The sequence below is a fragment of the Passer montanus genome, unplaced genomic scaffold (assembly GCF_014805655.1).
Source record: "Passer montanus isolate IOZ18808 unplaced genomic scaffold, ASM1480565v1 scaffold114, whole genome shotgun sequence".
Classification (NCBI taxonomy): Eukaryota; Metazoa; Chordata; class Aves; order Passeriformes; family Passeridae; genus Passer; species Passer montanus.
The window spans coordinates 402,213-537,975 of record NW_024358058.1 but is presented as its reverse complement, the minus strand read 5'-3'; the positions used below and the strand labels follow the sequence as shown (position 1 = coordinate 537,975).

Below are 135,763 nucleotides of genomic sequence, written 5' to 3'. Positions count from 1 at the left end.
CTGGAAGGGCCCCACAAGGACCATCAATCCAACTGAGAATATTCTAGGGTTCTATTCTAGGATTCTATGAACCTTTTTCCCTATGTGTTTATGGTCTCAGACTTCTGTGGGGTCTATTTATTGCTCCTGACACCATATCCCCTCTTGGAGTCCCTGGTGACAGGTTGCTGTGCACACCTCATTCTGTGAGAGTTCCTTCTGACAGTGATTGATTTTGGAAAGGAGGCATCCAACTTCCTGAGGGTTCCTGTTCCTTCCCTCACACCTTCTGTACTGCCTGGGCAGGGAGTGTTTTCCCTCTGGTACTCATGACTGTGTGTTCTAGGAAGTGTAGGATATGATCCTTCACACTGTTCCAAAGGCTCTGCTGTACCTGCCAGCCCCCAGACATGCCCCCCTCTGTGCAGGGGCTGGAGGGAGACGTGGGCTTCCTCTGCACTCTGCATTTGCTGTGTCAGTGTAGTTCTGATGGAGGTCACTTAGGTGATCAGCAGCTCTCGGGGCAAAGGGATCTCTCCATTTCTGCTGGGAAGTGTGGAGCAGAAAGGATATTTTGGGCTGATTGGTTAAGGCTTTATGCAGGAATTTGGGGTCCATCTCAAACATTGCTGTCATGATGGCTCACTCTCTGCAGGTGTGCCTGGGACATGTTGCTTACAGGACCAAAAGAAGTCACTTTCAGATAGTTGCAATTCCTCAGGAATGGACTTTAAGCTTTACCCTTTCCCTGCCTTTTTCTTTTTATGTCTTCTCTGGACGACTGATTCTCAGAAATTATGCAGCTAAAAAAGAAATTAGTGTCCTTATCCATGTGAGCTTTTTGAGCAGAAAGGGGAGGAGGATTTTACTGCCCAGCTGTCAGGTGCTGCAGGGTGGTGAGTGGCTCAAGTTCATATGAGAGGGCAACTGCTCATTTCACCAGTGCAGTGAACTCAGTCTAGAAATGGAATTTTGAACTGTTCTTGTTTGTAGAAAATACTTAAGTATTCTCTTTGGCTGGAATAGTTTCCTTTTGCATGCAAAACACCCATGAAATTGTTTATGCAGCTTTGCTGTTAACTGTGGAATTGGAATGCATCATTACCTCTGGATTTTTTTTCTAGCTCTTTAATCACATTTTGTGGTGTGTGATTTCTTTAAAGGTGCATTCAAGAATGCCTTGTGGCAATGGTTAACTTAATGAGAAGTGCAAATGGTTTGCAGACAAATTGCTCAAATACTGAAAATGTGAACACCAGCTTTGCCAACTCCACTTAATTCCCTTTGTCATAAAGGTGGCCACATAAACTGCCTCAGAGGTAGTAACAGAGTTCTCTCAAGGGTATAGAAATACAGTTAACCTAAATCAGCCAGCTGAACGAGCCAAGGGCCCTCAGCCGCTCCTCAGAGCCTTCCCCTTCAGACCCTTCCCCATATTTCTAGCCCTAAAGCTTGCCTGGGTTCTTTCAGAGAGATCAGAGCACAGCCAGTAGAAGCAACAGCTCTAGCAGCAGTTTTTAGGCTTTGCTTCTCAGTACTTGGGGCATATCTCAGTTTTTTCAGTGGATTTCTGGTACCTCTCTTATGCCCCAGAGTACTGGCTGCTGTCAGCATGGGACAGCTGCAGGACACCTGGACTTGGAGCAGGTTGCTCTGAGCTTTGTCAGGTGTACTTGACCAAACGGAGGTTGAAGTTTTTGTTCTGTTTGACCCCTGCTGGGGGACAGTCAAACACTTATTTAGCTGTTGCTGAAGCCAGGCCTATGTACCAGTCTGGCCTAGAGCTTCTGGAGCACTGTGAGCAGGCAGGGCAGGGACTGGGCACTGCTGTGTGTAGCCCTTGTATACTCAGGGCTGGTGATGATGTGCTGGGGTCTCCAGCAGTTGTGGCAGCACCTGTTCCTGGAACAGCAGAGGCCTTGGCAAAGGAAAAGCTGCCTTTACTGAAAAGGATGTGGGGCTGTGCAGGGGGTGCCTGGGGCCTCTCACTCAGGCTGGGCAGATGTGTTCTTAGTGAGGAGGACCTGTGTCGCCAGGTGAAGGGCCTGTGAGTTGAAAACCAGTCCTTGAGTTTGGGGTTCATCAGGACAAGGTGCAGCTGGAGGGGAGCCCCTAGTGAAGTACCCAAAGGTTTGACATGAGGGCCAAATCTCTTAGAAATGTTGGTCACTGAGCTGGCTGATGGTTCTGACAGCACCCTCGGGGTGTGTGCAGTGATGGCAGACTGGGAACGGTGGCTGGTCACCAGGTGGTGGTGCTCCCACTCAGAGGGACCCTGAGAGTGGTCTCTGACAGCTTTGAGGCAGGGCACAAGAGCCAGTGACTCCCTGCTTTTTGGGGTCGTGGGTGTCCTTCCACTCTGTCTGGATGCACTGAGAGGATTAAATAAAACCCTCCTTACTGTACAAGTCAAAAAGGCCAAGAGAACTGTACAGACCATTCCGTGGCCGCGCTTCGTTTGCCTTTTTTTTTTTCCCCCTTATGAAGCCATACAAATGAGCTATGTAGCAACATCTTTGGTTGTGTTCTAATATTTTTCAGCATGTTTTTAGTGGGAGTTATTTTTCTACATCTTACAATACTTTCATTCTCTTCCAATGGAGCAGCAGCGTTTCTGCAGTATAAAAGTTGGGTTCAGCTCAGCCTGTGATTGGGGTGACTGAGCACTTGCTGAGGCTTTTGTACTGTAATGTTTGCAGCTAAAGAAGTGTTGTTATTTGAAAGCTAAGTTTCTTCCTCAAGAGGAGGAAGAAGTGAATTTTTGAGCCCTCAGCATCTTGAACAGTCAGATTTTTGTTCCAACAACAGGTGAACAAATTTAGTCCTGTTTAAAGAAATGAGATCTTGCAATAAGTGGGCAGGCATTTTCCTCCCAGACTCTTACGAAAAAACAGCCTGTGGTATTTCTGTACAGTTTTGGGCCCGGTGTTTTCTATATTCACTTTACAAATCCTTTTCACTTCACAGAATCTTGGATGCTGGCAGTTCATCTGGAAAAGGAGCCCTGGAGCAACTGAAATTAAATCTCAATAGAGAAATGTTCTGGGACTGAGAGAAAGGACAGAAAAAATAACATATAGAACTGATAATTATGCAGAGAGACTTTGTGAAATAAAATTAATTACTAAAAAGCCCCTACCCTTTTGTTTTTAGGATTTAAAGCTGTTGCTCTTATTTTTGCAGTATTGTGGAGATGGTGAGATCCCTGTAAGGTCTCTGAACCAGGGTTGACAACAGACTTTTGTCAAGTTAGCTTTGTAGCTTTTGACTTTTTCCCAGAGAGGTGTCTGAGTTGTTTGTATTCATCTTTGTTTCAAGGAAAATGTCACTGATTTTACATAAGAAGGAGAGGCAGCTTTATTTGTTATTCGTAATGTTTTTCTGAGTTGTTTGAAGGTCAGGCTTTCCAAACCAGCTAAATGTACTTTTGCCCCTAGACATCTATAAATGAGACTCTTCATTGTTGAGCTATGAACAGAAACAGAGTTTGTGTCCTAAAGCCAGGGGAAGCAGTGGGGACACATTCTGGATTGGAAAGTCATTATCAATATAACTAGATATTTTCTTTGTTTCCTTGCTAGTTCCTTTCTGTTGCCATCAAGTGTTTGTTCAGTAAGATGTGCTGGTTTGAAGTCTTGAGCAGAAGTGGGAATTGGCTTAGTGCACAGTCTGGGCCTTAGTCACAGGAGCTGCCACAAAGCTGGGTTCAGGTCCTGTAGTAGAAAGATCCTGAGCTGCTGCCAGACTAACAGTAGAGGATGAAACACTGTGGAAATGCTGAAATATAAACCTAACCTTTCAGCTCTGTACTCTGCGTAGGTGGAGCAGGTGCAGTGATTGCCCAGGAGGTGCTGGTGTGACTGACCCAGCCCTGCTGGAGCACAGTGCTCCCCAGGGCTCTCTGGGTTAGCTACAGCCCTGGGCTATTTGCCTGGGCTCAGCTTTGTCCCCAGCCTGACACAGACAGTACCCTGTGGGGTTTCTGGTGCTGTCTTGGTGTTTTGGGGGCTAAATTGTGGGAATTGGAAAAACAGAAGCTTTCACAGACACTGAGGGATTTGATCTGCAGCCTTGGAAGAAGCTGTGATTGATGTAAAAATACAATACACACATTAAGCAGAAAAATCATAAACTTATGTTTCTGTAGTTGTAAGTAAGAATATGCCCTAAGTAAGTGAGAAACTGTATTGGGTAAGATAGTGAAAGGTTTATGATGTAGGGCTGTGGTTGTATAGAGTGAGCTAAGAGTTTAGAAGTTATAATAGAACATATGTGTATATGTGTGATAATAGCCCACTGGACAAAAGTATCTGCAGTGCAGCAGAAGTAAATAAAGGTGATGGGTTAGAAAAGCAAAATAAACCCTGTGGCAACTGTCTGTTGGTTTAGAAAGTTCTGTATTGTCTTGTAATGAAGAACTTGTGACTACTTTGAGCTGTGGCCGACTGCCTGCTCCTCTAAGATCTCACTGCCTCTGAGAGTGATGTTCATCTGAGCAATAAATTGTTCTTAGCCTGACAATGGTCCCGTCCCTTCATTAAAAGCGGCAAAAATGATACTAAATTATAGTTTTGGGCATCATTTATGACTTAAGTGGAGATGAGGCAGATGAAGGTATTTCAGAATGATTAATCGTTGCTTCAACAAATTCTGTGTTGGGTAAACAAAAAAATACTTGCTTCCATTGGGCAGAATGTTTTTGGTAGGCAAAGTAAAAGTGAAATTTACTTTTAACTGCTTCAGTACCAGCACTGAAGCTCCTGTACTCAGTTCTGTCTCCAGTAATGTTTTCTGGAACTTACTGTGGTCACCACAGCACAAATGGTTGTGTCAGAGACACAGCAGCTGCTCAGTGTCACTGGTGGGGCAGATGAGAGGACATCCCTATCTGTGGGCTGGGGGACTGGATAAGAGAAAATTTTGGGCTCAAAGTATGGGGTTTGGCTACAGCTTCATGTGTTTTCAGAGTATCTGAGAGGCATCATCTATACCATTAGTGAAGTATTGAGTGCAAGGGCTGGAGCCTCTCTGCTCTGAGCCGGGCTGGCAGAGCTGGGGCTGCTCCCCGGGACAAGAGAAGGCTCCAGGCAGAGCTCAGAGCCCCTGGCAGGGCCTGAAGGGGCTCCAGGAGAGCTGCAGAGGGACTGGGGACAAGGCCTGCAGGGACAGGAGCCAGGGAATGGCTGCCAGTGGCAGAGGGCAGGGCTGGATGGGAGATTGGGCAGGAATTGTTCCCTGGGAGGGTGGGCAGGCCCTGGCTTGGGGTGCCCAGAGCAGCTGTGGCTGCCCCTGGATCCCTGGCAATGCCCAAGACCCGGCTGGATGGGGCTTGGAGTAATCTGCAGCAGTGGAAGGTGTCCCTGCCTATGGCAGGAGTTGGAATGAAATTGTCTCTGAGGTTCCTCCCAACCCTAACCATTCCCTGATTCCATAATTTCCTGTATTTTACAAAATATAGTATGAATTCTATGCTAGAAGTTATTCTATTTATTACTGTCTATGTTGTGATGATGGAATTTGATCAACATAGACATGGAGTGGAAAAATCATGCCCTTATTTGTTAGTTTTGAAAAGTGATCATTAAATACTTCAGATGTTTGTGTACAAACACAGAAATATGTTTTGACAGAAATCCTTCATGAAGCTGCTTTCTTTTTGATTTAAGGACACCTTGCAGTATGAAGACAAAACCTGCTAAGGATGTAACAAATAGCAGGTCCTTGTCTCTGGAGCCAGTGTTCTGTGTTGTGGCTGTTCAGGATGCTGTTACCCCTCTCCCTAGGGGCACTGCTGGCTCATGCTCCGAGCCCTCATCCCCAGCTCGTTTTCCCTAGAGCAGTCTCCAGCCAGTCAGTGTTTGGTCTGCTGTTGCCAGGGTGTGTTTCTCCCCATGATCAGGGCTCTGCATCTGTCCTTGCTGCATTCCACGAGGTGCTGTTGGCCTGTCCTCCTGGCAGCCCGACCCTTCCGTCTGTGATGTGTTCCTCCCAGCCTGGTGGGATCTCCAGTCTTGGTGGGAGCACATTCCCATCACCTCCTCCACAGCGTGGATCACGAGGTAAACTGCAGGTCCCAGTAGAGACCCTGCAAACTCCAGTCCAGGCATACAGCTAGAGTGTGTGGAGGGATGTGTGTGTTTTTTTCTCCTTTTGAAGATGGATGTGGCGCTTACCTTCCTTCTTCCAATTTCCTGGTCATTCAAAAATGAAGCAGTTTTGGCAGGGACATGAGCCTGGTGCCTCATCATCCTTACACAGAGCCCATTTCATCCCCCCATGGGTTTGACTGGGACCAGTTCACTCAACCAGTCAGTCCCTGGCTCTGTTCATCCACTGACCTTTCTCTGGGAGCTCTTTTCACAGTGAAGAGCCTGTTAGACTCTGCTGGTAAGGTGAGGCACAGAAAGCATCCTGTGCCACTCTGCTCAGATATAAATATTAAATTTATAAATATTAAAATATTTAATACATATAATTAATTTAATATTAATACATATTAAATCTGCTGTCATACTTCCAGCCTTGTGCTGGTGGGACAGGAAGAGAATATTTTGTTATTACCCTTGATGCTGTTCTTTTGTTTCTTTCCATTCTTTTCAAGTCTGGAACTGCATTTGAGCTCTGTGTCTTCCTCAGACACAGTGGACAGTGTTTCCAAATTCCCCCTGTTGTAGCTGTTACTACTTCTATCTCCTGTGCTGTTTCCCTTGGAGCTGTGCCATGGCTCCCTGCTCAGCCAGGCTGCTCTGCTCTCACATCTGCGTGTTTTCCTGGCTGTTAGGAAACAGAGGATGCTGTATGTGTGCTGTGGCTCGCTCAGCAGTTGGGGTGCAGTCTTGGTCACCTGCTCTGCCAGTCCTGCCTTGCTGCACTTCTCCACTATCCTGGCACTTGGGGGGAAGTTTGATGCAGGATGGTTGGGGACTGATGTGATTGAGGAGCCCTGGTTGTACAACAGTGTAACTGTGCTAAAGAAGTCCACACTAGGCACATCTGAGCCCTTTAATCTGTTCTTACCCTCAGAAACTACAGCCACTGCTTTGAGTTCTGCTGATGCCTGGTATTTTTGTGGTACTTCTCCCTGCACTCGCACCTGTTTAGGCTCTCTGGTTATCACTCTTGGCACGGTTTGTAAAGCCAAACAAAAAACTCAAACCCAGCTCACGTCCTCCAAAAACTGATTCCCAGTTCTGAAAACAAGTTCTAAACTAAGTTGCCATCATGCTGAGATGCACTGACTAACAGGAGCCAGATTTGATTTTGGGGTTTCTTGTGGAGGACAGGATGGGGAGGAGCTGAGTTAGCTGCTCTCAGTGAAGTGCTCTGCTGTGTGTCAGACTCCTCAGTGAAGCTGGAGTTGTCAGCACTGGGCTGGGAATGAGGAAGAAGCTGGAGACTGAAGCCGTGTGTCTCGGGAGCTGGGAAAGGAAGCAGGGACATGGACAGAAACCCAAGTGATGCACGGGAAGAAAAGCAGTGCCCTCTCTCCTGAAAGGGCCTTTTATCATGGAAACAAAACTTGATTCTTTCTGCTGAAGGAGTGTAGTATTTTGCTTAAAACTAGATTTTGTAGTTACTTTGTTAATTATTTGTGCAGATAAGGACCTACTTGTTGCTCTTTTTTAGCTTTGTCTCTTGAGTAAATTTATGTTTATGTGAACTTTAAAAAATATTTTTTAATTCCTATCCACTAAAACATTTGGAAAACTGTTACAGCACCAGTTTCTTTTGTGCTACAAGTTTCTATAGCAGGCTGGGAGCATCAGGAGAAAGCAAAAACCCTTCTCTCCTTGCTGGGGTAAACACTTGACAGCAGTCATAATATTGTGTAAATGCTAATTCCTTATATATTTCCTGTCATCCTTAGCACATAGGTAGATTGTACTGTTTTGGAGTAAAATGATGAAGCAAAGAGTATTCCTGCACAGGCATCTGTGAGGTGGAAATGTCTCCTGCAGTGACAGGACTGTTGTGTTTTGGCCCAGCCTGGGTAGAGATGAACACTGGGCACTGAGTGGGAGAAGATGGCTGAGGCTCATTGTTAAAATACCCAAAATATTGGGTATTTTAGAGCAAGATAAGTTAGCATATACTGTCAGTTTTGCATGGGTTGGGTTTTTCTAGCACTTAAGGGCTATAAGGTCATGTTATATTACTGTAGTTTAAAGGTGGTAAGTACAGATTAAAAGGGATGGTCTGCATTCTAGATTATTGTTGAGAAATACAGGTAATTGATAGTTTCTTACCTATTGTCAGGTAAAAGCTAATAGGACTGTAATACTGGGGTTCAGTATGAACTTACTGTCAAATGCCTAGTGAGAGAACGAATGAACTTTTGTGATCCTGCCACTTTCAGAGCCTTCTTTTTTTAGTCAGTGTTTGTTTGGGTAAACCCCATTACGTTCCTGCCCCCTCACTTCCCAGGACATTCAAACTGTTGGATAAAGAATAGTCACTGAGGAATTTGTATAAAACTGGAAGTGAAAAAGATGCAGAATTTTGCTCTGACAGAAACAGTAAAGAAGGCCAGACAAAAACAGTAAAAAATTATACAATCACTTTGTGATGGTACTTTGGGGACAGACATTTGGAAGGAGAAACGTGTAAGGTGTAGGATAGGACTTGTACAGGAACAAGTGGACACAGAATATGTACACCTGAGTTTGGAAAAGGAGAGCATTGTCTGGAGGCTGTAGAATGTGCTTTCAGAGTGCCTGGCAAGCTGCTGTTAACATGGGCACGTGTGTGTGTTAGGGCACAGTTTCTGATTCCAGGGACTGGGCCCAGGTCACGTGGTGCCTTTTGCTCCTGGGTGTCCATGGGTGTTGCAACTTAGGTCTGGTTTTATCCTGGATATAAGTAACTTAAAATTCCTTGTCACTGATCTCTAACAGTGCATAAACACATAACGTGTGTGATGCTTTGGAAGGAAACAAAGGAGTGTGGGCAGCCGGGGAGAGGGGGATTCTGTCCCTCGACTCCACTCTGGTGAGACCCCATCTCCAGCCTGGAAACCCCAGCACAAGATAGACATGGAGCTGCTGGAGCCAGGTGGAATGAAATCGTGTCTAAGGTACTTTCAAACTAATTCTATTCCTGCTGTGGAATCCTGCTCTTCTTCACCTATTAGGAAAATAGTCCCCCAGTCCTCCCCAGTGCAGCATCCATCGAGGAAGTGAGAGTCCTCCAGGGCTCACTGTGGGTCACACTTGGAGGGATTAGTCTTGTTTGGGGTATGCTTCCCTGGTCTTTAAGGGCCCATTTCCATATTTTTTATTAGAACCTGGTTCTGTTTGGTACTTTGCTGGAATATTCATGTTTATGTGACTTTTGGGACAGACTGAAAATATCCATAAAACTGCTGTTGCTCTGAGCCTTCAGAGCAGGGCTGGACCTGTGAGGGATGTTGGATCCTTCCCATCCTTGCAGAAGTCATTGCCAACTGTCCACCTGGTATTTTTTCCCTCTTAAACTTACTTCAGACTAAGAAAACAAAAGGTAAGAAAAATAAGAGAAATAAGGTAGAGTCCAGGTGCTCAACATTTTTCTAATTGTTCAATTACTCATTTTCTTAATCAGAGGTAAATAATCTCAGTAGGTAAGTGGGTGGGAACCAACCATATTTGATCTCAATGACTGACCATCTTTGACTAATAAAACAAAAGGAATGTTATAAAGGAATCACAAAAACCATGCTGTGGGTACATGTTAGAAACATTGATCAGAATTTTTCGGATGTTGTCTGTAGGTCTCCAGAGGATGGAGTTAAATCCTCCTTGGCTGGCACAGAGCAGTTTGCTGTTAGTTGTGTGCCTGGTGTCACAGAGGCTGGTTTGGAGCTGGTTTAACACCAGGTCTCTAAGGGAACAGGGTGTTGTTTCTGTGCATGCCTTGAACACAGGGGGTCTGGCTTCTCTTAAGAGTTTTAGCAGAGGGCAGAAATTACCTGTGAGTGTTTATACAAAGGGTGCATTAGACAGCAGGCTCTGCCATTGGCAGGGTTCAGCTGAGTTGCTGCTGGATTAGGTTTCACAAGGAAGCAGCCAAAGGCAGAGGCCGTGCCAGGAGCTGGTGCAGCTCTGCAGTCAGTCTGCTGGCATGAAAACACTGAAGGTTATTTGGGGCATCCTTCCATTCCCTTGTGGATTTTACACTTGCAATCTTGATGTCTCAGCAGACTGGGCATCCTTTTTTTCTGTATCTGAAGTTAATCTGCAGTTTTCTTAAGCCCTTTTCATAATTTCCTCTGACATTTGTGCCATGATATATTATCATTGGACTCCTGTGTCTGTATTTGGTCTTCTGAAATGTCAGGAAAGCATAAGGAAACTTCCTTGTCAGCTAAGACCATTGCAGAGCCAAGCAGTGTGATTAAAAAGGGTTATTTCACCACAGAGTCCTTTACCATAACAATTAGCTTTGTCTTCTAATGTCCCTAATAGAGCTTAATAATTTAAAAGTAGTATATTGTTAGAGGAAAACTGCACATTTTCCTATGCATGCTTACAATTTTCTTTAGAAAATCCCACAGATCTGGCAGACAAGGAGAAGTTGGCTGAAAGGGGTGTGTCTGGGGTTGGATTGCAGCTTTTTTATTGCTCTGAGACAGTCTTGAAAGTATTTTAGTTATTTTTAAACCTACACTACTAAGAACCCGTAATTGTTGGGAAATTGCAACCCAAAATGATCCTAATATATGTTATAATTGATAGTAGCAATTGTGGAGATTGGAGATAGAAGCAGAGCATGTAAGCATCCAAAAATATCCTTTTCCTTAAATATTTTAAGGATTTTTATTATTAATATAAAATTATTCCTTTAAGAGTGAACTTAAATAAGGTAACAGTATATTAATTGTCTGCCTTAAGGAGAATTTTTCACTCTTCACTATGATGCTGTGTTTGGGAAACTGGCTGCTTGTTAGCTGTATTAATGAAGGATTGGAAACTTCTTTTTCCTTCTTGTACCCAGGGGTGGAGGTCGGAATAGCCAAAGAAATCATGAGGGTCTTAATTTCATACCTTACAGTTCATCGTTGACATTTTCTCACTTTCTGCTCTCCATCCACAAGACTTTGTACTGATGAACTTAGTTAAGTCATTGCCTTTGTTCCCCACCCATGAAGTTTGCAAGACTGGTCAGAGTTTGTGTTTTAGCCCTGAATTTCTGACTGTTAAAGGGTGCTCTGGCCCATGCCTGCTGTCTGTGAAGGCAGAGGGATGTCCAGAGTGGAAACAGAAGACCTCTGAGTTACTCATGATGTGTGCCAGCCTTGGGAAACCTCCTTGGCTTACTGAAATACTTGCTGTGTGGATTGTGTATGTTAAATTAACTTCTTGTTTGCATTTCCTTTCAATTTATTAATTCAATAATTTTGTTAGGATTAATTTTAAAAAATGTTCTTCCCTTTAGGACACAGCTTAGGCTACGGCTTTGTGAACTACGTAACTGCAAAAGATGCTGAAAGAGCAATAAACACACTGAATGGCCTCAGACTTCAGTCAAAAACTATCAAGGTAGGAGCTCTTCAGTCATCTGTGAAGACAGCATTGTAATAAACTTTATTCTGATGGTAAAGTTTGTGTGCTCCCAGCTGCAGCAAGCATGAATCTGGGAGGAGAGTAGTGAAGTGTTTTGAAACAGCTTAGTATTTGAAGGTTCCCTTTCTTTATATTCCCACCATTTTTACAGCAGTAGAGGGATCATTATAGATGGCTTCCAGGCGTTTAACTCATGCACATCTTGGATGCTTCATAATATTTCTTGTAAATCTTGTTAGTACACGTGCACTCCTTTCCTTCTCCAAAACAACAGCCTGTGCTCTGTGTGTAGGATTCACTCCTGCTGAGGTGATCTATGCAGCTTTCTCCCCTACCAGAAATTATGACAGAAAACTGCACTCTACTCGTATCATCCTTTTAAGAAGCTTTAGAAAATATACTGGCAGGACAAGTTCCTGATGTAAGCTCAGGTCCAGTGGCTGAGTCAGAACTCGGGATTCTTTGTTGCCAAAATTGTTTGCTGGGAGCATTGGTGTTGTTCTGTTGCTGTCTCCTTACAGCAATGCTAATATAGTTGTTATTTCTTGGGTTATCCCAAAAAGAATGGCATTATGTAGGGACATGCCATTGCTCCTGTTGTTTGGTTGATTTTCCCCTATTCTCTCTTGGTTCCATTTTTTTGAACTCCAGTAAAAATGCATGTGTTGGTAATGGAGGAGTTAAGTAAATTGGCTCATGACAATAAATTGATCTTCGCTGTTAATACTCTGAAGATGTATTTTCATTTCTTTTAAAGGTTTCCTATGCCCGCCCAAGTTCTGAAGTTATCAAGGATGCTAATTTATATATCAGCGGCCTGCCGCGGTCAATGACACAGAAGGATGTAGAAGATATGTTCTCCCGTTTTGGGCGCATCATCAACTCACGTGTGCTTGTGGATCAAACCACAGGTGAGTTCTGGGACCGTGGCTGTGGAAACTGGAATGCACAGCATGTGTTTGGTGTTTTCTGAGACTGGCAGTACCTACAGACTTGCACAAGCTAATCATGACATCTGCTGTCAACTGGTGATAGAATTTTAACAGGATATCCATGTTCAGTGATTTTTTTTAAACACAGAATGACTCACACTGCCTTTTCCAGCTTACAGCCCAAACCTCAGACCATATTAAAACAGGATTATTGTCATTTTAATCAGCTGCTAATTTGCCAAATCTACTTTCTTGCTCTGACAATTGCTGGCACTGCAATGCACTGTGTTTCTGGGCCATGTGTGTAACCTGGAGTGCTGACCTTACCTTGACTTTACACACATGCAGCTCTTATCCACTGGGCAATTCCAGGCCATAGTTACAGATTTAAAGCAAAACAAAAATGTGTTTTGTCTTTTGTACCAGCCTGGAACTCACTCAATTTTCTCATATTTTAAACCATGTGAGATGTCTTACAGGCTTCTGTGGTTACTGCTAAGCAAAGGAATTAATTTCTTACACTTAGTACTGCCCTGAGAGTTCTACATGCATTTTTTGTATTAAAAGAAAAAAGAAAAAGAGGAGTGAAGTTACTTAGGCACTTGGCTCAGGGGAGACCAAAGTTAAGGTTTTCTTTGTGATGGCAATTCTGACTGTTACAGTGTTTTCAGAGTTTAAAGTTCTTACCCCTTTATTTCAGACAGTATAACTGTTTGGCTTATCCTGTCACCCAGCTGTTCTCTGGTTTTACTGGTAGCCCATATGTCACGGATTAATCTGGAGAGAGCTTTTGTTTACAAATACACTTTTTCATTGATTATGCATCTGGTATATTGGAATAAAAGACAATCTAATTCTAGCAATTGCACATTTAACATTTATAACTGGGATGTGCATTTCTACACATCAGTTCAGAAGAAGCTTTCCTGCTCTGTGAGGAATCTGCTGTAGTTCAGAGTGGGCCACCAGCAGCTCCTGCAGGGCTCAGTCTGAGTGCAGGCTGAGAGAAACCTGAGGTGACTTGGTGAGATCTGGGCACTGACATGTCAGACACTCCATGGTTGAATAAGGAAAATCCCATCCTGCCTGGAGAATATTATTTGTTTTGCCCAGCTCTGATACCTGCATGGCCCTGCAGCTGGTTATGTAGGATGCAGCTGTAATGAGAAATGAGAAAAAGACCTGTGGAGCACAGGAAACTTAGTAATGCACGTCTCAAAACTAGTCATCCCTCTCTGGCAGTCCCTCAGGTCTGGAGAGCATCTGGGTTTGACAGAGCTGTAACATGAGATGACACAAGTCATACAAATAAAATCTCTCCAAGAATAATAGTTTTCATGGGTGTGCTGAGGCCTGATGCTGTGTGATTCAGCTCAGAACACACCACCTGCTTTCCCATAGCCTTAATAATGCATTGACTGAAGAGTGGGTTCTGTTACATCTCACAGTTAATGCCTACAGAGCCTGGGCTGGCCATCCCACCAGGAATGTAGCTATGCCTTGGCTTTAAGCCTGTCTTGGTCTGCTCCCACTTAAGACACATTTTAATTTGTACTTAGCTGTACCTTCTCACAGAGGTGGTACTCCAGCTTTTGAAAACTACTCTGTTTAAAAATACACTTTCTAAAATATTTAAGTTTTAAATGAATGCTTTGAGAAGCTCTAGGATGAGCAGCATGAAAGTGGAGGAGTCACAGTAAGCTGAGCTCTAGGACAGGCCTTGCTGAGTTCCCAGTGATGCTGGGCCTTCCCAGGTGGGCCATACCCTTCCCCTGGCAGGGAGGCTGATCTCAGTGGTACCTGAGCATGCAGTGCTGTCAGCTCTGCTCTGGTGAGCCCGTGTGTTGTTCTTTGTCAAAGTGCAATCACACCTTGTTTGCTTCAGGCCCAGGTCTTGACATGTTACATTTACTTCTGTGAAACAGAAAATGATCCTCAACTGTTACCAACAACAGTTTATGATTTTGTGGTTTATGATAAGCTTAACTTCTGTATCCAGCTTTGAAGATGGTCCTGGGTGGATGTGAAGAAAACAGTATCTGATACATCCCTTTCTGAAACAGAGCTAATGTTTACATTTGGTCTGGCCACAGTACCTCCACTGGAGTTGCATTTAAACAAAATGTGCCCTTTTAGCTTCACTTGATAAACCATGTTTTCAGCCCAAGGTCAAGTCACAGATGAGAAGCACGGGGTGGAGAGGAGAGCTCACAAGGCATAATTTGAACCTCAGTCAGAAGGAAACAGCATCCAGGGGCTGGGACTAGGAAAAAAGTACACCAATTTTTAGCAGCCGTGATACTGGTTTGGTACAGCTACCAAGAGTTAAATCTTCATTGATTTTATGAATAAAAATAATCTATGTGCCAGCTGCAAATAGCATATATGGTGCAGGTGAAATTCTGATCTCTCTATTAAAAAAGATGGAAGTCCTTTATTATAGTCAGACATTTGTTCCCTCATCTCTGAACCTGAGTGTGTTTCTAGCATGGAAAAATGAAAACATTTGCAAAAATTTATAAACTTTGTGTTTGTGGATGCTCTTTAGTGATAAAGTAATTGGAACTAACCAATTTGGGTTTGTTTTTAACCATCTGGAGTTAATTTATTTTTTTTTTAACTTAATTTAAAATGTTGGAGTTTTTTGTGAATGGAAATGTCAGTTGATGATGAATATCATGGAATTCTACCACGTATTTTTTTAAGTGTTTAGTCACTGTGGTTGTTATAGCTGAAATGAGTACACTAATTTGTCTTTGGTTTCTTAATTTTGTACTTTATCCTCCAGCTGCTGAAGTAATATAAATGTAGAGAACTTGAAAGCTGTGACCATAGAAATACTGAACTTTTTTGGGTTTTGTTTTCAAAGTTATTTTGAGTTTATCCTGAACTTCAATTTTTTTTGTTTGTTTGTTTGTTTTTTTATTGGTTTGGTTACAAGGTTTGTCCAGAGGGGTCGCATTTATCCGGTTTGACAAAAGGTCAGAAGCAGAAGAGGCAATTACAAATTTCAATGGTCACAAACCCCCAGGTTCCTCCGAGCCCATTACAGTGAAGTTTGCAGCCAACCCTAACCAGAACAAAAATGTGGCACTGTTGTCGCAGCTGTGTCATTCACCAGCTAGACGGTTTGGAGGGCCAGTGCATCACCAGGCACAGAGATTCAGGTAGGTTAGGAAGAATAAATGCATTTAAGGCTGTGCTCCTGTTCCTGTGGTTGTGTGGGGAGCTGTGCCCCCGCAGCTGGGCAGTGATGCCTTCACTGCAGCATGTGTGAATGAATACATAGTGCACCATCTGTCCTCAGTGTTATGTAAAGAAACTGTTGCATTAAAATGTGATTAAAGAAAAATCTTATTTGTAAAATTTATATTGAAGTTAGTATGTAAAGGTACCTGCACTCCAGTGTCTGTTTCCACTGCTGGGTTACAGTGAGGGGATGGCAGCAGCAGGTTCCAGGTGGGTGTTGGTAGGTGCCTGTCTCAACAGATCCCCATTCTGTGGTTTGTATATCTGAACACAGATAGAATTTGACAACTTAATTAAAGCTCTGAATGGTTGGTTCCAGCAGGGAGGTGTTACAATAAGAAAGGAAAACCTTATTTCTGACGAGGAGGTTCTGTGGGATTCCTGTCTGCATTGCAACCTGTGCAGGGTTCTGCCTTCCCTCGAGACCTCAGGAATTTACTGATGAGAATATTGAGCAGTTGCAGCTTCCTGTCTGCTTCCAGGGCTATAGAAGACACTGTGCTTTGTCATAGAAAACTGCTTTGGTTGCTTTGAATATGAATTGCTTGAATTGGAAATGCCTTGGGTGTTTGTGGAGGAAGCTGATGGTTGGAGGGTGCTCTGGAAAATGCAGTGTATTGACTGTCTTGCAGAGAAGCAATAGGCTTTGAGATGATATATGTTTCTGAGAGTGGTGGTTCCCTGTTGAGAATTTACTCTTTTTTTTTTAATGTTCGTTTTATTGTGAGGGATCCAATGAGCTCAGTACAATTGGACTAAAATCTCAGCCACCTTTTAGCTGTGCTGCTGTTCCAGTGTTGCTGTCTCCTGTCCACAGTGCTGTAGCTCAGCATGTTGAGCACAGCTCTGTGTAATGAGTCTCCAGAGAAAATCTGTACTTTGTAGTCAGTAGTGATTTTATACTGAGAGTGGTTGAACAGTTTGCCCAAGGAGGCAGTGACGTTTCTGTCCTTGGAGATGCTGAAACCTGGCTAGAATTGATACCAAAAGGGTTCATCTAATTTCTCTTGTGCCTGTGTAGTTTTAGCAGGAAACAGGGTATGCAGCATCTACTTTCTGAGCAAGGATGGTTGAAAGATAAGGGGAAGACATCTGGCTTAGGAATGCAGCTACAGCCAAAACAAGGACTGAACCTGGGAAACTGGGGAGAGCTTTATGGTAATGAGCAAAATATGCACCTGGTGACTGTATACAAGCAACATGCTCGTAGAGGATCACGTGCACACAAGGTGGAGCTGTCCCCTGTGCAGCCAGGCCTGTCACGAATAGTGAATGCCCTTCTGAATGCTACATTGGTGTTAAGGGTTGTATTTGACCAGTTTTTGGTGAGTTTTGGTGACAGGATGAGCCTGAGCAGCCTGCTCCAGGTGCCTTGCTTCGAGCAGGGGGTTTATTAGAGGATCTCCAGAGGTCCCTGCCAGCCTCAGTTATTCTCCAGTTCTCTTCAGCTGTAACCCAGGGAAGTCAGCTCAGGCAGCTCCTCCTTTCCCTGAAGCAGTCACCCAGGTCTCCACACCAAACCTCCTGAGCCATGATGAGGAGTGAAATTCTGCATTGTTTGCATTTAGGTGAATTATTAAAAAATCAACACATCTGCCCTTTGTCTCAGCCAGGGCTTCAGTGTGTCCGGATCCTAGTCAAATCTTTTTTATTCTTAATGTTCTTAATTTACTTGGACATTTTCATCATCATTCTTCCCCTTAAAATTTATGCCAGGATCATAGTGCATCAGAATAAGGAGTGAAAATAATATTCACATCCATAATTAAGAGACCAAATACTTTGAATTCAATCTTGTAATGATCACTCAGGAACAATAAAAATTATTTATGTATTTATATTAACAGTTGCTGGTGAAACTAAATTTTAATAACCAGTTTGTTCATTATTCTCTTAATGTACTATTTAGAGCAGCATTGATGTCAATTGTGTGCATTTCATAGAACCACAGGCTGGTTTGGGTTGGAAGGGACCTTAAAGCTCATATTGTCCCACCACTGCCATGGGCAGGGACACCTTCCACTATGCCAGGATGTTCCATGCTCTGTGTAACCTGGCCTGGGACACTTCAGGGATGGGGCAGACACACACAGTGTTTCTGTAGGCTTGGGGTGTTACAGTGGGGGTTAAGAGGAAGAAAATGTTCTGTCTCTGTTCCATTCCTGCTGCCCTGGGAGCTGTGTCCTGCTGGGTGTCTGTGCCCAGTGCTTGTTTGTCAGCACACGTTGGCTGGCTGCTGCTCCCAGGGGCAGACCTGCTGCTGGGGAAAGAGCTGAAGATTTTGGGGTCCCACAGCCTGGCAGAGGTGGGAGTAGAGCAGTTGAGGTAAGGTTGTGCTTTCAGGAAGGCACTGTGGACACAAGAGCCCCCAGCTGACTTGCAGACACAAGCACTTCATCTCTACCTTGTCACAGACTTGTGAAAGCTGCAACACTTACTACAAAGCTTCCTTCCCTCAGTCACTCGTGCAGGCACGTCTGTACACGTATGCACAAGGCTTGCACCATGGGGTCATGGAATTATTAAGGTTGGAAAAGACCTCCAGCATCATCAAGTCTGTCCCACAACCCTTTACATTTTTTAGTGTTAGCTGCAAGTTCTTCTAGTGAGTCTGTCTTCCTTGAAGGATGCTGAACTGAAGGAGTTGTGATTACTCATGCTGTGGTTAAGCTCAGGAACCCGAGTTTGGGCTGAGTCTTGTTTGTTTTGGTAGTGAACAAGACATGATGAATGGATAAGCAGCTTCCACAGAGCCTGCAGTCTGTGTAAATTAAAGTTGTGATCTCTGCTCCACAGAGGTTGAATATGTAATCTGATATTTTGATTACATTTCATCTCATTTTATCAGAATCCCTGCAAGTCCAGGATTAAGCCTTTAGTATCTAATTTGTAATTATTAATTTCCTACAGATATTTCTCCAACCCTTTGTTTAATGTTCTTTTAATCCTTTTGAGTTCCTGTGGTGTTTGTGGCTCACATCAGGAACTGGTCTTAGTGCTGTGTCCCACTGGATTCCTGGACTAACTCAAAGACCCAGACTCTCTGCTTCCATCCAGAGGGAATGATGCCCACAGCATGGGATTGTGTCTGGAGGACAGATAAAACATCTGGGGCAGGGATTTCTTTAGAGTGTAAGATTTGTTCACTTAAAGAAAATAGCAGTTCTCCAGGTGCTGAACTGTGATGAAATGGAGGGGTTTAGCTCCTGAAGCATGAGGAGGCTGCTCAGGTCCCCTGCAAGTCCTGTGCTTTTGCAGCTCACCAGAGCTTTATACTAGAGCAACATTCTTTCAGACCTCAGTTATTGCCAGTTCAGTTGGCAAACTCCAAGCTTTCAGACTTGTTCAGGGTTGGAGCCAGCTCCTGTAATGGGCGTAACTCTACCAGTATCAGTCCATGGGTTCTGCCCTGAATGCCTGAATTGGAGCCATTTGTGATAGTTCTTTGATCCAAGGGGAAATGCAAGAAGACTGTTTAATCCTGTCAGTGATACAGTTGCTCAGACAGCTCTTGTACACCTGCTTGGTTTCACTCCAGTGAAATTGTTTACATTTTCAGTTTTTAGACCAATTTGTAATTTGGGTGCAAGCTGAGTAGAAACCATTTCATCCAGAGAAGTATTTCATCAAAGTTCTGGAAGAATATGGGAGTAAAACTCCAGTTGCTTCTGTTCTTCCTCTCATGGTTGTTTGACCCAACACCGTGATTTTTTCAGGCTTAGAGCTTGTGTCACTGAGTTTTCAACAAGAATTGTATTGCCCACAGCAGATCTTTTCTGTCTGTAACAATGACAGCAGAAAAAGTTGCTTGTCAGAAGGACATTCTCAGTGTAGCTGAGCTCCTGCTCTTTGTGGAACTATTTAAAAATAAAAAGCTGCCAAGCTCAAGTGCAATGGCAACACAAGCTGGGATTAAAACTGATGTTCCTGCTTTTTGGCATCCCACCCGTGGTGCTGTATGGAACTGTCCTCAGAGTGCAGGCAAAAGAGTTCAGCAAAACCAGCACAAAGCTATGTTAGGGGAGGTTTAGGTTGGATATTAGGGAAAGCTTCTTGCCCCTGGCACTGCCCAGGGAATGGTCCCGGCCCCAAGGCTGCCAGAGCTCCAGGAGCGTTTGGACAGCGCTGCCAGGGCTGCTCAGGGTGGGCTGTTGGGGTGGCTCTGCAGGGACAGGGGCTGCCCTGATGGTATCTCTGGGTCCCTTCCAGCTCAAGAGTTTCTGTGCTTCTGTGAAAAGAATTTGTAGCACTTGCATAGACCTAAAAAGAAACTGCTTTCATTCAGGAATGTAATTTCTGAGATTACATTGTCCAGTGAGTTAAACTAATCTCAGGATCTGTTAAATGAAGCAGTCTGTTAATTGCAGAGGGAGCAAAAGGTCATTAATAGAAACAGGAAGCTTGTAAAGTAAAAAAGAGTTGTGATGGAAAATACACTGTTGTTGATACCTAATGCTCCAAGATGTTGGTGTATTAGGTTAGCATGGCTTGAAGGAACCAAAGCAAATAACACTGGCTACAGACTCTTTGGGAGGCCTGAAAAAGCAATGTGGAGGAGACAGTATAAAAATAATTTCAACAGAAATGAGGACACCTGCTGTAAGTGTGCTAAGACTGAAATCGTTCAAATTACAATATTAAAGGAATTTTAAAATCACTTTCTCTGAAACATCCTGAATCTCTGTTGGCCTTTGTGTTTGCCATAGTAGGATGGTCTTTTAAACATCTTTAATAAGTGTGACTTCCTAAAGGTCATCTTAAATTGGCGTGGCCACAAAAATCTGTCCTGGTAGGACAGGGAGCTGTGTGTCAGCTGCTCTGGCACTGCTCATGCAGGCTGTTACCCTGAGCTGAGTGACAGATCTGGGGTCCCTCTTGTGCAGAGTGAGAACAGACATTTATCAGATTAGCTGAATAGTATTTACTGTAGGGTTTTTGTTGTTTTTTTTTTAATTACTTTTCTAATATTTTAGGGCACTTGTTTGGTTTTACCCTGTTTTGTTTGGTTTGGGTATTTTAATAAACCTGTAACATTTTTGTGAGTCAAAGCAGGAATAGAGGACAATCTGTTTGAAGATAAGTGTATCCAAAAAGCAGACGTACTTGCTATTTTAAATTGTCTGTTACAAGCATTTAGATTTGTTGTTTTCTTGCATTTAACACCAGTTGCTCTCCTACAACTGATTGCAGTCCTTGGTGTGGTGTTACTGGGCTCCTGGGCAGAGCCTGAGCCTTGGGAGCAGGCAGGGGCAGAGCTGTACTGACTGCTGGAACCAACATCAGGCAATTCTGAGCTCAGTGCTTTGAGAAGGGATTCAGGACTGGTGATCTGTTGAGATGGAAACTTGACAGATATTAAGATAAATTCATCCTACCAGATTATTACTTTCTTGGAAAGAAGCTACAGAACTGAAGGTGTCTGTCAGAACAAGTAAGTGTATCAAGCATGCAAGCACAGGAACGTTTATATACAAAGCCAAAAGAAATACCAGATGTGTCACCTCTCCATCAGATCATGCGGGTTGGTATGTCTCATTCACCTTGTGGTACTTCTAACTGCTTTTTCAGTTTGGCTGTAGTTCAAGGCTTCCCAAACTTGTTTTTTCTTGGGACTGGCTGTCAGTGAGTTGCTGCAGCTCGGGAGTGTCCCACTGTGCTCTGGGAGCCCCTGGGCTGCAAAGCTGCAGCGAGGGAGGGATGGAGTGTCACTTGCTCTGGGGACAGGAGAGTCCAGGAGCTCAGGTGTCCAAGGCAGGGAGCTCTGAGCACCAGAGAGCCTGGGGGAGATGGGCACTGAGTGGTTCTCGTGTGTGAGTGCACAGTGTGTGTGTGAGTGTGCACTGCCATCCCTCTGCTCCCCTCCCTCCCTCCCTGTACTCCTTGAGCTCTCCCTCCTCAAGAAGGGCAGCAGCAGCTCCTTGATGCAGGGCAAGAAAGAGTCAGAGGGGAAGCATTTGGCACTTACTGCAGCATTCACTGCCCAGACATCCCTTCCCTGTTTCCTCCAGGTCAGCAGAGAATCAGGATCTGCCACCGCCCTGCTCTTGGCAGAGAGCAGCTCGTGTACCGCTTTTAAGGGGTTTGCAAATCACCAGTGGTACACCTCAATTTGGGAACCCCTGGTATAGTATCATTATATTTCTATGATCACATGACCTCATATTTTTAAATAATAAATAAGCACAAGGGTTCAAAGTGAGTTTTTGACCTTAACTTTCACATTTCCTGGCCTTTGAGTGCTTAGCTGTGCAACCCTAATATTGCACTAAAATATTCAGAAACTTTGATTTTCTGGAGTGTAGGCCAGAAATAGGATAAAGGGGAATAGAAATGTGGGTTATAGGGAAAAGAAAATAATACAAAACAAGACATTAAAAGGAGAAGATTTTTGCTTTTTGTTATGCATGAATCCTGCTGAGGTATTGTGAAGGAGGCAGGATTCAGGAAGAATGGGTAGGTGATTTTAAAAATCCAGTTCAGTAAAGTCAGATCTGAGTTTTCCTGGAAAAATTATCAAAACCACCCATACACACTGGAATAATAAAACTGCACTGAGCCTGCTCATGTTGTGAGTGTTTGCCTGCACCTGCTGCCTTTGGGTGGAAAGGGAGTAGGTTTTGTTCTGCTTCACAAAAGAAGAAATTACAATCTCTACTCCTAAGAACACTTATCCCCTGCCCCAGCAAACCCAAAGAAACTCTTTGACTTAAAGAGTTTCCCAACATGTTCTTTTAGAGGCAACAAAAGGAGCAAAGGAGCATGGGGTGAAAAAAAATCTCCTTCTGTGAAATAAGTGGGAGATGCCTGAGGGTGTCTGGGGCCTCTGGGGAGGTGCTGCCTGTGCCCCCGAACTCGAGCAGTTCTGCAGCAATGCCCTGGACACTGAGCAGCCTGGCTGAGTTCAGACATCAATCCAGGTTCCCTGGGAAGGTGATCATGTAATCTAGCCTTGCCTATTTCTAAGGATAGTTCCCTGTTGATAAAGCAGTTGGAATACTTAACTTTTTTTTTCTGGCAGCTGTCAATTTGATTGTCAATTTGAATGGGGAAACATTTATGTGGCGGTTTTGATGTGCCATGTATAAAATATTCATTCTCAGTTGCTTCCCATTCAAGTTAATTTGCTTAATTGAACATGAAATATTGTGCTTTTTATTTGCTAGGTTCTCTCCTATGGGTGTAGATCACATGAGTGGGCTTTCTGGTGTAAATGTTCCAGGAAACGCATCTTCTGGCTGGTGTATCTTCATCTACAACCTTGGTCAAGATGCTGATGAGGGAATCCTCTGGCAGATGTTTGGCCCCTTTGGTGCGGTTACCAATGTGAAAGTTATTCGAGATTTCAACACCAACAAGTGCAAAGGTTTTGGTTTTGTGACCATGACAAACTATGAAGAAGCTGCAATGGCCATAGCAAGTCTTAATGGCTACCGCCTGGGGGACAAAATCTTACAGGTTTCCTTCAAAACCAACAAGTCCCACAAATAACTTGCTCGTGCTTTTTGTATGGAATAGATAATGGAGTGACAGAAGTTGAAACATTTTTGTTAGTGTAAAACTCATTTTGCGCCAATTTTCACAAGTGTTTGTCTTAGTCTAAATGAGAAGTGAAAAGGTTTTATATTCTGGGATGCAACTGACATGTTCAAATGTTTGAAATCCCACAATGTTAGACCAATTTTAAGTTCCTTTAAGTTATTTCATTTAAAACATGTTAAAAATCCCCTGAAATCTCAAGTAGATTGCATTAACTAGACCCTCTGGATGGTGGTAAAATTGAAGCATGCTTTCACTTATGAGACTAACATTTGTTTCATTGAATGTTGTCTGCAAAAACTGGAATTTTCTGAAAAATATCAGGCTGAATTAATTGATTTTCTTTGGTTTTATGTTGTTCTTCATACCCATCCCCCTGTCCTTTTGTTCCCCCTCAGTTTTAGTAGTATGGAAGAAAAGTTGAGAAATACTAATGTTTTAGTTGACAGTAAATTGTTTGATAAATTAATATTCATTACTCTGTGTCTAGTTGAGGATCAGGCTTTTTAAAGTCAAGGTCTTGTAAGTAGTAGCATGCCAGCCTAACTTTTAACACCATTGAGGAGGTAAGTTGCACACTGAGCAGTGGCCAAGCTGTCCAATTCACAGGTTTTAGAAACGTGACTTTTAAAACCCACTTTGAGAGGAATGGACCAAAGAGTTTCAAAGAAACTCCGGGAAGATTTCAGAGTCAAAATGAAACTCCAAAAAAACGAGTGTGAATATATGTTGCTACTTTATCAGACTGAATCTCTTCTGTCCAAATATTTAATGCATGGTGCACTACTTACTGGTACATTATAATGCAGCAAGATACTTACTCATTTTCCAAGATCATTGTAGTTGGAATCCTTTGGCAGTTCTATTTTGTAAAGAAAAACCAGTTATAAACATTTGAGCATTGTATTTCTCGCATCCCTTCTAATGAGTGCTAGTTTTTCTATTTTAATAGGATTTTGTTTTGACAACTAGCTTTACTTACTGAACACTCAGCAGAAAAGTACTTACAACTTGCAAGTTAGATATTAACCAAAAAACCCCTTTGATTTGTAGATTTAAAGATTAATCCCCCAGGTTTTCTGCAGACTGCCTTGAAACTTTGAGTTGTTCTGTTTCTGTTAATTTTCTTTTGCTTTTTTGTGTTTTTTGTTTGTTTTTACTTTTGCATTTAAGAACATTAAATTTGATTTTGTTTTGCTCAAATTTTGTTTTGTTTTTTATTTTCTGTTCTTTTTTTTGCTAAGTATTGCACAAAGTGTCCAGCTTTCAGAGTGCTGTTTAAGGAACTGTAGCTCTGCTTTAAGAGAATTTTAATTTGCTGCTTTGACAGATGAGTAGAAGAAAAAGAGTTTTGAAACAAGCACCACAATAAATCTGTCACATAGAAATGAGTGTCACAGACTGATGTAAGCCTCAGGTGTGCTTGGGTAGGAAACTGGGAAGGCTGACCCTGCCTGTACAGGTGTGTGAGCTGCTTGTGCACAACTAGAGACTTGCCTCTGGTCTTTATGTAGGTAGGGCAAGTGTGGTAATGAGGTCTGTGGCAGTTCAGTGCAGTGTCTCCTTGTTTTGCCCGAATCTCTACCAGCCCCAGAGTTCATTTCAAACTCGAGCAGCCAGTCCATGCTGCTGTCTCATCTCACTCCATCCCCAGCTGACCTTGCCTTGTGCTTGCTGCCTTTGCCCTCTCCTTGTCCCCTCCCTGCCATGAATCTGCACAGCCTGAGGGCTCCCTCAGCCTCCACATGTGTCTGAGCTGGTGCCCAGCTCCAGGGAGGACCTGTGGGAGCTGCTGGTGTTCTGGGAGCTGCCCAGGACATCTAAACCCTACAGATAGGCCTTGGCCCAGCGAGCAGCCATGTGCTGAGTTTGAGCTCGTGTGCAGTGAATGCAGGTGGGATTTTTCCTGGTGAAGCATCCAACCTTGCCTCTCCTGCCAGTCTGTTCCCTCCCCATCTCTGAGACTCAGTGCTCAGTGGAACAGTGGCTGTGACACAGCAGCCAGCCCACTCCCACCCCCCAAAGGTGCTCTTGGCTGTCAGAGGTTTCCTTCCAGCAGTTCATCACCATCCATTTATCACGTCTATGATTATTTCCTTTCTGCGTACGAGGAGAGCTTGGGAAGTGTTTGGGTGTTCTCCCAAGTTCCAGCTGTGTAGCACAGAGAAGTTCTCTTACATGTCCCGTCATTGTTGAGCCCTGCACTGTCCTGTTCCACAGGAGTGGGCTGTAGTCATTCCCAGTTCCTGTCATTCTCTCTTGCTTTATTCCATTTAAGATAAATTTGCTGCTAAACTAAAATAGGAGTTGCTGTTTATCACAGTATTTAGCGGGGGTTCAGACTTCCAGCGAGTGACCCCTAAGCATGACTCTGTATCAGTACTGGTTCCAAGCACACTGGCCATGGCAGCAGCACATTGCTGTGCTGCCACTTCTGAAAAACCCTCTTCTCTTGGATGCTTTTTGGCATCACTGTTCCTTTCTTTTTCCACTGCTTCCCTATTTTTCCATCCCTCATTCTTTGCTAAGTAAGAAGGAAATGTAGGATATGGTTTGTACTGCTACTACAACAATCTCTTTTAGGAAAGGTCTGATTCCAGCTTTCTTTGATAGTTGCTCTGATAATAATTTTTGGGCAGTTGGTATGAGCAAAGCACTGCTGCTCGAGTCAGGAAAAGACACAAAACTCCTGCTAATATCCAGAGCTGATACCAGAAGTAGTGTGTGATGTGTGCTATTCTAACAGTCAGTAAAATCTTGGCATAAATAGCTGGAGTCCAGAAAAAATTCTTGATGCTTTTGGTCCTAAACCAAAATGCTTGTGCATCATACTAGTAAAGACCAAAAGGAAGCTTCTTGGGGGTGGAAACTAAATTCTGACAAGACATCTGCCAGGAGTTCTTCTGCCCAAAAGGTAGTAGCAGCTGGTTTCCTCCTCACGTTGCTTTGAAGCTCTCACTTGAACAGACTTGTTTCAAGAGGGGTTTTGGCCTCTTAATTGTCAAAAAGTGCTCTGCTTTTTCATCCATCCATTTGATGGAAGCTGGGTGTTTCTGTCAGGTGATGCTTCTATCAGCAAGTGCTTACAGGATCTTTGTAGAACCAAAGGCTGTCTCAAAGCAGAGGTCTCGCATTGCTCATGAGATTCAGTGGTCTCATTGAGTTATGGAGTTCTGGAAAGTCTTCATTGCAGGACTAGGATGTGATAACCAGATTTTGGGCACCTTAATTTTTTGGTCTGTACTGTGAGATGTGCTACTGGAACAGCTGAGATGGGAGTGGTTTTGGGTCCTTTAGAGTAGGTTAAGAGTCTCTTGGGACAGCCCCCAGTGTAGGTGCTGAAGGACCAGGTGTAGTTCCTGCTGAAAACACAGTTGGTCATGCTGCTGTCACAGGGTTTCATGTATAGATGTTGAGGGGAGTCACTGCATTTGCTTCCCAGATGTCCACATGAATGGAATTCACCCTGTGCAGAATGCTGGCCATGAGCCTCATCACCTGTAAACCTCCTGTTAACCATTAGCAGATAGGGAAGTCCCACATAAATACGGAAGAGGAATCTTGGGCTGGTGTGAGCTGGCAAAGGCACATGCAGATCCTTCAGGTGAGGGGATGGCAACACCAGAAATCCAGATGTGAGCAGAATCCAAGCAGCTCATTGTGTTCAGTTCTTAGTGATTCCCTGTTAGATGGTGTCTGTGCACTGAGGTGTTGATTTATTTTATTCTTCAAGCTGCAGTATCATAAAATTTGGTTTACTTGAGCTGCTCCACTCTCCTGTCAGAGACTGGCCAGTGGAGTTACTGTTACCTCCTGAGCCTTCCTCTGCCAGTCCCTACATCTGTCCTAGCTCTGGGACTGGGAAAGGCTTCAGGATCCAGCTGTTAGGGTTAGGGGAGAAGTCACATCACCACCGTGGTGTGTGTGGCCACACAGCTTTTCCTTCCTTTTGCTTGGATATGTTTTTGTACATCTGTATCATGTGAGTATGAAAACCATGGAAAATCCAGAGACAAGTCACTGGAACAGGATAAATCGTCACCGCAGTGAACACTGGTTGGTCAGTGTGTGGTCACTTGCCCTTGTCCAGATGACCAAAGGGTGTTTGCATGCAGAGGACACCTATTTTTATAGGGGTATTGAACATTGCAGTAATGTTATTTATACAAAGCAGTTAAAAATCTTTTTAAAAAAAGTTTTTTAAAAACTTGGTGTAATTTATAGACAGAATATCCAGCAGTCAAAACCAAAATGATGAACTAACTATGAAGGTGATCCATTATTTTAAGGCCGAGTTTGCAAAATGAATAGTCCTTAAGGTCCTTCAACATTTGTTACAATTCCATGTTGCTTTAATGTTCTGGGTAAGGTCAATAAAGTAGAAATTCTTCAAATACTTCAGGAGAGATTTTTTTCAGTGCATTTTAAACGGCAATAATTCAGATTCCTTTTTGGATAGTTTATCATTACATATGTGTTTTAAAAAAACAAACTTGGAGAATGTCCCCGTGTTTACTTTTCTAACACAATATACAGGTCTTATGATAAACTGTTTATTCAAAGTAGCCTCCTCTGATAGCTCTGCCTGCAGAAGGTTAGAGTTTGTGGGAGGTTTTTAGCACACAGCTCTTGTGAGTGCTGGCAGCCTGGTTCAATCACATAAACCTGGAGCAGTTTGTCTGGAGGCTGCCTCTGTCAGAAGGTCACCGCATTTTTTATTTCCATAATGAAGAAATGTGTCCTTTGTAACTGTCGATGAAGCACCTTATTGTTACATTTCTACGTTTAGGCATCTACAAATAGCTTTAGAGGGAAGGGACCAAATTCACCTTTAGCACAAAGAAACACCAACCCCTTGAGCTCTCTGAGTGGAGCTGCACTTGTGTTTTGGCTTTTTCTCATTTTGTTTTTATTTTCTAAGAGATGAATTTGTCGCCTGAGGTCTTTTAATCTCTATTTGGAAGCAGGAGAGTCTTTTTGTGCCTTCGGCAAGTTCCTCTAATGTAGCTCTGCACTTCTCAAGATTGGCTGCTCAGCACAGTAGAATGGATAAATCCAGAGCTCAAGAGGACAGTGGTTATTTTCTCTGATTATTATATTTATTATTACTGGGTTTCTCCTTACTAATATTAAACAAAAGAGAAATGTGGAGTTCCTAAAAAGGGTCTCAATTCCCTCCCTCTCGCTTGGAAGAGGCGGTGCCTCCATGACAACCAGTGGATTGAAAATCACCGGTAATTTCTGCCTGTCCGCTCGTAGCTTGATCAGGTACGGTGTCATTTCAGTGGTTGCTGTTTGTAGTAGTCTCATGTAGTCCAACAAAACCAAACTCAAAGTGTTGCTTTCTCATCCTGCATGATTTAAAACCAGTCCAAGTCTTTATGATCTCTAAAGCATAACTGACCACCCCATGGGTGGGTTTGACATTCAGCTCTGGAGATTCCTTCTCGATCACTCTCAATGAAACAGCAACAAAGGTTTAGAAATATTTTTCTGTTGAGTGGAGTTTTCAGCACTGAAATTCTCTTTTGTTGCTAATGATGGAAAAACAGTAATGGTAGAACTGCCACCTGAAACCTTGGAAAATTGCTTTTGTGTTCACATTTTAGAATCTCAGTATTCTCCTACTGTTGTTCCTTATTTCTAGACATTTTTGAGCAAGTTTTTAGTGGTATGGCTGAACTTTTTCACTTGGTCATTGAGAAGAAAATTACTTGAGACATTTGAAACATAAGTTGGGATAAACCTTTATTTGATGAGTAATTTGAATAATACTGTACTTCTAGTATTTTTATTGATTTCCTTTCCTTTAACTTATGTAATCTTTTGTTTATAAATTAATCTGTTTGTGGGACAGAAGGTTTTATCTATTGCTTTCCATACTGTACAGTATATGGTTACACATTTTGTATATTTAGTGTGTTTTTAAGTTATTGATTTGTTTTATATCAAATAATTTATTTTTCAGGTACCATTTTCATTTAAACTTTGTTTTTACATGGGTTTACTTTAAATAAAGTATGACACTGCTTTCCAAATGTCTAAAATGAAGTTGAATCCCATTGTGTTATTTTGAGATGATTTATGTAAATTAACTTATTTTAGAAATACCTGCAAAAATGTACCAAGTTCATACTTTGGTTGTGCTTCAGTTCAAGTGCTTGGAAATTCTCTGCAATGATTTTTGAGCAGTTTGAAAAAATGGAGTTTTCATATTGAAACAGTTCAAAGATTTGTTGATGAAGCAGCAGTTTTGTAGAATCCTGTGGATGGAGTTATGAACATTGTTTTCTACATGGATTTTCAAAATTAAATGAAACAAATCATAGATATTTTACACTGGTGTTAAGATTTAAATGACATTATCTATGTTAGTAGTGCAAAGGAGTTTTTGTACTTTTGCCACATGTTCATGGCTGGTCTTGTTGGAACTTGCTTGGGATGCTTTTACTTGAGCCCTGTTGAAGGGTGATGTACTTCAAAATAGAATTAGGCTTTTACTTAATTGTTCATATTTTGTCTTTTTTCCCTGCAGGAATTGGATTATTATTGTGCAGTTTGGAATTTGACATGTTTTCAGAAGAATCTGAACTGTGTTCAGGAATAGGCCAATCAAGGTTTCTCCACTAAAGATTTTGTAACTTGTGGCCTTGTTAGAAAGATGGAATTAAAAGAAGGGGCTTAATTTCCTTTTTATTTTTCAGGAAAAAAATTGTTGTCTTTATCTTACATTTTTCTTCCCGATTAAACCAAACCCAAAGCCCAGCTATACTGTTACTCAGAAATGTGTGGTGAAACTTCTTCAGGGAGCTCCTGGGGAAACACCTCAAGTTGGCCCGTTGGAGGTTTAGATTGGATGAAGATTTTCTGCAGATTGTGCCAGGGTTGCCAGGTCCTGGCACAGGTTGCCCAGGGAAGTGGGGAGTCACCATCCCTGGAAGTGTTCCAAAAACACGTGGCTGTGGCACAGGGGCCATGGGCTAGTGGTGGTGCTGCCAGCTTGATGGTTGTACTTGATGGCCGTAGAGGGTTTTCCCAACCTGTGATTCCTTGAGAAGGGACCATCAGTGCAGGTCAGGCTGCCTGGTTCCTTGGGCGAGGCTGGGGCAGGACAGACACCCCAGGTAAAACCCTGGGGGAGGTTCTGTTAGAGGTGTTTTCCACAAATGCTTCTGACACCACGTCCTTTTGGTTGAAGGATCACTGTGTTCTAGTCTTAGTTTTTTCTTCTCCAAAACAAACTTCTAGTTTTGGTAAACTGAAATCTGTCCTGCTTCATTTCAGCAGGTGTCTCCTGTCCTTTAGTCGCTGATATAATCCCTCTGAGAGCTGGGCTAATTGTGGTACCTTTGAGACATTGCCTCTGATTTTTCTCTTAAAGACTTACTGAGAAAAGTGATGTAAAGTAAGAGATATAGATAGTGGGTTTTATGTATGATGTCGTGGAACGTGTGGCAATGCTGCCTCAGCTCAGGATCTCTCCCAACTTGGGAGATTTTGGATTTGCAGTTACTTTTTCTGTGATGGGAATTTCTCAGTTCAGCAGTGTTCACCATATGGAATTATTTGTTGAACTAAATTTGTAAAGAGCAGAAGTGAGAATTTCTGTTCCTACCATTATATCAGTGGATTGTTGAATGTGCAGCATCTGGTGTATTCAGGAATGCTTCATCAGGATTCAGACCTTTCCTGGATTTTCCTTTGCATGGAGCTGGAACACCTTCTCCATTTTTTGCTCCTACCAGAGTTCATCCCATGTGGTTCACTTTGCTCATGTTCATTTTGATCACTATGGTATTTTCCATGTTTTTCTTCCATGAAAAATTGTGAGGGAAAAAATACATTAAATTCCAAAAGGTTTAATAGCAGACATGGCCATGTGCAGTTCTAGCCCCTCAGAAATGTTTTTTTTTAAAGCAAACCAAAAACCTTAGTGTAGACCAATTAACACCCAGACAGGGACTCTGGTTTTTGCAGAATTCCTGACAGACTCCCTGGCCTTTGACTCTTCCCTCTCCTTTCTCTGCTCTTGTATCCTGCTTCCAAATATCACGCCCTTCGTTTCCAGAACAGTGAAAGAGGGAGGGGGGGAGAAAAAAGGTGTTAAACTGATACGTCAGAGAAAGAAGTCTGCACCCTTTTCTCTGTATTTCCTATCCTTACAAAAAAGGGAAGAATGTGACTGTAAGAGGTGTCCTGGGTCCTGCTGACAGTACACTTGCTCCGGATTCTGTCCCAGCAATGGCAGTGAGCAGCTATTTAAGGAAAGCCTGGCTGCCCCCCCTCCCCCTTCATTCCTCAGTGTCAGAGGAGCCCTAGATACCTCCTCTTCTTTAGAATCCTGATTTTTGAAACTGCCTTTCTTTTCCTGAACTGTCCTCTGCTTCATCCCGTACTGACAGCAGGAAGAGGAAGTGGAGCATTTGGGAGTGGTTTAACACATACGTGTTACTTGTGCAGCTGAATGAAGGTGAATAAATCACAATGTTTCGCTCTTTGCACTGTGACACGCTTCCTTTTTTGTCTTTTTTTAAGTGTTTATGTATAGAAACAGTGATGAGCAAAATGAGACTGAATCTAGTTTGTCAGAACATGACTTGTACTAACTTCTCATTAGCAAATAATGTTTCGTTGCATCAAAATTAATTTAAACCAAATTTGGCACAGTTAAAATACAGATTTTCTTTATTTGAATTCTAAGTGTGGTTTATAATGTTCTGAAGGGTGACCTTTCCAGAATGAATTGATTCTCCCTGCAGGGCAGGAGCTCCATGCTTACAAAGGAGCATGTGCTCGAACTAGAGCTTACAAAGAACTGAGTTTAATAAAAATAAGTTTGAGGCTTCCTGTGTTCTCAGCGTAGGAATCAGAGGAGCTTTTAAACCTACTTTAACAAACCTGTTAAACCTAATGTTTGAATGTGTTGGAACAGATTCTGCCCCAAGAGAAGGCTCATAGAGGAGAGCAGAGCAGGAGTGGTTTGGCTTGGGAGCAGAGCTGGGGCAGTGTGAGCAGTGCTGAGCTGCTTCCTGCCATGGGCTCCAGCTCTGCTGTCCTGGGAGGAGGAGGCACTGGCAGGACTCCAAGGCTGTCTTGCAGCCTGTGAACAGCTGTGGTAAGTAGCTTGTGCTTCTCTGTCCTCGCACAGAGAGGTTTGGTCTTGGTCTAACCAGACTTGCAGAATTTGTGATTAAACACTTTTGTGACCATGTATCCTGCTTTACCTTCCTGTCCCAGCTTGTTCCTTCTGCTTTTCATCTTTCAAGAGACACAGAGTGCATGTAGGTTTGTATGTGTATGTTTGTACACACACGTAATACCTGTGTGTAATAAAACGTGTAGACTGTATTTATACATTTAGAGTAGGTACACACACCTGTCAGTTGTGTGTTACTGTCTCTGCTGTATAGGTGCTATATATAGCATATGTGGAATGGCACATCTGCACTGTCCCACATCCTGCACAGTGCAGAGCTGTATGTCCTTGAAAAAACAAGATTATGTGAAGCTTTCTAAGGCATTGGTTACAGCTCTACAGTAATGTGAGGAGCGAGCTGTAGAGGTTTAAGAAAATTAATGCCCATCTTAGAAAGAATTTAACATCCACATTTTCTAACACTGGAAAACTGCCCTGTCTGTATGTTGTGTCTTGGTGTTTTTCAGCAGTGGTCCTGTACTGTACCATATCACTGCTGCTCAGGGAGCACCTCCCATTCCCTTCTCCCTGTGGGATGCAGCGCTGTCACTCCGTGGGAGTCAGTGACTTCAAATCAATGATCTTGTTTTAAGCCACCTTTACTCTGTATTTTCCCTCTTTCTGTTTTTACTGTATTCCATGGGTCTTAATGTCTTAATCTTTTCTTACTGCAGGAATGGAGGAAGGAAGACAGTTCAGCTGCAAGAAGGACTGTGGTTGTAGAGGGATGGCAGTGGCTGAGCTGCGCACGCCACGGCACTCGGCACGACAGCCTGGGCTGCATGGCCAGGGCCCCCTGTCCCCATCACTGGATTCCCGGAGGGACATCAGGGCTGCTCATGCCTTTTCAGATAAAACATAGCAAAGCTTTGTTCCAGTATGTTCAGAGCTGCTTTTCTGAACAACACAAAGTTCAAGTTTGAGATTTGACTCATTGTGGTGTCTGTGCCTTGTTTAGTCACTCAGGTAGCTCATAAAGACTTGCACCAGGTGTTTTATTCCAGGGCAGTGATGCCTTCAACACTGTATAATAGTTTCTGGAAACATTCTGGATGCCCTGATTTGCATCTTTTACTTAACACACAGTGAAGCTCAAAGGCAGAACAAGAGCTGTAAGATGGAAATTGGTTGAGAAGCTTTGTGCTTCTGTTCTGATCATGGTGCTCTGTGCTCAGCTGGGCACTTGAGAGCCTCATGTCCTGTTGGACTGCTGGGGCCATGAATGTTTGCAATGGAATATTTGCCCTGATTTTGGTCTTTCCACATTCACATGGCGAATCTTGATATCATAAAAGAACATCTCTGATGTCCACTCCATGGAATTGGATGTCCAGCTTCTTTGTCATTATCCATTCTGGGTTTGGGTGAGGGAATAATGAGAGCTGGTTGTATCCAAGAAGAAATAAAACAAGAAAAGGACAGACTTGTTGAATTGGGGAGATTAAGGCAGCCTGGTGTAATTTGTGAAACGTGACAGGAAGGACCCCTGTTGGGAGCATTGGGGTCAGCATGGGGTAGGGAGTTGATTGATAGGACCTGTGTCAGCCCTTTGCTCACTGAGGACATGAACAGCATTGAGTCCTAACAGAAGGTTTGCTTAATTTGCTGCACCAAAAAAAAAAAAAAAGAAAAAGAAAAAGAGGGAAAGAAGTGTGATGTCCTAACTTTGCTGCACCAAAAAAAAAAGAAAAGAAAAGAAAAAGAGGGAAAGAGGTGTGATGTCCTAATGTGAACAAAGATGAAGTGATTTTGCTCAGAAATACTTTGGCATTTGATACTACAGCTGGGAGGTAGTGTGTCCATCTCCTGTTCCTTATTGGAGGTTGAGGAGGAATTCCTTGCAATGGGTGCATTTTCATCCTGTGTGAAAGCTGAATAGGTTATTAAAATATTGTTACATGGTACAGCTTCATAAATGTTTTTGTATTAGAACATTTTAGATATTGAGATCTTAGAAAAAGCCCCATAACCATAATAATCATCTTCATCACCATCATTGAAAGTCTTTGAAGATGTAAATAAGGCTCTGAAGGTGAGCTCTGGATTTGTTTTAGGTGCTGGTGTTGCTCGTGTCCAGCATCTTATACCAACTCTCCACCATCATCCTACTTGTGCTGATAAAACTGTTGGTAGGCATTTCTTTAATTAAAAGAAAGATAACTCTTGCCAGTGGTTCCTTTAAATCTGGATCAGTTCTTGGATCTGATTCCCCTGTAGTCCCCATTCCAGCCATGCTGAAGGGGCAGTTCAAGGGTTGGGATCAGGCTGTGTAATATGGCACTTGTACCAAAAAGTGCACTGTATTGTGCTTGGGGTCAGCTGGGGGCTCAAGAAAACGGTAGGAATTAATTATTCTGAAAAGGCAGCTAGACTAGAGTGTGGACTGTGGATATGAAGGAAAGTCCTTGGAGTAATTTCTTAGTCAAAACTGTTGGTATGATCATCAGTTCATGTACCTGGCAAAATCCATAAAACCTGCACTGGCAAAAATCTAACCCGAGGTATTAAAATCACAGTAAACGGAGCAGTGGAGGTGAGAAACTAAAGGTACTTTCCAAAGGTCAGGAAGGAAATTAGCTATTTGTAACTGTGAAGTGGGGAAGGAAGCAGCTCTGTGTTCAGCCAAAGGGACAATGTGGCTGTTGCTTACAGAAGATTGGGCAATGGAAGTGCAAGGACCTGCAAGGTAATGGCTGTGCTAAAACCAGGAGAGATGTGATCTTGAACAGAAGAGTTCTGGTAGGAAGCATATTAACTTGTCCCTCCTGGCAGTGTCTCGTGTGGAAAATTGCACATCACAAACAAATGTGTATTAGTGTATGGCATGGGCTGGTACAGCCCTGTTAAACTGATCCCTGTGCTGCACCCTGTGTTTCCTTGGACAGGACACTTTCCCCTGCGTAGTGCTGAAGTAGGGAATGAAGGCTGTGGCAGCTTCTTCCAAAGGGCTTTGAACTGAGGATGCTCCATGCCACCATTGCATGGTCAAAAAACTACTCTAAAGCCATATGCTTGAAATTCTGAATAACAGAATTTAAAGATACAGAGCTAAATGAAAATGTTCAAATACATTTTGTCACAGAAAAATTAATTTGGTACGTTACTTTGAGAATAGTAAGTAAATAGATTTTTAAAATTCAGTAAGTCCCATTTGCATGGACTTTTGTAAAGCATTTCATATGGTGTTGCATAGCACTAAATAAACTTTGTCAGTTAGAAATACAGGAAATTTAGGGTTGGAGTTGCTTTAAAGAAGAAAGGCAGCCTGGAAGGGTTAGCTGGTTTTCAGCTGGTGGGATATTACCGATTTCCCAGATCTTTGGGATGCATTTTCGGCATTTACCTATGTTGAAGTGTCACGTATGTGCTATGGCATCCTCTGCTGGAAATTGTGGGGAGATGCTGCAGCTCTTCCCTGGCTTCCCCGTTCCCACTCTCCTGTATGAGAGAGGTTTTGGAGAGGCAGGAGTGTAAATGCTCTGGCCCAGAGCGTGGGTTGGGTGTGATGCAGAGGAGTGCACAGACAGGTTCAGGAGCCAGGAACTATGATGGGTAACGGGGATGTGGGACACAGCTGTGAGAGGGACATTTGGGTGCAAATTGTTCAGGGCCTGTGGGAGTAGGAGAGTCCATGTGAGTCCTGCAGGCTCAGTCATGTGCTTTGGAGCAACTTGTGACACAGGACTGAAGCTTTCCAGAAGAACTTCTTGCTGGGGTAGTTAATTTACTTCTCTGTGTGCTACCAGTCTGTATCCTTTGGCTGGGAGATGTTGGGAGTGGGGAAATCCTTCCAGGACAGGGTCTGGCAGTCTACTGGCAATATTGTCACTTGTTTATTTATGAAAATGCAGTGGAAGGCTATTGAGGAGAAGTTCAAAATCTCGGTGCATCTGTTGTTCAGGGGTTGGTCACACAGGTGACATAGGAGGCTCAGAATGGGCAGATAGTGAATTCTTTCTCCCAAAGAAGCTGGAGTAGAAGCTTTTTGGATGTCTTGTTCCCAGGTGCAACATGTGGCACTGCTGCTGAGCTCTTTTTGCTTATGAGGAAATAGATGGAGAGGCCCAAACCTTGTGATATGTGTTTGTGCTGAACTGAGCCATCCTGCCTTGCTTATTCTGACAGGGAAGCAGCTGAGCAATTGGGTGGTTTTCCTCACAGGGGTGGGAGATGAGGGAAGGGAGCGTGTTGTGTAGGGTAATGGTGCAGTGATGAGAATGAATTGTGCACACTAGGAACTTGCTGCTGACTACTTTGAACAGCTCAACACATTTCTCAGGTGAAGTCAGTGCTGCCTCTGCAGTGATGATGGCTGTTTGCTGGCCAGAGCCAGCCAAGGACTTGTGGGGCTTGTCACTGAATCAAATCCTCCTCAGAGCAATCTTTGCAATCCTGGGTTAAAGGAGTGTGTTCCTGATGGTTGCAGGTGAAATCCAGCTGAGGGGTGGTTTGGTGAGGAGGGCAGAGCTTACCTGCTGTGTGTGGCTGCCAGGAACATCAGGGCTGTACAGCCGAGGCGGCCCCATGAGCTGCACACAGGAGGGGGTTGGCTCTGCCCTGGGCTCACTGCCATGGCTCCTTGTACAGGCCCCCAGCCCTGGTTCTTCCTTATGAAACAGGGTGTTGTTACGAGGCCGTCTGCTCTGGGCACCAGGATCTGGTGGTCCTTGTCCCCAGTCCAGCTCAGAGTAGGTGGAATCATGTGGCTGTTGGTGCTGGCAGCAGCAGATGTTCCTGGTGGGTGCTTTTCTTTTCAGCTGTGTTTGAGTGCTTGAGGGTGCGATGGACAGTGGAAGAGGAGTCCTGATTGTTCGTATCTGCCCATTTGCAGGGTTCTTGTGTCTCTGGTTGTTCTATATCTGCCAGTTTTGGGGGGTTTAGTGCCGCAGTAGAGCTGCTGGGGGGATGCATGGTGTTCCCCCTGAGCAGTGGGACTCAGCAGGTTGTTTCTGTTCTCTGCTGCTTGGCTGTGTCACTGCTGAGGCTTACCTTGGCTTGTGCCTTTGCTGGATCATGAGGGGAAAGGCAGGTTTTATGATTGTGGCTTCAAAAGGTGAAATAATTCAGGTCCATATGTGAGCCCAGAGTCTGAGCACTTCCCAGTGTGTTTGGTTTGTACCTGGTTGGAAAGGTGAGAGAGTGAATTAGAACAGAGTTCTGCTTTGGTAACTAGTTGTGAGCAAGTGGGTAATTGCTGCTCTGGAAGAGTATGTATGAATGTTTTATTTGTTACTTAAGGCTTCGTGTCTAGGAAATGCAGATTGGTGCTCAGGTTAGAGGGAAGCATGGTCAGGAAGAGCAGGTCATAACTCTGAATAGCAACTGGGTGCATCCTGTGGGGAAGAATCGCTTGATAAAAACCAACAGTTAAAGGTCAGGATTTGCATTTTGTTGGCATTAGGAAGAGAATTGTGAGGAAGTTAGCCTGGCTTGAGCTATGACACCACGAGTAGATGTCTGCCAGGCTGTAAGTGCAAAGAGCATGTGCTTTGGCTGTCTCTAGTGATTGCAGCCTGTCAAAGTAAGTAACAGCTGGGGGTAGAGAAAGCAAGACAGAGAAATGAAGTGAGATGTCTAGAGACAACACAGTCTTCTGAAGTTGGGATCATGATGCTGCTCTTCTCAATGTTTTAGCACCAGAATCTGGTTTAAAATCCTGCTTTGCAGATGGTTGAAGACTCCAGGAATATTCAAAGGGAAAGAAGGAGGAGAATGGCCAATTACCCATTTTATTGTGTTTCCAGGAAGGACAGTGTGTAGAAGATCTCTGAGGTGAAATGGCCGGGTAAGTGGAGCAGCAAGTTTTGGGTTGGGTGTAATGTTTCAGCCTGACTGTTCTTTCTGTCTGTGTTGAGCTGTGGTTTGCCCAAGTCCATGGCTCAGAGTGCAAACTAAAATACGGCCTTTTAGAGTTTGAAGGTTCAGGATTCTAAAAATAGGGCTCTTGCTCAGACATGTAATTTAGGGTGGGATTCACTCAAACTATTAAAGTCTTAGCACCCAGTCCAAACCCATCAGTAAGAGCCTTCTGAGGACATCTACTCCTAAAGCCTGAGATTACTGCTCAGAGAGGTGCCTGGCTCTCACTGTTGGCTGCAGGGCACTTCATCTGTGTAGTTTAAATGAGACACGAAGCTTCCAGAAAACAAAGGTAAGTGCACATTGCACACCTGGGTGCCAGGACCTCTGCAGCTGCAAAAGTCTGGCTGCTCCTGACATGGATTTTGAGCATCTTACAGGGGGATGTTACAGCTTCCTCCCCAAACTGAATCCTCTGAAGTTTGCATCTGGAGAACGTCCAGCACAGTGAGGTGGGAAATGCTGCAGAATTGCCCAGGCTGGTGGAGGCCCCAGGTAGAGTCCATGAGGCACCTCTGCACCCTGTGCTATGCATGGCTGGGGGCTGATGGGGTCTGCAGGGCACTGGGGTGGTGGGGGGAGATCTAAACACCAGCCCTGAGGGCCCAGCAAAGGTGCAGCTGCAACTTACAGGGAACCTGCAAGAGACCCAGAGAAGGACTGGAGACACGGGCCTGGAGTGCCTGGACAAGGGACAGTGGCTTACCGCTGCCAGAGGGCAGGGTTAGATGGATATTGGGAAGAAATTCTTGGCTATGAGGTGGGGAGGCCCTGGCTCTGGGTGCCCACAGCACCTGTGGCTGCCCCTGGATCCCTGGCAGTGTCCAAAGCCAGGCTGAAGGGGGCTTGGAGCAGCCTGGCATGGTGGAAGATGTCCGTGTGTCTCGGGATCTCCTCTGGTCAAGATGACCCCGAGATGTATTAAAAGTCTCTTTTCTCCAACCCAGCTGTCAAAGAAGGAGTCAGAAGTCTTCGGCTGTAGTTCTCCAGGTTGTTTATTATTTCTTATCTAAAATATTTTCTGTCTGGCCTGCCAAGGTGTGTTCAGCAGGTCAGTCTGAGGCACACTGCCCTCCCACAGGGCCGGTGTTGTCTTTTATACTATAAACTACATATTTGTTATTTACCGTTCTGTTCCAATACCTATCACCTGTGTTAGACAGTGACTTTCTATTCTAAACCAATCCCAAAGTGCCACCATCACCAAGACGATGGAGGCTAGGAAGAAGAACAGGACAATGCCCAAATCCCTCCATCTTGTCTCCTAGACCCCTAGAGTAAAATCCCCAAAATTTCTCTTTTCACCCTATAACTGCTACTATTATGCTATCTAAACTTTTGTGACCTTTAATTCTTCATACAAAGGTGGTAATTTATTCCATGGGTCGAACTCAAAGCTGCAGGGGTCTTTGGCTGTATGCCAGGGCCTCCAACCCCCCCTGCCAGGGCTTCAAAGCCCCCTGGCTGGGGCTCGGATCATCCAGCACCATCAGAGAGATGCCCTGGGCTCTGACACCTGCACAGGGTGTGGGATGAGATTCTGTGCATGTGAACACTGAATGGCAATTTGAGGTAGATCTGAACTGCTTTCTTTTGCGCATGGTCCCATGAACAGCCTGTGATGTGCTCCTGTAGCACCACGTTCTGCCCTGCCCTGGGCTGTGGTGTGTGGAACCCTCCCTGGGTGATGGACTGAGCTGCACCTGCCTGCAGGAGGGACTGAAATCATTCATTCAGGTCTTCTAGAAAGTTTTATTATCACATCAGACAAAATCAGGAGTTCCTCAAGGAACAAATGCATGCAGTGAATTGGAAAAGGAGAGGCAGAAAACACATCCCCAGGGTGGGTGGTAGTCACTTCTTAGAGGAGCATTTAGTGGAAATTCTATGCTGTGAATGTCAAAAAAAACTTACTTGAGCCATATCTGTCACTCAGGGCTGCTTTGGAAATCTGGTTTTACAGAGAAACCTGGGGTTTTAATAAATTTAAATAATTACCTTCAAAATTTTTGTGGAAGGGACTTTTCAATATTATTCTAGAAAACTTGCAGACTAATTTTGAGGTGGGTAGTATTTTAAATTAAAAGAGGGCTTTGGGCTGCTTTTCACATCTGTTGTTTGGATTGTATTTTGCCACATGCTACAACATTGAGTTATTTTGTTATTTTTTCAGTTTTAGTAAAACACAAACTGAGGTGCATTGTGATCCCAAGGAAGGATGTCAGCAGTGCTCTGCTGACAGTGCCCTTCCAACTCCATTTATACATCCTAAAAAGGTGTGAAAATAATATAAAAGCGAAAACTCATCTCTGATCAAGACTCATCTTTTTATGAACTCAGATATCCATTTATACATCCTAAAAAGGTGTGAAAATAATATAAAAGCGAAATCTCTGATCAAAACTCATCTTTTTATGAACTCAGATATGTAAAAATAATTTGTTCTCTGGAAGACTGCTGATGCACAGAGATGAACCAGTCTGTAGGATTGAGGCAACTTATCTATGGGCTTGTAGGAACAAGCCAATGTCTTTTGGATAAAGTAGACACTCAAGTCATTCTGTTCAATGAAAATTCACTTCATGTTTATGGCCAGGCACATCCTCAAATTCCCAAATACCATTGCAAAAACGTCATTCCCCAGTCAAGGCTCATGTGGCCAACAGGTGGGTTTTCTGTCCCTCTGTCTGGGAAGTGCCCCAAAACCAAGGGCTGATTCAACTTTTCCTTTTGCTTAATAACCACAGACTCCATAAATACCTTCCACATGGATTTTAGTTCACCAAAGTAGCTTTCCTTCAATGTTTTTTTCCTTCAATTTTTTTTCAGTAAAATAATAACTCTTGTATAACAGCCAAATTCCTTCACCCAGTTGCTCTCCAACTTTATTACAACATTATACACAGCAGCCATAACCCAGGCATCACCTATATTACCATAGCAGCTGAGATTTTTGTTTATAAGGAAAACAATGATTCCCAAGGAAGAAGTACAGGTTTGAGCTTGTGTGCTTTCTGTACACCAGGTTTCTGTGCTGTATGGTGTGTGCCGTGCACTGCCTGTACTTCTCTAATTGCATGGAAATAACACAGAGCTAGATTTTCAGTGCTAGAACAGAGAGAGGAACCTCTTCTTCTTACTGATGGCTGGGAAAAAAGTTTATAAGACTTTGAAGGTGCAGTGTGTCAGTCAGTAGAATTTAATTATGGAACCATAGAATATCCTGAGTGGGAAGGGACCCCCAGGGATGCTCAGGGCAGCCCCTGTCCCTGCACAGCCACCCCAACAGCCCCACCCTGAGCAGCCCTGGCAGCGCTGCCCAAACGCTCCTGGAGCTCTGGCAGCCTTGGGGCCGGGACCATTCCCTGGGCAGCCTGGGCAGTGCCCAACTCCCTTTTTTTACCTTTTTTGAGGCTGTATAGATGAGTTTCAGTTTGCCAAGCAAGACCTCAGGTTTCCTGATGTGGGACACATGAACTTCACCTCCCTCCCATCCTGGTCTCCTGAATACAGCTGGTACAGAATAAAACTCCAGGTGGTGCCCACTGACTTTGTCCAGACTCTGCTACTTTCTCATCTTCAAGAAATCTCTTGTTCCTCAGCCCCAATGAGTTTGTGTTGCTCTCTACAAAAGCCCTGCTGGCATTCTGGGGTTCCTGGTGCCACCAGCTCTCAGGTCCTCAGCCCCAATGAGTTTGTGTTGCTCTCTACAAAAGCCCTGCTGGGGTTCCTGGTGCCACCAGCTGTCAGAGTGGCACAGGTAGGCTGCTGTTCCCCCTGAGCAGCAGATAAACACTGGTGTCAGTGTTTCCTCAGCAGCAGATTACTGAAAACATGGGTGAAGTTGGGATGGTTCTATCCCAAAGGCATAGTCTGGGACAGTGGGCCCCTCACCAGCTGGGCCATCCCATAAATCTGCTTCATTTACTTTTCTGCAATTTCCACCCTGTTAAAGGTGTTCAGGTGCCTCTCCTGTGCCTGTGTGCAGTGCTGAAGATGGACTGTCCTTGCTGCCTTTGGGTTTTCCCCATCAATAACGATGCCTTCCCTCTGTACCAGACCACAAAGAGATTTTCAGAAGCACCTGAATTGTTTTTTCCCCTTGTTTTATCCTGTTAGAGGGGCACAGTGATGACAGCCCAGTTTTGAGGCTGCTGGACTCAAAGGTCTCCCTTGCTATATTTGTCACAAGGACAAGGCTATGTGGGTTCCAGCATGACACTTAACCTTATTAGCACCAAAATACTTCCTGCTGATTTCCACAATCAAAGCATCTCTGCTAATGTGAATATCACCAGATAGTAAGAGATATTACCAGCACTTTGAAGGCCAGGTTGAACAGAGCTTGGAGCAGCCTGATTTACTGGATGGTGTCCCTGCCCATGGGAGATGAGTTTTAAGTTCCTTTCCAATCCAGCCATTCTGGGACTGATAAAGCACAGGACTTGCAGCTCCTGGGGTGAGTTGCACAGGGTGGGATTGGCTTCACAAGCTCTGGATTTGTAACTGAGATATAATACTCAGTTTTTTCAGTAATAATTTTTCTTTGTTGCAGTGAGCTCAAGGATGTGCTGTTTAAGTTGTTTTAGTATGACCTGCAGTTTCTGGGGCAGGGGATAAAGTGGTCTGGTCTGCAGCAGCCAGAGCCCAGTGATGGGAGTGAGTGCCCATCCTACAGGCTCATCCTACAGCCCCAGCACTCACTCAAGGACCTTTGCTGTGGATGTTGCATCTTGCCTTTTGTTGTAGGGTTAATTGTGTGCTGTAATATCCAGAGCTCATTAATGAGAGGAGAGTGGAAGTGAAAGTGGGGCTTGTCTCTGCTGCCTGTGCTGGTGTCTGCTGGTCAGCCTGGACTCATCCAGTGAGGGATGTATGTGGGTGCTCCCATGCACCAGTGACTGACCTGACAGGTCTCATAACTCTTGCCTGTTTTAATTACTGTGTTGGAGCAGGTGCACTGGAGGTGTCTTGCAGACTGACAGGATGCTCGGGTCCTTGTCCAGAGCTGGGGCTGCCTAGAGATGTTCAGCAGCATCTCCCAGGGGGGTTTGGTGGCTGGGCTCACTGCTGCTATAGAGGAACCAGCACAAAGCCCTTCAGAGCCAGTGATGCTGAACCAGCCTGTGATGTATCAAAGTGATCATAAATGGTATGGGAAGGAGGGAGGGATGTCTGGGGAAGCTGCAGAGATTGATTTGAAATGTGATTCTTTTTGCGAATGATGTGACTGCTCCTTGAAGAGCAGCTGGGCTGTAATGTTTAAGAAGGTGTTAATTGACCTCACCAAGGAGAAAGGGTGAAAAAGGCCAAAGTCAGCAGCAGTGTCTCAAGCTTATGTTGCCCAGGTTTCTACTTATGCAAAGGCTTTTGTAAGTTAAAAGAAGACGATTTTTGTGCACAAGCTGGTTTATGTTATTTAATAGTCTCTGCTTTTCATTTGGCAAAACAAATGAATATTTCTTCTAAATTAAAAAAAATTTTACAACCTCTGACTTCAGCTGGAAAGAATTCTGCACAGAAAATGTTTTCTTTATGTACAGTTGGAGAACAGTTCTGTGATGTGAGTGGGGGTCTGAGCTGAGTTACCATTCCCAATTCTATGTCAGGAAAGATCAAGAAGGAGAAAAGGAATGAGTTGACATTTTGCGAGACAAATTAATTCACTGACATGAATTGTTGGAATAAAAGGCTTTTGTGTAGAAGGCTGCCCTGGGAAGCCTGGATTTTAAGGCTGTAATTGGAATTTGAGCTTGGGGACAGATCCTTAGGTGGGAAAATCAGCACAGTTTCAATTGGGCCTGGTTAATTAGTTCTCTGTAATAAAACAGCTGTAGAAAGAGGTGTACAGATGGGCCTTCCTTCCTTCCTTCCAGCCAGTGGATCCCACTGTCCCTGAGAGAGTGCAACAGCTCAGTCATCCTGTCTGTACCTGACAGCTGGGAAATCCAGTTATGTCCAACTTGGATTTTGAGCTCGAGACAAAAATTCACTTAATCTTAGTTTTTAGATGAGAATGCAGTAGTAAAATAAAAAGCATTGATTAAAAAAATAATCTCTATAATAAGGAAAACAAAAGCTTCTGGAGCACAGCCTGGCCTCCAGGGAAGAGCTGCTGGCCAGGGGGTTCAGTGTTATGTCCCATCCCTACTGCATTCTCACCAAATCCGATCTGCTGACACCTGCTCACATCCCTAGCTTTCAAAAACAGGTGAGCTTTGAAAAATGGGAGTTATAAATCCTTCAAACCCAACCATTTAAGACAGGGCAGCAAGCTCCCAGCTGTGTCCTCAGGTGCAGGGAGGAGCTGGCTCCCTGCCCCAGTAGCAGAACCATGCTCTTTGGGTGCCTGCTGGGAATCCCACAGTCTTAAAAGCATAAGAGAGGATTTTCCCACTTTTTGTGCCAAGTAAGGCCTTTATCTTGCAGAGCATCCATATGCGACACTCACAATGTCAGTGTTTAGCACCAAGATGCCATTTCTGGGAGCAGGAATGCTGTTATCTACACTTGGCAGATGTTATAGTGAACTCCTGTCTGATCCAACAGGGTTTCCTCTGTCATTTCAATCCCATTGCCTTTGGGATGCAGGTGTGAGGTTTCTGAAGAAGGAAGCTTGTCTGTGTTGCTCACTGGGTTTTGCTGCAAAAAGCAAAGAGGAGGGTTTTAATTTCTGGAGTGAGCAGGTGCCTTGTGCCTGTCCTGCCATGTTCCACGACCCCCTAACCTCCCACCATGCCACACGTACCGGGGGGGCCTTTGGGGCAAAGTCCTTCTGGCAGACATGAGCTATGATGCCAGCAGCCAGCGCGTCCCCGAGGACGTTGGTCATCGTTCGCAGCCGGTCCCTGCGGGGAGACAGCGCAGGATGCAGGGGCTGGCCACAGCCAGTGTGCCCAGGGTGCTGATGGCTTTGGAACACGTCAGCCCCCATCCTGAATGTCCCTCCCTCTGGTGCTGCCAAGCGCTGTGTTGGTTTTGGAGATGCAGAGAGAAGATGGTCCCTATGTGAGCCTCGGGCAGCATCTGTCTGACCCTGCTGTGTGAGCAGTGCAGGGACCTGCCAGGGCCACCTCCCAAAGTGGGACAGGCACTGTTGTGCCAGGTGCAGGGGGAGCTGCCTCAGCAAGTCATGAAACTTGAGATGCCTCTCGAGGAGAAATCGTGCAGATCCAGCCACTGGTCCTCTCATGTCTACCCAGGCACCTCTCACATTAGTAGAAGGTGCCAGCAGTGCTGGGTACCCTGTGATGCTGGAAGGTTGAACTGGTGATGTGTTGACCTTCCTTTGTTGGGGAAAGAAAAGGGGGAAGGAAAGAGAAAAGCAGCCTTGATACTTGGCACTGTTCCCTCTTTTCCCTGGGGCTGGAAAGTACAAACCAGCCACCCTCATGTCACTTCCCTAACTCAGCATCTGCTCTGGTTTCTCACCTAATGACTCACTTTATTTTTATCTTAGTACTTTAGAATGGCACATTTCACAAACCGTGAGTTTGTCTGTGACAAGTCTAATCCAGCATCAGTTTCTGTCTTGAGAGCAGTCTGGTTTCATCCATCAAGATGAAGATACCTCACCATGAATTGACACAGGGCACTGCCCACAGCAGTGGCCTGGAGAGCACTTACAGAGCCCAGTCGACGGCGATGATGAGGGTGATGTCCTCGGTGGGCAGCCCCACGGAGGTGAGCACGATGACCATGGTGACGAGCCCGGACTGAGGGATCCCAGCAGCCCCAATGCTGGCTGCTGAGGCTGTGATGCTGCAAAGAGAAGGGGGCTGTGCACTTCAAACGTGTTTGCATGGCAGAGTAAGTTATTGCTGTGTGGAAGGACTGGATTGGATCTGACTTCCTCCACCCTCCTGTTCCCAGGTGCTATCTCAAATTCCCCTCTGCACGGTGGGTGCCCTGGCTCTGTGCTCCTCCCTGCCCTCAGGGTAGGGACTGCCTCATTAAAATTACTAAATATTTGCAAATTCCTGAAAATCTGCACAAATCCTTCTGTGCTCAGCCCTGCAGTGCTGACCTGCTCCAGCCACAGGTCTGTGCAGCTAGGCTTTTCCCTACAGGCAAAGTCCTTGACTTGCAGCAGATTCAGGGGCACAGAGCCAGCCCAGCTTTCCCTGGCACACAGCATAGGGACTGGGACATGCTCCCTCCACTGCTCCTCAGCTTCCCAGCAAAGGTCACTGCATTAACAAGATCTCTGCAAACAGGAAAAATGCAAGAGATTGTCCTAATGTCCATACATAGGAATAGAGAGAAATAATCTGGCTGCTGCAGAGAAACTTGTACCTGATAGTTATGATTTGTCCCAAATCCAGCTCGTACTCGTTGACCTGGGCGATGAAGATGGCAGCGACGGCCTCGTAGAGCGCGGTGCCGTCCATGTTGATGGTGGCCCCGACGGGCAGCACGAAGCGCGCCACGCGTCTGTCGATGCCGTTGTTCTCCAGGAGACACTTGAGGGTGATGGGCAGGGTGGCTGAGCTGCAGGACAGGAAACGAGCAGTAATTGCGGTTGGTATTGAGCTTTGTAAGCTGGAGTCAGTGTGATGGGACAGAGATACCAGCCCTCCTGGGGGTGGATGCCCCAATGTCGCTGGAGCAATGAAAATCTCTTCAGCTCTCACCACCCAGGGAATAGACATGATCAGCAAAGTGAGCTGCAGGCCGAGAGAGAAATTGTCAGAATGCTATTTCAGTGGCTGAAGGCACCACTTGAACCACCTGTGTGCCACAGCTGCAGCTCTCTTGACCATCCCTGGTGCCCACATTAATCCTGCAGCACCTCCTGGAGTGTGAGACTGTGTGTGCCAGCACTGGCTGAGTTGGGCTCCAGCCAGACCCCCGTGCTCCTCACCTGTCTGCTCCATGAGGGATGCCTGCCTCACCTTCTGCAACCCTGACCTCTCTCTCTTGTTTCTGTCTAGCATGAAGATGACAAATGTCCCACAGGAACTGGGGTGAGGAATGGAGGAAGAAGAACAGGTTGAAGAAAGGAAACCACAGAAAAGAAGTCCATGGGATTGCAACAGACTCTGGGAGGCAGGGACTGCATTTGGGAAGGGCTCTGGATGCAGAGCAATGGCCTCAGCCCACAGACCATGGGGCTGGGACAAGGAGCAGGGTGTTCTCTCTGACAGTTCTCCCTCCCTTAGCTGGCTGCAGAACAGAGGGATGAGAAGCCTGATGGAGACAGAGCTGGAGATCCAGGTTCAGGAGGAGACCAGGTTATTAAGAGTTGGAGAAGGAAGAATTGCAGCAGTGGGCATTGGGGAAGGGAGGCACAGTCCAGGTGGTTTTATTTGGATTATGTGGACAAGCAACAGAGAGGCCAGAAAAACCCTTTGCCTGTCAGATATGTTCCAGGAAAATGTTTGAATTTGTGTCTCCTGGAAAGGATGCTAATTTATAGTGTGAAGGTTTTTCATTGTTATAAGGAATGTATTTCAATGAAAACTGAATAGGTAAATATAATCTAAAATGATTAAAATCTTTTCAAAGTAGGCAGGATTTTTCTGTGGATAAACTTGGGAATACACTATAGTTGATTTTACATTGTCAGTAAAGTGCTCAGAAGAGCTTTTGGTGTTTTCAATTAAACTCCAGGATCATAACCCCATGCAGTTTATAAAGCACCTACAACAATCCTGGTTTGAATTAATGGAAAGAAAACTGCAGCAATCAAATGAAGTGTGCTCACACACACAAAAACATTGCTGGTTTGCCCTGGGAAACCCTGGGAGAGGAGGAAGAGTGGAAGAGCACCACGAGCTGCCTAGGTTGGCCAACCAGGGCATGGCCAAGCATCTGCTTCCTCCTGAAAGCAGGAGCATTCCCATTCCAAACAGTGCTGGAGCACAGTGTTCTTTTGAGTTACCCCTGTACCCCCAGAGCTCACCTGGCCAGACACAGCCATGTCTCCCTGGCTAAAACAGATCCCTGCTCTGCAGCAGCCACGGGTTCCAGCTGTGTTTTCCTACCTGGAGGATGTAGCTAAGGCGATCAGCAAGGCTTGCAGTATCCCCTGAATGAAAGCAAAGGGGTTTTTCTTGGTGATGAGCACAAAAAGCAGAGGTAAGAGGATGATTCCATGCAAGGCAAGCCCTGACACTACTGTAATGACATACAGTCCCAGCTTCTGTCCAATAACCGATGGATCTTCCATCTCCAAGATCTTTCCAGCTATGAGAAATACAATGCCAAAGGGGAAGTACCTGCAAAGAAGAAGCATAAAAATTTATGAGGATGCAGCAATCACTGTACCACTGCAGACAGACATGGCAGAGTTTGGTACTGTGCAGTACAGTTGTACAAAAACAAATTCAGTGCTCACAGCAGACACTTGCAGATGAGTGACCGGCATTGCCATTAGAGAGAAAGAAAATCAATCAATGAATCAATCAAAACCAGATTTACCAAACGGCCATGGAGACAATTTTCATAACTGCTTCATTCAGACACTGGCACACGTTAACCAGCGGGGCTCCTCGCTCGCCCATTTTTCCCAGGAGAAGTCCTGCAAGCAAGCACAGCAGGTTACTTTACTTGGGAGCACCACGGGAGCAGCACCTGACAGGCCAAGTGTCTGGAGGGTCTGGTGGCCACAGAATGGGGGTCACCAGGCAAAACCTGATTTAGTACTGGTTGCCATGTGCTCTTACAAGTCAGAGCCATTCTCTGTTCCAAGTAAACACAAGCACCTGGCATTTTCTCACAAAGCCCCACGAGACCCAAATCCAGGATTTGGACTCTTCCTTGCACAGAAAACAGATAAACTTCACTGCTGCTCAATGCTGTAAGAGTCATTCCTGGGGTGGATAAACTGTGGATTAGCTGGATTAGGTGGATATCTGGATTGCTATTTGGTAATATGAGAATAATGACCTCTGGAAATAAAAATGGAATTTTAAGGATAAGGTGTGGTAGGGCTCTCTGTAGCTGAGGATGTGATGCTGTGCTGCATCCCTGCCCTGCTGGAGTGAAAGGGGCCCCAGCTGCCACAGGACTGAGCAGTGCCCAGGCCCCACACCCAGTTCCCTCCTGGCTGGGCTCTTCATTGTTGGTGGCTCACAGGCTGTGCCGTGGTGGTGACAACACATGTGGCTGTACAATGTGATGTCAGGAAGGATCTGAGTGAGTTGCTTAGATACAGGCATTAAGCCTTCTCTCCTAAGTCTGTTTTTTTTCCTTTGATGATGTTGCATTAACCTAATCCAGCCTAGTTTTCTGTTGAAGGAATACTAGAGCAGAAATACAGGCTATGGTTTGAATGGTTGGAAGGGTTATGGTGTTGTCCTGTCTGCCAGTGCTAAACCCCATTGCTTTCACTGGCTGGGAGGCTTTCCAGGAACCCATCAAACAAAGGGAAAAGGAACCTTTAAGCATTTGCCCATCTTGTTTCCAGCTTGGTTGAAATCCTTCCTCCTGTGTTGGCTAAAATTAATTTTGAAGCACTGTGTGGGTGTCTGCTTTATCTTGGAAAGAGGAATGTAGACAGGATCTTGTCCTGCTTATCCCTCTTCATTCTTCAGGGTTGAGGACTCCAAGAGGCCCTTGGTTGGTGGTTGGATCTCAAAAGAGAGATGAGGTGGGGTCACATTAGCCAGAAATGAGACAAGGCTTGGCATGTTTAAATCTCAGCTCTGTGGACATTCATCCAGTATTTGCTAGCCACAACAGCTGCTTTGGAAGAAAGTCATTTGTCTTTGGGTCCTACAGAGCTGATTTAGGAGACATGGCCCAAGTAAACAGACAGATAAGGATCTTGAAAGCTCTGGCCTCTCATGGGTTTCAAAAGCAACAGAGGCCCTCAGTGACAGTGAAGAACTGTCGGAGCTGTGTGGGGTCACCCCTCAGCAAAGTCACTCTGGTACCTAATGGGTGCTGCATGGATGCTTGGTCTCAGCCCCACAACCTGCCTGGTTTTGGTGTTGGACACAAATACACTTTGTGGGAGCTCAGCCAGCTTCCACCTGCCCTCCCACTGCTGCACGGAGGAGGTGATCCCTGTTTCCCAGGGCATGGGACTGTGGTGCCCTGCCTGTCCCTCTCCTGTTTTCTGCCAGTTCAGCCTGTCCTCATTAGGAGGAGGCATTCATCATCCCTGTGGGTGTATGAATGCCCTTTATCAAGCTGCCTGTGCCTGGTGCAGGTGATGCTGTGCCAGCCTGTAGCTTTGTGGAGCTCTAATCCTGGGCAGAACATGGGAAGTGCAGGTGGTAGCTGGGGCTGGCTCAGGTGATCTCCCACTGCCTCCTAACTCTGGCTGATCCCACTCCCACGCTGGAGGGGTTGTGGAGTGTCATCTTAGAAGAGAAAAGCAGCTTCTCCTTGCAGGTTTGGCAGGGCTGGAGGGGGCACGTGTCCCGTGGGCATGAGCTCAACAGCTTTCCTGGGTGTCCAAGGTGTGCAGAGGCTGCTGGTTGCTGGGACAGGAGATTGCCAGAGACACCTGTCAGTGGCTCTGGCTCTGCCAGTCTCGCTGTGGCCTCCTCTGAGGTCTCACATTTGGAGCTGGCTGCTCCCCGAGGCTCTGACTGCAGTCCAGCGCACTCCAGTGCTGAGCTGGCTGCGCTGCCTCCACACCTCAAATCCTCTAATTGGCTTTTTGGTTCCTTATACACAAAGTTCAAGCTCCTTGCCCTCACCTCTTAATCTACACATAATCCTGCGACCATGCTCATCTCACTGCCTCCTACTCTTTTTCCTTTCTGATCCCTCCTTCCTCCCTTTCTCCCTCAGCCTTGCACCAATGTCCTCTTACGCTTTGAGGCAGCTTCAAGTTCCTTTCAATGACTTTCTCCCCTTTAAACCTCCTCTTGCACGTGTCTCTCCGCAACCTCTGCTCCTTCTTCCTTCCCAGAATTGCTGCCAAGCATCTTTTCCACACAGGACTGCAAGCTGTTCAATGCAGGATGCTGCCTACCTCCTTCAGAAAGTCCTGTTGGGAATCCTCACATATTTGTAACAGCACCAAATCTGACCCTGCTGTGACATCCTGCCTGCTCAGGGGCTGAGCACTCAGCATGGAGGCTTTGGGGCTTTGTGGTGAGCTGTGTCCCAGGTAGCCTCTGCAAAACTACACCTCACTTCAGGCTTCATTAAAAGGAATCCCCAGTTTATGTAATGGTTTGAAAACCCTCAGGACTCGCACGTGGGCTGTGAAGGAAGGGCAGGGTAAAAGCAGCCTTGCCTATGCCTACACCTTTAGTGAGCTCCAGCACAGGTGCTGCTGACAGGGGCCTTGGCACGAGCTCTGTGCTGGGCCCAGTTCCCAGGGACTGGGGCAATTGAAGCTGAAAGAACCTCGTCCCACATCTTTCACTCCGTAAAGTGTGGTGGCCGCAGCAGTGGCACCCTGGGCTGCCCTGACGTGGAGGAGCAGGTACCTATGGTTGCTGAGAAGATGACAATGCCCAGGACATTCATCTCATTGCTGGTCCCAGCCAGGGTCCTGTATGTCATCTCAGGTGATGGTGTCAGCTCGAGGAACACAGGCCGATGGATTTCAGGGTTTTTGTCATCAGGTGCAAAGTAAATAAAATTGACAGGTTTTCCTGGGATCTTTGGAAATCCAGGAGACTTCACCACTGGGACAAGAACAGTTCGGTACTGGAACAGAAGCAAAGGAGGAGGTTAGTGCTGCTGGCATGAGCTCCATCCAGCTCTCAACACAGAGGCCAAGCCAGCCCTAGGCTGGGTGCTCCTGGAGGTTAAAGCTTTGCTTTCCAGGCAGTGAAAGCCTGGTGGAAACAAGGAGTGAGAGTCAGGCAAGGGGAGCTGTGGCTGCTGGCTGCAGACCGTCCTCAGCTAAGGCAGCAGAGCAGACTCGAGGTGTTGGTGAGCCGGGTCCCTGCGGGATGCCAGCAGCACCGGGGTCCCTCTGTCTCTCCATCCCTCCTCCTGGGAGCTTTACCGATGCTTTCCCAATGCCGAGAGTTTGCTTGTTTTCCCTGTCCCTCCAGCCTACCTGTCCACTCTGTCCCCTTTGACCACTCTGCCTTCCCTCAGGCGTCCCTTTGTGTCCCTTCTTTGTGTCCCTTCTTTGTGTCCCTGCCCTGCCTGCTGCCGCCCCTCCCAGGCGCTGCACAGGAGCGGCTCTGAGGGGGATGTGCTGCTTCCCTCGAGAGCCTCGCAGGCTGAGGGCAGGCACGGGGGCCCTGCGAGCTTGTGCCCCCGACACCCTCCTACCTTCAGGTGCCCACCCTGGGTGAGTGTGGGGGGATGCAGAGGAAGGGAAGGGGGAGATCAGGGAAGGGAAGGGGCTCCTGTCCAGGCTGTGGGTGGGCAGAGGCAGCCCCATGTGGAGCTGAGCTCGCAGAGGGGTCAGGGGAACTCACCTGCTGGAACGAAGCTTCAACCAGGTTAGAAGGAAACATGTTTCTGTAAGAGACCAATGACGCAGGGTTAAAGTGTGTTATGAGAGCACAGGGAGCATCCTGGGAAGCACTTCTGGTGGGCACAATGTCCAGACGAGGAAAAGCCAACAACAGCTTATGACAGACAGCTGTGCAAGCTGAGAGCAAAGAAAGGCTGGAAGGTGAACACAAAGCAGGACTGAGAACCATCAGTAAATGGGTTTGGTGGAGAGCCTGAGCCTGGGATGCCCATCTGCCATCTGCAGTCCCCTGCTCAGAGCCTGCTCCAGTCAATCCAGTGCCTCCATAAACGGAGATTCTCCCCTAGCCCCTGGGCATGTGCTGCAACCCTTCCCCAGGTAACCCCATCCACAGCCTTAACCCAGCTCCAGGCTTGGCATGTCCCTGCTGGGGCTGCAGAGGGGAATCCAACCTTGCAGGGAACATGACTCTGTCTGATCTCTGTCTGCAGTGCCTCTCTTGGCTGATGGCTTCGGGAGAGCAGTGGCAGTGACAGAGCGGCCAGAGGGGCACGGCTGGGGGGAAATGAACCCCGTGTGGCTGGGCTTGGAGGTACCAGCACCTGGCCAGCAGTTCTCCTGTTCCCCTTGAGATCTCAGGGTCTTCTGGGAACTGAGAACCTTCTGGGAAGATTTTGTTATCACAGCCTTGGCTCTGCTGAATTCCTGTGACACACCTGATCAAATCCAGTAACGCGTCGGCGGAGCTGAGCACCACTTTCCCCACAGAGTAGTTGTCCTTCTGGGCAGCTGCACCAGGATGGATGCTGACCACGAGGATGATCCCCACAGTCACTGCCATGAAGGTTGTCCAAAGGTAGTAGGTGATGGTGATCACCCCCATCTTCCCACAGGCCTTGGAGTCCATGGTGGCCAGCCCAGACATGAGGCTGCAGCACAGAACAGAGTGGTCACTGTCTGCTCCCCAGACTGCACAAGATGCAGCTGATGGGCAAAATTTCCAAGGTGGGAGGGGTTTCTGTAGGTTTTTAAACCAAAGCCTAAGGGCATCACTGAGCTCTGTGCCAGTGCCCACAGGATCTCACACCCAGGATGAGCTTGTGGCAACCCAAGCTGAGCTGTGAAGGGCAGGAGACACCTCCAAGCCCCTTCTCAAGGTCTGGCTGTGTTTTCTGTTTTCTGTGAGGGTTAAGAAGTTTATGTTCTTAGTTGTTCTTATTTTTATGTTGAATAACTGATGTTGCTCCTTTTTAGTGAGATACTGTTATCTTATATCTCCATTACCTCGTGCCACTGCTGTGTGTCATTGTGAGGAGCAAACAAAGGTACCAGCAAGGTTCATAAAATCCTGGTGGGAATGGACCCCATGCCCCCAGGAGAGACCTGCAGGTTCAGATTTCATGCACACGTAAGCTTTCCTAAGAAGTAACCCATAAGCTACTTCTCAGCAAAACTGGGCTAAAAATAGAGAGGGCATTACAGGCTGCCCCAGCAGGGAGAGCAGTGCTGGTGGTGGGGACAGGTTGGGTGCAGGTCTGGGTTTGCTGAGGCCACTCACTTGGGAGGAGCTGCTGACAATCTCAAGGACAGAGAGGCCACACAAAGAGACCCTGACAAATGGGAGGATTGGGAAATCCCCAGCCATGTGATGTTTAACAGGGCAAGTGTCAGATCCTGCCCAGGGATGGGGCAGCCCTGGATGCAGGGACAGACTGGGAGTGAGAGGCTGGAGAGCAGCGCCCTGGGAAGGGCCCTGGGGGTCCTGGTCAGGGGCAAGTTGGATCTGAGTCACCGCTGGGTCCTGGCAGCCCAAAGGGCCACCCTGTCCTGGGGACACCAGGCCCAGGGAGGGACTGTCCCACTCTGCTCTGCACTGGGGCAGCCTCACCTCCAGGGCTGGGGCACTTTGGGCACCACGAGATCAGAAGGACCCAAAGCTGTTGGAGAGTGCCCAGAGGAGGGACACGGAGCTGGGGAAGGCTCTGAGGAGCGGCTGAGGGCCCTTGGCTCGTTCAGCTGGAGCACAGGAGACTGAGGGGAGGCTCCTTAAGCTGTGGCAGGGCTTGGCATGGAGCTCAGGGCAAGGTTCTTGGCCCTGAGGGTGCTGGCACTGCCCAGGGTGCCCAGGGAATGGTCCCGGCCCCAAGGATGCCAGAGCTCCAGGAGCGTTTGGCCAGCGCTGCCAGGGCTGCTCAGGGTGGGGCTGTTGGGGTGGCTGTGCAGGGACAGGGGCTGCCCTGAGCATCCCTGAGGGTCCCTCCCAGCTCAGGATATTCCAGGATTCTATGAAATGTGAGTGTTTGGGGCTGCAGTGTGCCCCCCATGCTTACAGACCCACACTGAGCCCCTGCAGAACCCAGCCAAGCCCTGAGCCTGAGGCAGGATGTAATCGAAGGCTGCAAGGCTCAGTGCCAACCCTGGGACACACAGGGTGGCTGAGGTGGTGGTCAGCCCATGGATCCCATTCAGCAGCCACACATCCAGGAGGAGAAAGGCCTTGGAAACTCAAGAGAGTCCAGAAAAGCAACCCTGGCATAGGTGGTGCTTTCCAGCTTGGGCTTGGGGATCTGCAGAGCTCCATCCCCAGAGCACACCCAGTCCCCTCTGGGATGGTGCATGGAGGGAAGGCACCACTTCACCATCATTCAGTAATTATAGAAAAATCCCCGGTTTAATCCAACATGAAAGAAAACTCCCAGGAGGCCTCTGCAGACCCTGCACCCACACACAGCAGAGAGATCAGAGGAGACCACTCAGCAACTGAGCTGCAGGGAGGGCTGAGAGCCAAGGGAAAGCCTCAGGCACCTCAGGGAGGGATGTGAGGTATAGACCTCTCTACAAGGGCTGGTACTGAACAGGTCAGGTGTGGCCAGGATAGAGATCACTCCATTCTCAGAAATAACCAGAGGCAAATGGGACAACAAGCAAACTCTGACAAACAAGAGAGAAAAGACACATCCTCGAGGGAGCAAGGACTTGATCATTTGTGTGTGTCTGATGGACACAGGCCAACATTTTGTTTGGAATATGTTAATCTATACAAGGTTTTCAAGCCTTGCTTAGACCCCAGTGGGACTGTTGGCTCCGTTCCTTATTTCTAGGTCTGTATGGGCCAATAAAATGGGAATTTGCAAACACAGACACATCACTGGGGAATACTTATGATTTTTTACCTGAACTTTCTCAAATCCCTCTAAGAGAATCTGCTTTGAGGTTAAACAGCCCATCACAACCTCCCACAGATGGTCCTGACACCACCAGCTGCCCAAAAGAAGGGAAACACCCCAGCCAGTATCTGAGATGGGTGCAAGTGCCTACCAAATCCAGGTGAGGGTTTGTCCCAGACTGCTGCTGGAAGTCATGGGGTTTGATGAACACCAAGCCATCTGCTTGACTGCCAGCTGCTTGGAGCCAGGATTATTCTCACCACATGCAGTTTTTGGGTAATCTCCTCAATGGGGGGTTGCAGGGCAATCTTTTCAACGTGATGGAAGGATGGTGCTTTAGAGCAGAAGATGATGTCTTACCTGGAGGTGATCAAGGGCAGGATCAGCATCTTCAGCATCCTCATGAGGAGCTCTCCAGGAAAGGAAAAATACTGCTTCTCCTGCACATAGAGCAGAGCATGTGTCAGGTAAATGATTACGGGCTCAAACTTGATCGATTTTCCTCTTTCCCAACCAGACCCAGCTCTGAGCTTGGTTCTGAACTGGCAGCCACTCCCTGAGGCACTCCATGAGGCCATTCTCTGCTGTCCCTTACTGGGAGCTGGCTCAGGGATGGGGAATACTGGCCAGATGGCAAACCTGGCTATAAACAAGGGAGGAGCATGTGGGGGTTGGTCCCCTCCCAAAAACATTATTGATTCTGTAGCCTTCCAGGAATGGTCCACATGGCCCCACCACGGGCTCCTCCCAAAAGTCATTGCACTCGTTATCAGGCAGCAGAGGCTTGGCTGCATCTGATTTGGGGCAAAAGTGCCCCAAAGCTTTTGGCAGCAACAAAAGGTGGGATTTATCTCATGGCTGCAGGTGGAAAAGATGAGCTCAGGGAGAGTGTCTGGCCCATCCACGGGACAACTTCGGTGCCATGGCATCTCTCCACCCCCTGCACCCTCACATGGACATGGGAAAGGGCTGCAGAGACATCCCCAAAGTCTGGATCCCACAGCCTTGACCAAGGGGAGAGTGAGGGGTCTGTGGGACCAGCAGCCTGGCCAGCATCCCTCCTTCCCTCTATCCCTATCTCTACCCACCATCCGTCCCTCCATCCATCATGCATCCATCCATCCATCCATCCTCCCATCCATCATCCATCCATCCATCCATCATCCATCCATCCATCCATCCATCCATCCATCCATCCATCATCCTCCCATCCCTGATCCCCCTATTTTGCTGTGCCACTGTAGAGGTGTCAGGGAGGGGTCTGAGTTGGCCCCAAGACAAGAAGGTGCTTTTGGTTACTGCAGAGTAGCCACCACCTCTTGCTGGGGCTTTGAGGGGTGCCAAGGCAGCTGTCCAAGTGCTCCCCTGTGCTGTCCCTGCACTGTGCCAGTGTGTGACCTGGACATGGCTGGTGTCCCCAGGGAGCTCAGGCAGAGCAGAGCTGAGTGCAAGGGGTAATGCCAGATCTGAACAGCATCTCTTTGCTAGGGGGCCTCTCAGCTTTGTGACACTTTCCCATTGCAGGGAGGAAAGCAGGGACTGGCCACCTCTCCAGCTCTCCTCCAGATTTTGTGACAAAAATCTACTGGGGACAGTCTCTAGTGGCTGCCAGGCCCACAGCAGAGCTGTGGCAACAGGGCAGGATGGGCTGGAGCAGAGGATGGATAAACTTGGACATGGCAGGCCAAGGGGCTGGAGCCCCAAGAGTCTGCCAGCCTCATGCCCAGCACGGGTGGCTGCTGGGCTCTCACGGGTGTGCGCACTGGGAAGCAGGGAGATTACACCCAGCTTCAATTAAGTAACGAGATCATCCCTGCTGCGCTGATGCTGAAGGGCCTAATTGAAATGACAAGACTTTGCTAAATCCCAGTGGGCAACACAGGGATGTTCCAGCATCAGCCGAGCTCTCCCGGGGCGGCATTCCCCCTCCTGGGCTCAGCAGCCTGGCCGGGGATCAGGGCTGAGCCCTGGCCCAGCTGCCCCAGTCAGAGATCTCAGCTCGGTGCTTTCGCAGCGCGCTGCTCCTGGAAGGGCTGAGCCAATTGTGCCTTTCTCGTGTGTTTTCTCCAATGCATTTGTCTCCAAGGCTCCTCAAAGGAAGGTGACTCCTCAAGGCCCTCCAGCCCTCTATTTATTTGCTGGGTCCTCTCCAAAGCATGGAAATGTGCTTTGATTTAACACAGCTGGGGAGAGTAATGGGAGGACCCCATTCCTTGGACCCCATCCCTCAAACCCCATCCCTGGACCCCATCCCTCAGATCCCAGTGCTGCTGGTGGTGTTGGGGGAAACCTGTTTACTGAGCATCTAGCCCCTGAGTAAACATTCCCCCCTTTCCCATCCTCATCCCACCTCAAACTCCTGCAGCCCCATGGGGTCCAACCCAGAGCTCCCCACTCTCATTGGAGGGAGGCAGGATTTGTCCTATAGCTTGGGCATTTGTTGGCACCTTCTTGGAAAAAAGAAAAAAGAGAAAAAAGCCATGGGCAGAAACCTGCCTTGAGGTGGTTTTCTTGGGCAGGTGCCCTTGCTTTTGGGGCTGTGCCTGTCTGGGACCCTTACTGGCACCAGGGTTTGCCCCCTGCCCCATTCCATCCCCCCATTCCCATCACCATCCCAGCCAGGCTCACCAGGTCTGTCAGCTCCAGCGCCCGCAGCAGGAACCCCAGGAGGCATCCAGTGACCACCGACAGCATCGAGAGAGTCAAGAGGCCATTTTTGTACCAGAAAGCCCGAACCCACTTCCAGAGGCGCAGGAGCGCCGTGGCCAGCGAGTGCAGCACAGCTCTTCTGACCCACTCCCACATGGTCGTCCTCAGCCGCCCAGATGGTGCCCCTGGGAGCAGCTCCCAGCCCCACTCATGGCCACGGGCCCCGCGGTGCCAGTGGACCCCTGCTCTGTGCCAGCAGCTGAGTGTGCTGGTGGTTAATCCCCAGAACCAAAAGCTTCAGGGGTATTTGGGAGCCTTTCCCATAATGGAAAGTGACGTCTTCAACTGGTTAATCTGGGCTTGGCATCCCGCCGTGAGGTCCTGAACCCTCCCAGTTTAACCCTCCAGCCCCTGGGATGGGGGCCAGTGTGCAGACTGAGAGCAGGGACTCGCCCCAGAACTTCTCACTGTTCCTGACCCAAAAGCATCCACCAAAAAGTGGATCCTGCCACCAGATCTGGATCCTGCACTAGATTTGTGCTCCCCACTGGCTGTGAGTGCACCCCAATCCTGTCCCCATCTCTGAGGGCTTCATGAAGGCAGGGTCTGCAAAGGGAAACTTTCTCAGTGAATGAGAGAACTTCCCATGGCATCTGCAGACACAGCCCGAGGCACCAACAGGTGATGCTGAAAGCTCCCACACAAATATCTGCCCCAATGGATCCAACCTCCTGCCAGCTCTCCAGGGAAGCTGCCCCAAGGCCAGGAGATGCTGCTGGAGCACCTGGTCCATAATTAATTTAGATATTTTAGAGTATTTCTCTGTCCACTTTGCCTCTGGTTCAGGCCAGGAGTGCCACTGGGGCCAGAGTGTGGTGCAGAACAAAAGGCTGAAGATGCTCTGGGAATGGGAAAATATTAAAACCTTTATGGGCCTGATTTTATCACTCTCTCCCCACACCCCCACCACCCCCCCCCAAAAAAAAAAAAAGGGCCATAAAACCCTCTTGAATCATTGCTGTATTTTACACAGACAAAACAGAGCTGCAGTTACAGTGTGACTTGAGGATCTGGGGCCCCGAGGGACAGGATCTGTGCGGCACCACACGCTGAGCAGCCTTGCTGCTGTTCTGTTCTGGCAGGAACAAGGTGGTTTTGCAGCCTGTCTCAGAGGAAGCTCCTTCACAAAAGGAGCCTGGTGTCGGGTGCTGCTCATGTTTCAGCCCTTGGAAAGGTTTCTGTGGTGCTGCTTGTGCCTTTGGGACCTCAGCATGGTTGACTCAGCCTGCCAGAATTAGGTAAAGTGTGTGCTTGTGAGCAGAGCTGAAACACAGTGTCTCTATTCAGCTCCATCTTCAGAGCCACCTCCAGCCAGGGATGGAGGCTGCATGTCAGGAGAGAGCAACTGCTTGGGAAAGGGAAGTCTGAGTTGTCTGGGGAATCAGGGACACCTCAAAGGACATTGAAGGGGCCCTGGGGCTGGCAGCAAGTGGAGGGAGCAACCTGAGAACAGGGTGCAGAGAAGTCCAAATAATTGGAAACAGAGGAACACGAAGACTTTTAGGGAACTGTGAGTAAGTAAAGGATACCTCAGGGAGAGGAAGAGGAATTACACAAAGGGAAGAGAGAGAGGGAAGGCTGCAAAACAGCAAAGGGTCAGGAGGAGGGGAATCCTGGTGCTTGGTGTGCTGGTGAAGGAGTACGGCAGCAGTTCTGTGCACCTACCATAAATCTCAACGTCATCATAGATGTCAGTGTCCCTGCAAGGACAAAGATGGGGTGCTGTGGGCAGTGTCGTGTCCCAAGTTCCACCACCTCCCAACCCCAAGGCAATGGCCAGCTCCTGCTGCCATGTTTGTCTCAGCTCCTCCTGAGCTGTCTGTGGACTCTGCTGTCCACCTGCAGCCCCGTTTCCCCCTCCCAGTGCTGTGCTCCCCCTGCATGGCTGGGACCATCTGGAGTGGGGTTAAGATGACTCTGGCCCCTCTCAGGATGTGGCCTCATCCCAGGCTACCAGGAGCTCCAGACCCAGCTCTGCAGAGGGCTGTACCCTCACCCTGTCCCAGCAGCAGCCTCTGAGCAGTGTCTGGCAGGTCCCACACGAGGGACCACAGCCTGGGGAGTGCTTCCAGTGTCCCAGTGACAGAATCTCTCCTGACACCAGAAATGGCAGATTCCACTCCAGGGGAACCTGCTGGTGTTAGGCTTATGGTCACAGCCTGAGCTGGGTAATTTTGAGTTGTCAGCCAGGACTAGTTTGGTACTGGCCACTCATGGAGCAGTTGTTGCAGCTCATGGAGTGGAGATGAAGGGGCTGGGAAAGGGTACTCACAGAGGCAGCATCACAGCCCGGGGCACGTAGCCATCTGCAACAGAGTGAAGAAAAACATGTCAGGCTGTGCTGGGAACCAGGGCATGAGAGGGAATCACCCCAGCACCGGCCCCTGCCCAGGGTTTAGCAGCACCTCATGTTCCCAGAAAGAGCTGGGACAAGGAGGAATCCAGCTCTGGGCAGCCCAGCTGGACCCTTAGGAAGAACCTGCTCTGGGCAGTGCCAGGAAGGAGCCTGTCAGGCTGAATGGCAGCTGGCAGGGAAGAGTGCAGAAGCTTTTTACCAGCTGAGGGATCTGCAGCCCATTCCACCTGGAGGCTTTGAGGACTGCAAAAGCTTTTTAGCAAAGGGAAAGGACAAGCCCAGCTCCCAGAAATGCTGCTGCTGAGTGGAAGGAAGAGCAGGACATTTGTGCAGAGAAAAGTGGGAACCTTCTCAGGGTAGCACGGTACCTGTCAGATCGCTCTGACAGGTGGAGGAGATCTGTCAGGAGGTCTGTCAGGGGATGTTTGCACGAAGAAGCTTCTTCCCAAAACTGTGCTGTGCTCCCTGCTGTGGGCGAGCCCCATCCCCCTCCAGACTTACACCTCCTCTGGCTGTTCCGGCAGAGGATTTGCTCCTGATTTGTAAACTGAATGACATCAAGGATTTCTCCCGGTCTCAGTGGCAGGTTCTTCGCTCCACCCCTCTTCTCTGTTGCTGCAGGGTCGACCATCATCTGAGTCAGGACATTGATGCTGCCTTCGAACTGAAACACAAACAGCAGTGCCCGGGGGGAGTTGAGTCAGGCCGGTCTGACCACTCTCCCTCCTTGAAAAAAACAGATTCCTCTGTGGCCAAATGGTCTGTGGGACTGGTCTGATCTGGGGGAATGGGGCAGGTGTGACCTGGGGGAACAAGGCAGGCTGTGATCTGGGTATCACTGGTCCCTGTGGAGCACAGCTCCTTTCTGCCATTGCACTGCACCCTTCCCAGAAGGGGAGAAGAAGCTCAAAGGGAAAGGTGATCACTCAGGTGATCACCTTGAATCAAGGTGCTGCTCACCTTGAATTTCTTCTGAAACTCCCTGTCCATCTTCTCTTCTTTCTTGCATGTCTTGAGTGTCATGGTCTTCATCTTCTGGGAGACCTGGGATTCTCTGCAGCCATTGAAAGCCATGGGAAGGTTCAGATGACCCTGCCCCATGCTCTGCTCCCTCCCATCCCCTTCTCCCTGCTGGCTGCTCCCCATTGCATTTCCCTGTGCCAGCCCTGGGGCTGTGGAAGCTCTCAGGGCAAGGTGTACAGCCCGCAGCTTGTGCTCTTCACCACAGACCTTCCTATTGCAAACCCAGCAGAGACCATTAAAGCAGCAGCTTTGTCAGAGCAGCAAGGAGCCCTGGCCATCTTGGGACCCTTAGAAAGAGTAAAAAAAGACCCATTACCTCTGTGTAACTGCCAGCAAGGTAACCCTGTTGGAGGCTTGGCCAGCATTTCCACCTGTAAAACCAAACCCCAGCAGAGGCGCTGCCATGAGGCTGCTGTGAGGAGTAAACACTTGCCAAACCAGGACACAAAGAGCAGCAAGAGCTCTCTCCTGCTGAGACCAAATCCTGAGTTTGCCCCCAGGTGTGGGGGGATCAGGGTGTGCCCTGTGCCCATTTACAAGAGGAACCCACTGCCCTCCTGTGTGGGGGAGCAGCAGGCTTAGCACAGGCTGTGCCACTGCCCACGGCTCACTGGGGCCTCGCAGCTCTCAGAGCTGCAGGTCTCACCCCAAACTGACCCAAGCCCCTCCTGTACTCACCTCCTCTGGGGCAGGGATACACTGGCAGCTGGCACACAGAAGGCAGCAGAAGGCCTGGTCTTCTCCTGGCCAGCTCAACAGGCTCAACATCATCGTATATCTCATCTTCATCCCTGTCGTGAGGCAGAGCACGGTTAGGAGGCGTTGGGGGCTGAGGGCAGAATCGGGGCTGCCAGGAGGAGGCTGGGCTGGCCATGGACTGGCCCTGGCTCTGGGCCAGAGCTGGACAGCAGCACCGTGCCCTGTGCCAGCAGCTCCTCACAAGGTGGATGTTGACAGGCAGCAGGGTGCAATGGCCACAGTGAGGTAACACAGTCCCAAGGGATGGCTGCACTTCACACTGTGAGAGCTGCTTCCACACCCTGCCTCCAGCAGCAGGCGGGAAAACCCAAACATCCTCTTGCTGTCACATCTTGTGCCCTTCCCAGTGGCTTGGCACAGCCTGGAATAGCAGTGCTGCCTCAGTCCTTACCCCGTGCCACTTGGAGCATCCTGCAGTGGGAACCGTGCAGGCACTGATGCAGCACAGCCTGGTTGCAGGTGACCTGTGACAAACAGCAGAACAGGAGGGAGCAGGGAGGGATTATTTCATATTTTCTCCTCAGCACTATCAGCCACCCTGAGGTCAGAGCCACTCTGGGCTGGATTTAGTGCAGGGGGAAGTGGGGAGATAAAACTGACTACACATCTTGATAGAGCAAGAAGTTTTTTACTCCATAGCCCATCCAGGGATTTTCTTCCAGCACACTGGTGCACAGCTCATCAGATTCCTCACTGAGGACCCTGAATATGTATTTTCCCATTTGTATATTTCTTATGCTACTTTCTTCCTGGACAAATTATGGAAGGACAGGGGAAGAGGCCAAAATAGGTATCATGAATATGGAAAACCCCTAAATTTCAGATATGTACCAGAATCAGGGCAAATCCTAGATATGTCTACGTGCTCAGGAGCATCATCAGTCACAACATAGTGCTGCCCCTTTTAGGATTGTCAGCATGACCACATCCCTGCTGACACGCCCTTATTTGTATCACAAGCCCTGTCTCCAGCCTGGTCAAGCAGACCAACCAAGAATGGGCACAAAGCCCTCAGTACATCATCAAATCTCTGCTGGTTTATGGTACCAAGTAATACACAATCAGATACTTGGCCCTAAAAGTCATAAGATTGCCCTTAAAATTAACAAAAATTATCAAATCAAGGCAAGGTGTGATTCTAGATGTTGCAGCTTGCCTCAGGACCCATGAGACAAAGAAATACTTGTAGCCAGTCATGTGAGAATCTCCCAGCACAATAGCGTGGCCAGCCCTGATGACACCTCGTAATTATAACATAGACCAGTTTGATTTTTCAGTTCTCTTAAGGAAAGGAAGGGAAGTCTACTCTCATGGTTAGAGAAACTGAGCAAGAAATGGTATTTGAAACAGCTTTCATCATCTGTAGCGTGGATTAGCAGAACAGCAACTGTGGGAAACCACCACAGCAGCGTGGCTCTGGAAGGCCTCTGTGGAGCGTGGCGGGGCAGTGTCTGACTGGCACCTCCCTGACTGCTCATGCCCATCGCCCCCAGGCCTGCCCCTGGCACCTCTGTGAAGAGTCTGGCCCCATTTTCTCCCTATTAGGTAGCTGTGAGCAGTAAAGTCTCCCCCTCTTCCCTCTCCTCCCAGCTGAACAAGCCTGGGTCTCAGCCCTTCTTTCTCCACGTGCTCCAGTCCCCGGCTATCTTGGGCTCACTCCAATTTGGCAATATCTCTCATGTTACTTACTCCAACCTTACTTCCTACAAACACTCCAGAGATGGAAACTTGTGCCCAGCCAGGGACAGGGCACTTTGTTTCATCACCTGCCCTCCTTCTCTCTCATTCTCATCCTCATGCTGTTGCCTATAACAGCCCCTTTGGTAATACAAGCCCCACCTCTCCATAAGCCTTCCCAGTATTTCCATCTCCCAAGAGCTGCAGGCTCTAACTGGGGAGATTTTCCTTCCTGAATGAGCAGAGGCCTTTCCTGAGGGACTTTCCTGTGCCTGGCCATACCCAGCTGAGCACTCCTTGGTGGTTCTGTGGCAGGAGAGATGGATGTCCCAGGATGTGCAGCTGCTCTGAACTTTGCCAAATCCACATCAGGAGGGCGCCGGGGCTTGCCTGGCTTCACTCCCAGTGCCCTGACATGTGGCAAAGGCTTCCTCCGGGGCAGAGCTGGGTGCTCCATCCTTTGGGGGCTTCCCACAGCAAGCAGGGGCGCTGCGGCAGCTGCGCCTTTGGCAAGAACCACTGGAGCCCCCTTGTCTTTGGCAGCTGGCCGTGTCTGCTGGGCTGGCTTCCTGTGGGGAGGATCAGAGCTGGCTTCCACCTTCTTGTTCAACACATCTCCTGCTGGCTTTGCACGCACTGGGTGGAAGTTGGCACCTGGAGCTGTCCCCTTCTTCCGACACACCACCAGCGCCGGGGTCTCGCAGGCGGAATGAGGTGAGTGCTGTCCCAAACTCTGGCCTGTACTGTGAGGTGGAGAGGCCCTGCTGCAGTCCCTCCTGCTCCAGGGGCCCTCCTGAGGAGGCTCACCCTTGGAGGCCGTGGCAGAGGTCTGTCCTGGCTCTGGTCCATGAGAGGCTGCAGGGTGACTCTCTGGCCAGCCACCCACTTTGGGAGGCTCTTTCCTGGTCTGTTGGAACTTTGCCCGAAGGTGCCTCACCACGGCGTCTCTCCCCTCCAGAGGCATCTGCAACCATTAAGAAAAACAGTTCCAGTTAAAACACCATGGAGGAAAATGAGTCAAAATTCACCCTGGGGAATGTGGTATTCCTTCAACATAGTCTGACACTAAGTCTTCTCCACAAAACTAGGATTTTGCTCAAAAAGGTCCTGAATATATCTGAGTAAACAACATGGGGCTGCACCAAACTGGGACCAGCTTACCCCACCATGAGGGCATCCAGGAGACCTTTCATGGAGTCTTTTGGTCTGATCCACCCTCTGTCCACTACCAAGGACCATCAGATCAGAGGGACTAGGTGGTAGTAGCAAAGCTCCTGAAGGCAGAATCTGAGATCCAGAGATTTCCCAGAGCTCAGATGGGAGCAACCTGCCTTGCCCTTGTCCTGTTTTCCATGATGAGTTGGTGGGGGAGACTGCACAGGGCCATTGGGTCCCTCCCTGGAGGAGAAGTGGGGATGGCACTGCTGAGACTCATTCCACCAATGCCCCTGTGCAGAAAAAACAAGGCCAAGAGGCAGCAGACTGCCCTACTTTTCTGACATGTGTCTTTCCTGTGTGGTTCACACTGTGCACACACGAAGCAGGACACATCTGCTCCAGCACACAGCTGCCTTCAACTTCCTTAGTGACCGAAATTGACCCTTCTTTAGAGCCTCCAGAGAAACGCTGCCTGGAGGAGGCTGTGAACGGCTCTTGGAAGAAGACTGCCATGTTGGAGCTATGGCACAAAGCTACGGGATGGGGCTACATTTTTCCTAATCTTCTGAGATGGACCTTGTGAGAGGGGAGGGATCACCTTACCCTCCCCATCTTTCTCTTACACCCCTGTCCCCAGACCACAGTCTCCCTTTGCACCACAGCTGGCTGCTTCGCTGGAGCTGTGTGCCTTGATTTTGGAGTTTTTATCCTTCAGGGATCTCAGTTTGGGTTTTTGATTGCATAATTTTTATTTTCACAAGGGAAAGGCTGATATGGAGAGAAGCTGATGCAATATTTTTAGACACAACTGATCAAAGACACAGACTTACAAAAGTGCAAATTCCCCAGGCAAACACCCCAGTTTTCCTGGTAAACCTCCAAATGCAGCAGTTGGTATAGCAGTGCTGAAGCAGCATGAATGTGCCATTTCCTGTATACCATCACTGGGGCTTTCACTCAGATTAGTGAAAAAAGCAATGTTTTCCAGATTCCCAAACATGCCGTTGGGATTTTTGACACCTGAATTATTTGGTGGTTTGTAATGATCAGTTTTGGGCCTGTTCCATGAGCTGGGACTTGCTCAGAGCCCTTGGATGTACAGCATTGCCATCACTGTGATCAGTTCCAGCTTTTCCAATCCATTTTGTGCGGGTGGAGGCTCTCCTGGACTCAGTGGGAGTGTGGCCTCCTCCTTTCACAGACGTTTGTATTCAGCGCAAGTTCACTCAGAAAATCTTCCTCCGAGCCCAGAAACTGGTCAGAGGTCTTTGAAGCTCCATCCAGCTCAGATGTACAGGAGGACTTTGGAGTAGTACTCACTACAGGAGTAGTGAGGGTGTTGGCCACATGCAGCCCCTCACAAGGACATCCCCAAAACCCTTCCAACCAGGACATATGGCTCGCAGTGTCCCATCCCCATGTCCACTATAGCCCAGGTCTGGTTCTTACTCACCATCTTCCATCAGTGGATGCTTTCCTGTGTGCTCACGTCCTTGCTGAAGACACCCGAAGCATTCTGGACAAGCCTCTCTGAGGTGTCCTCCCTTGAAACCAGCAGCTCTTTCCTAACAGCGGGCGAGGAGCTGTGTGCAGTGCCAGGAAGTTGCTTTTGCCTGATGAGACCCGGTGAGACCACACAAGGAGGAGGAGAAAGAGGAGGAGGAGCAGCTCTTGGTACACTGCTGGTTTGGCTCGGCAGCTGTTTGACACTTGCAGCCCACTAAGCCCTGCTGGCCCTAAGAGGAGAGCCCCAGTTTGGGAACTGACTGCAGGATGTGAGGACATAGGAGCAGGAGGGTGGGCAATGTCCTTGTGCGGTGGTGGCTCAGGATTCCTCTGCAGGTCACGTCTCAAAGCTGCCCAGGATTTGCAGGGCAGGGAGGTGCAGAGGGTGCACAGCTGAGCTCTGTGGGAGCACAGAAAAGCTGGGTGAGGCCCTGTGGCTTCTTGGAATTAGTCTCTTCATGTGGGACATGAGCTTCACTGAAGAGCCTAACTCCTCTGGGAAGCAAGGGGAAGCTGTGCATGGCAGGGCGTTGTGTTGGGCCATCAGTGTCTAACTGTCCTGTGTCACTGTTTACTGCCTCTGAGGCAGGAATGGTTTGGCAGTCGAGCCAAGCCCTGGCAGGGGTGCTCTGGCCAGCTGGTTGGTGCTGGTGTCCCTGCTCCACGATCTGCGTCCCTGCAGCCCTTTGGGACAGTGTCCCACCAGCAGTGCCCGAGGTGGCTCCTGCCTGCAGATGGTTTAAGGGTAAGACAGGGTTTGAGGACATGGGCAAGGCTGGGGCAGGCACCTGACGGCCAAGGGAGGTGGTCCCGGGGGTCCTGCGGAGGGTGGTGGGTGCGCTGGGGGCATTGGAGGGCTCCTCACCGGCTGGAGATGGGCTGCAGAGCGGCTGCGGGGAGGCCCCACGGGCAGCGGACTCTGGGGCACAGCACGGGCAGACAGCAGGGACGGCCACCCCGCACCAGCCCCACGTCCCTGTCTGCGGAGAGGGCGGCCCGAGAGCCGCGCTGGGGCACTGAGGGCATCTGTGGGGAGCAGCGGGACGGGGCTGAGGGGGCCGTGTTAGGGGACGCGGTGAAGGCGAGGATGAGGGGCCGTGTTCGGCGATGGGCCGAAGGGGAAGCTGAGGCCTGCAGGCGGGAGGAGGGGCCGGGCTGGGGCCGTCAGCCCGGCCGGGATGCAGCGAGGCCCCGCCGCGCCCGGCCCGGGCCGCAGGGCCCGGGCGCGGCCCGCCTGGCGCGGCTGCCGCTGGCGCGGGTGAAGGCGCTGGTGAAGGCGGACCCGGACGTCACCCTGGCCAGCCAGGAGGCCGTGTTCGTGCTGGCGCGGGCCACGGTGAGGGGCGGCCCCGCGGGCCCTGGGCCCGGAACGCTGCGGGGACGCTGCTCGGTCTTGCCCAGGAGGTTTTTCCTTCTCTCACGGACCCGCGGGGCGGTTGCCGCCGGCCCGAGCTGGGGAAGGGTCTGGAGCTCCAGGAGCGGCTGAGGGAGCTGGAAAGGGGCTCAGGCTGAGAAAAGGAGGCTCAGGGGGCTCTTGTGGCTCTGCAAATCTCCTGCCAGGAGGGGACAGCCGCGGGGATTGGTCCCTTCCCCCAGGCAAGAAGGCACAGGACGAGAAGTGGCCTCAGGCTGCACCAGGGGAGGTTTAGGATATTGGGAAAATTCCTTCATGTAGAGAGTTGTCAGGCTCTGGCACAGGCTCCCCTGGGCAGTCAGCATCTCCTGAACTGTGCAAAAAAATGTAGTGCTTGGGGACATGGGGTGGAGATGAGTGTGGAGCTGGTGCTGGGCTGATGCTTGGACACAATGATCTTAGAGGTATTTCTCCACCTGAAGGTTTTCATGATTCTTCTCTTGAGCACAGGACACCTTTCCCCCTTCAGAAGGTGCCCTGGGAGCCCCTGGTGTGGAGTGGGTCTCCCAGAGAATGTGGGTTTCGAGGAACCCACATTCCCAGCTTTCTCCCTCACTGCTTGTCCTGTGCAGCACTGTCCAGCCATTTCCTTTGGTACTTTCAGACCTGTTTACTAGGAAGGGGTAATGTTAGAATGAAGATTCTGATCTAATCCTGAAGTCTTGTAGGACCTTTCTTTTCGTCAGGGCATTCTCTCTCTCATCTCCTATGTGAACCTGTCCTGTTTTGCCTTGCAGGAGCTGTTTGTTGAAACCATAGCCAAAGATGCTTATGTGTATGCCCAGCAAGGAAAAAGGAAAACCCTGCAAAGAAAAGACCTGGGTATGGGAGCGTGTTCTTAGCAAAGGGTTGCTCCAATGGGGGATTTTTTCACCTGTCAGGAGGTACTGGAGTAATTATGGATTTATTATTTCCCTGAAGATGGGAGAGAAAAACTTCTACTGAAGTTTCTACTAATTTCTACTAATAATTTCACACACTATCTCCAAAACAAATAGATGTCTTTGAAATTGGTCACTGTGCTCTATGTAATTTCAAATGCTGCAGTTTGAAACAGATGCAAATATGGTTTATCTATTTTAATTGTTCACAATTTGCTTTTCAGATAATGCCATTGAAGCTATTGATGAATTTGCTTTTTTGGAAGGTGAGTTTCTACTTGATTTCAGTGTTGTGTGTAATAACCTACCTAGGAGAGAAAGAACTGAATCATTTGCAAAGCTCTCTGTTTCCACATCCTCAGTAATTCCTAGTGTGGCTTGCAGTGCCCCTGTGAGCTCTGGAATGGCTCAGCTGGACCCTGAGGCACGTGCAGTAGCTTGGTTTTTTTGCTAGATTTGGTTTTACTTGTGTGTGATTCACTTAAGCTTTAAAGTTACTGCATTTTCTTTTGCCAGTTTGTAAACAAGATTTGTTTGTTCACAGAACTGCACTTCTGATTCTTGAGACTATAATGTGATTTTTCATTTTCAGGTACTTTGGACTGAGCTGGACAGAGACAGAGCTCTCTGGGGAGACTGCAGGGTTGGTGTGAGACGGAAAACAGGATGCTGAGAGTTCAAAAAGAATTCCTAGAATTGAGACACTGAAATTGAGACGTCAGCCATGATATTTTGTATAAAGTTGAAGTTGTTGTAAGTTCTTTATTTAAAATGCATATTTTTTCATAACTATTTTGTATGTCCCTTCCCATGTGGCTGCAGTGCAGCTCTCTGCTCTGGCCAGGTTACACAGCAGTTACTCCCAGCTGCAGTCCCAGCCTCTCTCTGCAGCACCACGGAGCTGTGAACAGACAGTGGCTTGGCTCAGGTGCCCAGGCACAAGGAATTTTTTTAATGGAAATGTGGATTTTGTTAATATGTTTGTCTCTTAACACAATTAAATTGTTGTTGTTGTTGTTGAGCAGCTGTGCTGATTCCTGTTCTGGGCTGGGGTTCCTGTAGCCTGGTGGGAAATGGTGTGGTTTTGATAGGATGCCTTCTCTAGCATTTTGGTTTTGCTAATTGTTTCCTCAAGGCATCCATTCCAGAGAAACCCAGCTGTCCTCCAGGAGCGGGGGACGAGCTCCAGGGGAGCTCAGCTTGGCCCAAGGGCTGTGCAGCTTCTCTGAGTGTCTGTGACTGTTGCAGTTCTAATTGTAGGGAAAAACCTCCAGCCCAACCCCCTGAACTCATTGGAATGCCAGGGGAGTGTCCATGCTGCTGTCACTGTTCTCTTGTGTGCTCTCACTCCTGAGTCTGGCAAAACATTTTCCCTGGGACCTGGATCTGTTCCCTGCCCTGTGCCCTGGAGGAGCTGGTGCAGAGACCCTGAGTTCTTGGTGAGGAGCTGAGTCCATCCTGTGCTCAGGAACTGCCACCAGCCATGGCTGAGAGCCCCTGGCAGCACACGGGCACCAGCACTGCCTCTGCTGCTGCCAGGGCTCTGGTGACTGGAGCTTTTCCACTTTAGAGCTTTCCTACCTGGAGTTAACAGCAGAACTGTGTGGCTGTTAACTGTGGGGGACGTGCTGCCATCACTGCTGTGACATGTCCTTCTGTGTTCCCAATGTTGTCCAAGTGCCAGCTCTGACTCCACTTGGTCTGGATTGTCCCCATTGAATGGGATGAAGGAGGATGAAGGATGCATGTTCTTTCAAATTAAGGTATTTGAGAGTGGTTCCCAGTCACCACAAACTTAAATTAGTTTGGAAGTGGTGGTAAGAACAAGGACTCCCCAAAGGAGCTTCCCCAGGCTGTCGGCAAATCCAGTGGCTCTCAAGAAACACTTTGAAGTTTTCTAAGAGCCTGATCATGCTGGGAGCACAATCCTGATCATGTGGGAGAAATGCTCATTTCCCAGGGCCGAGGTGTTTGTTGAGATCACAGTCAGGGGACATTTGCCAGGATATGTGAGCCTGTTTGGCTCAAAGCTGTTCACCTTGTCACCTGCCAGGGAGGGCAGGTATGAGTGTCAGAGGTACTGGAGGCTTTCCTGTGCCTCCCAGGGTGCAGCATTGCAGGAGCCATGAGCTGTGGTTTTCCTCACAGGGCTCTTGCAGGCTCCCATCTTTGCCAGTAAGTTCCTTTTCCCTTCTTGGTCCTGGCACTGCTTTGGCCTCTGGCTGGGAGAGCAGGGGCTGTGGTGTGGGGCTGGGTGGCTCTGCTCACAGATGATGCTGCTGTGGTTGCTGTGTGCTTTCCACAATGAACAGCACAGAGGGGTGTCTGCACTTGGCAGGCAGCGTGGGGCTTGTGCCAGAAGCTGCTGTGCAGGAATCTGGGGGTTTAGTGCCCATGAGCTCCTTTGTGCTGAGGGAGGGGACGCCTTTCACCCAGGTCTGCAGAAAGCTAGAAATAGAAGAGAGCAGATAAACAGTGAGAGAAACTGTGCCAGAGTGTTTTCCTGGAGTAACTAAACAGGGTGTTCAGCCCACCTGGCCAGGGTCAGATGTGTCATGTCCATCTCTAACAAAATCTCTTCTTTGTGCTGCAGCCGTTTAGTTCAGGATAGGAAGCTGGAGCTGTGCTGGGCACTCAGGGCCTCATCCCAGCTCAGGCAGAAAAGGTGGGGAATTATAACTGGGGTAATGCTGGGCCCGGTGGTTTGTGACTGCAGGGGCTGTCAGCAGAGTGGAGGAGCATGGAAGTCTGTTTGCAGAGAGGGGCTGCTGCAGGAGGCAGAGCCATTTCCTCCATGTTGGGCACAGTGAGTTCACAGAATCATGGAGTTGTTTGGATTGGAAGGGACCTTAAAGCTCATCTTCTTCCAGCCCTGTCACAGGCAGGGATACCTTCCATTATCCCAGGTTGCTCCAAGTCCTGTCCAACCTGGCCTTGAACACTGCCAGGGATGGGACAGCCACAGCTCCTCTGAGTTCCCCTTCACCCTCCAGAAACCAAGATTCTTGATGCTTCCACACTCACATCCTGCCCATCCCTTGGCTCTTTCTTTTATGGTGAAGTTTTCCAAGTGACTTTTCCCTTGGGGGATTAAGGACAGAAGTGTGCTGGGAACCTGTTGCCCAGATAATCCAACACTTAAATATCTTTTTTAGCACAGGAATTGATGAATAGCTTGACCCCTGGGTCTGTTCCTTTGCACAAAGGAGCTCAGTTCCCTGGACCTGAGCCGCACCATGGTTGATACTGTGTTTGAATTTCCTGTTTATTGCTGCATAAGTTCAGGGCAACTGCAGATTTTTGCTTCCTGCAGACAGGATTGATGTTGTAAGTGCTATCAGTAGGACAACAAGCTGCCCTGTAAAAGTAGAGAAAGCAGGTGAAGTAGAAAGTAGCTCCATTTGTTCATCAGAAAAAAGTCTGTGGCCTTCAGGAGCAGCCTGTGGGCCCTGTTCCCCTTTGCAGTGGCTGTAAGGACACAACAGCTTCACACTCTGAGGTTTCTTACGATTTTTCAGTGCACGAGAGCAGCACTTGTACAAATTTAACCTGTAATGTTTGCCAAATACCAGCTTCTTGTATACAGTAGGAATGATAAAATTATCATATCCAAATTAAGAGCTGTTACAAGCAGTGACAGCTTGTCAGCTCCAGAGACACCAACTTTAGAAGACTAAATAATGATGAAAATATAGTCACAGAATCACAGAATATGCTGAGTTGGAAGGGACCTGCAAAGATCATCAAGTCCAACTCTCTGCCCTGCACAGAGCCCTCCCCAAGAGTCACATCATGTGTCCCAGGGCATTGTCCAAGTGCTCCTGGAGCTCTGTCAGGTTTGGTGCTGTGGCCATTCCCTGTTGCAGTGCCTGAACACTGGGGTAAGAACCTTTTTCTATACCCAGCCTCAACCTCCCCGACATGACTTCAGCCCATTCCCTCGGGTCCTGTCACTGTCACCACAGAGGAGAGATCAGTGTCTGTCCCTCCTCTTCCCCTCACATGGAAGGAGTAACTGCAGTGAGGTCTCTCTTCAGTCTCCTGCAGGCTAAACAGACCAAGTGTCCTCAGCTGCTCCTCAAAAAGCTTCCCCTCAAGCCCTTCTCCATCTTTGCTGGTCTCCTTTGGGCACTCTCCAACAGCTTTGGATCCTTCTGATCTCGTGGTGCCCCAAGTGCCCCAGCCCTGGAGGTGAGGCTGCCCCAGTGCAGAGCAGAGTGGGACAGTCCCTCCCTGGGCCTGGTGTCCCCAGGACAGGGTGGCCCTTTGGGCTGCCAGGACCCAGCGGTGACTCAGATCCAACTTGCCCCTGACCAGGACCCCCAGGGCCCTTCCCAGGGCGCTGCTCTCCAGCCTCTCACTCCCAGTCTGTCCCTGCATCCAGGGCTGCCCCATCCCTGGGCAGGGTTCAGCATTTTCCCTTGTTGAACTTCATATGGCTGGTGATGCCCTCTGATTTCCTGAGGTCTCTCTGCGGTGTCTCCCTGCCTTTGAGGGAGTCAGCAGCTCCTCCCAGTTTTTTATTGTCTGAACATGCTCAGTGTCCCTTCCAGTCCAGCATCCAAGACATTTATGAAGCTGTTGAAGAGCACAGGGCCGAGGCTGGAGCCCTGCAGAACGGCACTGGTGACTAGTGCCAGCCTGATGTCACCCCAGTCACTGTCACCCTTCATGCCGGACCCGTGAGCCAGTTGCTCACCCACCTCATGATGTTTTTAATCCAGCTCTGGGATGGACCATTTGTCCAGAAGGATCCTGGGAGAGACAGTATCAAAAACTTCACTGAAATTCAAAAAGATTACATCCACTGGCTTTCCTGGGTCAACCAGATGGGTCAACTTGTCATAAAAGACTCTCCAGGCTCTCCCTGGGAGGTCACAATCAACGTGGGGAAATGCTCTGACCCAACCTAGGGTGCAGGGAGAGCTCCTCTTCCTCCCTCCCTCCCTCCCTCTGGGAATATGGGAACAAGCCCTGTTGTGTCCAAGCTCAGGGCACCCAGTCTGCTGAGCAGAGCCTCTGCCTTTGGGACTATTTGGATTGTGTTTTAGGGTTGAGTTTCCTGTTGCTGGGACTTTACCACACAGCTCTGCAAGCACAGTGATAATTCTCTGCTGTGTGCAAGGGTGAGAATGGGGATACAGCCACCTCATATACAGGGAAATGTCCTCTAGCCAGAGACACGGAATCAGAGTAACCCAGGCTGGGAGGGACCTCGGGGGTCTCTGCTCCAGCCCTCCCAACCAAAGCAAGGAAACCAACCTGATGATAAAAGCTCTGCTGGAAACAGAGCACTGGAAAATTCCGTTTCCTTACTGACACTCTAAAATGCCCTTTTAGTACCAGTGAACTACACTGCTGGTTCAAAAATCGTTTGGAAATGGAAACTCCAAACAAAATCGTTCCAGATGGGTCAAAACCTCCCGCTGGGACAAAGCTGAACTCATTCATTGTGAACTGGTGAGCTGTCTCGTGAGTTCACTCATAAAATAACCCAAGACACGTCAGCGGAGATGAACTGACTTTATCAGAATTTAAAGCGGCGTTGAAATGATTTACCACAACTGTTTGACAAATTCCATTGTCCTGGAATTTGCTGATGTGATTTTTTTGGCATTTCTGAAAGCCGGCCCGTTCAATCCTCGCGGCAGCTGCTGCGGCACCGCCACTAGAGAGGGACAGAGACCGCGGCGGGGCCGGAGGGAGCCAGGGAGCAGCGGGGAATTCGCTGCCCGACGGCGAGAGCCGGGAGTGCCCGCGGGCTCGGCCCGGGCCGGTGCCGCCGGGGCAGCGCCGGCAGAGCCGCACAGCTGCTCTCCCAGTGCCGGGGAAAGGCAATTAGGCAGCGTGAAGTGCTTTCTTCCAGCGCTCCGAGAATCAGCATTTACCTCCCAGACGTGTTGGTGGAAGGTGTTGGACAATTCTGTTGCCTCGGGGAGGGGAATTAATGGGGCGGGGAGGGAGAATCTCAGTCACAGTAATAGCTCAGGGCTGGCAAATGTGGACTCGCCTCTGCCCTAGGGCAGGTCTCTGCACTTTCCTTCTGCATCTTCCCGCATAAAGTCGGGCTGATACTTTCAGTGTCAGGGTAAAAAATTGGAATCATCAGACGAACGGGGCGGGGGGAGGGAGGGGGCTGGAGGAGCATGTTAAAATCTCACCCAGAATCACTGACGTCCAGAAATCCGTTGTCATTTTGTGTTCCACTCTTAAGGCATCCCAGAAATACTTGCTTTCAGAAATCACTTTTCCTTCCCCTGGAAACAGCCCCATCCTGGAACAAAGAAATCTCCTCCAGCAGCTGCTGAAGTAGTTGGGAGGGGGCAGGAAACTCTCAAAACCTGTTCAAAGCCAGGAGCCAAAAAAACCCCAAAGGATGTACACCCAAGGGCTGGGGCAGGGCAGGACCAGGTCCTAGACAGAGCACAAACCCACTCGGCCATCGGCTCAGCCATCCTTCTCCCCGTCCTCTAGCTCATGCAATGCAGATTTTTAACCCTAATTTACTTGAAGGGAGAAAAGCCAGGAGATTTAGCACAGAAACAATGTAGTGTCTTTCAGCACAGAACATCAGCTCAGGCTGAGCCACGGAGGACAGTCTGTGCCTCTGCCCTTCCAAGGAGATATTGTTGCAGCTGGAGGACCCTTGTCCCTTCTCTCCAGTTGCTGTGAGCCACCAGGACCTGCCACGGTGGCATGTCCTGGTGTGGTGGTGACACAGCAGCAGGGATGTGGCTGTTGGTGTGTCCACCCAGAACCCCCTCCTCCCCCAGCTGTCTGCAACCAAACTGGGAATGTCAAATCCAGACAGAACTGCTTTGTGCCCTGGGAATTTTTCATCGAGTTAAAGCTGGAATAGGGAAAGAAAAGGCAAAGCAGGATTTTGTTTTGCACCCCCAGAGCTGGGGTCATTGCCCACCTCCCCCTTCCAACCCTCTGGTACCAGCCTTCCTTCATCCCACACCTCAGGACTTGGGCATCCCCTTCCCTTCCCTTCCCTTCCCTTCCCTTCCCTTCCCTTCCCCTTTCCCCACCCCACAGGGGCAGATGCCACACCTGGTGCTCCTGTGGGGAGCCCATTCAGAGCGAACCTGTGGAGGTGCCTGGGGAATGTGTCTCCAGGAGAGCCCCTAACACTGGCTCCAGCATCTGAGAATTCAGGGCACAGTCCCTGGCAAATCCAGAGGGAAATGCTGAATGAGTTCATGCTAAATCACATTCCCCCATCCCTGGTGAGAGAGTGTGGCTCTGAGAAAAGTGCTGCCATCAATATTTTGTGTTCAAATACACTTTTTGTCAGAGATAACGTGCTCACTCCTCAGAACTGGGGCTTTCACAGGGTCAGGGACAGCAGTCACAACTTGCACCCACAATAACCTCCCTTTCCTCGTGGTCTGAATCTGGCATGGAGGAACAAAACCTACCACTGAGGCCCTGAGCTGGTGAAGGAATGAGCCCCAAACTCCCAGCTGGGACCCTGACACAGAGAACAGCCTTGTGGCACCCAGTGGGTGCTGGATGCCTAAAGCTGGGTGCTCTGTGCTGCTGCTGCAGGAAACGTGGCTGCAGCTCCAGGCTGATTTTCCATCTTGTTTCCTTGCAGATGGACTTTTCTGTGTGCCCACAAAATTCAGCACTGGTCAAAAACCCACATGGTGGGGAGGTGGTTCAGACACTGGAGAACTGCGAAATGAAGGAAAAATGCTATTGTGCCTCCCAGGTGGAATACTATGAAATCGTCCACAGCTCTGCAGGACACAGGGAGGAACGGCTCAAGGTGGGTTCCAGGGGTTTAGCTCCTCTCTGGTGGGCTCAGCTGGGCCCTCATGTGGGGTTTGTGCTGCTAGGTAGACGCTCTAACACTGGCAGCTTCACACTAGCATCAGACTAGAGTGGTAAAAACCTCACATTTGTATTCTCTTGTGCTATAAAATGTATTTTGCTGCCACTAATTCGTGCATCACGTATCACGGCCATAAAGGAACAAATTACTTTTTCTTTGGAATGAGGATTTCTTTAAAAAATAATTAAGGAACAATGATATTTATTTAAAAAAATATTTAGTTGTTAGGTGTTGCTTCAGTTTAGTAGAGACCCTACTGTCTACTTTGTACACAGGCTACAAAGTTTCCGACTAAAAAACTACTCTTATGCCCCCAAAATACTTCTTGCCAGCCGTGCCTTGCTGCTACCCTTGCCCTTCTTTGGGGATGGATTCGGAGCCTAAGGTTGGAGGGAGGGTGGAGGGTCCTGAGGTGTCCCTGCTGAGGTGCTGCAAGGGATTTTTGTGCCTTTGTTTTGCAAATCTTTGCAGGAAATGGATGTGGGAAGGTGCTTGGGCAGCTGCTCCTCGGGGGATCCCTGCTCGCTTAGGTAAGCACAGCTGCCGGGCTCCATCCGCACCCGGCCAGGTGGGAGCTGCGGCTCCCGCGTGGGGGGACACGGAGCGGGGTTTGGGGAGCACCCCCAGCTCACCCACCACGCCGTGCTGTGCTGGGGGAGAGCTGGGCCTGCCGCCGTGGGGCTGAATTGGGCAGGTGGCTGCAGAGCCTGTGGTGTCCCAGGAGAGCAGACACAGACCCTGACAGTGGCTTTTGCAGCCTGGAATGTGCCACTCGTGTCCCTTACATGCTGGCAAAGCTGTGGGGCAGGAAGAGCAGGGGGTTGCTGGGGCAGGGTGGGTCCAGGCAGTTGTTTCAGGCTGAAGGGGCAGGACTATGTGTTGACTGTAGACCAAAAAAAAAAAAAACAAAAAAAAAAAAAAAACCACACACACACAAAAATATATATACACACACACATATATATGTATATATATCCCCAGCACAGAAAGAACATGGACAAGTTGGAGCCAGAGGAGGCCACGGAGATGCTGCCAGGGCTGGAGCCCCTCTGCTCTGAGCCAGGCTGGCAGAGCTGGGGCTGCTCCCCTGGACAAGAGAAGGCTCCAGGCAGAGCTCAGAGCCCCTGGCAGGGCCTGAAGGGGCTCCAGGAGAGCTGCAGAGGGACTGGGGACAAGGCCTGCAGGGACAGGAGCCAGGGAATGGCTGCCAGTGCCAGAGGGCAGGGCTGGGTGGGAGATTGGGCAGGAATTGTTCCCTGGCAGGGTGGGCAGGCCCTGGCTTGGGGTGCCCAGAGCAGCTGTGGCTGCCTCTGGATCCCTGGCAGTGCCCAAGGCCAGGCTGGACAGGGCTTGGAGCACTGTCCAGGGACAGTGGAAGGTGTCCCTGCCCGTGGCATGGGCTGGGATGAGAAGGGCTGGGAGCAGCCTGGGATGGTGGAAGGTGTCCCTGCCCGTGGCATGGGTTGGGATGAGATGGGATGAGATGGGATTTAAGGTCCCTTCCAACACAAACCATCCTGGGATTCATTGCATGCACAGGGAAGCAAATCAAACCATGCAGCTGAGATGGGCTTTAAGGTCCCTTCCAACACAAACCATCCTGGGATTCTTTGCATGCAAAAGAAATTCTTTTCCAGCAAATCAAACCATGCAGGAAGAAAGACCTGCTCTGCTCAGCCAGGGGAAGGTGACAGCTCACAAGTTACTCCAGGGGTAAGGAATAGATGCTGTAGGAAAAAAGCTGCCTCCCTTCTCCCCCATCCTACTCCAGAGCATCTGCCCTTTCCCTGAGTGTGGACAGAGTGTCCAGGGCGTGGGGGGCCGGTGGGGTACTGGGGATGTACTGGAGATGTACTGGGGATGTACTGGGGATCTACTGGGACTGTACTGGAGATGTACTGGGGCTGTACTATGGCGTACTGGGCATGTACTGGGGATGTACTCGGGCTGTATTAGGGCTGTACTGGGGGTGTACTGAGACTCTGCTGGTGATATACTGGGGCTGTTCTGGGGATCTACTGAGGCTGTACTGGGCCTGTACTGGGGCTGTACTGGTTTTTCTCTAACTGCAGGGAGTTACAAGAGGAAGGAATGCCTGGTTGGGGCACAAGCTGCCCCCAGACGCTGTGCCCCTCACGGCTGTGACAGGCGCAGGCTCCGGAGCCGCCGGGACCAAGCGTGCACCGGGGAGTGCCGGGGATGGCGAGGCTGGAAGCTGCGGCTGGGGCTCCTGGAGACCCCGCCAGACTGTCTGTAGGATATGTAAATGAGAGAAGGCTAATTTTTTGAATAAAAGCTACTTTAACCAGCGGGAATAAATGAACCCTCTACAAAATGTTTTGCAGCTTGTAAAATAAACATCGTAGGCCATTTGCAGGTCCTTGGGGCTCCGCTGTGCAGCTCCACGGCCCCTCAGCATCCCGCGATCCCGCGAGGATGCAGCCGTCTGGCACGGGCTGCGGGCGCACGCGTTGGCCGCTCCCGGTTGCAAACTGTGGAGCCGGAGACAGGAGAGGGAACCAGGAGCTGAGCACGCCGGGGCAGAGCTGTCTCCTCTGCAGGCACCCCCAGAGATCCTGTGGGACATGCTGCTGCTGGACTGGGAAGAGGAGGGGAAGGATCTCGGGGATACCGATAGTTTCCCCATGCCGTTCACTGCAGCCGGTCGGTGCCGCCGTGCCTGTTCTGCATAATTAACAGCCCTCTGGGTTGGAATAAACTGTGGGCACAGCTGGACATTAGCCTTCACCTTATCTCCCATCAGGTGGTCCTAGCAGGGCTTCAGCCAGTTGTTGAATTAGTTAATTAATGCTAATTTTTTCCCCGTTCATTCCTCTGGCAGTGTGTCATGTCCACCTGCACCAGCTTGGTTTCTCTGTGTGATTGGGGAATAAGACCTAAATAATTGGCTTTTATCCCACTACCGGGGTGTTTCATAAAGTTCAAGCATTCAGGAATTAGCAGCAAATGCCTTTTAATTCCCAGCCTTTTTCCTAAAAAAAAAAAAAAAAAAAAAAAGACAAAAAGGGGGTAAAAGCTGTCTTAGGGTGCTGCTGCTGCTGCTGCTGCGGTGTGACCCCACAGGCCGGGGCCGCAGCACCAGGTCCTCTGCTGGAACCTGGAACCTGCTCTGCCCCGTGGCCTCGGCTCTCCTCGGCCCTGGCGGGACACACAGCCTGTCCCCCCCTGCACACTGACAGGGTGTGGGGACACCAGTGTGACACTGGAACCTGCTCTGCCCCGTGGCCTCGGCTCTCCTCGGCCCTGGCGGGACACACAGCCTGTCCCCCCCCTGCACACTGACAGGGACAGGGTGTGGGGACACCAGTGTGACCCTGAACCCCGCCACGACCCTCGCTCTCAGCAGCGCTGCCAGAGGGGCAGCACGAGGGCCGGCCTGGGCAGGGGATGCTCATCCTGATGGGCCGCATTCCTCCACACAAAGGTCCTCCGATTTGTCCCATTAGTGCCGTCATTAAAATCCAGTTAGTCTCCTAGGGCGAGCAAATGCAGCCGAGCCGAGGCCCTGGCAAGGGGCTGCTAGCCCCAGAGCCCGTTTGCCCTGCCAGCCCTAGCAGTGCCTGGTGAGCCGTCCTGCCTCCCGCTTGTGTACTGGGGCTAATTGATGCAGGGGGCCCGCGAGCCGGGCTTCTCACCTTGTTAGCATGGCAATTAGCTCTCTTTACCCTCCTGATTGCTCCTGTGCATATTTCACTCCAGTCGAGCTTTCCAGTGAGTTATAAATGCAGCACCAGGGAGGCCGGGGCAGTCGCGCAGGGACAGCGAACACAGAGCCATGCTGCGGGCTGTCCTGCTGCTGCTCGCCCTGGCCACGACGGCATGTCCGAGCCCGGCCAGCGTGACGAGCCGGCGGGCTGAGGCGCTGAAAAAACTCCTGGAAGTCTTTGGCATGGAAGACCCGCCGGCACCCCCATCTCACTTCAAGCGGCCGCCCCAGTACATGGTGGACCTGTACAACACAGTCGCCAATGAGGATGGTGTCACCAAGAACCCTGACATCCTGGAGGGCAACACCGTCCGCAGCTTCCTGGACAAAAGTAAGGGCGGGGGTCGTCCCGGTGGGGCTGGGGTGCGGCGGTGGGGAAGGGCTGGACGGGGCCGGTGGCGGTGCCGCCCCTGGTTTTGCTCTCCTCAGCACGTCCTTCTCTCCAGCTCACGGCGAGGAGATGCGGTTCCTGTTCGTCCTCTCCAGCGTGGCCAAGAACGAGAAGATTCTGACGGCAGAGCTGCACCTCTTCCGCCTCTGGCCGAGGGTCACAGATGGGCCCAAAAGGCACCACTTCTGCCGGGTGAGGAGAGGGATGGGGCCGGGGCTGGCCCCCAGCCTGGGCCCAGGGGTGCCACTGGCACACTGGGGTCATTTGCCTGCAGTGGGAACACAGCCTGGCTCTGGGATCACATGAACAAATGTTTCACAGAGAATCATGATTATTTAACTGTGCCAGGTTCTTAAATATCCTTCTGGCTTGTGCAAACATCAGCAAAGGTTGTTACAAATCCATGCTGACAGCTCCCCATCTCCCCCCACACCTCTGTCCTGGATCAGCCCCTCGGGCAGAATACGCTGGGGTGACCCTCTTTTGCTTTCCCCAGGTCAGTGTGTACCAGGTGCTGGAGAAAGACAAGCCAGACACCCCTGGAGGGAAGAAGCTGCTGGCAGCACGGCTTGTCTCACTGCAAACCTCGGGCTGGGAGGTCTTTGCCATCACGCCAGCTGTGAGTCACATTTCCTCTGTTTTCACCTTTCAGGCTCCAGTGTAGTTTCCTGTCTGCAGTCTCTGTAGTGACACGGGGGGAATACATCCTCTGGAAGGGGGAGGAAAAAGTCCTGCCAAGAGCCCTGGGGCTGCTTCATCCTTCCCCAACCTTGTCTCACTGCTCTGCAGGGTGTGCTGGTGCTGGCTCCTGCCACAGTGTCCCCTGCACTGCAACCCCGGAGCAACCCCTTCCCGTGGCACACAGTGTGGCCTCAAGGGGTCCCGGTTCATGATGTCCTGCTGCTGGTCTGGGACCTGCCTGTGGGGGCACGGGCACAGTGCCTGTCCTGGTCCATGGTGACACTGGTTTGGTTCCCCAGGTTCGTGACTGGATTGAAGATGAAAACAGCAACCAGGGTTTGCTGGTGACAGTCCAGAGTTTGGAGGGGAGCCCACTCGACCCCCCTCCACTGCAGTTTGCATCTGGCTGGGGCCACCATGAGAGCAAGAAGCCCATGTTGGTCCTTTTCACAGACGATGGGCGCCGCGGAGCGTCGCTGCCCACAGCGTCGCTGCCCACAGCCAGCTTCCCAGGTGGGTCCCACACGCCTGGCACGACTCCCTCGCTGCCAACATCCCTTTCTAGGAGGTGCTCCCCACATGTGGGCTCCTCAAATCCAAACCTCCTTCCCTGGCTGGTGGGAGAGGCTCTCTTCTTTCAGATGCACTCTGCTCAGGGGTGTTGCGGGCTTGCAGACGTGAAGCTGGATTTGAGTTGATTTGAGTTTGGCAGTGAGACTGAGGCTGTCACCTCCTGGTGACTCTGTCTGGGCTAGTGATAGGCTGTGACCAGAGGGTTGCAGACAAAACCTGTGGGGAGGGGTGGCTGGGGGAGCTGCAGTATCTTCTCCCTCCACCCAGGCTCACACAATGGCAATTGTGGCCAATGACATCGGATGCTCCTTTCTGACAGATTTAAAGCCTCAGGCTCCTGATCCCCCGGTGCCCAAGCTGGGCAGGTCACGCAGTAAACGCTCGCGGAAGCGGTTCCAGCCCTGCCAGAGGCATTCCTTGTCCGTGGACTTCGGGGAGATTGGCTGGTCTGAATGGATCATCTCACCACCGGGGTACAACGCCTTCCACTGCAAAGGCTCCTGCCCCTTCCCTCTGGGCGGGAACATGCGGCCGACGAACCATGCCACAGTGCAGTCCATCATCAACGCCCTGCAGCTGAGCGACGATGTCAGCAGCCCCTGCTGTGTGCCCCACAAGCTCCACTCCATCAACCTCCTCTACTTCGATGATTATGAGAACGTGGTCCTCAAGCAGTACGATGACATGGTGGCTGGGAGCTGCGGCTGCCACTGAGGCAGGAGGAGCAGGGGCTGGAAACACCGCTGCAGTGGGACTGCACCCACTCCCTCCAGAGCATCAGTGGGGTCTCTGTCCCACAAATCCTCTGAAGGAGACTGGGACAAGCAAAGCAAGGGTGTGCTGGGTCTGCTTAGGATGGTGTCACCCCCTGACAGGGCCAGCCAAGGAAGGCTCAGGGCCAAGCTCTGATTAAACCAACCCGAAGGAGCCTGTGTGAACCAGCAGCCCCAGGGCAGCAGCTCCATTTTGGGGTGCCCTGTGCGGGGGCATGGGTGTCTCTGCCTATGCAGAGGCTCCTGAAGGCTGTACTATATGTATATAGTAAGAGCACTAATATATGACAGAAGCCATCTGTACAATATCCTGTAAACGTCTGTACATTCCTGCATTGCTGTGACTTGTAAAATTAATTCAGAGGAACTATTTAAAAGTGCTATCCTCCAAAGGCTGCCTGTGGACTCTGAACTGCTGCCAGGAACAGGGCAAGCAAACATCTCACAGGCACAGGGAAGGGGGTGCGCATGGAGGGATGAAGATGCAGCTGCAGTGCTGTCTCCAGGGTCAAGGGGATGGGGTGGGTGTGCCCCATTCCTTGAAAGCTGAGCAATCCCAGGACCCATCAGCCTGCAACTGGGGTGCAGGGAGATGAGCAGGCGATGGGGGTGCTTGGGGGAATGTGGTGACAGGGTCTGGGGTGGGATGGGGGTGTCCACAGAGATGACTGGAGATGATGCTGCTGGGGCAGGTGAGTGGTGGCTGTTGTGCTTTAACCCCACATGGCAACTAAGCACCATGCAGCCACTGGCCTCTCCCCCGACCCTGGTGGGATGGGGAGGAGAATCAGAAGAAAAGGTTAAATGTGTGGGTGGAGGTATGGAAAGTTCAATAATGAAAATAAAATAAAATATGGTAATATTTAATAACCTTTTTGATTAAAAGGGAGACACTAAAAGGAGGGAGTCATAAACCCCAAGACATAAAAATGATGCCAAATACCCAGTTGCTCAGCAGCCACTGATCTGTGCCCAGCCTGTCTCCTAGCAGCAATTGGCTGCTGAGAAATCACTGTGCAATCAAGAATATTCTCACCCTGAATCTAAAATACAGCATTATACCAAACACTGGGAAGAAAATGAACTCTACTGCAGCTGAAACCAAGACAGTGGGGCAGGAGAGCTCTGGGGGAATATGGTAAGAGGACACTGCTGTGCCCAGAGAGAATGTTCCTCATGGAAGAGAAAGGGGGTGGAAACCAGAGCTGCCCAAGGCTGTGGGGTCAGGTGTACAGAGGGTGGGTGTCAATGTGGGTTACCGGGGAGTGGGTAGGGCAGGGGTCCCCTCACACCTGGTGGCACAGCTCCCTTGTCCCCTGCAGTCCAGCTCTCAGTAGGAGTGTGGCTGTCCCTGCCAGAGCACTCAGCTCCTCCAAGTTTCTTTCCAAGTTTCCAACATCAGCACCTTGGCCCCAGTCCCAGGCTGATACCAGGAGTCCCCTGGCACCTCTGCATCTCCAGCTCACAAGTGAGTGAATTGCAGCCTGGCCTGGCTGGCACCAGTTTCTTCCCCCTGCTCATCTGGAAGCAGCACCAGCAGCTCTTGGCCCTTCCCATGCCAACCTTTCCCACAGCCCAAGGTCCCTCTCTCCATCTTACTCAAGGGAAGGGTATATCCCTTCAGGAGGCTCTTTCACTGGACATGGTCCCACACTGGAGGACAAATCCTTGCCCTGTGCCCCCCAGACATGTTCCCCACTGCCTCCCATGATGTGAACACAGGGCAGAGCCAACAGGTGTGTCCTGATCATATGCATGTCCCAGCTCCAGTTCCAATGCAACCAGGCCCAGGTACCTCATTCCAAAACTAATGCATGGACAGGCTTGTCTGCATCTCTGAGAGCTCTGTCCCTGCACTGATGGACTTGTGAGCCCTGGGGAGATGTCTTCTCCTCACTCCAAATGATGAGCAGTTTACTGAATCACACACAGTGGCTGGACAAGAATCCATGACAATGAAGGTTTGGGCCTGGTTATTAAATCCTGTTTGTGGGGGTGCTCTGGCTGCAAGCTCTGTAGCCTACAGTGCCTGTGGGTCCCATCACAGCAGCACCCCAAGTCAGGACCCAAACTCCAGGGCAGTGGGAAGAAGAGCAGATTTGGCTGGAAGGATGCATGGCTGTGAGCCTTTCCTCTGGGCCTTCACCCAAATCCCCACACTGGAGTAGGCCTGGGCTGCTTGGCTGGGAGGGAGTCACAGGGCCCTGGGCAGTGGGAGCCTGGGTGTGTCCCACTCAGTGGGAAATGGAGCAGCACCTGCACATGAGTCACACTGGGCTACCTGCCTCACACAGGTGACAGTCCAGTCCCATCCCTCACTCCCCGTGATGTCAGGGTGCCCCTTGCCTCAGCCCATGGCAGACAAACATCCTGCCCTGGCCGTACAGCCCCGACTGACTGCTCTGCGGGACAGCATGGTCCAGCAGTGAGAGAGGTCCCAGCTGGGAGCAACCCCTGTGCAGCAGCAGAGCCCCAGCACTGTTGTGACTCTGCCCACAGCTTGGAGCCTCCCTGGGGGACGGGACCTGGGAGGATGGCCAGGACAGGGGATGTCTGGGCCGTGGGGAGCCTGTGGTCAGCGGTAATAGCGGGGGTCAGCTCTCCAGCACTCTGAGAACTTCTGCAGGACTCGCTTCTTCAGGTGGATCCTCCTGGAAAGCTGAAGTGACTGGCTCATCTCATGGGCCTTCAGCTTGGCATAGTAGTCAGAAAATTTGTTGTAGAGGATGGAGATGGGCATTCCATTGAGGATGATGCCGAAGGAGATGCAGAAAAATGCCACCATCCTGCCGAGTATTGTGTCAGGCACAGTGTCTCCGTAGCCCACAGTGGAGAGGCTGACCTGTGCAGGGACAGAAAAGGATAAAATCCCATGGGAAGAAGCCCAGCAGACCCTACCAACTGGTGCAGGAACTCACTCCCTCCTGCCCCTCTGTGGAGCCGCCTGTTCCCTGTGACCAGCACCAGACTCTGACCCTGACGACCGCCAGCTGAGCTGTCCCCTCTCCGGAACCTGCACGGCCAGGGCTCCACTGTCCAGGCTGCGCCCAGCAGGCCTGGAGAGACAAAGGAAAGGGCTGGCTGAACCCCAGAAGCACAGATCAGAGGCCAGACTCTGCTCCCTCACTGCTTTTGTGTGTGTCTCTTCAAAGGCAGCTGGATTCCCCTGAGCTGAGCCTTCCCCAGCAGTCAGCATCTGCAGGGACTTCCTCTCCCCTCAGAGCCGTGGCTCCCGAGCTTCCTGGCTGTGAGCTGCCTGGCCCAGACAAACAAAGCTTCCTGGAGCCTCCCTCCAGGGGAAACAGAGGCATTGCTGGGAATGAACCATGTTTAGTAAATGGGGAGCAGGGCTATGGTGAGATCTGAGGCCAGAGAGTTTTGGGCTTGGCAGGGAGCTGTGCTCCCAGGGAAAGGCTCAGCCTAGGATGTTGAAATGCTTGAACCTGGTGATGTTGCTGAGTGATTTTTCCCTTCCTTGAGGAGGGATGAATTTGAAGCAGATAACCTTCAGTGGCGAAAGGGGATTAGAAAAGCAGAAATGATCTGTGGGATCATTTAATCTGTAAATCAAAATGTCCTCATAACCTGTGGCTCTCGAGTGCTTTAGCTGCTCCCCATCTCGGAGGTAATGCCAGGTTTATTACAGTGCTCAGCTCTGCAGAGCTGCCGGCTCCTGGCACAAGCAGGGCAGCGAACGGGCAGCACACCCCAGACTGTGCCCGCTCTCATGACACGGGCTGAGGCACAGTGTGACTGTGGGTGCCACATGCAGCCTTAGTCACACTGTGGCTAGGGGTTCGCCATCTCAGACCCACAAGCTCTTGTGCCCCTCAAGCTCAGCAGGGCTGCAATGCTGCCCAGGCCTTAGGCTGCCCAGGGTGGCTGTCCCCATACCCACAGGCTGCATCCACTCAGCACTTGGGTCCCATGACAGATAAAGCTGAGTCACATCCCCCTTGTTCAACTCAGGCCTGGAGGCTCCCAAGCCACCACCTCTGCCCCACCATCCCACCCCAGCACCAGCTTTTGAGCCTCTGAGCTCAGTCCAAACCTCTGACTTCTTTTCTTAGAGCACGCAGGGCACTCCCACCATTACTGAGCTGGTGGGAAGGCTGGGCCCTTTCTGCCTCCTGCCCAGTAGCAGTGGTGAATCCCCTGAGCACTGGGGCAGCCCCTACTCAAGGAGCCCCCCCACCCCCCTCTGCAAGATGCTGCTCACGCCTTACCGCTGCCCACCACCACGCGCAGGGGATACTGGTGAAGTCAGTGCCAGGGACATCATGTTCCACCGAGTGTATGAGAGCAGAGAAGGTGAAGACCCCCATGGCAATGAAGAGGAGAAGGCAGCAAACCTGCTGATAGCACTGGCGCATGGTGAAGCTGAAGGCCCGGAGGCCAGTGGAGTGACGTGCCAGCTTGAGGATGCGGAAGATCCTCATGAGCTTGACGAGCTTGAGGACTTTGCCCAGCTTGCTCACATTCTCCACCTTGTGCAGCTCCTCATGGTATTGCATGTCTCCATCATCCAGATTTTCAAAGAGGATCTGGATGTAGAAAGGCAGGATGGCCACCAGGTCTACAGCATTAAACGCTGCCCGCAGAAAATTCTTGAAGCTGGAGGAGGATATGAGCCGCATGAGGTATTCAGAGGTGAAGAAGATGGCACAGATCATCTCCATCTGCTCCATCCACATTTTCCCTGTCTTGTTTTTCATCTCCTCCACTGTGCTCAGTGTCATGCCCACAATGGAGATAAGCACAAAGAAGCTCGACATGACAGCAATGATCTTGGCTGGGACAGAAGAGTACGGGTTCTCAATAAGGTTCCAGACCATCTTCCGAAACCGACCCAGAAACTTGCCATCAAACTGTGTCCCTGACTCCAGGGGCTCCAGTTCTGCCTCTAGCTGCTTCTCTATTTTCAGGTACTCACTGAGTTCATCTCGCTTTTCCTCTAACAGGATCCGGCAGCAGCGCTGGGAGTATTTCAAATGGATTCCCCAGTACTCAATTTCCTCCACAAAGTTACTGGGGCACATCTCATCCATCACCCACAGGACCCCACTGCGGTAGAAGTGGAAGATGTAGTGGAAAATTGAAGGATCTCTGTCAAAGAAGTACTCATTCTTCTGCACCAAGTAGTCATCACAGAGCTGCAGCTTCTTCATGGGGTCCGTATAGAGCGCCAGCTTCCCAAGCCGGGTGATGGGATACCGGGCCAGTACCTTGTAAGCTATCTGGAACAATTTGCCACCCACATTAATGTTGAGCAGATACTTGTTCCTTTGGATGGGAGTCTGGCTCTTCTCCTGGTTACCATCTGCCACGTTCTGCATGGAGTTCCATTGCCTTATCAGGCTGTCCTGTGCAAATGGGATGTAGTATTCCTCTTCCTCCGGGGTCCGGCAGCGGCCCCGGTGATCCCCAATCTTCAGGCTGGCCGAGAGGCTCGCGCGCCTGGTCCACTGCTGCCTCATGGTGCCCGGCCTTCCAAAGTGGTGACTCCTGTTATGGGCCACAGGACAGCAGCTCTGGCTTCAGGGGAACGCTCCCACTGGCCACATGCTGACTGGGACGAATGCTGCAAGCTTGGGGCAGCGGAGTGGCTGCCCGAGGGGCACAGCTGTGTCCCAGTGCCACGTGGCACCTGCTGGGGTCCCAAAGCCGATTGCTGATCAGATTGAGGTTTGCATCCCACCAGTCGGAGGCGGCCAAGTGCCCGCTCCTTAAGACACTAATGAGATTAAGGCACTAGTCCTTTATGTAAGGAACTATTTCTAGCTCTGCACTTCTCTTTTCCCTTATTCTGTTCTTATTAGCTGTTTGCATTTGCTGGAGGATGCTGTTTCCTGGAAGGACATCCATGACAGCAAACTGGAAAAAGCACAAACTTGCCTCAATTTACCCTCTGTTGATGGGACAGGAAGGTGCAGACATGCAGGATTTGTACTGGCTTTGTATCCCCACACCAGATGCTGCTCTTGGCACCAGCCCTTCGTTAAAGGCTAATACAGCAGCCCTGGCTGTCAGCTGTCACAGCCAGGGAAGGGAGATGGTCATGACCTCTCAGCTCATCCCTCAAGTCCCACAGTGCAGATTTAGAGGGGATGAGGTGCAGGCACCACCTCCACCTCCACAGTGTCTGAGATGATCCTTTGAGGGACAAGCTGCCCCTGTGCCCCTGCTCTGTGCTGTCACATCAGCCTTCAGCCCCATGACACAGCCAGGCAGGGACAGGAACAGGGAACAGGACACTGGAAATGCAAGTAGGCAGTAAAAGTTCCTCTGAAGTATTGGAATTGAAAAAGAGAAAAAAATTATTTAGATTTGGAAGTAAAAAGGGAAGCAAAATTAAACAGGATGATCTTTGACGTCTTATCCTGGAACACGATCCTACTTCAACATGGAAAACATCACATTGATCTTCATGAACTGGTCTAATTAAATACAGAGACATGGAGCACAAAGATGCTCCTGGCCTGAAAAGCAGCTCAGGCTCCACTACAATTGAAGTCTCTGAGCCTGGGGATTAGAACAACAAAAACAATTCCAGCACTGGACAGAGGAAGGGAAATTGCTATCAGAAACACAGCCCCGAGTTTTGGCACAAGATCCATAAAATGTGTTTCTTTCAATCCTGAAGCACTCAGCTCAGGGAGCAGAAAGCAAAACCTGCAATGTCTTGTGAGTTTGCCTCAGGGCCTCACTCCCCACTGATTCCCCCCCACGGGGGAATCACTCTGCCTTGTACCACAGAACAGCCGGGCTCAGCTTGGCAGGTGCAGCTCAGAGCATGATCTGGGACCAGCTGGTGACAGCTGACCTCGGCCACATGGCCCTGCCAGCACCAGCGCTTCAACTGGCCCCAGCTCAGCCCTGTCCTGCCAGCACTCCTGGAGCCCTTCCCACCCCGCAGTGCTCCCCACTTTGTGCTCTGCTCTGGCAAAGAAGGGACAAGCTCAGGCATTTTTTTCACCTTGCTTTTGGCTGAGTTCAGCAGTGGCAGCAGAGGTGCTACTGTGGCATCTGTTCCTCCTGTCCCCACCCTTTCTGTTTGCTTTGTTCCTGTATTTAATTTTCTCTGCTACACCTGGTGTGTGCTGGAGTCACATCTGTTCCAGGCAGGCACAGCAGCACTGGCTTCCCCACAGCGCCCCATGCCAGCCCATCCACCCCAAGCCCTCTTTCCCAGGATGTGACAATCCAAAGGTCATGCAGCCCCTGGCCTCCCAAATACAGAATCCATGCAAATGCACATATCCAGGAAAATAAGAACTCCAGGACTTGTTAATTTCACATTCTTTATTGTCCTGTGTCAGTCACCACAGCTATGGTCTGTCCCTATGGAAACAGAAGGTTGTGTGTGCCCTTGCAAATGACTCCTTGGTACTAAAAATAGCAGCCCTGGAATAACTCGGGACTCCATACCACATATAGAAGTTTCTCCCGTGGAGTATGGCAGCACTCTCATGCTATCCAGGAGCAGAAGACTCCTACTCCAAGGCTGATGACTGGCGTCTGCTTGGCAAGCCAAGTTCCCACCTTCAAGGCACAAGAGGTCAGCAGCCAAGGCAGCAGCTTGGCACACTTAGTGATCATTTGTGCAAGGTGCACGTGGCCAAGGCTGGACCAGAGGCACTGGGCACTAATCTGCCCTTGCACAGTCAGTTCTGAGAGGCACACAGCACTCAGTCCTTGGGTCAGGTGCTGTCTGGGTGGCACGTGGAGCCCTGGCCAAAGACATGACTTATTTCCAGGGACACCTGCACTAGACCAAGACACTCAGAGCCCTGTCCAGCTTGGTCCCAGGGATGAGGCAGTTGCAGCTGCTCTGGGCAACCTGAGCCAGGGCCTCACCATAAAACCCTCCTTCATGTCCTACCTAAGCCCACCCTCTGTCAGTTTGTACCTGGTGCCCCTTGCCCTTACAGGCCTTGGTGAAAAGCCCCTCTCCATTGTTCTTACAATCCCCCTTCAGACATGGACAAGACACAACAAGGCTTCCTGCAGCCATCTCTTCTCCAGGGTTTGCCCTAACAAAAGTGCAGGACCTTATCAAACTTCATGAGGTTCCTGTGGGCCTCAAGGTCCCTCCAGATGACATTCCCCTGCCCACCTGCACTCCTCAGCCTGGTCTCATCCTCAGACTGGCTGAGGGTCCACCTGATCCCACTCTACACACTGATGAAAACATGGAATAGCGTTGGTCCCAGTATGGACCCCGAGGGACACCACTCATGTCAGAACAGTTTTAAGGAAGACGCCATTGAGAGTGTTAAGAGGAGCCCCATGCAGCATTAGCACTGGGGTGGGCAGAGCAGGTCTGCCAAGCATGGAGATGTTGTGGAAGGGAGTGTGAGAGAAGCTGCCAGACCAGGGCTGAGGAGCTCCTTGCCCCACGTGGGCTCAGGTGACAGCACAGCAAAGCTAGAGCAACTGTCACCCCCACAGTGGCACTGCCAGTAAAAGCCTCCCATGCATGGGACTGAGCAGCATCAAACAGTAGTGCAAACATGGAGTATTTGTCTGACCTGTGCAGCCAGCGAGTGCCTTTGGAAATAGGTGAGAAAGCTCCTGCTCCCTGACAAAATCCAGGGGGAAGAATGGGACACATGAAAAAAGGGTCTTGGCTGGAAGTGGAAGGAGACAGTTGAACAGCACCTGGCATTTCAAGAAGAAAAACATCTTCGAGTCCAAGGCCACAGTGGTGGTCACCAGCAGTAACGACTGTCATGCAGAACAATGAAGACATTTCTACCCTCGGGGAGGGCTGATGTACAGTGCCAGGGAAGGTCCTGTGCTATTTCTGGAGCCAAGGTAGTCCTACAATCTAAGACCCATTTACAAAGGGAGCATCCTCTTGGTATTCCAGTGTAACAACCCAGATTTGAGAGCTGATGTCCAATTCAGTCAGGCTCTGTGGTGAGCAGGAGACAGATCAGGCTAGTCTCACCTTATCACCTTGGGATAAGGATCCCTGTTACAAAGCCAGAAAAACACCTGGTTATTGACAGGCCCTTAGGAAGAAACCTAGTTTGACTTCAATTTATACAAAGTGGAGGGAAAAGTCCTACACCAGAAGACCAGTATCTCAGCAGGACTGCTCGATGTCCTTGGCAGCAGGAGGAAAGGGGAGAGTTCTCCTGCTGCAGGGCAGACCAAAACCCCATGCACCTGGTTGGCAAGCATCAGGGAAGCTGGGAAAACCTACCCCCAAAGGGGAAAGCTCTAGAAGCCAGAAACACAAGGCAAGAATGAATTTCTCCCTCAGGCACTTGGAGCATATGGGATGCAAAACACTTACCCTTCAGGGCAAGGAGCCTTTCTGGCCCTTGCCAGGCATCAGCTGTTCCCTGGATGCTTTTTCAAGACCGGAGGTGTCAGATCTGCGTTTTGCTTTGGACAGACCCCACACAGCAACAGAACTTGCCACTACCAGGATAACCAGGAGCCCTAGAGAGGAGAGAACACAAGCAGAAACCTGCTCACTGCCCTGGTCTTGGGACAGGGCACTGCTGCTCAATACCATGAGCCAACAAGCAGAGAGCAGCAGTGGCCCTAGAGGGCAAGGGACAGACAAAGAGAAGGTGAGTTAGTCCCAGATTGCATGGAATGGCCTTTCCAAGGACAAAACACCCAAGGCAGAGCAATAATTAAGCTGTGGTGTCAGGCCTCCCTTAGTCCTCCCAGTGCAGAAAAAGCAGCTCCTGACAGAGGTCTGGAATTGACCCCATCAGGGATACTCAATTTATAGCCCAAGGTAGGTAGGTTCAAGACCACGTGCAGCACTCTTGAGTCTCACATACCTGCAACAATCAAGATCCATGTGTAACCTTGACTCCCCAATGGCACAGAGACCTCAGGTGTAGCTGAAGGCTCTGTGAGGAAAGAGAAACAACTACATGAGGCTTGCAATTTATGGTCAGCACTGAAAGCAGTCTTCAATCTACACCTGGCTGAGTTCCCAGCTCACCTCAAGAGCACCAAAAGGCCTTTTTCAATTTAAGCAAAACCTTATCTGCCGCTACTGGAGGAAAAACGTTCTACTGGAAATGCATAACAGGGAAAGGTGGGAAATTTCCCAGCTGGAGCTGGAACTGCAGGATCCCAGCCTGTCCTCGTGGCACTGAAAAGCCACAGGTACAACCAAAATGCAGCTCTTCCCTTCACCTGCCAATTGAAGGGGTGCAGACATCAAACCCAAACCCAGTGTGTCGCACCTGCAGTAATCCCCCTCCTCTCCACACCCTCGGAAACGAGGGAAGCCAGAAGCGCCTTGCCAAGCACCCCAGCCAGCAATGGGTCTGACAAAGGACGCTCCAGGGCGCTGGTACCAACAGCACTGGGTGCAGACACAGCCGGACACGAGCCCAGACACTGTGTCTGCAGCTCCTGGCCAGCCCTGATGGCCCAGACTGCCTCCTTATCCTCTTCCCTTCAGCCTGCCCATTCCCCAGAGATCAGAGGAGCCCGGGAGGTGGACAGGTTCCAGAGTCTTTTCGAAGCAGCGGCTGGGAATTGCATGTTCTGGAAGAAGGAAGGATGTACTTCAAAGGCCCTTCCCGAGGGAGCCCTGAGGAAGGTGCGCGCCCGCCACAGCGCTTCCTCCACTCGCACTGACCCGCGGTGACCGCAGCTGCCCGGATCGCCGGGAACAAAGGCTTCGGTCCGGCTTGCCGCCCCCCCGCACCCCGGGCCCCGTACCTGCGCTGCCGGTGGGCGGCACCGCCGAGCTCCTCGGCGGGGTCACCGCGAGGCCGCCGGGACTCGGCTCCGCCGCGGTCGCGGTCGCGGTCCCGCAGCTCCACTCGTCCTCGCCGTCCTCGCAGTCGGGGTGGCCGTCGCAGCGCCAGTCCTGGGGGAAGCAGAGGTCGCCGGGCGCGCACTGGAACTGGTCCGGCTGGCAGCGGGACGGGGCGGCTGCGGGACGGGAGCGTGAGGGGAGCGGGGGCCCGGCGGGAGAGCCCCCCCGCGCCCCGCAGCGAGGGGACCCGCGCGCGGGGCGCACGAGGGCTCCAACCAATGGGAGCGAAGGGCGTGCGCGGGGAGCCAATGGGCACCGCCCGCCCAGCCGCGCCCCCAGCTCACCGTTGCCTGCAGGGAGCGGCAGCACCGGCAGCGCCAGCGGCAGCAGCAGCAGCACCGGGAGCCCTGGCGGCAGTCGCGGCCCGGCCATGCCGCGGGCCCGCACCGGAGGGACTCGCTAGGGTCGCCGCGCCGCTACGAACGCAGAGTGTGCAGGAAAAGCGCGTGCGCTCAACCCCGACTTCCACCAATGGGGTGGGCGCGGGGGCGGGGTGCGGACGCGCGCCCTTGAGGAAGCCCCGCCCACCTCCCGTGTCCTTCGGGGCGGGCCCCGGGGTCACGTGAGGGGGAGGGGCCGCCCGTGCCGATCGGCGCTCCCGCGGCAGCGGGCCGGACCGGCCCGGTCCGCACCGGCACCGGGGCACCGGCACCGGCACAGCCGGCCCGGCCCGCACTGGCACCGGGGCACCGGCACCGGCACAGCCACAGCCGGGTCCCCCCGCAGCAGCGGCACCGGGCCGCACCGTGCCCGCCTTGCAGCACCAGGAACAGCCGGGCGGGCCCGCAGAGCCCCGCAGGCGGCGGGCAGGGCCTGCTGGCCCCGCGGAGGGCCGCGCAGCGCTCTGCCGGAGCCAGCAGGGTGCGGTCACGGCAGGACAGCGGCACTGGCGGCGGCTGCCGAGGCTGCGGAACTTTTCTCCCAGACCTGGTGCCGGGGGGAGCCCTGTGAGCGAGGCTGTGCTTTACTCAGCTCTGCTCTTCACTGACTGACTACAGCTTACAAACGCCCCTGTCCTGTGCCACTACTCCAACCAACCAAACACACTGGTATTAAACAGCAGCAACCTGAATAAATCAAATAAAATACGCAAAATGGGGGGGTAGTAATCACAGCTTTATATACATTTATTAATCAGACATCAGCACCCTCCAGCAGCCTGGGGCCACATGCAGCACAGCCGCCCCACCAGAGCAGCTCTGGAACCACGTGTGCCCATCACAGCCTCAGCTCGCTCCCTGCTCACAAGTAGGGCTCGTCCCTGGAAATTTCCCACTTCCTAAGTGGTGGTCCTGGTGTCACTGGTTTCTTCCCTGTTGTTGTCACCGCAGTGCCTGAACTGGGGTAGAGAAAGGAAGAATGAGAAGAGGCTTTAGCAACACTCTGGAAATCACACTTGAATTTCATTGGAAGTCCCAGCTGCAAAGTAGTGCTGGAGGTGTTTATTAACCAGAGCCCCAGAATGGTTTGGACTGAGTGGGACTTTAAAGCCCACCTCGTTCTAGCCCCTGCCACGGGCAGTGACACCTTCCACCATCCCAAGTGGCTCCACGTTCCATTCAACCTTGGGCACTGCCAGGGATCCAGGGGCAGCCACAGCTGCTCTGGGCACCCCAAGCCAGGGCCTGCCCACCCTGCCAGGGAACAATTCCTGCCCAATCTCCCATCCAGCCCTGCCCTGTGGCACTGGCAGCCATTCCCTGGCTCCTGTCCCTGCAGGCCTTGTCCCCAGTCCCTCTGCAGCTCTCCTGGAGCCCCTTCAGGCCCTGCCAGGGGCTCTGAGCTCTGCCTGGAGCCTTCTCTTGTCCAGGGGAGCAGCCCCAGCTCTGCCAGCCTGGCTCAGAGCAGAGGGGCTCCAGCCCTGGCAGCATCTCTGTGGCTTCCTTTGGACTCTGCAACGGGTCCCTTCCTGGAGGCCCCAGAGCTGGACACAGATGATCCAGGTGGGGTATCGCCAAAGCAGAGTGAGTGAACTTCCTCCGCCTCACTTATTTGAAAGGAAATATAGACCCAAATAATCAGTTCCACATTCTTTTGCCAATCTGGATAACTTCCCACCGCCACTGGGCACGTTCTGTGTTCGTGGTACAAATCAGGAACAAGGCTGACCCCGCTGCACGGCGGCAGCGCCAGACCTACCTGCGGGCCTGTGCCCCCGCGGGCAGGGTTCTCTGCGCCGCCAACACCACCACGGGCGGCAGCGACTCCCGGCGCCCGTCGCGGCTGCAGTAATAGTTATCGGCGAGCTTGTGGCTGGGGCCCACCGGGAGCCGCGGCGGCGGCTGCGTCCTAGGCAGAGAACGACCCGAGCGTCAGCGGCGGGGCCGGGCTGGGCGCTGCTCAGCTCAGCTCAGCGCCCCGCCCGGCCCGGCCCGGCCCGGCCCCGGCACCTCTTAGCGATCTCCTCGTAGCGCAGCTGCAGCTTCGCCTGGAGATCCCGCTGCAAGGCAAGGCCAGAGCAGCTCAGGCGGAGCTGCCGCCCTGCGCCGGAGGCTCCGCGGAGCCGGGGGCGCAGCGCAGCGTCCCGCGGGGCAGAGGAGCCCCGAGCCCGGCGCTGTTCTTACCCCCGCCAGGAAGTTGCGGAGCCGCTGGATCAGACGAGTTGCCGTCGCCATCTTGGCCGCGGTGAAGGGCAGGGGCGCGGGGGGCGCCGGGAGCGCGCGCGCGGAACGCTGGGTCTCGCGAGACTTGGAGCTATATAAGGCGACGCGGGGTTGGGCCGCCCCTTTCCGCGCCCCGGAGCCGCCATGGACACGAGCCGCGTGCAGCCCATCAAGCTGGCCAGGGTGGGTACGGGGGCCGGGGCCGCGCTGGGCCCCGCCGGGCCGCGACACCGCGCTGACCCTTCGCTCTGTCCCCGCAGGTCACCAAGGTGCTGGGCCGGACCGGCTCCCAGGGGCAGTGCACTCAGGTGAGCGGGCGGGGCCGGGCGGGCGCGGTGCCGCGGGCCGGGCCCGGCTAGGCTGACGCGGGCCCGCCCCGCAGGTGCGTGTGGAGTTCATGGACGACACGAGCCGCTCCATCATCCGCAACGTGAAGGGGCCGGTGCGCGAGGGCGACGTTCTCACCCTGCTGGAGTCGGAGCGCGAGGCCCGGCGGCTGCGCTGAGCTGGACGCGGCCCCGCGGCTGCCGGATCGTCCGTCGGGGGATGGAGCCTGGCGCGGCTCTCGGCCGTGCGGCGCGGGTGGGGAGGAGCGTGGCGGCTGGGTCACTGCAATAAAGGGTTTTTCCAGTAGCCCCTTGCCCGGGTTTCACTCATCGAGCGCCACCCGACCCCTCTGGTTTGTCTCACACCTGAGCACCTGCTGCTTTCCTCAGGTTCAGTAGCAACATGCCCTGCTTGTTACTGGGGTTACACATGGTGTCTTCATTGTACTGTCGCTGTTACTGCATCTTTATTGACCTGTCACAACAAGAATAATTCTGTTTTGATTACAGTAGCCTTAATCCTGACTTTCCTAGTAAGCAATTTTCTGTATGTGATGGTGAAGTGCTATCGGAAACTTACCGGATCTCAGTGGAATTAAATCACAAGTTGAGTCAAGCTTGGTACCAGCTTTCAAAGCAACAGCCTGCTACTTCTGTCTGTCTCTTCTCAGTGAACTGCTCAGTAAATGCTGCCATAAATACACCTACTTGCTGACTTCCCTGGCAGTCAGCCACAGAGAACAAGTGCTTGTCACTCCTGCTGACTACTCCATCTCACTTTCTTTGGATTCCTTTCCACCACAAAATCAGTTAGCAAGATGTGTTGTTTTAAGGTATTACATAAATCATAAGTAGGGCTGAAAAGTTTAGAATGAGCCTTAAAACTGCTGGTTCAAGGGCAGGATTTTAAGGATTGGCATTTTTGATCTGCTTATAGAGTGGTCCAGGTTTGTGGTGTGTTTGGGCAGTCAGATCTGCAGCCTCTCCTGTGGTCTCTGGTGGGAGTGGTTTTTGTCTACAGAGTCCTGAGCTTGACTGAGGCAGTTCAGTGGCAGGTATGACTGAGGGTTTGGGTGTCCTAAAGCTGAGCAGAGCCCTGCTGGGGCAGATGTGCATCATGTTGGACTGGAGCGAGCACTGAGGATTGTTGTAGGGCTGATGTTAGAGTGTTTGTGGGATTTGTCCTTTCTGCCAGTTTTAGTTGTGCCCTGGGCAGCTCATGGGCAACATGAGGTGAGGAGTTTGTGCCATGGAGAAAGCCATTGTGTTTGTGCTGTTGCTTGATGTAGATTGTGATTCTTTGGGGGTTTCAGTTTCAGAGAATTAGCACAAGGCTGTGCTCCCTGGCTTGTGTGATGCAGCAGAGCTCAGATCTGGTCGTGTGTGCTAGAAGTCCTCTCAGGGTTCAGTTCTGTGGCTGCTGTTCATTCCCCCACAGCTTCATCAGTTACCCAAGAGTGTTTGCTCTGGCCCCTGCCAGCCCTCAGTGCTGGGTGACTTGCTCAGAGTGCCTTAGAGAGCTTTTGGAATCTCCCTGTGGGGTCAGCCTGGTCCCTGTCCACCTGAGGAGGGAGGCAGTTTGCATCTGCACACTTGGTCTGGTGATTGTCCTTTGAGGATGCTGTGGAACATCAGCATTACAGAGAACCAGGGCTGGTGCAGGGCTGCAGAAATGGGCAAAGACACCACTGCAGCTGTGTGGGACACTTCAGCAGGAAGAAAACCAGACTGAGGGATGTGGCCACTGCATAAACTTGCAGTGAATGACTTGGAATGTGGGGTCACCGGCTCAGGTCGGGGGCTGTGCCTCTGCTGCAGCTCTTGCAGGGTTTGTTGTGAGCCAGACAAGAAGACAGGAGACTGCAGATGTCACAGTAATATTTCAAAATAACTTTAAATTTTATTTATATCTTAAAAATAAACATCAGTATTAAAATACCAGTAAACAGAGTAGTGTATAAGGGAGTGGCAGCAAGCGCTGTATATTAACTCCAGTGCAAAGCTGAGAGCAAGTTTCTGCAGAGGGCTGTGGGGCTCCCCAGCTCAGAGCAGGTCAGGCAGGGGCAGAAGTGGGGAGGCTGGGCCAAGGAGCAGGGATGGGGGGCACAACACTAGCTTTGTGAAGGGCTCAGAGCACAGCTGCATTGCCATGCAATACCATTCTTCCTCCTGGTCCTTGTCCTTACCCTGTTCCTACCCCACACGGTGCTGACACACTTGCACAGACACGTTCTCTGACATACATGTTCCCCTTTGCAGCCTCCACGTGTGTGCTCTGAGCTCTTCTGGCCCATGTGTTTTTCCTGGTGCTGTCTTCAGCTGCTCTCCTCCCTTTTGGGATGGAAAGTGGGCAAAGAGAGACTTTGCTGTAGGCTCTGGCTGTCTGCACAGTCTGTGGGACTGGCTAACTGGGGAAGTGTTTAGGAGGTAATTGGTCTCTGTTCCTTGGGAGAGGGACCTGCTCCCCTTGAGGGTTATAAGATAGGCAGATTTAGTCCCCAAATGCATCCTCAGCCCCTTTTGTCACTTGTCTGCAACACTAACTGCTCAGAGGTTTTGCTGCCATTGAGCAAATAAAATCCCAAGTGATTTCATGTTGAACTTCATCCCTTGGCCAAGCAGTATAATTTTTTTGCTTTGTATGCATGTGCTTGAAAAGAGGAAAAAAAATCAGATTTTAGCCAGGAAAGGAAATGCCAGAAAAGAAGGGCAAGTATTTGAGTCTGGAAATACTCCCAGCCCCTGTCCAAGGCAGCATTCCCTCTCCCATTGCTGTACAGGATGTGCCTGCAGGGCACAGTGTTCCTGCTGGGGCCAGGACCCATCACTTGCCCTCCTGCCTTCTTCACTGGCACTGCTGCCTTCTCGGAGCTGCCAGAGAGCACAAACCAGGTGCTGTTTCTGCTGAGTTGGTTCTCTGCTGTTCCTCCTTGCTGAGGGCTCAGAGGTGGCACAGCTCTGGTGGTCATGGAAGGGAGCAGAGGGAATGGGATGGGTTCTGCTCCCTGCATGTCCCAAAGTCACTTGGCTGCAGTCACTTGGTGGTGAGGTGGCCACGTGTGGGCTGCATCCAGTGGAGGAGGCAGGTGAGGGAGGCCCAGGGATGGTGCTTGTGACAGGACTAAAGCTGCAGAGAACAGTTTGGCACAGAGAGGTGGCAGGTGAGGGGATGTGAATCACAGCCCAGTGCTGATGGTGGCCCCTGGCTGGATCCCAAGGTCACTCTAATTTGGTTTCTTTGGACTCCCAGGGCTCTTTGTGGCTGTTGGTGAAGTCCCCTGCTGCAAAGAGAATAGTCACCTGAGACCCCTCCAGTGACTCCTGGTCAGGGCCAGCAGGGCTGTTCTGAGCACAGGGCACCTGAAATGCTCTGCTCTCGCTCCTGCAACCTCTTCTTGGAGACACTCATGTGTGCCTCAGCCCTTTCCCCTCCCGTGGGGAGTGGTGTGGTACTCACGGGTACCTGCGCCTCCGTGCTGTTGAGGTGGGCGTAGAGGAGCGCAGCGATGTCACTGTGACCGGCCTCCAGCGCGATGGCAACAGCATCGTTGCCATCCTAGAAAGCAAGGGAGAGCATGCAGAAAGGGCTCTGGGGACAGGACATAGTGTGGGCTGCCCAGGCCCAGTGGCAGAACCTTACACTGTCCACGATGGAGATGTTGCAGGCGGGCTGAGCCAGCAGCAGCTTCACGGTCTCCAGGCGGCCGTGCTCGCAGGCACACATCAGCGCCGTCGAGCCCTCCTCGTCCTGCAGGTTCACGTCGGCCCCGCAGGCGAGCAGGGCTTCCACCATCTCCTGCCGGCCGTGGCTGACAGCCAACATCAGCGCCGTCTGGCCAGCCTGCAAGGAAGGGACACTGCCAGGCTGCCCCTGCTGTGCTACCCATTTGTCCCCACACCACAGGACCACTGCTGAGACAGCCCTGCTGCCAGGCAGGAGGAGCTCCTAAAATGATGCCCTCCCCATGCACTGACACCTCCAGGTTTTGGAGTCATTGTCCTGCCCTTGGAAGAGCTGAGTGTGGCTCTGGCATCTCCCTGGGGGTGGGAGGGTCAGGATGTGGTGGCCCTCAGACTGCACCAACCTGGCTGGCTTTGGCGTTGACGTTGCCCATGCTGAAAAGCCTCCTGACCACATTCATGTCCTCCTCCTGCTCAACAGCTGCCAGTGCTGCCAGCATCAGGGCGGTGTACCCAGCTTTGTTCTGGTGGTCCACATTACAGATCCCTGTGGGAGTGGGCAGAGGGGGCTCAGGATGTTGCAGGGCTGGTGGCAGACACGGACCAAGCCACGTGCCTGGCTCCCCTTCACAGTCCTGCCCAGGGTGCTGTGAACCTTCCCACAGGCACAGAACTGCTGATGCATCTCCCCCATGAAATCTGGGTTCCCAAACGGGCTGGGGTGACTTCTGACCCCCACACCTATGAACAGACACAGCCCAGGGCAACTCTCCTCACCCCTCTGCTGCCAATGCCTTTCCCTGTGCTGACAGGGCCAGGACATGACCTGGGGTACAGTGGGATGGTGGCCAGGGGATGTTTCTGGGGCTGGGGGGCACTGACCCGTATCCAGCAGCAGCCACACGATGTGGAAGTTGGAGTGGGAGACACTGTAGTGCAGGGCTGTGTTGCCATTCCCGTCTGCCAGGTTCACCACGTGGGCCAGCAGAGCCGGTGAGACCTCGGCAAAGGCCAGGAGGTGGTTGGCAACCGTGTCAGGGACGGACGACTTTTGGCTGGACAGACGGAACCACTCCTGAAGGACCAGGCTGCTGCTGGCGAGCTGTGGGCAGAGAGGGGCTGAACTCCCCCTAAGCCTCTGCATGCCCTCACACCCTGGCACCCACCCCCTGCTGCCAGCCCAGGCGTCAGGGAGCAGAATCCCTGCTCCAGAGGGGGTGGGTGAAGGCAGGACCCTGAACTGCCCAAACCCATGCTGGGCATGGCCTGAGCTGAGTCCACATGGGTTTTGGGGTTTCTGGACAAAACCTGGAGCAAAGGGCTGTATTTTGGGGGAGGTGCTGAGCCAGGCTTTGCTGGCCCCTCTCTGAGTAGGACCAGCTCTGGGGGATGGTGGCAGGGGCTGGGCAAGCCATCCCACCCCAGTGCTCTACTCACCACCTCTTTGCTCTTGGCAGCACCTGGGTGGCCCAGGTGGGTCTTGACAATGAGGCAGGCCTCCCTCATCCTGGGGCTCAGCTCGAACCTGCGGAGAGCATGAGGATGTCCCTGGTGTGGGGCTGCACCACCCCACCAAACCTGTGAACTCTGCAGTGCCTGTAACTCCACAAGATCCCCAGGGTGCAACCTCCAGGCCGGTGGTTGCACCCTGGCTGCTTCAGCCTCTGCAAACCACCATAGAACAGGGCCTTATATGGATGTGCTCAGGCACGATTCGCCATTCTTAGGCCACATTTTTTCCTTTTGTTGAAAAATGCTATTGAAGGCTGTTGTTTTTTTTTGTTCCCCGCTAAACTATCTTCTGCAGCAAAGAAGCAATTGGGGCCTCTCATCCTGTCCTTAGCAGACCCAAAAAACTGGAAGGATTGTTTCCTGATGAATGGTCTCTGCAGCTGAATGGATTTTTCTCACTGGCAGCACTGAAATTGGGGCAGATGCCCTGAGCTGGCAGGGCCAGTGCCATGGCTCCCAGCTGACCAGGGCCAGGGAGCAGGGAGCCTTCTCCACTGGCACTTACTTTTCCTTCACCTCGGGGGGCTCCAGCAGGGTCACATCAGTCCCCTTGCACTCCAGTCTGGGCTCACACGTGCCTTCCCCAGCCTCCTCTTCTGAGGTTTCGGTGTCTCCCTGCTCTGAACTGTTGGAGCTGTCGGCCGAAGCCTTCTCAGAGGAGCTGTTGCCTTCTTCCTCCTCCTCCTCACTGGATGTGCTCTCATACCTGCACAGAGGGAGGATGCTCAGTGGCAACACAGCACCAGTCTGGCCCCCTTCAGGCCCTGCCACTGGCCCTAGCTCAGGACAGGGATGTAGGGGACCAGGATTGGCTCACAGGGGTGGCAGGAGCCCCCGAGCACGTACTCCCCGTTCAGCACTCCCACAAACTGCAGGCTCTTCTTGCTGCCCTCTGCCTCGCTCCGGGGAGGACCATCCCGCTTCTTCATGATGGACTTCAGGGCTCCTACAGGGAAAGAGATGGATGTCAAGGGCCAGTGAGCAAGAATCATAGAATTTTAGAATCATGGAATGGTCTGGGTTAGAGGAAACCTTAAAGATCATCTCATTTCAAACTCCACCGCCACGGTCAGGGACACCTTCCACTACACCAGCTTGCTCAGAGCTCCAGCCAACCTGGCCTCAAACACTTCCAGGGATGGGACCTCCACAACTTTTCTAAGTAACCTGTGCCAGGCCATCACCACTTCACAGTAAGGAATTTTTCCAAATATCTAATCTAAACCTGTCATTTTGAAACCACTCTCCCTTGTCCTGTCACTACGTGCTCTTGTAAAGTTTCTTCTGGAGCTAGCCAAGCACCCCAAACCCACTAGACCCCCGGGCGGGCATGGAAGGGACATGGGCAACTGCTGGAACGTGGGCAGCATTGGCCCTGCAGGCACTGTCCCCAACAAGGCCATCCTCTCCCTTCCTGCAGGAACATTCCAACCCAGACCCTGGCATCATCCCTGGTGACACTCACCGGCTGCAGGGCTTGGGGCAGCTCCACTGTCCTGTGCTGGGGCTGGGTCCCAGTTGCTGTGTGTTGTCTCCAGCACAGCTGGCCCAGGGCCTTGGCTGTCTGGGCACATCCCCGCCGTTGCTCTTGCACCTGGTGCTGAGGGGCTGCTCGGGCCGTCACCCAGGCCAGGCTCCATCACCTCACCCACACCGGGCTCCTTCTCCTCTCCTGCCAGGACAGCGCTGCCCACGTCTGTCTGGCTGCCCTTGTCATCGCAGCTGGCAGCTGAATCGGGTCCAACCGCCACGTCCCGCCCGTCAGGGCGGCAGCCCACGGCGACACAGGAGGTTGGGGGACAGCACTCCACACCTGCCTCCACTGTCTTTGGGGGGTCACCAGCTGCACGGCTCTGTGTTACTACCACAGCCTCCACCAGTGCCTCAGCCACCTGCGGCACAGCCATCACCTCCTTGTCCACCTGCCCGTGGGGCCGGCGGGCGCACACCTCCAGCCGCAGCTCCTCCAGCTCCCGTGTGGCCTCCTGCAGGTGCCCCTCCATCAGGGTGATTACCTCCTTCTGGTGCCCTACCGTCTGCTGCAGCAGCTCCAGCTCCCGCTCCGCCTCAGTGGCCAGCCCCAGCGAGGACTCTATCACCCAGACAGCCACATCCCTGCGTCCCTGTGTGCCGCTGTCTGGTGTGTCCCCACTCTCCTGCTGCGACCGGTAGTAGAAGACGGCATCTGTCATGGCCCGATCCTCACCCACTGCCACAGAGCGGCACGGCCTCTCAGCCACCCTGGGGCTCTTGCCTGGCCAAGCCCTGATGTTCCGCTCCGGCACAGCCAGCTTCTCCGTCAGCTTCCTCAGCTCTGCAATTTTGCTCGTTCGCCCCTTCACTGGCTCTGCTTCACTCTCTGGCCCTGTACGGGGTGCCTCCTCAGCCCCTGCTCCTGCCTCAGAGCCAGAGGGGTGATACAATGCCTCGCCAGGCTCTGCCGACAGCTTCTCCAGCAACTTTGCCTTCTCCCTTTTCAACTCGCAGATCTGCATCTCCAGGAGTGGGATGGTTTTCACCTGCTCCTCCAGGTCCCGGAGCTGCCGCAGGGCTGCAGCCATCTGCTCCCGCACGTGCTGCAGCGGGGCCGTGCCGAGCCCTGCAGCTGGAGTGCTGCGCCCCGAGCTGCCAGGGCTCACCCGGCCCCAGCCCGCCTGGCCCTCGGCGCCCACTGGCACCCAGTGGGGTGGCTGGCCCAGGGCACCCGGCAGGCCAATGTGGGAGGGACCACCAATATCCTGCAAACGGCCCTGCTCCTGCTCCAGCCTCCTGCTTGTCTCCAGCAAAGTCTTCTCCACCCGTGGGTTTGGCACGAGGCACTTGCGGGTGGGAGGTGGGAGCAGCCGTACTGGCGGCGGTGAGATGGGGTGGGAGGTTGGCTTGCTCGCAGGCTCCAGGGGTGCTCGGCCGTGGGGGGACAGCAGCAGCGCAGTCCTGCCCTCCTCGCTGGCCGTGGACGTGAGGGACTCGGTGGAGGTCCAGGCGCTGGTGTGGCTGCTGGGGCTGCGCAGCGTGCTGGGCGTTGGACGGGACCCTTTCGCCCTGCGAGGCAGTGGCACTTTCTTGAGTGTTTGGCCACTTTCAATATCATCAACATACTTCAGGAAATCAAGGTCCAGCAGGAAGCCGTAAGGGGTTTCCACAGAATACGAGCTCTTCTCTCCATCATCCTGGTCCCGATACAAGAACGGGCCCCCGAGATCTGCAAGAGAAGAAGGGATGGTTAGTGGAGACAGGATGGCTTTTCTGACTGGGTTATACTGGAATTTACAGCCTGCAGGCCCGTCTCCTCCATGATGTGTCTGTGTCCAGCACCCTCGGTGCCGTAGGATATCACAGGGCACACAGTCCATGTCAGAGTTGGTGCTGGAGTGAGGAACTCCACTGGGATGAGACGGGACAGCTCAGCCCTGCCACCCCCCTTGCACCCCTTCTGCTGTCACTACCTGGTGACAACCCTGGCCTCTTTACCTGGGAGGTTCTGGTTCAGGGGTGCTGGCTGAGCCATCTTCTTCCCGGAATGCTGCTGACCAGAAGACCATCAACCTGCAATGAGACCACATCCAGCCAAACCCTGTGACCACAGGGCTGGTGAGCCCCAGGCAGCCACACAGTCCTGACCCCCACCCGAGGAGAGCCCTGTGGCTGCCCCCTGCCATTTGCCAGGTCCCCTGGCCTCCCCCAGCCCAGGGCTGACATTGGAGCCGGTGGCTGGCCGAGTGCGGTGCTGCCTGTGGCGCCAGGATTGTTTGTACATTTAAGGAATGCTCCACAGCTCAGCTGGGATGGCCGTGCTGCCAGCTCTGAGGGTCACGAGTTGGAGCTTGGCCATACAGTGGGAGCAGGCCAGGAAAAAAGAGGCTGAAACCTGTATAGGTGCAATACTCAGTGTGAAGTGGGCTTTGGATGAAGGGAAACGATGCTTTGGCAAAGGCACGTGACTGCAGGGAGCTGCCAGCACCTGTCAGTGCTGGGTGTGATGCCCATTCTTGCCACCCAGGGTGCCCCACAAGGCCTCAGGAATGTCCTAAGGGGCCAGTGACCCCCAGGAGGGACCTGACTGCTTTCCCCTATCCATAATGTGGGATAAGGAAGAGGGGAATGAAATGGGAGCCTGGTTTTCCCAGGAGCCAGGTATGGACACACTGGAGGAGGGCCAAGAGGATACGGCTGTGGTCCAGAAGTGAGCTCATGGCTGGGGGTGCAACCAGCTGTGAGCACTGACCTAGGACCTGCTACAACATCTGGCAGCATCTGGATGCTGGGGCCCAGGTGTGAAGTGCTCCTGGCAGGAGCATGATGGGACAACAGCACCTTGGGAGCACCCATTGCTGGTGTGCATGGCACCAGAGTCCCGTGGCTGTGCCCATGGAGCACAGGTGGCCATGGGGCTGAGCAGTTGTTGGTGGGCAAAGCATTTGGCACTGGGCTATTTTCAGAAGAAAGCAGGGGAGGAGAAATGCCACAGAGGAATGGTGGCTTGGGCACAGCCCTCAGGGAAGCTGAGGCTCAGAGCTGCCCAGGGAGTGGCACAGGATCTGGCCTTGGCTGCATGCGTCTGCCCCTCAGGCCGATGCTGCAGCCATTCCCCAGCCCCAGCGCTGCAGCCACCAGCCCTCGGCCCCCCTGACCCCGTGGAGCAGCTGAGGCAGCACCAGGCCAGGCTTAGGCTGGGCACAGAGTCCAACTGGGCAGATAAAACACTTCCCACTGGCCACCAGGACAGATTTTGGGGCTCACCCACTCCTCTGTCAACCCACCTACATCAGAGGAATGGTGGCTTGGGCACAGCCCTCAGGGAAGCTGAGGCTCAGAGCTGCCCAGGGAGCGGCGCAGGATCTGCACAGAAACACCCACGTCTGCCCCTCAGGCCGATGCTGCAGCCATTCCCCAGCCCCAGCGCTGCAGCCACCAGCCCTCGGCCCCCCTGACCCCGTGGAGCAGCTGAGGCAGCACCAGGCCAGGCTTAGGCTGGGCACAGAGTCCAACTGGGCAGATAAAACACTTCCCACTGGCCACCAGGACAGATTTTGGGGCTCACCCACTCTGTCAACCCACCCACAGCCAATGCACATCCCAAATTCCACCTCCCTGGTAACATCCCAGCTCCATGCTGGCACCCACCATTCCCAAGCTGCTGGCTTCATGCCCAAGAGGGTCCACACATCCCCCACCTCCTCTAATCCCTCCCACCCTGGGAAGAGTTTGGCTTCCTCCTCTGCATGGCCCTTGCTGCAGGTAATTAAACAGTGCTGGGGCCAGGACAAACTTCCTGCTGGGCTCCACACACGTTGTAAATCAAAAAGGAAGAGAGAGCAACAGGAGCCAGAGCCAGCGGGAGCGTTTCCTCGGGGGGAAGTGGCCGGCAGCTCCCTTCCGCCGCCCAGCCTGGGTATTGTCCTGCCTGGGGACAGGAAAAGCCTCCTCTGCCAAGGCCTGGAGACCTCCCACACCACTCCAGCAGCAAAGGTGCCCTTTGCACCAGCACTGCACTGGTGTCCCCTCCACTGAGCTGGGGACCTGCCACCTCCTATGGCCCCTTCAGCCAATGTCTGCAGCTGCATCCCGACTGTGGGGGACATCCTCCCACTGCTTCCAGACCCTATTTCTTTTGGTCTGACAGGGCTGGACCAGAGCACAAGTTTCTGTCTTCACCCAGCTCCAAAAATGGTGATGGGACCTGCCAGCTACCAACCATGTTCAAGTGGCCCCACGGACCCCATGGTGTTCAAACCCTCCTGCAAGGAGCAAACATCCCACAGGCTCCTTGGGCTGTGCAAACTGTCCCTGGGCTGGGGAAGAGGTGTGGGGCTGGATTGGACAAGTGGGGCAGATGGTCCCAGTGTGCAGCAGGTTGAGTCCCCAGACCCGTGGCCCAGCCACTGCCAGCACAGCTGGACCTGGCTGCCACAAGGCATGGACATGGCACCACACAGGCAGCCGCCCTCCACATGGGCTGTAGTCTTGCTGGGGCCAATTATACCAGCCACTTTGGTGCCAAAGGCTGATTTTCAGCAGCTTCAGCTCACACCTGTATTTTCCCCTCGTGCTGTTGTACCAATGCAAATATGGGAAACTTGGGGCCAAAACTGGAGCTGGTCTGCTAATTACAATCAGAAGTCATGTCAGGGATGAGGGAGGCTGGGCACCTTGTGACCCCTGGCCTCATGGGACAATCTCCCCTTAGGGTTCCCAAGCTCCTGGACTGGCAGAGGAGAGGTCTGGGAGAGCTGTTCCTAAAGCTTGAGACCTTTGAGCCCTTTTCTTCCCTGGGGCCACAGCTGTAGCAGCCCTCAGCCTGGTTCAACCACCTGCTGCAGCGCAGCCCGAGCTGCTCCACCGGCGGGGCCAGGGCTGGACACAGAGAGGGCTCTCCCTGCCTCTCCTCCTGAGCCAAAATACTGAGGTCATGAGGAATGTGAGAAGAACAGAGTCCAGAGCTGCCCTGGCCAGCACAGCTTGATTTATCTCAGCCAGGCATGCTTCCCTCGTAGCTGAGCAGGCGATAAGCCCTGAAGCTTGGAACTGAGGCTGTTCCAAAGTTAAAGGGAAACCACTGAGCAAGCACACGGCTTCCTCCACTGCCAGCAGCCTGCCAGGATTTGGGCTCCTCGCACAGTCAGCTGTCACATGTGCTTGTCACCTGCAGTGTTACCTGCCAGCACTGTGGCTGGGTGCAGCAGTAGGTATCTAGGGTTCACGACACCTTCCTGTCCCTGTTCCCTGCTGCACGGGCTGTATGGGACAGCCTGTGCCTATTTGCCCAGGCCAAAGTGGCCATGCTGTCTATGCTGGAGCTGTTCCTGGAGGAGCTGAATCCAGGTGGGTGAGTGCCCAATGCTGACCCAGGGAGAGAAAGGGAAATTATCATCTCAACAGCCTAATTTCAGGGTTGGACTGTTATTTCTGGAGTTGTCGTCATCAATGGCTGGTTGGCTGGGAGGCCAAAGGGGCCGCCCAGGCTCTGCACCCACTCCAGCCCCTCAGGGACCTCCCTGAGCTCACACACAACAGGTGTAGAGCCCACACACAGACTCACCCACGAGGGGATCAGCTCTACCAGCCCCCTCACACCTACAGCACTACACTAGAGAACATCAACCCCTTTCCTTGCTGCCCAGCAGCACCTTCCAACACCTCCGGATTCCCTCGGGGCTGCATCAGCAGCGATGGCCTGGGCTTGTCCTGCTGAGAGGAGGAGCTCAGAGATCAAACTAAATTCACACGCGGGAAGCCCAGGTAAGCCGAGGCACACGCACAGCACCGTGCACAAGCCCGGGGTGGGATCTCCATGTGCACACCGAGCACTCCTGTGCCCTCCAGCACCCTAGAGCAGCCCGCAGCAGCCCGGGCTGCCATGTCCCACCACCCGGGGAACCCGCAGCACACCCGGCCTAAAGAGGTCCCCAGGACCCCAGGGAGTCCCCAGAACCCTGCAGTTCCCCAGCCCCCTGGGAGTCCAGCAGCATCCCCAACCTCAGGGGTTCCCGGCACTCCTGGGGGATCCCCAGCGCCCCGGGTACCAGCAGCACATTCACGGCACCCGCACGTCGGGGCGGCAGCCCGTCCCCAGCCCAGGGGACCCCGGGCCCCGCCGCCGCCGGCCGGAGGGGGCAGCTCCAGCCCGGCCCCGGCCCCGCTCCCCTCCCGCTCCCGCCGCCGGGGCCGCGGGGCGGGGGCGGGCGGGGACCGGCCCCGGGCCCGACGGGACGGGGACCGCCCCCGCCGCGTCCCCGCCAGCTGCCTCTCCGCCCGGGCAGGGGGTATCGCTGCTGTCCCCGTGGCCGCCCGGGGATGTGCCCCGTTCCTGTCACCTGGGGAGAGCGGTGTCCCCTACCCTTGTCACCCCCAGGTCCCCTGTCCTGGTTACCCTGGGGATGGGGTGCGCCTACTGCAGTCACTCTGGGGATGGGATTCTCCCTGACCTGTCCGCATCGCGGATGGTCACCCTACAGAAAGGGGGATCCCCTGCTCGCATCACCCCGATGCTGAGATACCCTCTGCCCTGAGCTCAACCCCGCTGCTGCTGGGGGCCCGGCGGGTGGCTGGGGTCCAGCTCCTGCACCCCCTGCTCCCCCAGCACAGCCCAGCACAGCCACCCGCGGCCGGGAGCGGTGTGCCTCTGGGCCTGGCTGGGCTCCCCGGGCCTGGCCCCGCTGGGTTCCTGGCAGCCCTCCCTGTCCCAGCAGCGGCTGTCTGTCTCCTTTTCTTGCCAGCTTTCTTCCCCGCCTGCTTCCCGTGCTGGTCGCTGAGCCGCGAGCTCTGGGCTCTCCCCACATCCTGTAAGGACCCCGGCCATTCCCCACCTTAGAGCTTGCCCTCACTAACTGCTGCAGACCTTTTCAGCCCTGAAACCCTCAGCAAAGATTTTTGTTTCTTTTTCTTTCCTTTTCAGCTCTGAACTTCACGGGTATTTTTCCATATCTGGCACTTCTGTAACTACTCACGGGAAGAGCAGGAGAAACAAGATGTGCTTCCCGACGTCCCTCCCAGCTGCTGGCAGGCAGTTTGGGGACTTCCTGGGAAAGGGTTTGCATCCGGACGGAAGTACCTTAATAGCTCTAATGAATCTACCTCCACTGACAGACCATCCCTCTCCAATCCATTTGCATAGTTGGCCTCCCCAGCATCCTGTGGTAATGAACTTGGTAATTTCACACCCTCAATTGGTCTCCAAAGCAGGTCTGGAATAGCACCACTCTTGCTGATTCACTGACTGCTTGGAGAAGAAATCGCTTGGGTCCCCTGCACAGTGTGGCTTTACCTTCTCTGTCCAGGTCAGGAAAGGAGAAGTCTGGGGCAATGAGCCAGGTCCCAGCAGTGCCCAGCTGGGCTGTGGAGCTCATGCCCCACATCCCGGCTCAAAGGTCCATGATGAGCTCACATCCAGGTCCCTCACTTCTGCTCTTGGACGTCTGACAAAAGTGTCACCCACCTCCAGGCAGCAATTCTAGTTTCCTCCCTGCAAAGGGAAAAAAACAACAAAGGAGGAGTTGAGGAAACATGAGCTTGGGAAAGTGATGTCACTGCAGCCCTGTGGATGCCAGACCCCCACATGACTGCTGCTACCACAGCCTGAGGGCTGAGCTCTGGAAGACTGAGGAGACCACAAACAACCCAGCATCACCAAAGAAATACAGCCCTGGGGCTGCCTGAATGTGGTGCTGGATCACAAAACTGTGGCAGCTCAGAGATATTTCCAGGCTGAGACTCACCAGCAGCCTTTGAACAAGAGGGATGGCATTGCTCCTTGCAGGAATCAGACTCCTCTGGCTTTAAGTTCTGGTCACTGAGAAGAATCAAACCCAAGGGGCAGTCATTGTTTCTAATATTCGCTGTTTTCTGCAGAAACTATGTGGGACTCAAATATGAGGCCATGGCCAGAGAACTCACCTGGGCTGGTTGGTGTTTACACCCCATGTAAATCTCATCTGCATCCAAGAGCAGATCACATGGAGCAAAGTGCTTCTGCAGCCTCGGCTGGCCTCTGGTGTGGTGGCTTCACCCCACAGCAGGGACGCCGAGCCAGGACCTGCTGGAGCTGTGGCTCCTGCTGGCCCAGGCTGTGCTGCCCAGCACGTGCAGCTGAAGCCAGGCTTGGAGGCAAATGGCAGCAGCCGCAGCCACGCCTGTGCCAAGGGCTGGGTCAACCAAGTGTAGCTGTGAGCTGGGGCTGTTAGCACTGGTGCCTGTGTGGGTGCAAGATGCACAGATGCTCAGTATGGGAAAGGCTGCAGGTAAGGAGCAGAGGCTTCCACAGTGTGGGACCAAGCTCTTGTATTCAACATCTCTCCCATAACCCTGCATGGAAGGGTGGGGGCAGCTAGCCAGGCTTCTGTTCCTCTTGTGGGGCAGTTCTGCCAAAAAAACCTCGGTGGTTTCCTGGGAATAGAGTGTTGTCATTCAGCTGTCTGGGGCTCTGCTGACTTTCATGGCATCAGTTTTCGGTCTGGCACAGCTGTTCCTTCACAATGGCCATTGAAATCAGCCCCGACCCTCGCAAGAGTGTCCATGTGAACAAAAAGCTCCAGGAGCTAATGAGTTTTCATAGAATAAGATCTGCTGAAAAGCTTTTTTGGTCCAGAAGAAGGTCTCAAAAAATTACTTTCCTTGTGAATCCGAAACCTTTTCTCTCTGTCAGTCCCTACTGGGACTGTGAATATGATCATGCCTCATTTCCCATCAGAGCAGTAGGAAATGTGGGTGCACCTGTGTGCATGTGTTGTGACTCACACCAGCACAGCTGGGTGCTTCCCCACAATGTGCTGGGAACAGAGCCCCAGGAGCTGGAGGTGACTGCAGACTGACAGAGCAGGCTGCATCTCTGTCCCTCTGCACACAGCACAGGAATTGGGTGGTGCTGGTGCTGGTGCACAAGAAAATACATAAAGCTTGTCCAGGCTTTTGGCAGGCTACAAGCAGCCATTTACTGTCATTCCGTGTCATTCAGATGGCTCCTGGATGGAGACACCCTGAGAAATGCTGCTGTAGATGCTGGTGGGAAAGGGCTGCAGCCCTGTGTGCTGCAGCATGAGCCATTCCACCTGCTGCAGCTCTGGATGACTCTGTTTGTTCCCTGGGTAGTGGGATCCTGACCCCTGGGCACCCTGGTCTCCGCCATGGGCAGCAGGAGCATCTTGGTCCTTTCTGAGGCAGTGGGCTCCAAAGTCCTGCGTGTCCAGAGTGGCCAGTGGTGGCCCATGGCAGGGAGGAGCAGTGCATGCTCTGGGTACACAAATGATCAGATGTGTTCCAGCCACCTCCTGGCTGCCTGAGTTCATCTCTGCTTGCTCCAGCTCCACCAAGCCTGCCTGAGCTTGGCTCCTGGCTCCACCACCCCCTCCACGGCCCCCTGAACGAGCTGGCCAGGCTGGGCAGGGTGTGAGACCAGAGGCAAAAGCTGTGAGGCTCTGTCTGGCCCAGTCCCTGTAGGAAAGGGTGTTAATGCCAGCAACATCCCAGCCCAGCACGCTGCCCTCCCCACAGGCACAGCGTCCCTGCCCAGCCACCCCAGCAGGATGTCCTTGTTTTCTGCCTGCAGGTTTGGGAGTGAACAGAATGCTCATTTCCTCTCGTCACCTCTCTGCTCAGATCCTTCCTCCCTGAGATGCTGCAGCAAAACAAAGAGCCCAAGAGTGGAGCTGGAGCCACTTCCCCAGCAGTGTGGGATCTGGGGAAGGGTCCCCAAGGAGCTGTGGGTCAGCTCAGACCCAGCTGAGCTGGCAGGAAGGGGCTTGCATGAAGGCTGAAGCCACTGGGGGAAGCCAAACCCTGACAGCAGGACAACCACCACACAGACTCCTTGCCAAAAACCTCCTGCCTTGCCATTTCCCAGCACCCATCACCTCCTGGAGACCCCCTTGAACCCAGGTCAGGGCTATGCTGAGGCACCTGCACCAAGCACAGACCACCCTCAATGACACCTCTCCCTGGGGACCTCCTGCTCCATGCCACCTCCCGCTGCCTTCCACTAAGGTATGTGACCCTCTTGTCCCCAGCACAGCGCTGCAGGACAAGCCCTAGTCCAGGTGCACGGTGTCTCCTGTCCCCAGCCCGTGTCCCCTCTGATCTAGCCGCCGCAGGTGACATTTCGTGCCTGTGCGGCACGGCAGGCGTGAGCTTTTATCTCGGGCAATCCTTGATGTGCTTGGCACAGCCCTTGGCTAGCCCGGGGAAGGCCGGGACAGCTTTTTTTGTGGCTGTGATTGCAGCTCAGCCTTATCAGCGCTGAGGGAAGTGCCGTGCGGGCTTTCCGCAGCTGGGGTTTGCTTTGGCCGCGGGCCAGCCCCGGCGGCCGCGTCCTGCTCTGTGTGCCCCGCACACCCCCAGGGCCAGCGAGAGCCCTCAGCGGGACATCCCGGGACTGGGGTCACGCTGTGCACGGCGGATTTGCAGCCTGGGTTGCCTTGAAGGTCTGTAATCTTGGCTGAAACACTACACTCCTTCAAAATGGCCATTTTCCTTTAGGGGCTCTGGGCCCTCATGTCCTCCCGCAGCCAGTAGGCTCTGAAATGGATTTTGGAAATAGGTGCCCAAGCTGATTGTCCCCAAAAGGGGTGACTCCTGGAAAGGGGGACAGCTGCCCCTGTGAATTCCTGTGACTTCGGTCCCACAGCAGGCTGGGGTCCCAGCTGCAGCCCTGTCCTCTGTGGAAAATGCTCAGGAGCAGCAGCCCTGACCAGCCCCTGGTGCTCGGCAGGGACACTGGTCTGCGTGGGGACAAGGATGTCGCCATCACCGGGTGGGTGATGTGGTCTCAGCTCCACCCACTGATTTCCAGCTCGACCCCTCACCCTGCAGAGCAGAATGGAGCTGGCTGTACAGCGTGAGCAAAAACCAGCCCCCAAATCCCTTCTGCTTCTGTGCTCTCTGTCCTCTAGCACCCAGCAAAGTTGCCAGCTGAGTCCTTAGGACAAAGAGGGAATTTCCTACCCAGCAGATGCCTGTCTGCCCTGCAGCTTTTCCCCGGGGAGTTATTTCCAGCTGTTTTCAGGCCTCCACTCTCCCTGCCCCAGCTTCACTCCCCCCGCCGCAGAGCCGACGGTCCGGCTCCCCTCTGACATTTCCAGCGGAGTCGGGCAAGGCCGCTCGTGTCCGGCCCTTCTCGGGCAGCTTCCCGCCAGGGCCGGGGGCAGCGGGACCTTCCCGACGGCAATGGCACAGATCTGTCATTGAGAAGAGCAGAAAAGCCCCTCTGTGCCGCCGCCCGAAGCGGCACATCTGCCGGCGGCACACAATGGCGCTTTGAGCCGGCAGCCGTGGAGCGGGGCCAAGCGCAGCGCCCTGCCCAGCCCGCGTCCTCCTCCGGGCAGCGCCTCTGCCCCTGCTCGCGGATCTCTGCTGGGAGCTTCCCCTCCATCTGCACCACAGGAACGCACTCCTCCAGTGTGGATCCGCCGCCACCCCTTCCAGGAGCTCCCTCCTGCCAGACTCTGTCCAGGCTGGCCCGGTGCCAGCATCCAGCTGGTTCCTTCTTTGCCAGCGAGCACAGAGAAGCTGGAAAGTATCCGATTTACCGGAATTTTTCTTGGAGATGCTGCACAGTGTAGGTGGTACCTCTGAACTTGCTGTTCTGAGCCCACCTACACTGCAGGGACAGGGACAGCCCCATGGGGAACAGCCAGGCGTGTGGCACCTGCACCTTCTCCCTCGAGGAAGAAAAGAAGAGGAACAGCATGATTCAGTCCCCCAGGCACTGGACACGTGGCAGGGAGCACCTGCAGCGCCACTGGCACCTGGGGACATCGGGGTTACTGTGGGTGGCAGAACTGCTGCTCTGGCCCCCAGCACTGCTCCAGACACGTCTCCTCTGAGACAAGGACAGACACCTGGAATGAGGGATAATTGTTTATGATTCAGTGCGTGTTTGAGGGGTGCAACACAGGTCCTGGGTGTCGAGGTCGGGCAGGGTGTGGGGGGAGTGCAAAAGGAAGTGTCCCTGCAGACAGATGAGGATTCCGGGCGGTGCTGAGCCAAAGCCCGAGCGCCTGGGCAGTGGCTGCTGCTGCCCTCGAGCTCTGAACAGGAGGGCGAGCAAGACCCGGGCAGAGGGGAGTGGAGGCAGTGGTGGCTGGGGTGGGGAGCAGGGCACCACGGCACAGCTGGGGCTGGGGGACAGCAGAAAGGGGCCGGGGTCGCTGGTGAGGTGGGCACCACGTTGGGGTCTGCCCAGAGTGAACCGCTGGGGCTGGGGGAACTTTGGGAGCAAACCACATCTACCTGCGGGAGCAGCCCTGATGGGGTGACAGGTTGGCAACAGCCGTGGTGGGGTGGCAAGGTGAGGCACTGGCAGGGTGATGGGACTACAGAGTGATGGGATGAGGGGGTGACAGGGTGGCCCTGACCCCGAGCTGCCCTCCCGAAGCTCCATCCCGGCCCGGTCCCAGCCCCGTCCTAGCCCAGTCACAGCCCAGTCCCAGCTCGGTTCCGGCCCAGTCCAGCTCGGTCCCAGCTCGGCTCCGGCCCAGTCCCAGCTCTGTTCCGGCCCAGTCCAGCTCGGTTCCAGCCCAGTCCAGCTCGGTTCCAGCCCAGTCCAGCTCGGTTCCGGCCCAGTCCAGCTCGGTTCCAGCCCAATCCCGCTCCTGCCTGCCCTGATGTGACCGGCAGGGGGCGCTCCCGCCCCGGGAATCGGGGAGGGTCTGGGATGGGCTTTGGGCTTTGGGATGGGTTTAGGGGGTGAGTTTAGGGATGGGCTTTGGGATCGGCTTTGGGGGTGAGTTTAGGGATAGGCTTTGGTATAGGTTTAGGGGGTGAGTTTAGGGATGGGTTTGGGAATGGGCTTTGGGATGGGTTTAGGGGATGGGTTTAGGGATGGGCTTTGGGATCGGCTTTGGGGGTGAGTTTAGGGATGGGCTTTGGACTTTGGGATGGGTTTAGGGGATGGGCTTTGGGATGGGCTTTGGGATGGGTTTAGGGGATGGGTTTAGGGGGTTTAGGGGATGGGTTTAGGAGGTCTGTGCGGGGGTGCATGCTGGAGGGTGTCTGGGCAGGTGCCTGTGGTGTGGGCATTGGCTGGGGGTAGGAAGCAGCAAGGCTCTGGGGAGGTGGGGCGAGAGCTTGTTATTGCTGGGGACAGTGACAGAACAGACAAGAGCCCACACAGCCCAGGTCAGAACAAAGGTTTTTTCTTCCCCCTGTCTCCCCTGACCTGTGCAGCCCCTCAATGGCTGCTCCCAATCACCTGCCATGTCTTGGGATGAGAGATGGAGTGACAGGAGGAGAGAACAGAAGGCCCCCATTGCAACTCTCACTTAAGCCTGCAGCCCTCCTCTGTGCTGCTCAGGCTGGCAAACAGCTCCCCCGAGACCCTCCCAAGACCCCACACAGGAGTAGAGCATCTCGTTCCCCCTGGTGTTGGCCACAACAGGCACATGCCAGGGATCCGGAGATGCTCCAGCACCTAAAGCACCTTCAGCACACCACCAGCAGCTCTAGAGAGCTAATGGTGCCTTTTTGGGGGGTCACTGCCATGCTGGTTTTTCCCCCAAGATGATGCCTGGTGCAGCACTGGGGATGGCAGGGGACAAGGACATGCTGGAGTCCGGGTGGAAAGTGAAGCTGGAGCAGCCTGAGCTCTTCCTCAGAGGTGCAGGGGGCCTCAGCCATCAATCATTTAGTGCTGTGAATTTTTAATGTGTAAAAATCTCTTTAAGTGAGGAGTGGAGCACAGAGTGGGGCTGATGATTAATTCAGGGAGAGGTGCATGGAGGTGAGTGCTGGCCTGGCCACAACGGGTGAGGGGTCCCACTGCTGGGGACCAGCCACCAACCAGGTCAGGGTGGCTGGGGAGGGATGGGCCCCTAAGGGCTGCTGCCACAGGGTCGTCAGTCAGCAGAGCCACAGTGACAATTCCCACCCGGGACATTGCTGACACAGCCTCGGAGGAGATGCATGCACCTCTGTTAAGAGTGGTTTGGAGGGTTATGGAGCTGGGAGCTGCTCAGAGTGGAGTCCTCCCTTCTTGGCTGATGCTGCTGCTGGTGCTGGAGGCCGGGGGTCTGGCAGCCCTTTGCACCAGTGTCCCCTTGGAGCCCCCACCCCATTTTCAGTCTGAAGCTGGTTTATTTGCATAAACAAATAGTAGTAACAGGAAGAGTGCTTGGCTGGTGGAGGTGCCCAGGTGTCCATGAGGGCCCACTGCACTTCCTCACCACCCTTGTCCCCTTCAGTGGGGTGAGAAAACCCCAACCCTCCCAGAGTGGCCTCAGGGAAGATGAGCCCAACCAAGAGACCCTTAGGGTATGAGATAACCAGAGAATGGCACACCAACAGCAGGAAAGTGCAGTGGCCAGGGGTCTCTTGCTCCAGCACATGTTCTTGTCACACTGCTCCCACCCAAGCACAGCACAGCTTGGGCAGGGCTGCTGCAGGCACAAAGCCCTGGCTGCTGAGCACCCAGCAGGTTCAGGCTTGACAGGAGATCGGGATGTGTCAAAGCTGTCTGAGTCACCCCCTTCTCCAGCTCCTGTGTCCTGCCAGCACCCCCAAAGCTCCACCAGACCCTCCCTCCTCAGCTGTGGCAGGATCCCAGCAGCATGGGGAGCTGGGAGCTGGGCCAGCAGTAAGAGATGTGTGCTGGTGCTCAAATGCAGCTGCCACCTTTCAATACACAGAAGGTGTTAATGTGCATCTATTTTATTGAAAACTGCATTTCTCCAACAGTGTTTGAGCCACCAGGCTTTAACTTTAGGTATTTGGGGAGCTGGGTTTGATGTTCCTATGTTAAAATGCAATTAACTGAGTATGTCTCGTTAGAGGGCCAGGGAGGGGCTCTGCCCTGCAGGGAGCTCTCGCAGGTGCTTTGCTGAGGCTGAGGAGCAGCAAGGGATTTTTCCAGCATGAGCCACCTCAGTACAGCTGCAGTGCAGGGACATCTGGCCCTGCACACAGATCTGGGGGAGAACCACCAAGAAGAGCCATGGAAATGATCAAAGGCACCTGGGGAAGATCCTCAGCGTTCAGGACCCCAGTAAAAAGCTGCTGTGCTCTGCCTTGGCTCTGAGGCTTCCATGGCTGAGGCCTCTGTGAATGTGGCCTGGGGCCAGGCTGGAAGGGAGCAGTGGGGGGAGCCTGAGGAAACCTTCTGCTCTGCACGAATGGGAAGAAGTTGAGTGGATTTGCAAGTCCCCGAATTCCACATGCGCTTCAGAGGAGGGAGTGATAATGGAAGGGCTCCACTTTTGGGAAGGCGAGTTTAAATAATTAAGAGGAATAGTGAGGTGGAAATGAATGTGCAGAAGGTTTGGGGCTCCCTGGAAAGAAGCAGAGATGAAAGGAATGGCCTTGCTACAATATTCATAAAGCTCTGAAGGCAGCAGCACGAGTGCCTGAAGAAGGGCTGCTGCGTGAGCTCGGCTCCTCCGGAGACCCCCCGGCGCAGGCGTGGGAGGGTGGGCTCAGCCTGTCGGGGGGAGCAGCTCTTGTGGCTCTTTGTGCCACGTGCAGGAGGTGCCTTAGCCCTGCCCAGCCCCAGGCGACTGGGGGGACTCCTGCCCACCCCCAGCACCTTTCCCTTCCTTATAGATTTAATGAATTCCTTCTGCTTTGTCAGGGATGAGAAACTGGGAGTCTGGGCATGAATGGGTCAAACCCTAAACTGGTTTAATTGGACCGAAATTTGGGACACCAGTGCCTCATGCACTGTTGCTGGTACAGGGTCTTCATTCTGTGGGTGGTGTTGAACATCAGCACTTTTGTGCTGGGACCCAGCACTGTGTGCTGGGGCTGGCACTGGGTGTTAATCCTGAGTCCTGGTACCAGGACAAGCATTTGGTATTGGTCCTGGCTGTGGGGTGCTGGTCCTGGGTGTTGGTGGTTGTTCTGACACCTTGTGCTTTCAAAACCCTCAGCAGCATCCTGCTCTCCTGTTGGCCAGACCTGCCTGCACTGTGTGGGGAGCCCTGTTCCTCCATGCAGCCCCAAAATCCAGGTCCTCCACAGGCAGCTGTGAGTCCTGGGCAGTCAGGAATGGTCCGTGGGAGATGACACTTCATTTCAGCATTGTCCACCTTGGACTTTGCAGAATGTATTGCCAAGAACCAGGTGTGTTACACACCTCTGGTGCATCCCTGGTGTCCTGGTGTGAGCTGCTTGTCCTACCCCAAGTGGGAAGAGGGGTCTTCAGCCCTGTGCCAGTGGATACCCCCTTTCTGACACCCCCAAGACCAAAGGAACGGACCCCAGCATGAGCTTTCTCATGTGGATTCTCCTTAGCAGTGGGAAGTGCTGCAGAAACTCCAGCCCTCTGTGGGGCTCATGGAAGTGTCTTAAGGATCCAGGAGTGATTCATCAGCAAACAGCAAAAGGAAGGAGGGTGAAGGATGCTGGCTCTTTGCTGGGAGCTGGGGATGCTCCCTGGAAGGTTGTGGGAAGCTCACGGAGGCCTCCTTGAGCACAGCCCATTGCTGCCACCCCAGCTGAGACCAGCTTTCACTGCCCCTAACCAAACTCAGAATTTCCCTGGGCAGCATTGACCTAACTCCCAAAATTCACTGATTTCCTGTCCAGACAGAGGGGTAGAAGCTTATGCAAACCACAAAGAGCTGCTGTCGCCTGCATTTCTCCTCCCTGTGCATTCCTCAGGGAGGGAGGTTTGGCAGAGCACAACACAAAGCAGAGAGATATGAACATCTGGAACATTTCTTAGATGAAACAGTGTGCCTGGCTTGCTTGGTTCCTAACTCACCGGTGAGCCCAGGGTTTGGCTTCTGAGGGATTTCCATTCCCAGCACTGCCATGGGATGCTGCACCCACAAATGGATGCTGAAGTTGCTACTTTTGTCTCTGCTGACCATCCCCTCCACATGGCCCTGGGTCAGACTGGAGTGCACCACAGCTGCTCCCACCTCACAGTGCATTGACACACGCTGGGTGTGACAAAAGTGAGAGCTGTTTTCCCGATGGCTGGTGGCTGGGCATGGTTTTAATTGTGCTATCTTTGTTCCTAAATCTCAACATTTGGCATTTGGGGACATGGTTTAGTGGTGAACCTTGCAGGCCTGAGTTATTGGTTGGACTCAATGATCTTAGAGGTCATTTCCAACCTTAATGATGCCTTGGTTTTTTGATAAAAGCCATTGGGAACTGCTTGTTTTTAAAATGTGTCCTTGTCTGGAGTTGCATTATTTCAGAGGAAATCCAAATCAGCTGCTGCCTTTGCTTCCTTGGGCCAAGGAGGGGGTCTGTTGGTTTGATGTGCCTGCAGACATCTATCACTGGGTTAATGTGAAGTTTGGCACATTTCACAGTGGCCACTGGCTCAGAAAATCTCCCCAGTGGCTGCACATTCACTCCCCACTCACCAGGCTCTGCTCCACACCAGCCTGCTGGCCACTGGCCCCCCCAGTTCATGTGACAGACCTGACAGATTATTCAGTGGCTGCTGCCATGGCAGAGCCCCAGGGAGCTCCTGCAGCTCGGCTGGCAGGGGAGGGGGCTGCAGCAGCTGCTGGGGGGGCTCAGAGCTCCCCTCTCCCTCCCCAGGCCAAGCTTTGTTTCTTGGGGGCTGTGGGTGGCTCAGGGCAGCAGTGACCTCCTTCAGGGAGAGGGATGGAATGCTGTGAGAGGTGGAGAGGCTGGGGCAGTGGGAGCTGCTGGCCCAGGATGACACAAGGACATGTGAGAGGCACCAAGCTGCCAATGTCTTGCAGTGTTTTTCAGGGACCAGCAGCAAACTCTGGGCTAAAGGGGGATCCCTGCTGGGAGTGACTGGAAATGTGAAGGAGGAGGGGAGACAAAGCAACCACAGGCCTAGGAGTGGGCAGAGATTAGTGATACCAGAGGGGAGAAGGGCTGTGGCATGATGACAGCCCCGGTTTTCCCCAACCCCTGTGGCTGCCCACAGCGTGACTGAGCAGCATCCCCATGGAGATGGGCACTAATGGGGCTCAGATGCTCATGGGGTTCCCAGGCACCTGGGCCCCCTCCTCCCACTGTGACCCAGAGGAGAGGCCATGCTGTGCCTGGCAGCAGCCTCAGGGCTGCCCCTGCCTCACCCCATGTCCCAAAGCCCTTGGAAAGAGGAGACCCCAGAGCCCAAGGGTGCCCTGAGGGTAGATGGGGACCCTCCCTGCCTCCCTCAGCAAGGGAGGGGTGATGCCAGTGGCTCAAGGAGTGTCACACCAGGAGACAGAGGGCACTGCCCCCTTGCACTGTGCTTGAACTGCCACATCACCAGGGCACGGCCAAGGTGGACACCCCCAAATTCACACTTTTCTCCCCCAGATCTCCCAGCTGGGGACAGGACCTTGTGGAGGAATCCAGGAAGGAGTCCACACACGTCTGTGGTGTGGAGCCCTTTTCCCAGGCAGAGGTGAGGATCCCAGGGATGCAGTGCCCCACGCCTGGGGCCATGCTCCCCCTTATCCCCCTGCTGAGGCCAAGCCCTGGGGCTGAGGCTCTGCCAGGCAGGGAGCCCTGGCAGCTCCCTCCTGCAGGTTTGTTACCTGCCCTAGCACCCCTCGTGCTGCCAGCAGCCTTTGGCCAGAATCAGCACACCCAGTCTTTCCCTCCATTCCAACCAGGAGGGCAATCCTTCTCCTTGGGTTTATTGTCCTGGATGTTATGCTCTTGAAGCTGTCCCTTGCCTTCCAGTGAGCTCTGCTCTTTAAACCATGACAGATATTCCAGGGACACATCATAAGGAAATCAACATGCAAAACTGAAATATAGTGGAAATAGCCTTAAAGTCCATGGTAATTAAGCAGAGAAATGGTGTCAGCCTATTTATAGAAGTCTTGCAGTGGAAACATGGCACTTGCTCCTCAGCCCTGAGGAGTGTCTGATGCTGGGGGGACCAGCCTTAAACCCCAATTCCCAGCAGGCCTCCTACACTGGAGCAGAGGCTGAGCCCTGGGGTTTTGGGAAGGGAGACTCCAGGAGCACAAATGAACTTGAGATGTTTAAGGGGGTGTCAGAGCCTTTACCAAAGCTCATGTCAGTCTTGGATGGTAAGAGCCTTTCCTGCTGCCCTGCCACAGCCCCAGCAGATGCTCTGTGCCCAGAGGTGGGATGGAGCTGGCAGCGAAGCCTCCAGCCAGGCTGCCTGGGGCTGGTACAGCCCTGTCCCTGTCTCCTGCAGGGCCAGGGGGTCCTCGAGGATGTGATGCCAGTGCCCAGTGCCCTGCTGACGTGGGGCTTTCACAGACACTGTCCATGCCTGAGCGGGGCTGGCCGGGGGTCTCGGCAGTGAGGGGAATGAGGGATGGGGCTGCAAAAGCTGCTTAAGGGATTTGAACTCTTAATCCCCATTACAAATTAATGTCCAAATCCCTGGAGTGGGGGCAAATCCCACCCCAGAAATTCATTTTTCTTCAAAACAAAAAGAAACACAATCTGTGGTGTGTAGGATCAGCAGCCCAGGAGCGGGGCTGGCCAGGGTCACCCACAGCCCCAGACACCCATGGCCAGGCACTGTTTGGGCACAGCTGCTCTCAGCTCCCTCTGGATGTTGGGACATTTTCTTCCTGGCTGGCTGTTTCAAAGCCTGGGAACACAGCCTGGGCTCATCCTGGTGACTGCTCTTCCCTCTGCCACCCAGTCATTACTGAGTCCCCAGAACCCTCCTCCTATATTTTGGGAAAATATTTCCCCTCTTCTGCAAAACAGTAGCTGGTTTGAAAATGGTCCAGCTCCTGGGAGCCTGAGCAGGTTCCATTGCTTTGGAGTCAATTCCCATCTGAGGGCTAAGCTAATTTTATGCATTACTTACTTTCACACCTTTAGCAAGAAGCAGTTTCTTCCTCGAGGAGCAGTGCCTATGGAAGTTAAATTGATTATTCACTGGACAAGTGAGAACATACACAACAGAAACCTCATTGGATACCCAAGGTATTGGAAAGGGGGTACAGAGAGGCACGGAAAAGTGCAAAGATGAACATGTCCAAACACACTGAATCTCGCTGACAGGGATCACATTTTGTGCTAAAGCTGGTGAAAAAGTCAAGGTGTAATTTAGTTTTAAAATCTAGCTCAGCTGGCCTTTCCCTGGCATTTCCTGCCCTTCAGCAGCAGCATTCCATCTGCCCACAGCCACAGGAAGGTGCTGCACAGCTGTGGGGACAGGAGCACCCACAGCAGGCTCAGAGCACCGAGGCACACAGGCTGGATTCTGCTCATGCCTCACCTTTCACTCCTTCCACCTCCAATGGAAATCCGTGACACAGGGCACAGGGGATGCCACTGGCACCCCCCACACTGCTCCTGGTGTGAGAGCCCTCAGGGGTTCTTGCTTGGAGGAGGATGGAGCTGCAGGACCTCTGCATAAGGCAGGACCTGCACCATTTGGTCACTAACAGGAGCAAAAGGCTCAAAGCAATGCTCCTTGACCTGGCCATGCTCCTCTCTCCCACCATAAGGATTTCTCTATATTTCCACTCACCTTTAAGAAAAAACCACACCACCTTGGGCAGGAGACAGTGGGTGCAGAGAGAGGGAAGGGTCCATCACAGCCCCATGAGCCCAGAGGCCATGGGATGTTCCTGCTGGTCAGACAGGGCCAGCACCAGGTCAGGATGGCCTGTGCATTGTGCAGATTTGGAAACCCCAGGCAGGGATGGAGATAGCCTGTGGCTCTGCAGCCCATCCCAGGTCTGCATCTCTTCCAGGGAAGGAGATTTTTGGTGGATCCCACCCAAACCCCATGAGCAATAGCTACTGCATCACAGAAGTTTTTCCCCATCATCCCTAGGCTGGATGGGGATTAAATCCCCCTGGCACACCCTGTGCTCCCAGAGGCTCAAGGGTTTTGCATCTACTCCTGTTTCCAGCAAGCTGCATGGGAATAGGCCCTTTTCCATTATCCCAGCCCCATCCCAGGTTTGTGGGTCCTGCTGGTGGATCATTCCCAGACCTTGGCAGCGCAGGAATTTTCCTGTAATTTCCTTGCCCAGGTGGTAATCGTAATGAACATCCTTGCCGCAAGGAAGCCCAGCACTGTCAGCTCAAATGATGCTTTAATTCAGGTTAATTAATGGGTTCAGGCAAGAACAAACAAGCAGACAGGCTCCTCAGAGCAGGTGATGGAAGAGCTGAACCCGAGCTGACAACCGCCCACGGGAGATGGCCAGTCCAGGGCTGTTGAGGGGGGAACACTCCTGCTTGAACTGCATGGGGCACAAACCCAGCTTGTCCAATGTAGGTTCCCAGTCATCATCCCAAGACCACAAACCACCTGGCAGCAAGCAGACAAAGGTCTCAGGTCAGTCCAGGACCTGGCAGGTGCCCAAAACACCGAGCTAGGGAGGTGTTTCTGCATGCCAGGTCTTTGCAGGATGTCCCCCAAATGCTGGGGCTGTGTAGGTTCACCCCCCTCCACTGCATATGTCTGGGGTGGGTGCCTGGACTAAGCCCCACATTTTTAATGAGGCATGATGTGAATTTGCTCTGACGGGCCAGCAGCTGGGGCTCAGGACCAGACAAGCCTTCTAGGCTGAGACAACCTCCATGGAGCTGAGCTTTCTGTGTGCTCTCAGCACCCACCTCAACAGAGATGGCTTGTGCCAACCCGCCTGTGGGCACGCCTGCCTCCAAAGCACAGGACAAGCCCTAACGGTTTGTCCTAAATTTTATGAGAAAGCAGGAGGGTTTTCCTGTGCAGCAGTACAGGGCTCTGGCTGGGGTGCAGGAGGCTGCTGGGCTCTGTGCAGAGTGTGCGTTGCTCTTTCCTTTCTCTGTAAAACTGCTTCTGAGGGACACACTCATGAAATATAAATGTGAGACCTGCTTTAAGCGGGCAGAGCCCAGAGATGAGCGGCGGGTCTGAGCAGGCAGCAGCTCACAGCCTTTCTCTTCTCAGCTGCAATTAATAATTTATGCTTTTCATAACACGAGCTGTGATCTGAGAGCCCAAAAAGCCCTGGGGGCTGGCAGAGCTGACCCCACAGCTCACTGCCACCAGTGCTTCACCTTCAGACAGGCACTGTCCCCACAGCCTCCCCATGCGGTGCCACGCAGGGCCGGGCCACACCGTGCCATCCCCACAGGGGGCTGTGTCTGCTGCCCAGTGAGCGTGGGTGGCACTCTTTGGGAATGGGTGGGCATGGGCCGGTGATGGTTTGGTGGATGGTGCTGGCTGCTGCTGGGTTAGTGAGGGCTGTGACTTGTTGGTGAGGGGTGGCAGTGGTTAGTGGTGGGGGGTGATGTGTTGGTGGGAATGGGTGGGGATGGATTTGGGACGGGTGGCAACAGATGGTGAAGGGCTGGTCATGGGTGGCAATAGGCTGGTAATGGTTGGTGACAGTACCATAAAACTTTACAGTTTAGGGGACATAGGGGTGCGAAGAGGAGTAATAGCCTGCTGAGGGACTGGGATTTACTGAATGCAAAGCTGTCTTCACAGTCATCCCTGGCTGAGACCCTCAGTTTTTGCAATGTATTTGTGTTCTGTGAGGAAGATGACCCAGAATAGCTAATTTTGAATGAGCTGACACTGTCCATGCCCAGGAGATACCAAGTGCTGGGCCAAGGTTCAGAGCATTGGAGATCAGCTTCTGCCCATGTGAGGAGAGCCCTGAGCCCAGCTAGGCTGAGGTCAGTGACTTACAGGTGGGACTGTAACACGAATGTGGCTCCTGCAGCAGTGGCACTCCCCTGCTGGAGGAACAGGACAGGAGGAGACTGCGAGGGATGCAGGAGAGGAGATACAGCTCCAGGCAGGTTGTCCAAAAGGCAGGGCAGAGGTGCAGGCAGTGTGTTGTCATGCAGACAGCACCACCATCTCCATGCCTGCAGCCTGGCTGAGCAGCCTTTGCCCCTCCTGGAGAGCAGAGATGCCGGGGCCACCGTCCCCCCGTGCCCAGGGACAGTGGCCTGAGCTCGTGCTCCCAGGCAGAGACTGGCTCTGGGCCAGGCGTGGGGGTGGCACCGGGGCCAGATGAGTTTTCCCAGCTCCCACATGCCCCTGTTTGGGCTGAACTTCCCCCTCCCGCCTTCTGCTCTATTTTCAGCTCAGCTAGCAAAAAGCCCTTTGGAGTTATTGTTTCTTCCTTTGTTTCCTAATTTAGATGGTCCCAAGGCTCCACAGGCAGATAAAGGCAAGTTTATTGCTTCTCTGTGTTTATGGCACTGCTGGAACACACTGCTCCCACAAATATTACATCAAGGGAGCGTGGGGAAGGCTCAGTGCCCCCAGCCTGGCTCAACCCTCACCTACATCTGCCATCACTGCCCAGCCCTGCCGTGCCACTGCGGCTCCCTCTGGGCTCTGCAGAGGTGCCTCCAGCTGTGGCACCTGTGTCACCCCGGGGACAGCCGGTGCCCTCGGCTCCTGCTCTGAGTCCTGTGGTGCCTTGGCTCATCCTGGGACTTGTGAGAGTCCCAGGGCCAGGTGCCACATGGACCCCATGGCTTCATGCTGGCCCAGGCCCTTCTCCATGCCTGCTGTGCCCAGGTCCTGGACTGACCTGAGACCTTTGTCTGCTTGCTGCCAGGTGGTTTGTGGTCTTGGGATGATGACTGGGAACCTACATTGGACACAGCAGGCACAGAATTTAGGGGCGGCACCAAAAGGCCCCTATGGGATCAGCTCACGCCCTCCATGTCCCCAGCAGCCCTGCTCTGCCGTGGGGCAGAGAGGGTGCAGAGACAAGCAAGGATGCAGGGACAGCTCAGAAGCCCAGCTGAGCTCATCCCGCTGTCAGGAATGGAGACCGTTCCTGTGTCCTTCCTTGGTCTTGGCAGCCACAGCCCAGTCAAAAATCATCCCCGAGGGTGCAGGGACGGTGTTTGCACCAGAGGAGCTGCCAGGGCCAGCCCAGGCTCGGGCAGACACGGCTGGGCTGGCCCTGGCTGGCGGCGGGGCTGTTGCAATGACACACGCGGCCGAGCTGTGTTTGTGTGGCTGGGACAGTGTGTCACCGCCACCAGCACAGGTTGCATCATGCCAGCGAGAGGGAAGAGCAGTGCCCAGCCTCCCTCTGCTCCATGGCCAGAGGCAGGTGCATCCAGGGGGGCTGCAAGGGGAGGGGACAGGCAAGGATGGCAGTGGGAGGGCAGGGGGCACAGCAGTGAAGCTGGAGGGTTTCTTTCCTGTATGGAAGGAGCTGGGGGTTAGGGGAGCCCCGAGGCACTGGAGGGAAGGGCTCAGGTTTTAGGGGCTGTGCTTTAATGCAGCCAGATTTACCCACACAATGCTGGTGGGAGAGGGATGCCTGTGAGACCTTCTGTCAACAAAAGTCCAGAGACAATGACATTGGGGATGTCAGTGTTTTTCGGGGTGGAGGTGTGATGAGCCCCAGAGCTACTGTCACAAGCATGTCACCTGGCATGCTGCCACTGCCTTGCCTCTTTCCAGGGTCTGGCAGAAAAATGAACTCAAGATCCCTCTTTGAGGGCTGGGCAGATAGGCAGAGATCTCTGGCAGGGTGTGGTTGATGGGGCCCCTTCTCCTGTCTCTAGCCCTGAGACACGTTGGTTGTGGTGCAAAGCCAGTGGGGTCAGATCCCTTGTGGTAGCTGGCACCTGGCACAGCATCCTCACCACCAAGATTTGACTACACTGCAAACCCTGGCCTGCTTGGTCTGGCTTTCCAAAGAGATCCAAATCCCCTGGCCAGTCTCACCACTTCCTCAGGCAAGGTTGAGACACCAGACTGGCACTGCCTTACCCAAGCTGTGGTGGTCACGCTGGGCACAACGCTGGCCACACACAGCTGTGGATGTGTCCCAGGCAGGCTGCAAGGGGGCAAATTCAGGTTGTCTGTCACCATGGGAGGGGAGAGGGAACTCTGTCCCCTCCATTCTCTGGCTACAAGGAAAGGGACATTATTATACCCTGAAATCAGCCTGGAGGCTGGGAAACGTGTCAGCAGTGAGGTCAGGGATACCTGGAGAGGATCTGGACCTTGGGGAATGGTAGTGTGAGGACAGCAAAGGAAATCAGAGATAGGGACAGGAAATAACAAAAGTGAGTCAGCTGAGAAGCACGTGGGCAAGGACAGCTTTGGGGAGCTAATCTGCAGGAGATAACAGTGCCAGGATGGAGGAGCCTTGGAGACAAGCTCATGGAAAGGAACAGCCAAGGCACAGAGGTTTCTGAGACTCCAGTGGAAATACAGTCCTGTGCGTTCCACTCAGCGCCTTCCCCGGGAGCTGGGGGAAGTGTGGGATCCAGCACCCAGCCTTGGGCACTCCAGACAGCATGCACCCTTTGGGGTGTGTTTCAGCCTCCAAAGGTTTCCCTGAAATCCTGCACTGGGTGTTTATCCCCTGGCAGACAGGACTAGCTGTGGGTGCAGCCTGTCTGCTTTTAGTCTCATGGAGATTAAGCCCTCCAGGGCCTAATGGCGATTCTTCTGGCAACCATTCAGCAGGCCTTAATCCATTTTATCTCTGCTCTGAAAGGATGAATTAGGCGCCTCTCCAAGCACTCCACGGGGAGCAGGAGTGGCAGGAGCTCTGGCAGTGAGCAAGCTGCTGCAGGCACCCCGGGGCTGCCCTACATACAGCAAAGAGCCTCGGAGCCACCAGCTCTCAGGCAGGAGCTGGGGCAGTCTGTGACCTGGGAAAGAGGCAGCACTGCACGATGGGCAGCACGCTTCCCTGCACCCAGCAGAACCCTCTCACCTTGCTCACCCTCCACACCCAGCTCTTGGCATCATCAGGAGTGTTGGCCTGAGCAACGAAGGTCCCAATTCCCTTGGGATTTTCCTGGGTATGAGCCAAGAGTGGCTCCTTGGCTGATGAGGAGAGACTGGCAACAACACAACCCCTCATCCTGCAAAGCTCCCATGCCTGGCCCAGTGCCTGTGCAGCCCATCCAACCCATCTGGCACCAGGGGTGTGCTTGCTCCCACTGTCCAGATGCAGTCAGAACTCCCAAGTGACAGAGAGGACACCACTGTCATGTGGGATTTGCTCTCAGGCACAGGGACTCTGAACTTGCCTTTTTCAAACCTGTCCTGACATTGCTAATAATAACTGTGTTAATTAGGGAGCTCTTACAGCCCTGCATGATTTGTTCAGTCAGTTATGGGGAATATTGTCAGGGTAACATAAATGAGGGCTGGCAGCTCCTCTCCAGCAGCCGTCTGAAGTGCTGGAGCCGTGTCTGAGACCCAAGGCACTCACTGCACACCAGGGTGACCCAGCTGGTGCCACGGGCAAGGGCACAGCTCAGTCCCACCCAGACATTTGGCCCAAGGCACCGTGGCTGCTCGTGCCCATCTCACACGGGGCACTCAGAGGTGTGCTTTGGGGGGAGCAGCTGTGCCCCAGCTGGGCCAGCTGCCCCAAGCCCACCAGCTGTCCCTGGCTCTTAGAGCACTGCCCATCACGATGGCATCTTGCCTTCTCCAAGTCCCTTCCAAGTGAAATCAGAGAGTACAGTGTCACTGTTCATGGGCTTTGCAGAACCTGAAATCTCCCATTTCTCTGCATTAAAGAGCTGGTGTAGTGGGTAACTGGGGGCTTAATTTCTTTTTGGCTGTGGTGTCCCTCAGGTGACAGCCTGGTGGCTCACTTGGTCACTTGCTGTCCACCCATTAACTGGGGGCTTAATTTCTTTTTGGCTGTGGTGTCCCTCAGGTGACAGATAGCCTGGTGGCTTACTTGGTCACTTGCTGTCCACCCAGCAGGGTTTAGTGCCACAGCACAGCACTGGGACAGGGTCTCTCTCAGGCTGCCAGGACTGTGTTACCCTGAGATCAGCTGGGGACAGTTTGCAGGATGGTGAGAGAGCCCCTGTGACATCACCTGGTCTCATCCTGCCTACACCCCCCAGCTGGGAAATGCCTTAGGGGTGGTTTCCTTCTTTTCCACACATGGTAAAGGCAGTGATGGGTTTGCTGCAGGGCTGCTGCCCGCTGGCACCCACTGGTGCTGCCAAGGGGCCCATGGCCCCTGGATCACCCTGTCAGGGGCGGCTGGTGGGTGGTGCCACTGCTCAGCAGTGCTGCCATCCGCTGTCCTTGCTCCTGACCTCAGCCTTGTTTGCTTTGGGCCAGGCTGTGCTCAAGGTGGCCAAGGTGGCTGTGGAAGCTCTGCAGGCACTGCCAGGGTGACAGCCTGACCATCAAACCCAGCCCACCACACCAGCCCCCAGCCTGCCCCCACACTGCATCAGAGGCTCTGTGGGGACCCTGGGCATCCCTCCTTCACTGGAGGGTCAGGAGGGTCTTTGATGGAAGATTTAATCAATGTCTTGTCTCTCTCCTTGGCTCTAAAGCTCCTTTTTGCCTCTGGAAGAGGATAGCAATTAATTGAGCAAGAATTAATCTAAAAGCTGAAAGATGCAAATTTTCAAATGAGACATCAGGTGCTGCAGGTCCTGCCCTCTCTGTTCTTTGGTTCCAACCTCCACTTGTTCTGCTCCAGCCACTGGCAGCCCTCATGTCTATTCCTGGCCCAGAGCCCCATGTGAGCAGAAATCCCCTCTGTGTTGCGTCACCAGTTGAACTCCAGTGCATGTTGTCTCCAAAGCAACAAGCAGCTAAAATTGGTAGAAAGTTTGATTTGAGCCTGAGCCAAGCTTAATGTTTAATTGCTTCTAATTTCACCCTCTGGGCTGGGTTTGCCATGCCAGGCAGAAAGGCCACAGGGGCAGGTGTGGGCCCGGTCACTCGCGGGCAACACTCGGCTCTCCCTGGTCTGGAGCCCTCAGCCTCAGCACTCCGAGGGTGCTCAGGGCCCCAACCCTGATCCAGCTCAGCTGCCTTGTCCCTGGCTCTCTGGGCCCCCAGACAGGCTCCCAGCTCCCCAGGAGACCCATTTGTTACCCCCATGGCAGAGGAGATTGAGCCCTTTGACTGAACCAAGAAGGCAGTGGGACAGGTTTTCAGCTTTTGGTTTTGTGTTTTCAAAAGACTGTCATGGGGTGAGGATTTGGTACTAAACCTGAAACACCTTGTGGCATTCCTAAGCCCATTCCCATTGCTGCAGCCTTTCCCATTGCATGCCTCCAGCCTTAGTTTTCCCATCCCACCCCTGAAGCACATCCCTTCCCTTCCTTCCATCCCATTCTATCTTCTCCCATTGCTGCAGCCTTTCCTTTCCCATTCCATGGTGGGTCAACAAGTCAGGGGAGCGTTTCTGGCATGGAGACACACAGGGAATCCTACAGTCAGCACTCACATTCCCTGGAAGGCACCTCCTCTCCCAAGTGTCTCCCTGAGCAGGGATTATGAGGCCACATTCCCCGTGTTATTCACGGCTGCCAAACAGAGAGGCAAAAATGTCCTGGCCCTGGCTCAGAGCTGCTGGAACTTTGCACAAAATCCCCAAACACTCTGTGCCTGTGCTGACACAGCAAACAGTTATTCAAATGGCAAAGGTCACTTTCCCCTTTCTGACAGCTATTTTTACTAAATGTCCTGAAGTCCAAGGATAAAGGAGATGCAGAGTCAGGCAGAGCTCCATCCCTCACACCAGCTTAGGGTGTTAGAAAGGTTTGGGAGAGAGGAAGAAACCATCCTAGGGAAGAGGCCAGGGGGACAGTGTCCCTCCTATCTGGTCCTGCTGATGTCCCACAAAATCATCCAAGGAGCTCTGAGTGGGAGATGCAGACATTTACAGGATGGGGTTATGCAAATGAGCACTGCCTGCACTGGCTGCACAGCTGGGTTTCACCAAAGCCCTGAGGCTGTGGTGAGGCTCTTCCCCAGAAAGTCATCAGCACCCCTGTGAGACCCGTGGAATGGAAAGCAGCAAGTGCCAGCAGCTCCCAGCCCTGCCAGGCTGCCGGGTGTCACCAGTGGCTGGGAGCACCTGGCACCTGCACCCAGGTGAGGCTGGGACTCCTCCAGCCCAACTCCAGCAGAGGTGGGGGCACCGCCGTGAGGGCCGAGCGTGCTGCTGGTGATGCCACAGCTGCTGGCACAACCCACAAAGTGCCCCAGCTCGAGGGTGCTGAAGGCAGCCCTGAGCCCCAGGAAGGTCCAGCCTTGCTGCCACAGGCAGCTCCTGTTGATATCCACATTTTCTGCGGGGTCCTGGGAGAGGCTGGTGACAGGATGTTCCTGGGTAGCCTCACAGCTGGAGAAGGAACTTGTACCAGAAACTGCTGGGCTTTCTCTGGTTGGTCCAGGGGGACTCTTGATGAAAGTCAGAAATATACGGAAAGGCATCCAGGGGGACTTGCCTGGGGCCACTCACACCTCAAGGGCACTGGGGAGGCTGGGACCAGCCCTCTGCACCCTGACCTTTTTCTCCCTAGAGAGTTTCTCCCAAGAGAGTTTCTTCCCAGTTGAGGGCACTGATCTGGTGGGTTTGGAAATGTTCATTTAGCAAGAGGGAACCACAAAACCACTGTTAAAAGTGACACTCCACAACACAAATCCCAGTTTCCAGCTGGAATGGAGGAGCCAGGGTGCTCCATGCTCTCAGGTGATCACTGCCAGCTCATCATCATGGCAACCTCAGCCACTCTGATTGACATGAAACTCCACATTTTGGACTCCTTTTATATGATAGAAGGGTTTTCTTGGACTCAGAACTTGCCTTTTCTCTGCACTTGCAATGGGGAAACAATTCCCAAGCTCCCTGAGTGTGTAGCTGCATTCTTGTCAGCCAGGACATTTTTCTCTAGGTATTTGAATTTCCTTGCATAGAAGATCACCAGAAGTCAAACCTGGGCACATCCCAAGGGCACATGCTCAGCTCTGGCTGAGCGAGATGGTTCAACAGCAGCATCCAAGCTCAAAGCTCAGGCACAGACTTGGCCCTGCATCAGGTTTCTTACAGTGCTGAGCAAAGTCCTGGCAATGGAAACACCTGTCTGCCAGTTGGAAAGCACACAGCCTTTGTCTTTTTAAGAAACTCAAACTAAACAGATGCTGCCCTGTCCCAGCAGAGCCACTGCATGGCACATGCTCCCCTCTGAGCTGAGGATGAGGAAAGCTGGGGGTAGGATGCCCTGCAGAGGTACTTGTGAGTGCTGGGTACTGGGTTCCAAGTGTGGGATGCCCCAGGGGAGGTATCTCAGTGCTGGGTGATGGATTCTGGCTGTGGGATGCCCCGGGGGAAGCACCTGTGAGTACTGGGTGCTGGGCATCCCCTCTTGGGAAGCCAAGCCCTGCAGCAGGGACAGTGCTGCTGTTCTGGGGAGAGCTCAGATCCACCCTGTGGGCAACAAAGCACTCAGTTTAGGAAACCAAGAATCAGCCAAAGTCCCTGTCAGAGCAGGGAAAGAGCTACAGCTGGAAATGGGGCTGGCTTTTCTCTCCCAGCCCTGCCGGGGATCTGGAGCTTCCCCAACCACTGTTGGTGTTTCACCAGAGAGGGGAGATAGGAAAGGGGCTGCTGGGGTTCTTGATGCTTTGGGGCATTTTTATCTGTTTCTTTTAAGTTTTTCACAGTTTTTTTTCCCTCCTCCTAATGCCTGTATGTGCTGTGAGGTGGCGTGTAAATATCTAGAAAAATCCAGAATCTGAACATGAAAATGCAGGAAAATCTTGAGGTATATTTCTGTTTGGAAAATGCATGCAACAGACAAGCCTTGTTTTCATCACTTTTTTTGTTCCCCGCCCTGCAGACCCTTCCCTTTGCTTTTACAGCAGGAAACATCCCGGTTTGGCAGGCGCAGCCCGAGGCCGGTGTTCCCGTTGTTAGGCAGCTGAGCACACAGCTGGATGCAGCTGCGGGGCTGGGGAGACATCCCCGCTGCATCCCCGGGGCCCTGCGGGCACGGCCCTGCCTCTCCCTGAGCTTTGGCCAGCAGAGCCAGACGAGGAACCTGAGCACCACCTGGTCACAGTCACAACCCAAGCAGGGACACGAGTGGGAAGAGGTTTGATCCCCACCTGGGGTTTTTAGGACAGTGCCTCAAAATTTGTGTGCTTCTCTCATTGGTGCTGCATGAGGAATGTGTCCCTTGTCATTCTCCTGTATAAAGCTCTGCTGCACTTTCCTGCACGTCTCTTCCCAGCAGGAAAAGCAGCTGTGGCCCCATGGGGACAGGCAGAGATCTAGCAGAGCCCTTGTGGATGTGGCTGCTGCTGCCTGCGGGTGAGGGGGCCACAGAGCTCTTACCCACCCCAGCACAGTGTTGGGCAGGAGAGCACATCCCCAGGGGTTCCTGTGGACACCCTTCCTGAATGTCCTGGGACAGCTAAAGCCTTTCCTGGGCAGCAGAAGTGATCTGGCAGGTTTTCACACAACGCAGCCAAAAAAAGCCGTTTGTGTTGCGTCAGGAAATGCAGCCTGTGAGGGGCTGTGCCAGAGCACAGAGGGGTCACGGCCACCAGCAGATGCTGCCTGATAAATGCCAAGCAGTGCCAGAGCTGACTGTGTCCCCATCACAGAGGAGGAGATGGGTGGCTAGGAGTGACAACAGGGCTGTGGATAAACTCGGTGGGCTTTGCTTCTACTTGCCACAGCAGCTCTCTCCTTCCAGTGGCTCTGGGCATCTCCTTTCAGAAACTCTACATTAAATGAAAGGATATTAGAAAATACTGGAGAAATCCCCTGTCATCCTCATGCCCACCAAAGGCTCTACGCAGTCCGTTGTCTGTCACTGGCCAAAGGCTGCTGATAAAATAGAAGCCACCACTGTCATACGAGGAGAGCAGAGCCCAGTCCCGTCCCTGTGGTCCAGCCCTTCCCACATGGGCCTGTGAGCAGACTGAGTATGCCAAGGGCCAGCCTCATCCCCAGGATGAGGAGCTCATCCCCAGGAGCTCCCCGAGCCCTCAGCTGCAAGCTCAGCCAGCCAGAGCCCCTAATGTGAAACGCATGTTGGTTAAACCAAGAGATGACTGTAAAAAATAAGGGTCAGATTTCCCTGGCTGCAAAGCCTCCCACGTTACCCCAAGCCCTCTGGTTTCCTGCCTTCTGGCATGTGTGACCTTCTGCACAGTAACCCCAGTGCTCCCCACAGAGCCCAGGATGGCAGGAAGAATAAAGGGGAGTGAAGCCTTGCATAACATTCATCCAGGCTCGCCAGGAAAATAAGGAGACTGCTCAGAATGAGAGCTCTGCTGGCCTTTTATGTCAGCTTTTCAAACATGAAAATGGGTCTCCCTGCTCTGGGCTAACAGGCCCCAGGACCTTCCCCAGGTGAGAGGGACCCCAGGGTGGCTGAAACCCTCGCCCATCCTCTGGAGACCTCGGAAGATCCAGCAATCTGGGTAACAAC

The 135,763-nt window shown here is 52.0% G+C and overlaps 10 protein-coding genes across 18 annotated transcripts in view; 4 read left to right on the top strand and 6 right to left on the bottom strand.

Moving 5' to 3' along the window:
• ELAVL1 (ELAV like RNA binding protein 1) overlaps positions 1-24,439 on the top strand; it is a 41,919-nt gene extending 17,480 nt beyond the window's left edge. Inside the window, exons 4-9 of one of the 3 annotated variants that reach the window (XM_039696670.1) lie at positions 11,392-11,495; positions 12,277-12,430; positions 15,393-15,618; positions 21,079-21,225; positions 21,709-21,822; positions 22,864-24,439. In XM_039696670.1, coding sequence (XP_039552604.1) covers positions 11,392-11,495; positions 12,277-12,430; positions 15,393-15,618; positions 21,079-21,225; positions 21,709-21,822; positions 22,864-23,188 — 1,070 coding nt within the window. In that variant the 3' untranslated portion in view covers positions 23,189-24,439. The remainder of the gene's footprint in view (positions 1-11,391; positions 11,496-12,276; positions 12,431-15,392; positions 15,619-21,078; positions 21,226-21,708; positions 21,823-22,863) is intronic. The other 2 variants (XM_039696671.1, XM_039696672.1) reach the window with 2 other exon arrangements.
• Positions 24,440-44,795: 20,356 nt separating this feature from the next.
• LOC120496391 (excitatory amino acid transporter 5-like) lies at positions 44,796-56,293 on the bottom strand. Its single transcript, XM_039696796.1, has 10 exons — positions 56,163-56,293; positions 53,352-53,564; positions 52,637-52,679; positions 51,686-51,908; positions 48,714-48,813; positions 48,278-48,511; positions 46,587-46,781; positions 45,918-46,052; positions 45,040-45,139; positions 44,796-44,933 (listed from the first exon to the last, which is right to left on the bottom strand). The coding sequence occupies exons 1-10, from the start codon at positions 56,204-56,206 to the stop codon at positions 44,796-44,798; spliced, it is 1,425 nt and encodes a 474-aa protein (XP_039552730.1). The 5' UTR covers positions 56,207-56,293.
• A 3,199-nt stretch (positions 56,294-59,492) lies between these two features.
• On the bottom strand, positions 59,493-68,081 carry PRAM1 (PML-RARA regulated adaptor molecule 1). Its single transcript, XM_039696821.1, has 10 exons — positions 66,938-68,081; positions 64,609-65,290; positions 63,041-63,113; positions 62,569-62,681; positions 62,207-62,261; positions 61,828-61,921; positions 61,369-61,531; positions 60,784-60,817; positions 60,177-60,211; positions 59,493-59,736 (listed from the first exon to the last, which is right to left on the bottom strand). Exons 1-10 carry the CDS (start codon positions 66,938-66,940, stop codon positions 59,732-59,734), a joined length of 1,257 nt encoding a protein of 418 aa, XP_039552755.1. The 5' UTR covers positions 66,941-68,081; the 3' UTR covers positions 59,493-59,731.
• Positions 67,865-70,306, top strand: LOC120496366 (DNA polymerase epsilon subunit 4-like). Its single transcript, XM_039696739.1, has 4 exons — positions 67,865-68,326; positions 69,142-69,226; positions 69,510-69,551; positions 69,878-70,306. The coding sequence occupies exons 1-4, from the start codon at positions 67,865-67,867 to the stop codon at positions 69,889-69,891; spliced, it is 603 nt and encodes a 200-aa protein (XP_039552673.1). The 3' UTR covers positions 69,892-70,306.
• A 6,588-nt stretch (positions 70,307-76,894) lies between these two features.
• Positions 76,895-83,766, top strand: LOC120496382 (bone morphogenetic protein 4-like). 3 transcript variants are annotated; one of them, XM_039696775.1, is made up of 7 exons: positions 76,895-77,062; positions 77,600-77,658; positions 80,849-81,186; positions 81,302-81,438; positions 81,743-81,865; positions 82,227-82,440; positions 82,820-83,766. In XM_039696775.1, exons 3-7 carry the CDS (start codon positions 80,925-80,927, stop codon positions 83,212-83,214), a joined length of 1,131 nt encoding a protein of 376 aa, XP_039552709.1. In that variant the 5' UTR covers positions 76,895-77,062; positions 77,600-77,658; positions 80,849-80,924; the 3' UTR covers positions 83,215-83,766. The 3 variants fall into 3 exon arrangements, 2 of the variants coding, with proteins under 2 accessions (XP_039552709.1, XP_039552710.1); XM_039696776.1 differs by lacking the exons at positions 76,895-77,062; positions 77,600-77,658 and having other exon boundaries at positions 80,382-81,186; XR_005626290.1 differs by lacking the exons at positions 80,849-81,186; positions 81,302-81,438; positions 81,743-81,865; positions 82,227-82,440; positions 82,820-83,766 and adding an exon at positions 79,201-79,939.
• Positions 83,767-83,980: 214 nt separating this feature from the next.
• LOC120496385 (potassium voltage-gated channel subfamily V member 2-like) lies at positions 83,981-90,465 on the bottom strand. Its single transcript, XM_039696782.1, has 2 exons — positions 87,500-90,465; positions 83,981-86,115 (listed from the first exon to the last, which is right to left on the bottom strand). The coding sequence occupies exons 1-2, from the start codon at positions 88,748-88,750 to the stop codon at positions 85,849-85,851; spliced, it is 1,518 nt and encodes a 505-aa protein (XP_039552716.1). The 5' UTR covers positions 88,751-90,465; the 3' UTR covers positions 83,981-85,848.
• A 92-nt stretch (positions 90,466-90,557) lies between these two features.
• On the bottom strand, positions 90,558-94,601 carry CD320 (CD320 molecule). Its single transcript, XM_039696783.1, has 5 exons — positions 94,362-94,601; positions 93,978-94,193; positions 93,080-93,151; positions 92,578-92,726; positions 90,558-92,250 (listed from the first exon to the last, which is right to left on the bottom strand). The coding sequence occupies exons 1-4, from the start codon at positions 94,447-94,449 to the stop codon at positions 92,581-92,583; spliced, it is 522 nt and encodes a 173-aa protein (XP_039552717.1). The 5' UTR covers positions 94,450-94,601; the 3' UTR covers positions 90,558-92,250; positions 92,578-92,580.
• Positions 94,602-95,172: 571 nt separating this feature from the next.
• Positions 95,173-96,728, bottom strand: NDUFA7 (NADH:ubiquinone oxidoreductase subunit A7). Its single transcript, XM_039696704.1, has 4 exons — positions 96,642-96,728; positions 96,468-96,517; positions 96,217-96,366; positions 95,173-95,416 (listed from the first exon to the last, which is right to left on the bottom strand). The coding sequence occupies exons 1-4, from the start codon at positions 96,690-96,692 to the stop codon at positions 95,320-95,322; spliced, it is 348 nt and encodes a 115-aa protein (XP_039552638.1). The 5' UTR covers positions 96,693-96,728; the 3' UTR covers positions 95,173-95,319.
• Positions 96,729-96,751: 23 nt separating this feature from the next.
• Positions 96,752-97,313, top strand: RPS28 (ribosomal protein S28). The gene is made up of 3 exons (XM_039696705.1): positions 96,752-96,863; positions 96,941-96,988; positions 97,063-97,313. Exons 1-3 carry the CDS (start codon positions 96,825-96,827, stop codon positions 97,183-97,185), a joined length of 210 nt encoding a protein of 69 aa, XP_039552639.1. The 5' UTR covers positions 96,752-96,824; the 3' UTR covers positions 97,186-97,313.
• A 1,560-nt stretch (positions 97,314-98,873) lies between these two features.
• KANK3 (KN motif and ankyrin repeat domains 3) lies at positions 98,874-105,751 on the bottom strand. 5 transcript variants are annotated; one of them, XM_039696699.1, is made up of 10 exons: positions 105,671-105,751; positions 103,665-105,401; positions 103,046-103,145; positions 102,705-102,905; positions 102,125-102,212; positions 101,570-101,789; positions 101,092-101,234; positions 100,647-100,847; positions 100,464-100,562; positions 98,874-100,287 (listed from the first exon to the last, which is right to left on the bottom strand). In XM_039696699.1, the coding sequence occupies exons 1-10, from the start codon at positions 105,705-105,707 to the stop codon at positions 100,231-100,233; spliced, it is 2,883 nt and encodes a 960-aa protein (XP_039552633.1). In that variant the 5' UTR covers positions 105,708-105,751; the 3' UTR covers positions 98,874-100,230. The 5 variants fall into 5 exon arrangements, with proteins under 5 accessions (XP_039552633.1, XP_039552634.1, XP_039552635.1 ...); XM_039696700.1 differs by having other exon boundaries at positions 98,874-100,284; XM_039696701.1 differs by having other exon boundaries at positions 100,470-100,562.
• Positions 105,752-135,763: the final 30,012 nt, after the last annotated feature.

Excerpts from the sequence above, each read along its gene's own strand:
- LOC120496391 (XM_039696796.1), bottom strand. The coding sequence starts at position 56,206 with ATGAGGATGCTGAAGATGCTGATCCTGCCCTTGATCACCTCCAG. Across the intron at positions 52,680-53,351 it reads GCGTTACTGGATTTGATCAG|AAACATGTTTCCTTCTAACC; the intron begins GTGTGTCACAGG and ends GGTCTCTTACAG. Across the intron at positions 44,934-45,039 it reads TTGCCCCAAAGGCCCCCCCG|CAAAACCCAGTGAGCAACAC; the intron begins GTACGTGTGGCA and ends TGCTTTTTGCAG.
- KANK3 (XM_039696698.1), bottom strand. The coding sequence starts at position 105,707 with ATGGCTCAGCCAGCACCCCTGAACCAGAACCTCCCAG. Across the intron at positions 105,402-105,670 it reads CCTGAACCAGAACCTCCCAG|ATCTCGGGGGCCCGTTCTTG; the intron begins GTAAAGAGGCCA and ends CTTCTCTTGCAG. Across the intron at positions 101,790-102,124 it reads CTGCCAAGAGCAAAGAGGTG|CTCGCCAGCAGCAGCCTGGT; the intron begins GTGAGTAGAGCA and ends CTCTGCCCACAG.
- RPS28 (XM_039696705.1), top strand. The coding sequence starts at position 96,825 with ATGGACACGAGCCGCGTGCAGCCCATCAAGCTGGCCAGG. Across the intron at positions 96,864-96,940 it reads AGCCCATCAAGCTGGCCAGG|GTCACCAAGGTGCTGGGCCG; the intron begins GTGGGTACGGGG and ends CTGTCCCCGCAG. Across the intron at positions 96,989-97,062 it reads CCCAGGGGCAGTGCACTCAG|GTGCGTGTGGAGTTCATGGA; the intron begins GTGAGCGGGCGG and ends CCCGCCCCGCAG.
- LOC120496385 (XM_039696782.1), bottom strand. The coding sequence starts at position 88,750 with ATGAGGCAGCAGTGGACCAGGCGCGCGAGCCTCTCGGCCAGCCTGAAG. Across the intron at positions 86,116-87,499 it reads GCGCGTGGTGGTGGGCAGCG|GTCAGCCTCTCCACTGTGGG; the intron begins GTAAGGCGTGAG and ends GTCCCTGCACAG.
- NDUFA7 (XM_039696704.1), bottom strand. The coding sequence starts at position 96,692 with ATGGCGACGGCAACTCGTCTGATCCAGCGGCTCCGCAACTTCCTGGCG. Across the intron at positions 96,518-96,641 it reads TCCGCAACTTCCTGGCGGGG|CGGGATCTCCAGGCGAAGCT; the intron begins GTAAGAACAGCG and ends CTTGCCTTGCAG. Across the intron at positions 95,417-96,216 it reads GCGGGGGCACAGGCCCGCAG|TTCAGGCACTGCGGTGACAA; the intron begins GTAGGTCTGGCG and ends TCTCTACCCCAG.
- LOC120496366 (XM_039696739.1), top strand. The coding sequence starts at position 67,865 with ATGGGCTGCAGAGCGGCTGCGGGGAGGCCCCACGGGCAGCGGACTCTG. Across the intron at positions 68,327-69,141 it reads TCGTGCTGGCGCGGGCCACG|GAGCTGTTTGTTGAAACCAT; the intron begins GTGAGGGGCGGC and ends TTTGCCTTGCAG. Across the intron at positions 69,227-69,509 it reads CCTGCAAAGAAAAGACCTGG|ATAATGCCATTGAAGCTATT; the intron begins GTATGGGAGCGT and ends TTTGCTTTTCAG.
- CD320 (XM_039696783.1), bottom strand. The coding sequence starts at position 94,449 with ATGGCCGGGCCGCGACTGCCGCCAGGGCTCCCGGTGCTGCTGCTGCTG. Across the intron at positions 94,194-94,361 it reads GCCGCTCCCTGCAGGCAACG|CCGCCCCGTCCCGCTGCCAG; the intron begins GTGAGCTGGGGG and ends CCCGTCCCGCAG. Across the intron at positions 92,727-93,079 it reads ATGGATCTTGATTGTTGCAG|GGCTCCTGGTTATCCTGGTA; the intron begins GTATGTGAGACT and ends TCTCCTCTCTAG.
- PRAM1 (XM_039696821.1), bottom strand. Across the intron at positions 62,682-63,040 it reads GATGCTCCAAGTGGCACGGG|GGATGAAGATGAGATATACG; the intron begins GTAAGGACTGAG and ends GCCTCACGACAG. Across the intron at positions 62,262-62,568 it reads GTATCCCTGCCCCAGAGGAG|GTGGAAATGCTGGCCAAGCC; the intron begins GTGAGTACAGGA and ends TTGGTTTTACAG.
- LOC120496382 (XM_039696775.1), top strand. The coding sequence starts at position 80,925 with ATGCTGCGGGCTGTCCTGCTGCTGCTCGCCCTGGCCACGACGGCATGT. Across the intron at positions 81,187-81,301 it reads CCGCAGCTTCCTGGACAAAA|CTCACGGCGAGGAGATGCGG; the intron begins GTAAGGGCGGGG and ends CCTTCTCTCCAG. Across the intron at positions 81,439-81,742 it reads AAAGGCACCACTTCTGCCGG|GTCAGTGTGTACCAGGTGCT; the intron begins GTGAGGAGAGGG and ends TGCTTTCCCCAG.